General features: G+C 37.1%; 2 protein-coding genes and 1 non-coding gene across 20 annotated transcripts; 1 reads left to right on the forward strand and 2 right to left on the reverse strand.

Moving 5' to 3' along the window:
• Positions 1–3,480: 3,480 nt before the first annotated feature.
• Positions 3,481–6,400, reverse strand: LOC131036015 (uncharacterized). 2 transcript variants are annotated; one of them, XM_057967807.2, is made up of 5 exons: positions 6,037–6,400; positions 5,873–5,926; positions 4,090–4,197; positions 3,861–3,992; positions 3,481–3,749 (listed from the first exon to the last, which is right to left on the reverse strand). In XM_057967807.2, exons 1-5 carry the CDS (start codon positions 6,148–6,150, stop codon positions 3,720–3,722), a joined length of 438 nt encoding a protein of 145 aa, XP_057823790.1. In that variant the 5' UTR covers positions 6,151–6,400; the 3' UTR covers positions 3,481–3,719. The 2 variants fall into 2 exon arrangements, with proteins under 2 accessions (XP_057823790.1, XP_057823792.1); XM_057967809.2 differs by having other exon boundaries at positions 3,481–3,992; positions 6,037–6,396.
• A 25,944-nt stretch (positions 6,401–32,344) lies between these two features.
• LOC131036014 (uncharacterized) lies at positions 32,345–114,147 on the reverse strand. The gene is made up of 11 exons (XM_057967806.2): positions 112,032–114,147; positions 107,360–108,183; positions 107,031–107,264; positions 91,395–91,579; positions 90,806–91,151; positions 90,613–90,690; positions 89,505–90,323; positions 33,763–34,005; positions 33,545–33,648; positions 33,062–33,392; positions 32,345–32,841 (listed from the first exon to the last, which is right to left on the reverse strand). The coding sequence occupies exons 1-11, from the start codon at positions 113,821–113,823 to the stop codon at positions 32,443–32,445; spliced, it is 5,355 nt and encodes a 1,784-aa protein (XP_057823789.2). The 5' UTR covers positions 113,824–114,147; the 3' UTR covers positions 32,345–32,442.
• Positions 114,148–129,120: 14,973 nt separating this feature from the next.
• On the forward strand, positions 129,121–143,204 carry LOC131035942 (uncharacterized). 17 transcript variants are annotated; one of them, XR_009372002.1, is made up of 6 exons: positions 129,121–129,333; positions 138,165–138,729; positions 140,028–140,111; positions 140,518–142,484; positions 142,571–142,763; positions 142,851–143,204. It is a non-coding gene; the product is annotated as an uncharacterized LOC131035942 (transcript). The 17 variants fall into 17 exon arrangements; XR_009372004.1 differs by having other exon boundaries at positions 140,638–142,484; XR_009372005.1 differs by having other exon boundaries at positions 140,031–140,111; positions 140,638–142,484.
• Positions 143,205–144,179: the final 975 nt, after the last annotated feature.

Consider the following 144,179-nt stretch of genomic DNA (forward strand, 5'->3'; position numbering starts at 1 on the left):
TGCAATTTTCAACACTTCACTCTTTATTAAGTCTCTTGCCAATTAAAACAAAACTTTTCCCTTCCATTGAATGCATGAAAATATGTTTCAAACTTTCAAAAACCCTTTCGACTTTCCAACACCTATATGAATTTGTTTTAAGCCCTCCCATGTACTTTTAAAGATTTGATGCACCAAAGGACTTGACTATTCACTTCTTCCTATTATTAATGTTGCAATGAAATCACTTCTTTTTTTTATAGGCATAACCACCCCAATGATTAAAAAACTATGCTACCAATTTCAAAACCATCTTCTATCACAAACCAACAGTTTTAACTATCACAAAACAAGTATCTATATCATTTTAAATTATAAAAAACAATTTCGATTCTTGTTTTTAACATCTTAAGAATCCCTATTAGATCTTCGAAGATTCCATCTCAACTTATCAGCACCATGCTTTGAATAAAGCAACGCACACCAAACAAGTGGGGAGGTTTAGTAAACAAGATTGTGTGTTCCACATACTTCCGACAGCATAGAGATAGCAGATTACCCCCACTCCTAATTTGATTCTAAAGCACAAAATTATTGCTATGGATTTGTGCCTCCCAACATTTTATGGCAGTTGTATTTGGTCTTATGATACATTGGTAGTGTGATTTCCTAGCACCAAGGTGGTGTATTTGTGAGATTCAAAACAAATTGTCTTACCGGCAACCTCAAAAGTCTAAATCAGCATTTACTTTAGGAAACGACCATTCAGTCATTAAAAAAATGTGATGAGTCGACAAATGAAAGTTAGGTCATGGAAAGTAAAATAGGTTCGTAAGATAACACAATGGTAAACTCCCACTCAGAATATCAGAGAGGAAACCAAGCAATGAAATGCCATAAACAATAAATAAGAGGAAACACAGATCATATTCAGAATAAAACATAGGCTAATGAGAAACTTACATTCCCTCTTCATGGGCAAGAATTGGTGTAGAAATAAACTCAAAAAATGGATCAACGTGCTTTTAATTAATTCAAGTAGCCAATCTTTAACTTTAAAGTCTACATGCTAAATCATGGTCAGGATCCCTGTACAAGTTCGAGTAATATTCTTGGCATCGCAACTTCAAATTCGTATACTCTCAGGTATTAAGCACTTACAAATAGGTGCCTGTAATATTATTTTATCTCATGGCAAGAAAAATCGTATGCATATAATCAAAAACATGTGAATTGCCTGCTGGTGCATTATATATTCAACCCACATCATGGTCAGTCATGTCTTAAGTATAAATTCACTTATTTCATCATCTTAGGGAATAATTTCTTACTACGTGTGACTGAAAATAGTCATGCATAAAATCAAAAACTGATCTGACTGAATAAAAATTAAAATACAATACTAATGCTACATTCATTGAAATCAACTGATTTCTGTCAAAACGCCAGAACTTGCAATTTCCTCCATACTCTTTTTTGAAGAAGACCTAGCATGTTTCGTTTGATGTCTCTCTTGCAAGTACAATTCTTTAGTGTTTTTGTAATTTTAAAAGGCTCTTTTTCTTTCTTTGTCTATTTATTATAGGTACCTAAAGCGTAACTACACAAGGCACAAGGAGAACATTGAGGTATTCCCCGAAAAGGTATAAATGGTATCAAATGCCTCCTCAATCCTCCAAGTCCATTACATATCTAACTCAATTTGGTTTCCATTTCATAGATCGTCAGAAAGATTGTTGTCCTTCTAATTATTGTATTATAGCACACATTCATAATTGCTTTGTAATTGATTTGACTTTTGGAATAGCATGTGCCTGTAGCTGAACAGATGCTTAAGCCCCACTTCAGTGACCTCATTAACTCCTAATGGCCACTGTACCATTTTCAAAGAGCTAATCATTAACACATGAGAAGGTACAGAATGGTTAAGAATTACAAATTGCAGCAATATAACATTTCCTCTTGTACACATTCACTTCTCTGCTACCAACTTCCTTGCAAATAACAAATATATTGCATAATGTGTTCCATGTATAATGCTTTCCATTATAAAATCACTAGCATTTTAAGACTTCAGATATTTCTAACATTTCCAGATTAATCATGAATTGATTTGCTAAATGCCAATTCCTACATCGTGTTTATGTTGAATCCATTGATTACTTTGTAGAAATAATTTTATCATAACTTATTATATTCATGCTTCTGGTAAATGCTTATGTGTGTCCTTTTTCATTTACGCTATGTTGCTGGGTTTGCCGGCAACCGTGCCAGATCTGGTTACCGGTTCGGTATGCCTGTGGGTCCTCATTAATGTGCCAGTGGGGACACTTTCTGCAAAATTCTGGGGCCGAATAGCTTGTTCTTTTGATCTCACAATCGGGCAAGGAACCTGTCAAACTGGTGACTGCAGTGGCCAACTGAGCTGCTAAGTCTCAGAAGCCGTTCCCACCACTGACAAAGTACACCCAGAGTGGCCAGGACTCCTATGTCTTGCTGGTGGATGGCTTCAACATTCCTCTTTCCATCAATCCTACCAATGGGTAGTGCACCGCCCCTGCATGCAAAGTCAACGTGGATGGTGTGCACTCTGCTGAACTGAAAGTGGAGGGATGCAAGAGTACCTGCACTGCCTATCAAACTGAGCAGTACTGCTGCACTGGTGCCTATACCAACAATTGCTCTACCACAAACTACTCAATGATCTTCAAGACTCAAATGCCCTCCAGCACCTTCACTTGCCCCTCTGATACCACTGACTATAGTATTGTATTCTGTCCCTAAATATACAGGATCATGTCCATTATTAACCTCCAAATAATCAGCAAAGAGATTAACACCCCGCATCAGTTGGTAGAGTGAGATAAATAAGCCATCATTTGGTGTAAGAAATTACAGACCAATTCATCAACATTTTAATGGTAAAGTGGAAAAGGTAATTCTATGCAATATAAATTATATTATTATAATGTAATAAATGGCATTATGTGCATGCTTGTGTGCGTGTACACATGCGTATGTGAGAGTTTTACATGTTTTTTGTATGGACGAACCCAAACCCCCCCAAAAAATATAGCCAAACCCATGAACTGGATCCATGAACCAGATCTATGAACCGAACCCAACCCAGTACGAGAACCGGCAACTTAGAATTTATGTTAAGATCTTATTTTGACATTTCCTTTGACCGAAACTTCCACCCTGCTTGCTTCAATACAAAAATTTCACATTTGTGACAAAATGTACAAACACCACTTTCACAATAACATTTCTGCCATACTCTACACTCAAAGAAACATTTCTATTTCATCAAGGAGATATAATTATATTTATCAAGAAAATATAAACAACGCCAGTGCATTGGATATAATACAAATTTCACCTAGGTAATTCACAAGACTAATGTGGTATGAGATTTGTCTTCATATGCACGGCATGGATTAAAATGAAATTTGAATTATGACCTACAGAAAATGCTAAAAAGAGGAGGAGAAACTAACATCACAATAAAATATATAGCAATCATGATTTTGTCAAAAAAAAATGGTCAAGAAATTTTAGAGGTACCCGAATGAACTGACTGTTAGAATTAAAATCACACATCTTGTTGAAAAAAAAGTTGTGAAAGCATCGCTTAGCTGCTTTTCACATGCCATGCCAGTCTACACAAAACCTTGATCCTCAAGGAATATAATCACATATCCACAAATAGAAGAAAACAATTTCATGAACTAGCCCCTTCAAATGAGGTCTGCCACAGGTGCATTTTGCTCCAGTACATGAAAGGAAAGCAAAAGAGGATATGACTGTTAGCACTATAGGATGGAAATGAATTGAAAAGCTCGCCCTTTCATGAACATATTATAAGAATTATTTCATACATTATCTGGCCAGAACTCCCTGAAGAATGCTACCTCAAGTGCCTGTTCTTGCCGCCGTTTCTCTTCAGCTTCCAACTTTCTCAACCTTTTGGATAAAGCTTTCACCTTCTTTGAACTTCTTTTTGGTTGCAACTGAAAAGACCAAATCTCTGTCAGATAATATCCAAATAATGTGTAAGAATGACAAAAAAATGTTTACAATGCTAACGGAAATGATAACTGAACTTACTTGAGAATTTTCTTTTGGTGTACAATTAACTGTTTTCTTTGGCTTATTTTCTGCGCCAATGCCTCGCTTATCATGTTTCACATGTGTTTCTATAGGATCCAACCTGCCCTGATAGAAAATATAATCATTCAAAATAGAAAGACAATCTGTGTGCAAATTCATCAAGATAACAACAAACTCATTTCCAAGCAGACATCATACATGTGTTGTCTGTGACCTCCTATAAGTTTTAATTTTTAGCTATATATTTCCTATCTTTGATCAAAATTGGGATTGGTACCCACCACTCCAATAAAGCACAAATTCAAATATTATTTGAAAAAAAATCTCATATCAATCCACATGGCAAGTACTGGCCAAAATATGTAACTGGATATGCACCTGTCTAAACAAATAGAAAGGAGATATATACATATTATTAAATGACATTACCAACCATATGCCACATGCAGAGCAATAGCTTCTAAATAAGACAAAGATCAAAACCACAAGCCATGGGTTACACAAAGCACAGCAGGCATTGCTACATGATGCTAGTAAAAGAGGAGGTTGCTAATTAAACTCTGTAATTCAAAGATTGTTTACACAAAGCATAGCAGGCATTGGTACTAAAATTTTAGTTAAAAAGGAGGTTGCTAATTACACCTTGTATCTCAAAATTTGTTTCCAAACTTGCAAACTCGTTGTCATTGATGTGTGTGAAATAGTTCATAGAACTTCTTTGACTCAAAACTGTTCTCAGACTTTATTAGATGCAAGACCAGAACACAATTCCATCATAATGATATGCCACATATATATCAGCTGCTTCTACCTGATTGTTCTGAATGTGAGATTATTAAATACAACATCAACACACAATTCCGTCATAAGAATATGGAGGCAATGTGCCACATGTACATCAGTGGATTCTAACTAAGGGGCTTTCAAAATGATAGGTGATAAAATGGCAAGGATATCAATAAAACACAGTAGGTACTTATGTTAGTAACAAGGAAGTGGCTATTAACACTGCAACTTGGAGGTGTATACCCTAGGATATTGTATGTTCAGAAACAGGTATGTGTCTCACCAACAGACAGACTTGCAATAGAAATCTCTAGACCACATGGTTAAAAAAGTATCGAAGTTAATAGTGAGGTTTTGGTGTAAGAAATAAGAGTAAATTTGACCCAGATTGAATCTTAAAATTGCATCCTAAGATCACCCAATAAAAGAATGCAGTCCAAACTTACCAAAGACCATGTAAAAAGACATCACAACCTCACTTGAGAAATCGTAATTTGCCAGGCAAAACAAACAACCATAAATAATATGGCTACTCAATTCAATGTTTTTCCCTCTTGGTAGGGATATGAATGCTGAATCCACCATCATCTTACCTAAGATTCATTCACCAAGCCAAAAAAACAATTATGACTAATTCAGATACTCAATTCAATTTATTTGAGTTTCCCTAGATAAGGCTATAATGCTGAATCCATATCCATAAGTTGACAAATGGACCAAATGGACCAATCTCCCAAGAGGGCTCGACTTGGGGAATTGAAGCTTAATATAACTTACATAAGTGACCCATAAACCAATTTTCCTCCGCATGCGAGATAAACGTTTTTATCTGTATGTATGGTCTAGGAATTTATTGAAACTCTAATATTCCATTCAAAGTTTCCACAATCACCATACCATCCAAAATTGCACTTCCACAACTTATATTTTTAACTTTTTTAAAAATGAAAATGGAAAACAACTCGAATTGGACAGTTGGGTGTAATAATCCTACCTGCTCTGCAACTCCCAGACCAGTTCCTTCCTTCCACCCACATTTTTTCAGCAGCTGAAAGAGAAAAAATCATCCAAATTCTCAATTCCCAAACCCTATACACCAGATTTCACAAATTACAATATAAACAGACCAATAAAAAACAAACAAAGATACAATCTTACCTGGAATCCAATGTTGGAGCCCTCAATTGCAGACGCTGTCTGTGAAGGGGACTCTGCTGAGTGCGAAGCCCAACCTAACCCTAAGCCTACATGGTTTTTTTCTTCGCTAGACATTCCTTATCTGATGCGAGTAGAGAACATTATATGTTACAAGTATAGATTTTATGGAGAGTATGATTGTCGACGCAGAAGAAAAGACTTTCACCTGCAAAATATGTATTAAGATTGGGAGATTCCAGGAAAATTACAAGGAATCGATTCCAGCTGTCGGGAAATTGCCTGTACGCTAAAACAATTAGTTTTTCTATTTAAGGGGAAATTTTAATTATTTCCGCAGTCGGTGAATGATTGGTGATGCGCTGAAATAGTTTCTCATTTTGAGATTTAAATTGGCAAATGGCATCTTGATGTGCAATGGGTAAGGTATGGAAAATGGTAATTTCATTTTTTATATTTTTATATTTTTTTACAAATTCACCTAATACATGAGGTCAATTGTATATTAAAAAATTATTTTTTCTATATACATTTTTCGTTTTTTCTTTTTCTTTGTCTTGTTTCCATCCTTTTGTCCCTTATATTTAATAAAAAATATTTCTTTTTTTTATACATTTTTCACTTTCGCGTTCTCTCTCCCTCCATCCTTCTATCCTTCTCTCTCTTTTGTCTCTTACATATGAAAAGTGAGTGAGTTTATGCATCAAGTGCTCTTGATTAAATGTGCATTCATAGTGTCTCAACTATCTGATCACACTTTAAGTAGTGCTTCACATTTCCATTTATTTTTATCTGAAAAATTAATGAGCAAAGTCCTTAGAGTATGGCATTCAAAGTTTGCAAGTATATGACTATATCCACATGAAGATGCGTGCACCAATTAGTAGTCAATACATCAACAAATATGTTGACACAAATTTACACCTAATATGGTGTGATACCTTTGATAAAAAATTTAATGAGATATTAAATTATTTATAATTGATATGTATGTCACCATCTTGATTTTTAGAGTCAAATATGTGTTATCCTTTAGTGCTCTTATCTCCTTATCCTTCTTAACATAGAAGACATCTAAGGATCAAAACATAAAATAAAGGAAAATTAATGTGGAGCTACACTTTTGCACTTGTCAAAGCAAAGTTTGCTAACCACTTGGAACGATAGGGTTGAGAATGACACTTGTCTCCAATAATCTCACTTTTCTCAATGATTTCCTTATTGAATGCACTTTTTTTTTTATGAAGTAGATTGGTGGACTACAATGAGAGTTAGTGTTAAATAAGTTTTATTGTTTATATAGACTAGTAGTATCAGGACAATACAAATTAACCAAAATTGAGCATAGTTTTTTATTTCTCATTATAGCTTCATAGTAGTTGTGTTTCTTCTATTCATTTTTTTGTTACTATTATTCTTCGGTACCTATCCTTGTGTTTACTTGTAGTATTTAGGAATTTTCATTGAGCTTATAAATTTAAGAGGAGGAAGTTTATGGCTTGTTAATGGGCCTTCCCAAGTTAATCCGACTTTGAGTGGTAATGTGGAGGTGATGTGTAACAAACTTAATGGGGGATGGGTTAAAGTCAATTTTGATGGTGCCTCAAAGGGGAATCTAGGACCAACTAGAGTTGGGTGGGTGGCGAGAGATTTGAATGGTTCAAATTGCATTTTTAGCAATCAAAATGACAAAAACATTAAAGATTACTCGACTTCACCTAGAGGAAGACAATTGAATAATTATTAACTTCATCATTAAAGGTGAAGCTTCATCATGGAAATTGAACAAATATAACAAGAATAATATAAAAAAAAAATTAAATTCCTTTTTAGCTTTTAAAGGCTTGCATGTGAGACAATAGGGAAACAACATAGTTGACATGTTATCAAAGATGGTTGTGTTGATTAATGATGGGCAAGGCTTTGAGATCTGGGAGGATCTCCAGAATGTGTGTCTGCACTTGTGAAATGGATTGTACGTCGCCAAAGGTAGATGGGTATGATGATTTGAGCGAGGCATTTATTATGGCAGGTTGGGGGCTTTCAAATCGACAAGTGAGGTGGAGACAATGCAGTTTTTTTTGCTGACGGGTGACAAGAATATGGATAACATTGAAACAATTTTTTCTCTCAAGATCCTTAAACAAAAATTAGCCTTTTTGGGGACGGTAACAGAGAAGAGGATGTGTAGTTTGTTTAATTTTGATGAACCCATCTTCATGCAGATCATTGACATTTTGTTAAGTGAAGAATTCATCGACACATAACACATTTATCGAGCCAATGTTGAAATAGTTTTCATGGTACTAGTGTGGGTGTTGGAGCTTAGAGAGAAGGAAGAGATTGAATGGGTGATGAGGATGTGTGTCAAGGAAGAATGGTTGTTTGGGATATAGTCATTGATGGCAATGGCAGAATCAAGGGTAGGGTTTGTAACAAATGATGGGAATTGGATTCAAATTGGGGAATTATGCACCCCCCACCTGCAACCCTTCATTCGCTGGAGTGCTACATTGAACAGGGAGGAGCGGAAGATGGAGACTAATATTGGGTGGGTAGCGCTTAAGGACTTTCTTCATGAGAAAGAAAAGGAACGACCTGAGTACTCTAGTGTGCAATTAAGGGAAATAAAAGAGCGAGGTTTGAGTCCAGAGACTACTAGGTGAACAGGTCATTGAAAAGGGTGACTTGACAAAATGAGGACATAGCTCCTGGTTTTTTTTCTTTTTTGGTTGCTAACATTACATGTTTTTGTAATTATTTCTTCATGGTGTCTCTATTATTGTTTGAAAAGTAGACAAGGTGTAGGGTTGTTTATGGGGTTATAATGTAAATGATGTATAGTTTTGTGGTTCTTGAGGCCTTTGTGGGATGAATCCCTTTGTAGGTTTAGGGTCATGCTAGGGAGATGGTGAAGGTTTCTTGTGAATGAATTTTTCTATAGATTTCAGTTAAGGTTTGTAGGGTGGATTGGTTAATGCCGCTTTTAGCTTCAGTTGAAAATATACTTTTTGTTATATAATATTAAAATATACTATTATTATTGATCAAAAAAAGGAGGGAATATGTGCATTACCTTTGGATTTGTATGTTGAATTGTTAGAATTTCTTTGAATAATGCAATCAATAGGTCTTTTTAAGTCTAATTAGTAGGCCATTAAGTGAATGATGATCTATAATCAATATACATATGCATAAAAATTTGTTATCTTTAAATTGTTGGTGCACTCAAACTTTGATTGTTGAGTTCAAGATCCAAGTGCCACTTGTAGACACTTAAATTTGTCCTTTAATTAAATAGATATTTATTATTTATTTAATTGTTTTATTCTAATTTCTTCTATTAATTAATAAATATTTTTATATAATTTATTAATTCATTAGCCTCTTCCACTATTAATAGAATAAATATTTTTATTTATTTAAGTAATTCATTAGACCTCTTCTTTCTAAATTAAATAAATATTTATTATTTATTTAATCACATCTCCTCTCCTAAATTAAACAAATATATATATTTTTAATCTACCCTTTTCCTCTATTAATTAAATAAATACTTTCATTTTTTAAATTAATTTGCTTACCATTTTCCTCTTTTAATTTTAGCCCTCCAACTTGTTCACATGGATCACAATCTAAATTCGTAGGCATGTGAGAAATGCCTTTAAATTAATTTGCTTACCATTTTCCTCTTTTAATTTTAGCCCTCCAACTTGTTCACATGGATCACAATCTAAATTCATAGGCATGTGAGAAATGCCAATCGTCTTTTCATTCACTTTGTCTTTCTCTAAAGTCAACTCACCTCTTAATCTCCTCCCTTCATATTTACCTACCCCTCAATTAGGTATTGAGTCTCTCTTATCTATGTGATCTTGGCCAAATTCACACTCTCACCTCGTAATCTAAGCCCTCGATTCTCTTTGAGATTTCTATAAAATATGCTTCTTCCTTCCATTTTGACCAATCTGCAATTCTTATCGTACTTACACAATGCCAAAATCTCTCTAGAGCATACATCATCACAAGCATAACCTTACATCATCAAAACCACATCCATTCTTCCTTTAGCTCTTGTGCAAGTGCAACACAAATTTGAGAGCAATACTATCAAACACAAGATCATGGGAGATAGGAGAACAATGGAGACAAGCCTCTCTTGCATGTGAAGGTATAGCTTTGTTTATTTTATGTTATTCGAATGCATTTATAGTTTTTCTATTGGTTGTTTGTTGAATTAGTTTATAGATCTAGGGTTAGTGGTTGGATCATTTTGGGTTTACAAATAGATACAAATTCAACATACACACCACCCATTAGATTTAGGTCCACAATGCAAACCATCTAATTGCATTTTAAATAGTGCAAATTTCATATTAAGAAGATTCATTTTTCTTGTCAAACAATGATATGGGTGAAGTCATTTGTAGTCAATTCATAGACATGGACCTCAACATACGTTGGCATGTAGGTGTGTTTGATACCTTATAGCATAGATTTAATTTTCGCAAAGAATCTTTTATTGTAAGCTATGTTTGAACTTGCTTCTAATACAATTTTGTGGTGGTAGAAATGGGCCCTTCTTTTATGATAAATGAAATGTTTATACATTTTTTAGTATACTAAATTATGGTTCAATGGTGTCTTGACAAATATGTATATTGGAAGAATAATTATCTATTTAGATATACACAATCTACATCTATTATAAATTACTAATATCAAAGCAACTCTTAGACAAGCAGTGGCCATGAAAATAGATCCTTGACTTTTTCTTTTAAAAAGAATTTGTCTTTATTCCCAAGTTCCATTGACCTACTTTTTGTCATCCATGAACATCAATACAATTTCCTTCTTTCTTTCTAAACTTCTCCCTTCAATACTTGTCTCCTTACAGTTGTAGTTAATTAAATAGAATTTTGTTGTTTCAAATTGTATTGTAAAACTACCATCCTAAACCCTCATTTTGTAACAAAATAGGCTAAGAAAAGTCAACCCTGCAAAAAAAAAAAGTGGTATAATGACGTGTCCAAAAGTTACTTGCAACATTCTAGAAGGTTCTGAACCCTTCTCACCAAACTTGGATGAATTTCTCCACTAGAGAACAAAAACTTGCTTGCATACCTACTAGAAGACAAAATAAGGCTCAACAACCCATTGAAGGGTCTCATATGTAGCCCCCAATCACAAAACACCCTTACAACTTGTTATAGCATGTCATAAGGTACTCTTGCACCTTGACATTAACAACTCTTTTGTTATAGACTCCCTTCCACTTCATGTCCAACGTGGAAAGATGCCTTACCAATATTGGTAACCTCCTATGCAATGGCCTTTACAATCAATATTGTTCAAGTGGCCAAAGAAATATTCCACATCACATGTGCCTCCAACTTTCGCATGGACATCTTGTTCGGCCCATTTTGTAATCTTTGCAATTTTACAAAATAATATTACAAACATTCAATCTTGGCTAACATTTAGACTACAATAGTATTTGCAATGATTTGAAAGGTGAATAATATACCTAATCTTCAAAAATTTTAATTTAATGAAATTTATCTGACTTTGACTTTAAAAAATCTAAAGGTACAGAAACAAATTAATGATTGTTAAATATAAGAAATAACAAAACATTGACATCAATGGAAAAAATATAAAAAGGTTGCCACATCATAATTAATGAACAACAATAGAAAATCTTACAGTTTGTAGGAAAAAATAAAGAAAACTAAAAAAAAAATTACTTCAAATGAAAAAAAATTGTTCAAATACTAGAACTATTCACAACAACAACCAAATGAAAAATGATTTTATAAAATATTTATAAATGAAAAAAAAAAGCAAACAAGACTTTAAAAGGCATTTTGGTAGGTTCACAGTATTACAAATAAATGCATACAACAGAAACTAAAGAGTGAACTTTTATGAAACTACCTAGCAGATGCAACTGTCTAATCATAAAATAAATATGGCCTTGCATTTTAAAAAGGTTAGGTGGAAGCATAAAAATGGAATGCAAAGCAATATATTCATGTAATATGAGATTCTGTAAAAATGGGTTTGCCAATTCATAAATCTAATTACAAATAGAAATCTTCCAAATTCAAATAATTCAATATCTGTGATTATAAGACTTTCCTGGGATTGTAGCATGTTCATGTTAGAGCCTCAACCTTCAACCCACTTCAGTATAAAGTTTTTGGGAGAAACGAAGAGTTCCTCTTTTTCTTTGCTATTAATTATCTTAATTGTATAATTTCATAGTTGAACGAATATCAAATAGTCCAATGGTCCTAAAAATGGTCAAGCACGGTGCAAGTTCCTATTGAATGTTATGATAATCATAATTCAAAAAGGAAGATAGTTTCTGGCGTTTTGTTACCTATTTTTCACTTCTAGCTGAAAAATAGGTTAAGCTATGCTTGCTTTTGTAAAATGGAAACAAAGTACATATTGCTCCTGCTATATTGCATTCCAACTACACTAAGGAAGAATGAACTAAAGATTACATTTCAATACTTCTAGTTCGTAACAGCAAAAGAGAGAGACATCTCATCTAAAAAAGGAAGTATTTTTATTGATATTCAAGCATGTGTCCCACACAAAGAGCCGTGAGATTAGCTACATGCATCAGGTACAAGAAGGAAATACATAGGCATGTATACATGAGTACAAAATAAAAGAGAGCATGTTGAGAGTGGAACCAGTCATTTCCTAAATGACTGGTACGGTTGGAGTAGCCTTGATGTTGCCTTTGTCTTGTTGCTTCGTCCTTGGTTGCATTTGCCTTCCTTCTGGTATCTACAAAAGAGTTAAAAATAGATTTTGTTCTAAGCAATGGTTGATTACATTCCTAGCATGTATACTAATGCATGCATGTATATATAGTCCCTACATGCATCGGGTGCATATAGTCAGCATCACGGAAGATCTCAGAAAAAGCAAATATCAGATCAGAAGAAATCAAATGCATCTTATTTTTAACTTGTTTGCTTCGTGTGTAGGAACAAGAAAAGATAGCTTGTTGGTCATAAACTGCACAAATGAGTGGGGGTAAATGAGGCTCCCACAAGGGTTGAGCCCAGCTCATATGAAAGCAACAACAATGTCTCATACAATCAAGTTATATTAGAAACTGATGACAGATGAAGAGTGGCAAATACAAGTATGCAATCACATGATCAACCGATAAGCATAATGATAGTTTTCCTCACTCAAAAGATGTATGCAAGGATGTATTTATGCTAAAGTAATCTCCATTATACAGTAAATGAGCAGGTTGCTATTATTTTCAAAGCAAAGGTAGCAGCAGTAATAATGTATGAAGAGTGAGGTTCAACACAAACCTTACAATGAAGATGTAGTCACAACAACATGTAGAATGCAGTCATAGGTGCAGTTTTGAAGCATTAAGGTGGCATCTTCATTCAAAGGTGTGTTGGGACTGTTGTCATGTAGCTAGGTCAAATCCCTAGCGAGGGCCGACCTAGTCTTGGAATTGCTAATTGGCCTTTCGGCCTTAGCAATTCTCCATAAAATGCGCAGCTTATATGTTTAATACAAAGGTATTGATCTAGCCCTAAATAAGTAACTTGTAATTAAATAGGACTGACCCTATTATTGGCGTCAAATCAGTAAGGCCTACTTGAGGTCTTTTAGGTAGCCTTACCTCATATATATTCAATTATCTTGTAGTCTTTCATATACAATGAACATATGCAATTCGCAGTAAGCGAACTTGTGCTTGGGGGTGACGATAAGACCTTATCGTCTATGGTTGGGAAGGCAACAATCTGATGTTTGCCTCCGGTGAACAAGCACAACTCAGAAAGTCAACATGGTATCAGAGCTACGACTTTTCCAAATTGCAGATTTAGTCGAATGCGGCCTGAGCGAGTTGCAGTCGTAGTGTGACAATCTCAATGTTCGCTTGGCAATCACCATATAGTCAAGGGTAAATCGCATTTCGAGTTTAGTGATCACAGTTGCAAGGTACTCACAGTCGCTATGGATTGCATTTGCATTATCCGCATGGTGGTCATGGCTTCGAAACCCCGTGTTCGTTGCAAAGTATTCACATAGTATTCGCAATGGACATTGGGGTATATCCAAATCATCGCAGGATCATTGCAGTGACCGTGTTAGAGATGTTCGTGGTGTATTCGCATTTGCATCCGCAGTGTGTTCACATTATCGCATAATCATGATCTCATTTCAAGTTTTGTATTAGTCGTGTTCAAAATGAATCGCAAAAGTGTATGCATTGTTTGCGACCATTGGCAGTAGCATTCGCAGGGTGACTGCCAGATATTGCAAACACCATATTAACCTGGAGGCGTAAATGCAGGGAGGAAGCCGCTATTCCTCACCGCTTGGTATATTCGCCTTGTGTTGCACGATCATGGTGCTCAGGATATTCACAGGGAGTCGTGTTCACAATGTGAGCCATGGCTAGTTATAGTCGCGCAACATGGAGGTGTCCACGAACATGTTTATAATCCGCACTGTGATCACCATGAGAATATTCACATTTTTATCACCGAGTTGATCATCTAATCGTGACAAGGTGAAAGCTCGAACTAGATTCGGGTCGTGATGGAGTTATCGTGTTTGTTAGGAGTCGTGGAGGCATCAAGGTCGCGGTGGTGATCATAGCAGGCGTATTCACACATGGAGGCCACATCTACCGTAAGGTGATATCAATAATCACAGTGCATCGAGGGGGCGTATGGAGACTCATCTCAATACACAGAGATCGCATAAGGTGGTGATCGCAGGTTACTCACGATGATCTCATTGATCATAGGGTGTATCCATGTATGATCACAGGGGTATGTCCGCAGTATTTGCCTCGTCATAATCATTCAAAATTGGAAGGATGGTCGCTGCTGCAGTGCTTGTCGAGAGCCATATTCATGGTGTTTGTATGCGCAATAGCCCCGAAAGGAGTTCATTGTATTCGCATTTGAATGGGTCGCAATATAACAAATTGTATTCGCAGAATATGATCACAATGCGTGGTTGACATTCTTGATCATTTGTCGACTACAGTGAAAGCGTTTGGTGGCTTGGCATGTTGACGCCACCAAGATGGAGATAAACGATGAGCAATGGCAAGGGTCGAAGGCCACACAACCACCTTCGCTAGATACTTCAGTATGGTTGGAAGCTCCGATACTGAGCTAGAACGTTGGTAGAAGACCAACCTAGAAAGAGATAAGTATTCATATGGTTGAATAAATTTTTTAAATCATGTATGATTTCAGTATTGACATTTCAGCTTCATGTTTTGAGGTAATTCTTAGGGTCAAGGGGTGTAGGCTATTTAGAAAGTTCACCGTCATGCACATTGTTTGACCATCAACAACTTTGGTTGTTATGCCAACATTATGAGCATCGTCACTAAGCTAAAGGTAGATGGCAAGAGCCAAAGGCCACTCAGCCACCAGAGATTCATTAAACAACTTAAGGACGCGGGTAAAAGCGATAAGTTTTATATATGTTGTATCTTGTTCATGCTATTATTAATCATGGTTGATTCTAATAGTGATGTCAATAAGTCTTAAACTATTATGCTTCAGAGGGAGCTTGGAATAGGCATGAGAGCCTATACAAGTTTTCAGCGCATTTCCTTACTTAAAGAGATGACTGACGATATGTCATTATGTTATGGATCCCTTCATAGAAAGTAAAAGTAAAGGAAAAGGAAATTTAGCATTCTTCTGATTTATGAAAATCCTATGATTGTTTTCCCTAATAGGATTCTTATATTATGTATCTCATTTCAAGGATTAAGAGGGAGTCCTACGTTCCCTACAATCCTCAGTAAATTCTAGATGGAAGAATTGACAATATTCGATAAGCTTAGGATTTTGTAAGAATTAGCATTATAATTTGAAATGAAGGAACTAGGTCTAATGCATTTCCTTCTAGGATTATAAGTATGACAAATATTTAACTAAATCAATTAATGTTTTGAAAAGATTTAGAATGATAGATTGCAAACGCATGTCTACTCCTATGGAAACTAACTTGAAAGATTGAGTATGTTTGCAACTAACTCTGATTTTGCAGATCCATTTGAGTACAAACAGTTGATTGGATCCTTGATGTATCTAGTTAACACCAGACCTGACACTTGTTATGCAGTGAGTGCTCTCAGCCAATGTCCATTCTTCGCTTGTGTGTAAGAATGGAAGGTTCCATTCTATGCTTGTGTGGTAGATGGAAAATTGTAATTATGTAAAGACCCACTTGTGTATTACACTTTCTATGCTTGTCTGCTAGAACCATCCTATGCTTGTGTGCTAGGTGGAAGATGTAATTCTATGCTTGTGTGCTAGATCCATTCTATGCTTGTGTGCTAGATGGAACTCTAAAGGTTTGATTATGTATTCATTTTCTTCCCTAGTTAAGAGGGAGTGTTGTTTGTAACTAGGCTAATAAAAAGGGGGATTCAGATTGCCTAAGGCAACATCCGAATCCCTAAAGGGCTAGGCCCATTTGCCAAAGGGTAACGTGTAGAGCTGGACCCTTCACGCCAAAGAAGATAGTGTGTTCCTAAATAGGGCCAGCCCTATAATGAACACGCCACACTCAAATCAAATTGGCACCAAAATATATATTTAAATAAGCCGACTTAAAAGGGTATATACACCATATAAATAAAGGCTATTTGGTAAGTTTAAACACAATCATTCATTCATGCTCTTACCAAAATTCATCTGCCTCTTGGTGTGCAAAAATAATCAGTGAACTTGTCGAATTTATCCAAGGAAGATATAAAGAATTTTGGTGCTCCTTATTGCTGTTAGATGGTGCATTAAAGTGCAAACCTGAGAGACTCATTCTTGTAGACCTGAAGCAAACTTGAAAGTACATATTCAGTTGTAATGAAAGAGCAGACCTAGTGAATATAGAAGTGCAAACCTGGTATTAAAAGAGGCAGATCTGATTCACTCAAGTGTGCAGTTTTGGAGGTTTTCCCAAGGTAATTGAGTTGGTCTCTTGTGCACTTGTTTTCTTGCTTTCATTTACTTAATGTTAATCTGAAATTAAATACTGAAAGTCTGATTGCTGGTCCGAGACAACAAAAAATAAAATAAAATTCCAACCTGAGAGACATTTGCAAGGAACAGTTGGTTATGGGCTGAAGTATTCACTCAATACTGTCATCACCTTGGAAGGTTACTCTAATTCAGATTGGGTAGGAAGTGTCACAGTCAGGAAGAGCACTTCAGGCATTTTGTTTCAGTTTGGGATCCACAGTGATCTCTTGGGTCTGTAGAAAACAGTCCTCAGTTGCATTGAGTACTACTGAAGCTGGGTATATTGCAGCAAGTGTTGCCAATAGAGAAGCAACATGGCTTCATAACCTTCTTGCTGATTTGTTTGGACAACCTTGGGAACCCACAATCATTCATTATGACAATCAGAGTTGTATGAAGATGTCTGTCAATCCAGTGTTTCATGATAGGTCAAAGCATATGGAGACTCATTCAAGATATGGTACAAAGAGGTGCCATACAGTTGAAATACATCAACACGGATGAACAGGTCTCTTGCTAGAGTGAAGTTTGAATATTTTAGAGATACTCTTGGTGTTGTGGAAAACACAGCTTTAGTTGAGAGGGAGTATCAACCCTAGTGATACATTTAGTTGTATCTTCCACCCTCTCCGAGCAATGCAAGGTGGTGTTGTATTCTTCTCTAAAGAGAAGATTGAGGTGAAAATCCTCTTCCACCCTCTGTGGGCAATGCAAGGTGGAGCCATCCTCTGCAGGCAATGCAAGATAGTAGTTATCCTTCTCAAGGAGAAGGTTGAAAGATCTTTTCCACCCTCTGCGGGCAATGCAAGGTGGATCCATCCTCTGTTGGAAATGCAAGATGGATATCATGGAAGAAGTCCATGATGTGTATTTATATATTTGTATGTATACTCACTTTTTGCAGGTGTGCATAGTAAGATTTTGGATCCATCCTCTGCAGGGAATGCAAGATGGATAGCAAGGAAGAAGTCCATGATGTATTTTTTTGATTCAGGTACGCTTGATGAATATCATAGATGTGGATTACATGATGCATATCATTTCATGATGTAGAACGTCATTTGGTTTTCATGGGAGCAGCCATGATGTCACTTGCTTATTTGGAAGTATCCTCCCTAACTAAGAGGGAGTGTTGTCATGTAGCTAGGTCGGATCCCTAGCGAGGGCCGACCTAGTCTTGGAATTGCTAATTGGCCTTTTAGCCTTAGCAATTCTCAATAAAATGTGCAGCTTATATGTTTAATACAAAGGTATTGGTCTGGCCCTAAATAAGTAACTTGTAATTAAATAGGACTGACCCTATTCTTGGTGTCAAATCAGTAAGGCCGACTTGAGGTCTTTTAGGTAGCCTTACCTCATATATATTCAATTATCTTGTAGTTTGTCATATACAATGAACATATGCAATTCGTAGTAAGTGAACTTGTGCTTGGGGGTGACAATAAGACCTTATCATCTATGCTTGGGAAGGCAACAATTTGAGGTTTGCCTATTGTGAACAAGCACAGCCCGGAAAGTCAACAGGGACTTTTCAATCACACTCAAATCTCAGCTAGTCAAGATTGCAATAAGGCAAACCCCAGCCTATGCCATGATAGGATTATCACAGTCATGACAAGGTATAAAGTCGGTCACAAGTCTTGCGACAGTGATATTATAAAAAGACAGAGATAACAGCCCATGCTATGAAATAAGTAAGTGCAACAATATATATAGGCAACCATAAGCACAAAAGAGTTATGAGAACAAATCATAAGAATATTCATAACCCTAAGCAATGACAGTCCCTCAACAAGTTCATGACCAGCTCACTGAAAGACCAATACAAGAGGTCTATAATAAATTGGATGTTGGAGACACCAAATGATATACTCAAGGTAGAGAGTAAGCATGCACAGCCAAGTGGTGGTATTGGTATTTTTCAAGGGTCACTGTTAAGGATATCTTCATGCAGTCAAAAGGGCAGTTTCTTTAAGACATAAAATTTCAAGACAAGATCCAGGCACCGAAGGGGGCATTTTATAAAAAACATTTGATAGTGGATGTCAGAAATTCAAGTCTAGTTACAAATTGGTGAAAAAGCAATGAGCAGCATTCCAATTTTTTTGAAAACAAAGAGCTTTTACCAGTCACATATATCTAAGGGAAGATCTGAGATATTAAGAGGCTTACAAAGACAAGTTTGCAAGATTTAAAGAGCAGTAATGTCAGCTACAGCTATCCAAAATCAGAGAAAACTATTAAGACACTCTTTAGACCGTAAATAGATCCAACAGTGAAATAAACAGTCCATTCATTGCATTGAAAAAAAGCTAAATACTGTTTTAAACGAGAATGGTTGCCTTGCTGAGGACTTCAATGAGTAGTAGAGGGGTTTGAATAATTTTATTCATGCTGAAGACACAGGAAGTGACGTTTTTTTTGCATTCATATAGCAATTGTTTGGGTTCTCTAAGGATGCTGCATACAACTGGTTTTGATTATATAAATGAAGTGTTTGTGGAACCCATGACAAATAAATCTACAACTTCCAAGCGACCACGAAAGATTTCTTTATTAGGTCATAGATTAGGTTGTTGGCAAAGAAAATAAAGACAAAATATCGAAGCTAGATGGACTGTAAGGGAAAATCGAAATGAAATGTCGCAAAATATTCACCTGAAAGTATTTATTGTTTTCCAGAATTCGAGGAAAGAGAAAAGCAAGGAGAGAAAAACCTGTGGCGGCAAATAATGGCAGTCTTATGTCAAATAATGCCTTCCATAAAACCCTCGAGCCAAAGAAGACCCTTGGTGGCGTCCAACAGCAAGAGAACCCAGTAAAATCACGCCCAGTTTTCACTAATGGCGAAAGGATCTGCGGAATATACGCCCTTCATCCTTCCAAAGCCACGCCCAACACACAACAACAAAACCCAAATTTCCTCTAGTTGGTGCTCATACAAACCCTTAGGAATGTGAAGTGCAGCATGGCGACCAGGGAAGAATCACTCCCAGCTCAAAGGAGACCATAAAATCGACCATGGTGGCACAAATGGAGGCTCAAAAACGACAAAGTTGCGGATTATCGCCTACAGGAAAACCCTTGGCGGCACCTTCCAGCAAAAATGAAAATGGACAATGCAAAATGAGGAAGAAATGAAGACTTTAGGGTTTTCTTTTCCCTATATCCTCATCGTGGCCTTAAGGCATTTTTGCCTTTAGTTTGTTTTTATTTCTTTTTCAAAAGCCACGTGAAAGCCTAAGGTCATGTTTTAGTTTCCCTTTGTTAAAAAAAAATTTATTAAGTGATTCATAAATCTCACTTAAAAATATATTTTTTTTCCAATGTAAATATTTATTAAGTGATATTTATGAATCACTTAATAAATTTTTTCTTTCATGAGGACATTAGAGCATAAGTCAATTAATCAAAAATATAATATATATTAATTAAAGTGTTTTTTAAATTTAATATTTAATTAAATATTTATTTTATTTCATCTTTATATTTAAAAATCAAAATAATAATAAATGAAATAATAAAGTATTTTGTTAAAGTGATATAAGTCACTTTATTAAATTGTTTTTATTATTATTTCATTTATTACCATTTTTGCCTTTAAACATGAACATGAAATAAAACAAATATTCAATTAAATATAAAATTTCAAAAATCACTTTATGAGATGATATTTTGGGGACATTTATGGTGCTTTTAAGAGCTTTTATGGTTGCAACATGGGTTGGCTTGACTTTTGGCCCAGGTTTTCCCCTTTCAGACCTGTTTCAGGTCTTTCAAAAGTGGTTTTTTTGGTTTTGTTCGCCCAAGAGGAGGTGGATTATTGTATTCATTATCTGCTTTTTGGAAAGCATATATACTGCAGGACTTCATTTTTTAGGGGTTCTTACCTTTTGTTTCTTGCAGACTGTAATTTTTTGAGTTCTCTCTACAGAAAGGAAGGAGTGTGTAACTCGTTTTCAGAGAGCTTGATAACATTGTAACACCTTTTGGACAATAATACAATATTTTGCCTCCTCAGATTTCCTTGTTTTTGTGTGCATAGTGCTAATGCAATTTCAAGTGATGTCTTTTATCCTTGTGATTGTGTCGTTGTTAGCACCTTTATGCAGGAGTTTTTTTCTAATTAGTTGCAGGTCATAGGTTGTGCCAGTTGTAAGAGTAACATCAGTTTGTGAGAAAACATCTTTTCTCCTCTGAGATTATTATTTTTACAGCCTTCTTATGAAGTGTTGATGCAGAGGTTATGAATTTTCTGAGTTGTGTAAGGTTTCTTTTATTATTGGTTATTTTGTGTGTTAATCAGTTTGTCTAGTTTTTCAGGTATTCTTTTTGGTGTATCACCTAAGGGTTAGATTTTAGTTTCATATGTCCTCCTTCTCACTCTTTTCTCTAAAGAAATTGTTAGTTTAGGTGAAGATTTTGAAAAGAACCAGCTTACACTGGAGGTCCACTTTAGTTTTAGGTTACCCACAACCTTGAAGTGTTCTCATGTTTCAATAGGCAGCTAAAGTTCACAGTTTTAGCAAGGGTGCAAGCCTCATTGATAACAATTTTTGGCATGTCCGGTGGGACTGAGAGTGTATTTTTCAGTCTTTATCAGAAGTTCTATGTTGTTGTTCTGGTGTGTGTAGCAGTAATTTTCAGTCTTTTAGAGACATCTTTACAACATACTTGGCGACTCTGAGCTCTGGTGTAGTAAAACCAGTATATTTTGCGTATGAGAAGAATACAAACCAGAAGTAATTCCTCAGCCTTTGAATATTTGCAGTTATCCCCATCTAGGAGAAGAGGGATAATAGCTGAGAAACACAAGGAAAATTGTGTTTATTCTTGGAGAGCCAAGTCTACTCCCCCTATTGTTGGGACTCATACTATGTTACCTAGAATCCCAGTAATCATGATTCCAGCAGACAGAAATCAGCCATTTGTGGCGTTTAGTCAAGACAACCCACTTAATTTAACTCAACATAATCCAATTCTTGTTGCTGCTTTGAAGAGTTTCCAATATTTTAATGGTGAAGATCAGACTACTCCAGCAGAGCATATAAAAGATGTGGCAAATCTATGTTTCGTCCACCATGTGATAGAGGAAAATGTGGCAATCAGACTGTTAGCAGCTTCTCTCAAAGGGAAGGCTTTGCAGTGGTTCAGAAGCCTAGCAGTTAACTCCATTGACACTTGGGATCGTTTGGGGGAAGAGCTGTGCAAATTCTTTGAGGACAAATCAGACCATTTGTAATAATGGAGCAACTGTCTACAATAAAGAAAGCTCCTCATGAAGTCATGTCAAATTTTAGCCACCGTTTTCAAAAGACTTGGGATAGAATCCCACAAACGGTAAGACCTACTACTGACCACGCTTTCTTGTATTATTTAAGAGCTTTGAATAGTGATATCTCAGGGATGGTGCAATCAATGAGAGACACTTCTTTACCCCAGGCCTATGCTATAGCTATTAGAGCTGAGAACAGCCTTATACAGGCTGGTAAAATTGCCCCAAGACTTGCTCTACCAATTTTTCCTACTATTCAACCACCGATAGCAATGCAAATACCTCATTTAGCTATTATCCCAGCTGTACCATCATTACCAGCACCAAGTTCTCAGTCTGTTAGACAAGAGAACAACTTTCCAACACAGTCCAATGATTTACAAGAAATTAAAGGACTGTTGCAGACATTTGGCAGCGAGATTGTGAATCTGAAAAGGCAGCAAAACCAAAATTATAGGCCAAATACAACCCCTTATCAGGCCCCTTTCCAGCCAAACAGGCCCCAATACCAGCAAAATCCTCAAGGCCAAAGACCATTCATGAATCAAAGGTCATTTCAACCTTATAATCCAAATGTTGCGAGTACCTCGAAAGAGTTGGTTCCTACGCAAAACAATTTGTTGCATGAACCTGAATGGTGTTTTCCATGCAATCTACCTCACAGCCAGGCCACCTGTTCTAATGGTCTCATCAACCAAGCTCTTATGGTACAAAGTGCATCTATTGTTCAACAAAATTCAGTGGATGATACAACAAAACAGAATACATCCCTACACTTGGATATGCAAGGAGAAGTGTCCCTTCTTAACTTTCTGAGGGAAGAATTTTGTGGAATGAACAACCCACAAGCACCAAATCAATTACATAATGTTGTTGTGACGTACACGAGGTCAAAAAGGAGAGTTGTAGATGATGGACAACAAGAAAATAGTGATGTTTCTCAGTAGAAGCACATTCCAAACGCCCACCAAGGGGCTGCTAGTTCATCTAATGGACAAAAATCCCATTTTTAGCAGCAAATTAATCTACTGAAAGTACAAAACAGCTAAAAGATTCATCGCAGTCGACGCATGTAAAAGAAAAAGGAGGTGTTGTTCAAAAAATTCAAAACAAAGTAAGTGTACCTGCCTTTAATATCATTGATCATATGAAAAAGGCTAACGTTACTTTGTCCATGTGGGATTCATTGGCTATCCCTGGTCAAAAGAGTCTCCTACAATCAGCCTTGTCAGATGTCAGTTTGGCACATGAGCCCACCAATGAACAATCTAGAGTGATGCTTACCAATGTTTCGAAAACAGATATTGAACAGTCGGGAAAAGAAGTCAAGCCACCTCCTTTTTATGTTTCTCTAATCATTGGTAAGCACCTAGTCCATAATTGCATGATAGACTCAGGGGCTAGAAGCTCCATAATTCGCAAACAAATAGCTGACAAGCTAGGAGTGGAATATGAACCTCTTGAACAGGGAGTAGTTCGGTTAGATGGTACAGTCAGTGACATAAAAAATCTGAGTTTGACATTACATGCATGCCCAGGTTTTGTCATTCCGCAAGAGGTTTATGTCATTGACTTACCTCCCTAATTTGTTATATGTCTGTCACGGGATTTCACTGCTAAGATCGGTGGGTATTTATCTTCAGATTGGTCCCACATGTTTTTCAGGACCAGGTATGGCACTAAGGTCACTATTTAAGTCAGAGGCTATAGAAAATGACCATATAGAACCTTATGTACCCCCCGCCATAAATGCTAACTTGTTTATTCTTGACAAAGAAGAGTGTCCTATGGCAAAAGAATTGGATACACAAGTGGATGGTATTCCTGACATGATATTGGACGAGTGGGCAACTGAAAACAATCAAGATTTAATAAACAAACAGCTGCAGGAGCTTGGTTTTGGTGTTTACTTGATGCACGAACTTGATACCTTGCTTCCCAACTTGGTGAAAGTTGAGGTCTAGCAATCAGATCAGCTTGATAATGAAGTTTGGAGGTTATTTTTTGATGGTTCTAGGAGTTCAAATGGCTCAGGAGGAGGTTGCATGCTTATATCTCCTCAAGGGGAAAAATATTATTCTTCTTTCAGGTTTTCATTCAGCTGTACTAACAATACATCAGAGTATGAATCGCTGGTTCATGGCCTATTATGGGCAAGGAAACGGAAAATCAGATGTCTCCAAGTGTTTGGAGATAGTGAACTCATTGTGAATCAGGTACGAGGCCTTCATGTCACAAAAAATGATGCTTTGAAATGCTATAAACATAGAGTATGGGAGCTGATAGAAGAATTTTTTGCTTTCAATTTGTTGTCTATTCTGAGGAGTAGGAATAAGAATGCTGATAGACTTGCTGCCATAGGAGCACAATATGATATCCCGGATAACATGAGTAGTGACAGCAAGCAGCAGTATGTGAAGGTTGTTGTTAGACCTTCTATCCCAGATAATAATGTTTTTTGGCAAGTCTTTGAGAATGACCAACAGATTGTAAACTTTATAAGGGAAGAGGCTGAGTTTTCATGCAGAAATCAGGACAGATTCCAACAACAATACGAAGATCGGGTCATACAGCTGAAAAGTAATAAGTTACCCAAGGGATTGGTCACCTTGGAATCCATCTTCAATTCTGACGACCAAGTCAGGAAAGAAAGGTCCAGCATTCAGATTGATTGAGACCACTATGAGGAGGTTGAGATTTCAAAAGGTAAGCTTCTTAAACTCGGCAAATTTCATATCAAAAGAAAAGAGGAAGCTTTTATATCCCTCTGTCAAGAATTTAATGATATATTTGCTTGCCAATATTCTAATTTGAAGGGATTTGACCCTAAGCTTCCACAACACACAATAGAACTCGAGCCTAATTCCAAACCAGTAAGACAAAAACAAAGACCATTAAATCCCAAATTAGGGCCCCTGATGAAAAAGGAATTAGACAAGCTGATTGAGAGTGCTATAGTTTTTCCCATCAAGCATACTTCATGGGTTTCAAACTTAGTTCCCGTAAGAAAGAAAAATGGTGAAATCAGGATCTATGTAGATTTTAGAGACCTTAATCGAGCCTCACTGAAAGACCATTATCCTCTACCTTCTATGGAGCAGATTCTGCAGGTGGTTTCAAATTCTGAAATGTTTTCTCTACTGGATGGTTTTTCTGGTTATAACCAAATTTTAGTCAAAGAAGAGGATCAATATAAGACAACCTTTACTACCAAATGGGGTACTATGGCCTATAAGAAGATGTCTTTTGGGTTATCCAATGTAGGGGCAACCTTCCGGCGAGCCATGGATATGGTGTTTCAAGGTTTGATGTATAAAATAGTACTGGTTTATTTAGATGATATCACAGTTTTCTCAAAGGAAGCAAAGGATCATTTAAGTCATTTAAGGCTAATCTTTGAGAGGTGCAGGGAATTTGGGGTGTCACTTAATCCCAAAAAGTGTGTGTTTGTTGTCCATGAGGGCAGATTACTTGGCTACGTGGTCTCCAAACATGGCATTACTATTGATTCTGAGAGAATAAGTGTCATTCTAGCCCTTCCCTTACCAGCACACAAGAAGGGTCTGCAAAGTTTCATAGGAAGGATTAATTTTGTCAGGAGATTTATCCCTGATATTGCAGATTTGTTGAATCTTCTAACTGTTATGTTGAAGAAGAATATGTCTTATGGCTAGACCAAGGAGGGCAAGAGAAGTTTTGAGCTGATTAAAGAAGCATTGGTTGCTTCTCCTACACCTCTGAATCCTGATTTTTCTAAGGATTTCACTTTGTATGCTTATGGTAATGTTGATTCTATTTCAGCTATGTCGGTACAACAAAACGATGAAGGCTCAGAACAACCTTTAGCTTTCTTCAGTCAAGCATTGAAGGATTATGAGCTAAGGTACACTTTTGTGGAAAAGCATGTACTTGTTGTTATCAGGAGTTTGAAGAAGTTCAAACACATGTTGTCTAACAATAGCGTTAATCTAATGGTTGCTCATCCGAGCGTAAAAGAGTTTCTGTTGAGCAAGAATCTCAATGACAAGAGGGCTGGCTAGGTAACCAAGGTAATGGAATATGACGTCAAGATTCAAGTTACCAAGCTGGTTAGAGACAAAGGTTTGTGCGAACAGCTTGCTGATGGCGTTTCTAGCACACCAAAGCATGAACAAGAAGTTGTTCTAACACTACAAGATGACGAGCAGGCAGAGGTTTTAGTTCCTACTGCTGATTGGGTGTAGGAAATGACACATTTTCTGCGAACTGGTGAGTGTCCTAAGCTCCTAGATAGAGCTAAAAGAAGGTATTTCAAATTGCAGTCCATACCTTATGCGCTTCTTAATGATGTCTTGTTCCGTAAAGATTTTAATGGTATATTGCTAAGGTGTATCAGGCCTAACCAAGTAGACAAAGTGCTGCATGATTTTCATGAGGGATCAGCTAGAGGCCATTTTTCACCAAGAGCAATAGCTCTTAAGGTGATGAAGGGTGGCTATTATTGGCCCACATTATTTAGAGATGCGTATGTATGGGTTAGAAAGTGCAAAGAATGTGCCCTGTTTGCTGGCAAAGAGGGATTGACAGCTTTACCTTTGCAGCCAATCCAGGTGGAACAACCCTTTATGAAGTGGGGTTTGGACTTTATTGGGGTGATAAACCCTTCATCCAGTGTTGGCCATAAGTGGATACTTACAACCACTGACTATTTCACCAAATGGATTGAAGCAGTGGCACTCAAGGAGGCAAATGAAACTGTTGTTCTAAATTTTTATGAAGATTTGGTTGCCAGATTTGGGGTTCCTGAGTCCATCATTTCAGACAATGGCCTCACTTTTCTTGGTCTTAAAATATCTGATTGGGTTGTCAAGACAGGGATCTACCTAAATACATCCTCCAACTACTATCCGCAAGGCAATGGTCAGGCAGAATCAACCAATCAAAATTTTATCAAGATCATAAAGAAGACCATGGAAGGTAACCAAAGGATCTGACATACTCAATTGAAATCAGCCTTATGGGCTGATAGGATCACTCCAAAAAGGTCCACGGGATAGTCACCTTTTATGCTGGTGTAAGGTAGGGAAGCAAGGCTTCCTATCTCATTTGAGCTTCCAGCACTTGACTTGGCCAATTAGCTGGATACTCTGAAGGAAGGCCCTTTAACGGTGAGATTAGCTCAGTTGTTTGAGCTAGAAGAAACTAGGAAGGATGCTATGAGCAAGATAGAGCAACATCAGGCTTAGATGAAGAGATCTTTTGACAAAAGAGCATCGCCAAGAAATTTCTAGGAAGGAGACATAGTGCTGAAATGGGACACTCTCAAAAGCAAGCTTGGAAAGCATTCCAAGTTCGATGCATTTTGGAGCGGGTCTTTCATCATTTCTGAATGTAAACAGCACAACGTTTTCCAACTCTCCAAGCTGAATGACAATATGGAGCCAATCCCAGTCAATGGGATTCACCTCAAGCATTGCTTTTGAGGTATGATCAACAACATGTATATACTGGAGTAGGTTTTGGTGCTAAATAAGTGTTGTTGCACAATAGTTTAGTTGATGTTTTGTTTTCCCTAAGCGCTTTGTGCGTAGTTAGTTGTTTCTGTTTTTTTGCGGTGGTAAACTGTTGTAAGGTGCTATGGTTATGTAAAGTAGGCACCCATCATATGAAAGAGTGAATCAAGGAATCACTATCACACATCATGCATGTCTACATCACAAAACATTAACACTCTCAACAGTTTTCTAGGTGTTTTGTTTTTCAAGAGGTTCTTCGTTGTTGTCGTGTCCTAATCGATCAAATACACATGTAGAATTCATGACAGTAAGGTGTCACTGCCATAAACCACACACCTATACTCAATAGGTTAGGACAGATTTGGAAAGGAAAGTTTTAATAAGTGTTGTGAATGTGTTTTTCAGTTTTCAATAGTTTTCAGTGACTCTGTGCCCAACGAATAGTCTAAGGCAGCTAGTCAAGATGTATAGTAGGCAAACTTATAGCAGATGTTGCCAAAAATGTTACCTATTAAGCTATGCTTGTTTTTGCAAAATGGAAACAAAGTACATATTACTCCTACTATATTGCATTCCAACTACACTAAGGAAGAATGAACTAAAGATTACATTTCAATACTTCTAATTCGTAACAACAAAAGAGAGAGACATCTCATCTTAAAAAAGAAGTATTTTTATTGATATTCAAGCATGCGTCCCACACAAAGAGCCGTGAGACTAGCTACATGCATCAGGTGCAAGAAGGAAATACATAGGCATGTATACATGAGTACAAAATAAAAGAAAGCATGTTGAGAGTGGAACTAGTTATTGCCTGAATGATTGGTATGGTTGGAGTAGCCTTGATGTTGTCTTTGTCTTGCTACTTCGTCCTTATCTGCATCTGCTTTCCTTCTGGTATCTGCAAAAGAGTTAAATATACAATGAGTTAGAACATTTTGTTCTAAGCAATGGCTTATTACATTCCTAACATGTATACATGTATATATAGTCCCTACATGCATCGGGTGCATATAGTCAGCATCACGAAAGATCTCAGAAAAAGCAAATATCAAATTAGAAGAAATCAAATGCATCTTATTTCTAACTTGTTTGCTTCGTGTGTAGGAATAGGAAAAGATAGCTTGTTGGTCGTAAACTTCACAAATGAGTGGGGGTAAATGAGGCTCCCACAAAGGTTGAGCCCAGCTCATATGAAAGCAACAATAATGTCTCATACAATCAAATTATATTAGAAACTGATGGCAGATGAAGAGCAGCAAATACAAGTATGCAATCACACGATCAACCGATAAGCATAATGATAGCTTTCCTCACTCAAAAGATGTATGCAAGGATGTATTCATGCTAGAGTAATCTCCATTATACAGTAAATGAGTAGGTTGCTATTATTTTCAAAGCAAAGGTAGTAGCAGTAATCATGTATGAAAAGTGAGGTTCAACACAAACCTTACAATGAAGATGTAGTCACAATAACATGTAGAATGCAGTCATAGGTGCAGTTTTGAAGCATTAAGGTGGCATCTTCATTCAAAGGTGTGTTGGGACTTTTCCATCACACTCAAATCTCAGCTAGTCAAGATTGCAATAAGGCAAACCCCAGCCTATGCCATGATAGGATTATCACAGTCATGACAAGGTATACAGTCAATCACAGGTCTCGCGACAGTGATATTATAAAAAGACAGAGCTAGCAGCCCATGCTATGAAATAAGCAAGTGTAGCAATATATATAGGCAGCCATAAGCACAAAAGAGTTATGACAGCGAATCATAAGAATATCCATAACCCAAAGCAATGACAGTCCCTCAACAAGTTCATGACCAACTCACTGAAAGACCAATACAAGAGGTCTATAATAAATTGGATGTTGGAGACACCAAATGATATACTCAAGGTAGAGAGTAAGCATGCACAGCCAAGTGGTGGTATTGGTATTTTTCAAGGGTCACTGTTAAGGATATCTTCATGCAGTCAAAAGGGCAATATCTTCAAAAACATAAAATTTTAAGACAAGATCCAGGCACCGAAGGGGGCATTTTATAAAAAACATTTGACAGTAGTTGTCAAAAATTCAAGTCTAGTTACAGATTGGTGAAAAAGCAATGAGCAACATTCCAATTTTTTTTGAAAACAAAGAGCTTTTACCAATCACATACATCTAAGGGAAGATCTGAGATATTAAGAGGCTTACAAAGACAAGTTTGCAAGATTTAAAGAGCAGTAATGTCAGCTACAGCTATCCAAAATCAGAGAAAAGTATTAAGACACTCTTTAGACCGCAAATAGATCCAACATTCAAATAAACAATCCATTCATTGCATTGAAAAAAAGCTAAATACTATTTTAAATGAGAACGGTTGCCTTGCTGAAGACTTCAGTGAGTAGCAGAGGGGTTTGAATAATTTTATTCATGCTGAAGACACATGAAGTGACGTTTTTTTTGCATTCATGTAGCAGTTGTTCAGGTTCTCTAAGGATGATGCATACAACTGGTTTTGATTATATAAATGAAGTGTTTGTGGAACCCATGACAAATAAATCTACAACTTCCAAGCGACCACGAAAGATTTCTTTATTAGGTCATAGATTATGTTGCTGACAAAGAAAATAAAGACAGAATATCGAAGTTAGATGGACTGGAAGGGAAAATCGAAATGAAATGTCGTAAAATATTCACCTGAAAGTATTTATTGTTTTCCAGAATTCGAGGAAAGAGAAAAGCAAGGAGAGAAAAATTTGTGGCAGCAAATAATGGCAATCTTATGTCAAATAATGCCTTCCATAAAACCCTCGAGCCAAAGAAGACCCTTGGTGGCGTCCAACAACAAGAGAACCCAGTAAAATCACGTCTAGTTTTCACTAATGGCGAAAGGATCTGCAAAAAATACGCCCTTCATCCTTCCAAAGCCACGCCCAACACACAACAACGGAACCCAAATTTCCTCCAGTTGGTGCTCATACAAACCCTCAAGAATGTGAAGTGCAGCATGGCGGCCAGGGAAGAATCACTCCCAGCTCAAAGGAGACCAGAAAATCGACCATGGTGGCACAAATGGAGGCTCAAAAACGACAAAGCTATGGATTATCGCCTACAGAAAAACCCTTGGCGGCACCTTCCAGCGAAGATGAAAATGGACAATGCAAAATGAGGAAGAAATGAAGACTTTAAAGTTTTCTTTTCCCTATATCCTCATTGTGGCCTTAAGGCATTTTTGCCTTTAGTTTGTTTTTATTTTTTTTTCAAAAGCCACATGAAAGCCTAAGGTCATGTTTTAGTTTCCCTTTGTTAAAAAAAAATTATTAAGTGATTCATAAATTTCACTTAATAATATTTTTTTTTCCAATGTAAATATTTATTAAGTGATATTTATGAATCACTTAATAATTTTTTTCTTTCATGAGGACATTAGAGCATAAGTCATTTAATAAAAAATATAATATATATTAATTAAAGTATTTTTGAAATTTAATATTTAATTAAATATTTATTTTATTTCATCTTTATATTTAAAAATCAAAATAATAATAAATGAAATAATAAAGTATTTTGTTAAAGTGATATAAGTCACTTTATTAAATTGTTTTTATTATTATTTTATTTATTACCATTTTTGCATTTAAACATGAACATGAAATAAAACAAATATTCGATTAAATATTAAATTTCAAAAATCACTTTATGAGATGTATTTTTTATTTTTATTTGATAAGGTCAACAAGGAGATATTTTTTGCATTAATGAAGGCTTGCAAGCCTCTTAGTGATATTTTGGGGCCATTTATGGTGCCTTTAAGAGCTTTTATTTTTGCAACATGGATTGGCTTGACTTTTGGCCCAGGTTTTCCCCTTTCAGACCTGTTTCAGATCTTTCAAATGTGGGTTTTTTGGTTTTGCTCGCCCAAGAGGAGGTGGATTATTGTATTCATTATCTGCTTTTTCAGGGTTTCTTACCTTTTGCTTTTTGCAGACTGTAATTTTTTGAATTCTCTTTGCAGAAAGGAAGGAGTTTGTAACTTGTTTTCAGAGAGTTTGACAACATTGTAACACCTTTTGGACAGTAATACAATATTTTGCCTCCTCGGATTTCCTTGTTTTTGTGTGCTTAGTGTTAATGCAATTTCAAGTGATGTCTTTTATCCTTGTGATTAGTGTTGATGCAAAGGTTATGAATTTTCTAAGTTGTGTCAGGTTTCTTTTATTACTGGTTATTTTGTGTGTTAATCAGTTTGTCTAGTTTTTTAGGTATTCTTTTTGGTGTATCACCTTAAGGTTAAATTTTAGTTTCATATGTCCTCCTCACTCTTTTCTTTGAAGAAATTGTTAGTTTAGGTGAAGATTTCGAAAAGAACCAACTTACTCTGGAGGTCCACTTCAGTTTTAGGTTACCCACAACTTTGAAGTGTTCCCATGTTTCAATAGGCCGCTGAAATTCACAGCTTTAAGAAGGGGGCAGACCTCATTGATAACACGTTTAGCATGTTTTGATATGTATAGAGAATGTTGCTCAATTAAAGTTTATAAAAAATAGTACAAAATTTGATGTCCAAAGTAAGACCTAAGTTTCATTCGAGAGAAACAATCCTGCTTAATTGTTGGCAAAGTGAACAATATATCTAGGAAGTAAATATTCAGGATTGTGAAGAACATAGACATCAGCGGAGCCTCCTTTGTTGTAATGAATTCCTTCCTGGCCAACCAGAGCAAGCGATAGAAGCATCATCCCCGAGCCCCTGCTATAATCCACTGATATGTCAGGATCTAGTGCTGTGTAAACACCTGTCCCATATACAGCTCCATTTCTCACACTGACACCTTTGCCCCCTATCTTGAATCCTTCTTGTACAATTTTTTCAATAGCACTTTTATCTGTACCATGGAATACAAACATCTCCAGCACTTTGCTGTTATTTTTCATCAGCTCTTGCTTTGCGGTGTCGTAACTCTCTTGTAGAATTTTATTGAAGATGAGCTCTACCTTCCTAACCTGAATGAATTCCAAATCATAACATATACTCAGATAGGTGAAGTGATAAAAAATCCTGCCGGGCAGATGAATGCAATAAATAGTTACCAGAGAAAAAGAAAACAAGGAGTCCATTAGATAAGATAATAGCACAGCGTAGTTGTGGAAATCCTTAAAATGATAATTTCATTACATTAGTTTGAAGAAGCATCACGAACATCCATTTTATGATAAAACTTGCCTTTTGGTTACGTCTGCTAGACATTCTATAGAATTGAGACTCAGCTTGTCGGAAATGATACTCTCCAGGACTGTCGCCGTTAAAAGTTAGGGATGGTTCGTATGCAATCCGAGTTATGTTATTCTGGAAATTATGTGCTTGCAGAGCCTGTGGGTCATGCTGATTTTTATAGTGCACAATATATCGAGGGATTGCCTGATGAGGATTATATATCACATATTCATCGTAAAGTGTGCCTCCTGTGCCCTTGCCACCTCTCTTTGAAAACAAAGAATCATATCCCTTCCTTCTGATTTGATCTCTATCCATCTCTGGATGATCTTCTTGTACTCTGAAAATTTTTCATTGCATCGATCACATTCTCTCTCATGAGTCATTCTATTGCATGAAAACTGCAAATTCCCCTAGAAAAAGACATGCCCTAGATAGTAACAAGTTTCTTTTTATGGTAATATATGGAGTTTGATGACACAAGAAACTTACGTCCATGTATGGCCAAGAAGAACTTCACACAGTAAGAGTTTGTTACTACCCTTTGTATACATATTTTGTGCACTTTTTGTTGAGTCGGTAGCAAAATAACATCCCTGTAAACACATAATTACAACTTTGGACGCTCAATAACAACAAAAGCAAATTACTCATTTGAAATAATAAAGAATTCGTAAATTCCCCAGGTTTTGAATACTATGTGTACTTACTCGTCCAAACATATTCCTTCTATTTGCTTCTGGCAACCGAAATCCGTTCTGTGTTATACCTTCGACACCAGCATTATCCGTCCCATGAAATAGTAGCTGCGATGACCCTGTTGGTTCGAAGAGATCCTGTTGAGCTCTTAGGAAATTAATTTGTACTTTTGGGTTAAAAACTTTTTGAATCCTTGTTACAACAAGTACAACATCATGCCCTGGTTGAGTGAACTTTTCTGTGCGGTCCATGACCTGCATGTTCAATACAAATATTAATATGCAATCAGGAAGATCCAAAAGTTTGGCAATTTGTTTTCCATTCATACTTGGATGTTGAAATGATTCATTTAGATGGATGTTCATTTGATATAATTTAGTTACTGATTGCATATTTGCTAAAACAGGTTTTAGTGACGTGTGATGTAAATTTTGGCAAGTCCTCAAATGGTGATTCATGGAATAAAGTATGAATGAAAGGATATGCATGCTTCAGAGGATACGTGTAAGGCTGCAACTCCATGGTAGTAACAAAAACGAACAAAGGATAAGAATAATGCTCGCATACACCGTCCAGCAGTAAACTAACAATATATTAGTTCATTCCAGCAGAAAGTTGAGGTCGGGTTAGTGGGGCTGCTGATACAGATTGTGAGTATAAAACTTCAACTTTTTAAGGAAATAAGATATATTTTTTTTTGTTTTTGCTTTCTGAAGTGGAGCAAATTGATTTTGGGACACATCGTTGAATAATCTTTACTATATTCAATGGTTTTTTCACAAATTTTAATTCATGAATGACAGATTATTCCAATATCAACAACTGTACGTGGCTGATCCAATAGCATGCATAGAAGATTAGCACAATATCAACAACAAAATATAGCAGATTTGACAGAACAGATCTTCATATAGCAATCAAATAGATGAAACATGCAGATATTAGATTTGAAATAGATAAATAGCAGATGAGAAGTGCTTACGTATAGAATGAAAGAAAAGGCATTTAAAGAGTTGATATCCAAAATGCTTTGGGTTGACAGAGCAACATATAAGAAGGCTACTGGTAAAAGCCCTCCCTTTCGAATTGGTGGTATGGTGCTGGGCCAAGTTACTAATCAGCTTTGAGTTACCAGTGTACCAATTGCTGCAGCAGATTGATGGGGAAGAGACAAGTGTCATTTCCCAAAGAATATATGAATTGACAGAATTGGAAGAGATAAGGGTGCCCACGAGAAACTTGCTGTGGCAGCAGAAAAGGAAATATCTTTCTGATAAGAAAGCTATCAAGAATGAGTTTCAGATTGGGGATCTTGTCTTCATTTGGAATTCCAGATTAGAAGACCGGCAAACATGGAAAATTTTGATGCCCTATAGTTTGGCCCTTATCAAATTGCTGAAGGATGCGGTCAAGGAATGTTTTACCTCAGGAGTCTTGATGGAGACCTCATGGAGCTGCTAGTTCATGTTCAGCATCTCAAGCATTACTTCTCCTAAGGGGTTTTAGGATTCTTGGTAATATAAGTTGTTTTGGCTGTTTTTCTGTGTTGTCTTGTTGCATATATTATTGTCTTTGTGCAGTCATGACCCTTGTTTGTCATGATAAAGTGTGGATTAGTCCCGGTCTTCTTTGTGTTTGTTTTGGTCTACTACCAGAGATTTGGATTCTCACTATGCTTGCAAGGAACACATGTCCCCATACAGAGCCAATGGTAGCACCCCATTTTGATGTCTCACTTTTGCCTTGTTCTCCTCCAAGGTTTGCATTTTGTTTTTGTTGGCCCATTGTTGAGAACCAGGCTAATATAGTCTTTAGATGACCCTTTGTGTTTAAATGTCCCCTTCTCTCTTGTGCTATCTTCAGCCCTTTTATTTAAGTCATTTGTCCAAGTACAAAAAATCGAAAATTAGCTAAGTTTTATGTTTTATCAACATTTTAGGGATGTTTTGAAACCTTTTTTAGGGCCTGACAAGGTTCTCGCAACCTTGTTGGAGTCCAATGTGCTTTTCGAATTTATTGAAGTTTGGAGATGGGGCACCACTTGTAAGCATTTCTTAACGTTTTAAAAATTGTCATCTTTGACAAGTTTAAATATTGCGGTATTGGTCCATTTGTCCAAGTCTAGGGCCCTTCATATTAAGGCTCAGTTAGAAAAGGAAACATTATGAAAGTGTCGATGAAATGTAAAGCCTGCATGTATCATCTTGGCACAAGAGAATAAACATGGCAGAATTGACACACTATTCCAATCGCACCATTGGTGGGGAAATGTCATGTCCCCTTTTTCCGAAAATAGAAACTTACTAAAAATAGTAAGTTCCCACTGGAATACTATTCAATTTGAGCTTTGGCTTGCAGTTCTTCAGTGGTTGATAAATCAGTGGACGAGGAGACTGTAGAACAAGAGTTTGAAAGTTTCCAAGTGATCTAAGGATAGGAATTAGAGGATTACCAGGTGTTCTAAGGATGGGAGTCAAGGAATACCATAGTATAATCTCATTCAGAGATTATCATTCTGCAAAATGATTCCAGTTTTCATAGTTTTCTCGAACACTTTGTAAGGGTTTGATAATAGTTTTGTCACGATAGGTGTGGGTTTGTATTTCAGTTTGTTGTAGTGTTTGACAACAACATGGTGGTTGTACATTTATATTATTTCACATTTAAAATTGATATTTCATCATTTGATTAAGAATTTGTGTGTTGAGTGAAGTTTCATGAAAATCAGTGATGTTCAGCAGTGCCCGCCATAAGTATATTTTGTCTCCAGATTTGAAATAAAGTTGCAGAAGTGTTTTGGCAGCCTTAAGGCCGTAGCTTGCTGCTATTTATGAGTATTTTCAATGTATTATTTCAATAAGAACAATGGCGTGAAGTTTTTTATCTTGATAGTTGTTGATGCTTCAGTGTGGGTATTGGCTTCAGTTTTGGTCTCTATTTTGTGTCAAGTTGCAGCAGATATATATTGCTGTTATGAAATGTATTTAACAACAAAAATGTTGTAAAATCCACGTCAAAATCTGTTGTAAACATTTTATATCAGTTGCACAAAATTTTAGGTTCAGTTTGGTGTGATTCGGTATACATTTTCATTCACTTGATTTATGTGTTTAATATTTATTGCAAATCTCATTTAAAGGTCCCAAAGGATTTTCGAATCTGATCAATTTTAGTATTAGGGACATTACAGGAAAGATTGTAGTTATCAATTGGTGAGCCCAATAAATAAAGAGAAAAGGTAATGCATGAAAGCTCTTCTATGGGATTGGTGTCAATCTTATTGCACAATATATAATATGGTTGCATTGACATATTCCCTGTGTTGCACCATTGGCTGGAGTGATTGACTCAGCGTGGAGATGGGTCCAATTTCACGACCTTAAAGGAGTTGTAGCGAGCATATATGCATGACACTCGACACAACATCCCTACATTTGAGAGGGAATGAGCTTGACACATTTCCTTGTTGGACCATTAAATTTTGTTGCCAAGTCAAAGACAATGGGCCTCATATTCCATCAAGGAGACATCCAAAGTTTCAAGTTGTTGATCATAGGTAAGCAATAATAATGGTGTGCGCATCACAAAATCCATGTGAGGATAGAAGAATACATAGTGTTGCATGATTGGCCGAAATGGATGAATCAACATTCATATGGGCCCCATATGTGAGATAGGTGGCATCTCCATGGTCCTTCGAAACACGACAGTCAAGTTGCACTTGTCTAGGATTTGGTTCGAGTTGTGAACCTTCTCCATAGTGCCAATAGACACTTGGAGCATTAAAGTGAGCAACCGACGGTGCGATAAGGAAGCAAACTGCTCATGTCATCATAAAATGCATTTTAAAAGGGTCTCGAGGGCCAAATGTAGTGGTGTTGAATGATTTAACTCGACCACCCACCTACATTTGTTTGCCCACCAACTTGCCCCTCCTTTTTTGAGTATAACTAATGCCTAAAGTGATACATGTAGATAGAAGTTGGACTGCCATACTCCACCAATCAAAGTAACGAGACTCGCTAGGTTTCACCTGGATTTGGTGAATCAAGAGTCAAGTCACCCTAGGCAAGTCTAAGGGGCTCAAACTTGAGCTTGGCCGAGTCTCAGCAACACTCATCGAGTTTGGTGGACTCGACGAACTTGCCAAGTACGCCCTAGCGCTAATCCATCCAACTTGCACTCAAGGTCTTTTGTCCTTGCCTAGAATTCACATGCACTCATCTTGATCAACATATAAACTGATTTGCATTGTCTTTGAGCACACCTTATGTGTGCCCTAGCTTGTCCCTCAACACCATTGAAATGCGCCCTTATTCATAATCCTTGTGCACCATCAACTATTGCCCTTCCTTGTCCTTGCATGAGTGGAAAATGCGCCTAAGCTAGTCATTTGTCTTTAACTACTTTGAATTGGTGCCTAGCACATTGTCCCTATACATAAAGGATTACAGCCCTTCTTAGTCCCTATCACCACTAGAATCCCACCTCATGATTATCCTTTATATCCTCCACATCCCACTCAACATCATTTATCCTTCCATGCTTTGAAATCCTTCTCAACATTGAATCCTTACTTCACAAGGAATTCCACTTCGTTTAGTCCTTCTCCTCACTATATTTCTGCCCTTCTACTTGTCCTTTTTTCCCTCTAAATCCCACCCTTCTTCACTAGTCCTCCTACCACATTGAAGTGCACTTAGCATTTTTGTCCTTGTCTCTAACTACCCTCAAAACCCGCTTAGCCTCTTGCATCTTGTCCTTAGCAACCTTTAAATTGTGCCTTCTTTTGTCCCTATGCACCCCTAAAATTTGCTCAGACCTAAATTCGTAAAGAGAAAAACAAGTGAAAAATCAGGTGTGAAATTGTATTGTGGATGAGAAAGCTTGGCTTTATTTATAGGCATCTAAGCAATAACTTTAATCCAACCAACCCAGATAAAAAAATTAAAAAATTCCTTCCGAAGTGCAAATATGAAACATGTGAAAGAGGGCATTAGGGGGCTGACTTGGATAAGGAAATCCATCAAAACGTGTGCAAAGCAAAATGTGAAATGAAAAAGAATCTTATGCTAGCCGACCTAAATGTGATTGTAATTTATATGATTTCAAACAATAAAATGGCTAAGTCGGCTAATTAGGGAATTGTAAGTGCAAGATTGATGACGGCTATAAAGGAGGTTAAGGTTTTTTTCATCCCAACATCAATTCCTTGCAACTCATTCAAGATGAATTACAAGAAGCAGAGCTGAGCGAGTTAGGGCAGACTTGAGGCGAAATGCCACGTTGAATGCGAACTGTAGTAGATGATGTGAATTTGTTCATGGATATCAGAATTTAAAGCCAACTTTTGAAAGAGTAGGGCAAACTGTGTTTAATAGGACAAATCAGACCTGCACCAAACTAAATTCAGATCAGAAAACTGCAGATTCAAGAGAGAATTCAAGGAGGAATAGAAGCAGGTTACATTACAGTGGATAAGGATCAAAATTCCAGCAGGGAGGAAGTAAATTTGTGCAAAGGAAATCAGATTTTAAAGCCAACTGATGAAGGAAAAGGGGAAATGTTTGAGGAATGAATTCAACAACAGAAAGAGGGCAGTTTCCTCATCAATTCAAGCAATTTTTAAACCTGGAACATCATTTCCAGAATTTTAAGGTGTTAAATTATAGTCTCAGTCGTAACACTCAGAAAACTAAATCTGTTTCTCTAATTGTATCAGCGCACAGAATACTAATTCTGTTATTTACGATTTAATTTAGATTGGAATTTAGTTAGTGTTAACTAACAAATTAGCTTTGCAAACATTTAGTTTGGTTAAAGTAATGAACGCCGGTGTAGAGGATCGTGGCTCCACACAGGGGTCACGACCCTATGTGGAACCACGATCGCGACCCCCTGTGGGGGCACGATTCCATGAAGACAATCGCATATATACGCCATCCTCCCTATTGAACTTGGTGTTCGAATGGAATAACAAAACAGACAGAGATCGGTGACATATATATACATTTGCCTTCATACCTACAGAGGCAAATCGATAAAAAGACATAATCGATTTTCATTTCTTCGATCTGACTCTAACATACCAGATATTGAAGCTACAGCAAATCTGATTGCACAGAAACAATAACAGTCTATTTTACATTTACATAAGGCACTTGCAAATTTTAAGCACCAACATTTGCATATTTTTTAGTGTCATTTCCAGATTGAAAGGGCAAATCAGAATTGAACTTATGCAATTTCCCTTTTCATTTAAGGGCCATGATTAGTGAAATGTATTTTCATTCTTAGTGTTTTGATTCAAAATGTGTTTGTTTTCAGGTTTGATGCAAGGATGGAAAGTGAAATGAGAATTCAATCAAATGAACAGTCAAAATGTTCAAGTTCAAGAGGCGGATACATGGAAAGACTCACCAATGCAAAGACATGATCCACACATTCAATGCAAAGAGGATGAAGGACTCAACAAGGTCATTCAAGGATGCGGATGGAAGATGCAACAACAACATGAAGGTTCAACACCATGAAGGAGTCAAGACGACATCAAGGCAAGAGGAGGAACACCTTAAGGATGTGAAGGGATATCAAAACAACATTGCTCTACAAGGAAAGATTGCATTTGACCTTCGAAATCCAAGTTCAACATAAGGACTCTACAACAACGTCAGGGAAATCAAGGATTTTCAAGACCAAGGTGACGATGAGGATGTTTACTCTCGAAAGGAGTAGCTTTAACTGACAAGAAATAACAAAACATAGAACATAACAGAACTGATAGCAAAAGATATTCAACACATAACATGGCCAAAATGATATTCCTTTGTTCACAGGTGTAATGTCTATACATCATCACTATCCCCTTATTCCCAATACAACAATATAAATAGTACAGGACAGTTGGTTAAGACTACCAACCGTCGGCAACCGACATGATTCTCAAGAACTAATTACTAGCAGCATATTTGCCATCTAGATCAACCCCACCAAAAAAGAAGTCTTCTAGATGATAGAACAAAAACAAGGCTGATTCCACACAACTACAAAGAGCTTGGAGGGTGAGAAGATGTCCCTAAAGTAGGTGAGGACGTCGAAAGTTGCTCTGTAGGTGTTGTACTTGCTTCGTGTGGAGCCGGAAGTCCCGCTCAACAACAAGGTGATGCTCTTGAGCCGTCTTTACCATAAACACTGCCTCTATAATATCCTTCTCTTTTTCGTTCCAATTGTGTTGTAACTATGGCAATGCATTCCTTCATCTCAGCCAACTCAATATCCCATTTTGCTACAAGTGCTTTCTACTGCTCCACCTTCTCCTCCAGGGCCGCTTGTAGCTGTTGTTCTATTTTAGTAAGCTTCACTTGGAGTGCCAACTCCCCTTGTGCTGCCGCAACCTTTGCCAATGCAACTACCTTCTCTGCCTCAACCTCTTTGGCCGAGTGTATTGCCCTCTGGATCTACTAAAATGTCTCCCTGAAGGAGCTCTCCATGACCCAAGGTGATCAAGAGTCCACCCTGGCCCTCCATCTAAACACAACGCCAAGTCTCCAACATCTTCTAAGCCTCTGTTGTTGGCCATCCGTGGCATGTGAAGAGTTGTGCGAACTTTTCACAACCACCTCTCATGAAAGCAAGGAGCCTCTCAGCCTCCGATACAAAACCAATCTCTACTTGCCTAGCTAGCTCTGCAACCCCTCGAATGACCGCTATAATATCATCTAACTCTGCCAGGAATCTACATACAAACCCAAGGGCATCCTATGGGTGGTTGGGTTTTGAAACCCGAACTTAGGTCTCAATGTGACTCTCCTCACTCCGACTCGATTCCTCTATTACCAACCTGGTCTCCCTCATGTGCATTTTCATCCTCAAGGTCTATGACCATTTGTTCTCTCTTGAGGATCCCTTCCTCCTTCCTGCTTGTTGTGACGTTTTCACCATAAAAATGAAACGCGGACTCAACAAGGCTGACCCGACGAGGGACTTGGCAAAAAATCGACAGGACTTGGCAAAAACTCAGTAGAACTCGGCAAAAAAACCAATTTCTAGTGATTTTTGACTAGAGCGAGTCCTGGAGAGTCACTCGGCTCAGGACTCGGCTAGGGTCACTCGGCTCGGGACTCGCTAGGACTCGGCATGTCCTAGCGAGTCCTGGAACTATGGTTTTCACACATCACCCCATTCCAAATGGGAACCCCCTACTTTTTAGGCCCTCTCGGTTTTTTGGTTTCGGTTTTTGGGCTTTTTCGCGACAGTCTCGTCAGTCCTTTCTGTTCGCAAATGTTTTGGGGTCATTTTGATCAAGTTTGCTTTTCATCTGAGCAAATTTGGCTAATTCTAGGGCTCGTTTTGTCAGTTTTAGGGTTTCTACCTTCAATCCTAGATTTTAGGGGTTCCCTTTTAGGATTTTCGAGAATTGAAAGTTGCAATGGAATTAGGACCCTCTAAGGATCTGACACATGTAATTTGAGCGAATTCTGAGCACTTACTATTTTTAGTAAGTTTTGCTGCCTCCCAGATTGATCTAATTTTGCCAAAAATCAAAATTTCTATTTTTAGTAAGTGTCCCTACATCCTGTTTTGCTCTAACTCTGACATTTTGAAACACTTACTATTTTGGGAAAATCTATTTTGGCAGGCTCCTTGCAGACAAACATCGAAGATTGAACATTCCTGAGGACTTGGCTAAATCCGGAAAGTCAGAAGCAGACAGAGTAAAAAAAATGGCTAAGTCTGGACGCCCGTTCCAAAATTGTAAAGCATCGAAAATCTTCTAAGTTTGAAATCCCTTCAATTCCAGAAACGATTGAAAATGGCCTCCTCAGCTCCAAATGTGGCATCTTGATCTAGAAGCAATCAAAAATTAGCTATGTATAGATGATAAGCTGAGCAAGAAGACCGCCAAAGTGGAAGTGTGCAAGTGTGGATGCCAAATCCAAAATTCCCTGGCACAATGGATTTGGCACTCAAGTCTAGAGCTGGGCGCTCAAGTGGGGTGATGGAGGAAAGTCCTCCATCCCCCAAAATTCCTTGCACATAGGCATTTAGGGCCTAGGCAAGGAGAAGGGTGCCAAACAGAGGTGCTTGGGGAAAAGTGAAAAGTGTGATTTTCCTTGCCTAAGTGGAATTAGCGCCCATGTTTGGAGATGGGCGCCAAAGATGGTATGTCAAGGAAAATTCAAAAAAAATGCCAAATCCCTTCATGAAGTGGTTTTAGTGCTTAAGTCCAAGACAACGCGACAAAGTCAATGCATCATGGAAAATGGAGAAAACACAAAATTCCTCCAAGGTAGTTTAACGCCCAAGGAGTGCACAAGGCGCCAAAACATGGTCGGCGAGGAGAATTGAAAAAGGTGTGACTTCCTTGGCAATAAGCAAATAGAACCCATACCTAGGGAGGGGCGCCAAATCCCTCTTGCCTTGGACAAATAAAAAATTGCAAGATTCCATTACAAAGGTGAAATTGCGCCTAGGAAAGGATAGGGGCGCTAAGGGTAACATGTCATGGAGAATTTGAAAAATGTCCTTGACATGAAGGAATCAACGCCCTAGCCAAGGAAAGGATGTTGAAATGGCTTTTGTTAAGAAAAATCAAAGAAATGAGGAAATTCCACCATGCAAAGTGAATCCCACACCCAAGTTGGAAAACTGAGGAAATTGTCTAAGGCATGGAAATCAAAGGGTCAAGGAGGAATGGAAAAACGAAAATCCCCTCGGGAAAATTTTAAAATTTCCATTTTTAGGCATCAAATCTCGTCGGAATTTGAAATTTTTTGCATATTTGGACTCGTGCAAGATTTATCTCTCTCCTAGACCTAGGTCCTAAATTTTAGAAAAATCTCTAAAAAATAGGAGGTGGCAAATTGTTGAAAATCTCCTCCAAAGCAAGGAAAGTTGAAAAAACTTCAAGAAAATGCTTCTTAAGTAAGAGATTCCCCCTCATGAATTTTTTTTTCTCTCCAAGGGTTTCTTGCCAAGTGGCTGCTAGGTCAGTGCATATCAAATTAATGGCAAATTCCTTTTGCATGCAACCATCACAGGAGATGATGGTGTATTCATGGCTTCGTGGTGGTACACTTATTAAAGGAATATTTTGACCAAGTGGTGGACCGGTCAATGCATGAAGAATCTTTTTGCATGCAGCCGCCATATTTATGATTTTATGACAGATTCCTTGCGCATGTAGTCGTCATCTAGAGAATGATGGGCATTTATTTCTACATGAGGAATATTTATGGTATTTTGGGCAAATTTGATGTAATGGGGTGCATCTAATGCACGAATGTATGCCATTTTTGGGTTTATTTGAATTGATTGTTTATGGGCTTTGTGGGTATTAAGTGTTGATTCCCACCTTGTTGCATCTTGAGTGGAGAATCTTTTGGGGAAAACCCTAATTAGGGTTTTGCATGTAGCCAAGGCCAAAAGCCTATATAAAGGGGTGACCCCCCCTCATTTGTAACAGACGAAGACTTGTATGAAATTGTTGCGATAAGTTTTGAGATAATAACAATGAAACATTGTTCTCTGATGGTGTCCACTTAAGTTATTTTTTTCAAAGCTTGCATGGTTTCACCTTCCTCACTTAGATTAGAAGTAGTATAGTGCTTTGATTTCAATGGAGAATGTAATGGTGTTCGATAAATTTCCATGGTTTATACTTTTTGCATCTTGCTAATTGTATGTTGCAGTGTAAAGTTAGTTTGAACCCCAAATTTTTGCCAAGTTTGATTGTGAATAGTCGTTTGGATTGCATCGTGTTACGTATTCAAATGCACTTTCTCAATACGAAAATCCTCCAACATCCTTGGAAGATTGCATCGGTTCTTGCGGAGTTTTAGTTAATCTTGGTGAAGCAGAGCTTGGTTTATTTGGAATTTGTCCACCAAAGCATTAACTGTTGATATCACTGCCCTTAGGAGTAGATTTAGGCATTTCTAACCCTTTCCCCTTTATTTTCAGTTCATTTTAGTTTGTTCGAAGCAGAAGCATCACAGAATCACTATATCCGATGATGGAGTTCCAGCCACAACAAAGAACTGAAAGAACGATCCAAACGTAAGGCCCCTTGGATTACCAGCATATCACATCAAGCCAACTAAGTCACGTCCGTGCATGAAGGAACCTTGGAGTTAGCCGTTTGATCTTATCGCAATCTTAGCATACAGTCTAGCTTCGATCAAGAGAGAGTGAAGTGACCATTAGGCCACTTTATTTTGTGTTCAACTCTGTCAGAAAAAACACATCAACACTGTTGAGCTCTAGATGCAATTCCATCTCCATCTATTCTACCCTTTTGTCCTCTGACTGTAACTCCTCAAGGTGGCTGCCTTTAACTGATCGTGGTGAGGGCGGTGGAGGTGCGTTGGGTGCCACGACAAATGTACCTAGCCAACTATCCACCGCAACATCAACCTCCCAATCTAGCATAGCAGGTACACCCATGATTTCTCTCGGCACAGTCTTGGCAACTAGTGTAATGGTAGTGGCAAATGGTACACTAGCAACTGGAACTAGTATGTTGGCAACAACTAGTACGCTAGCAACTGGTATGACAACTAAGACTGAGGTGGCAACTATAACAAGAAGTATGGTTGCCATTGTGGCACTACTACCAACTGGTATGGTACTAGTATGGGGAGGTTTGGTTTGCCATGCAATAGCCACAGGAGTGGCCTGCTGCAACCCTTCTGACATTACAATCAATATGACCGAGCTAGGTGAGATCAGATGTGCCATCAAGGACAATGTAGTTGGTGCGTAGGTGATGGTACGGCCTGACCCTCTCAGTGCAGTAGAAACCTTCGGCTATGCCTTAGTAACCTTCAGTGGCTTGGAATGAGTTATCTTCACTCTCGCTCTCCGTGGATGAAACATCCACCATGTCTTCCTCTTCTTCACCCTGGCTTCCCTCATCCTCAACACCTTCCTCTTTGGCACTTGGCTCCAAATCCTACAGTTCTTGCCATCTCTTCTTCCTAGGTTGAGATTGGTCCTCAGTTGTGAGTGTGTCATAATACATCTAGTAAAAGATTGCAAGCTTATTTGGTTCTACTCGGCTAAGGGGCTAGAACCAACCCCTTCTATCCGTAGGTACTTGTGTGTGCAGCGCCTCCAAAAAGAGTCCAATGGCATGATGGCCCATGTAGAACATCTTGTGCTCAAGGGTTAAAAATTCTTTGATTCTCTTGGAAAGCACAGTCGCCCAATCGTAGACGATGCCAATCATGATTCCATTCATTAATCAAATCATCCAAATTGCAATATCCAAGGCTTTGCTAGCCCCCATGAGTCGACTCTTTATCAGGTCCAGGATGCATCTCCATTCCGCAATAGCAATATGACTCTTCTTCACACCTCAGCTATTGTTACTACACCATAACCCTTCCCACTGTTCCGTACTTAGATCACTTTTGCATACTAATTGGAGCAATCTTTGTTTTTCCTCTTCATTTTGCTGAAGCATTTGGCCACCCCATGTCCTTTCAATGGGATGTTGAACACTAGCAAATTCTCTTGGGCCATAAAAGACTGTAACCCTACTTCCCTGAAATTCTATGACTGACCTATTAGAGTGTTGGTCATATCCTCCAACCAAGGTCTGCAACACTAGCTCATATTCTTTCAAATTGAACATAGGCATTTGAATCGCCTTGTCTACTTCATCTTTCCTCGCCTCCCATATTGTTATACAAGTCTTGCAATGGCGTACAAGATCCTTCGATACATTCCCTATGAATTTCAAGAGTTTTTGCCTCTTCTGCGTGCTCAACATTGTCTTCACTTGGAAGGTACCATGTGTATTCGACCAAATTGGACCATCTTGCTCTCGTTTGCATTCTTGTGCCTCTCTTGCACTCTCGGCCATGTGCAAGCTCTCTACGCATCCACCTTTTGCGTCTTCTACACCTTGGTCACCTTCGTTTCTATACTCTCTCCTCCCCAAAGTCTTCAACTCAAACCCCCTATTCTCAGTTCTTCTGTGAGGGACAGGTTCTCGATACGGTGCACGTTTGTTTCAAGAAGATCGACAACTTCAGTCTAGAGTTTCCTTTCTTCCCCTTCGTCACGTACTGACTGTATGGATGAGTTGTTGGTATTGGTACTGTGTGTGGATTCAGAGTCTTCGCTTGAAGCACTGCTTGCCTGGTCGGCTAGATCTTCACTTCATCGTTTGGGAGTGGTATGTTTCTTGCAACCTCTTCCAACTCACTCTAGGTACATGGTCTTTCTCTCTCCCAACTATGGCTTTTACTAGCATTCCGACTCCTACTTCTCGTTGGACTCTCAAAACCTTCGACGTTTCCCCATAATCACGATCTTCTTTCACTTTTCTCTCTCGGGCAGAGAGATCTCCTTACTAATCACTCCCCCTACTCTCAGGTGTCTTTGGTACATCGATCTTTATTTGGTCATAGGGGCATTAATTGTCAAGTGTAAGGCATCTACCAGTGTCCTGCTCTTCTTCCTCCCTACGGGCCCTTTCTTCGTATTGTTGCAGTATTTGTTTTCGACATTGCTCTTGATTCCTTTCCTCCCACTGGTCTTGCAATTCAATCAAATTTTGTGTGCCTTGGAATTCTATTGAGAAGATCGAAGACTGCGTGGTTCACTGAGAGTTCATTGCCTACCATGCTCTAAGGGACTGCTCTCTCCAGAGCTTCCTGTTGATGTGTTTTTCATGCACATGAACACAAAATAAAATACCCAAAAGTATCTTATCCTCTCCTGAACAAAGTTACTCAAATGTTGAAGATTAGCTTAAGGATCACTTGAGACAACTCAAAGGTTCATAAATGTCGGGTCACGATGTGTGGATAAGCACAATGGTTTGATGTGATTATGCTGGAATCACAAGGGGACTTACGTTAAATTGTTAAATGCTTGAATTGTTGGAACTTGATCATTTGATGTTGCAATCTTGTGATGCTTTCTGATCCTAAACTAACTTGAGTTGAAAAAAAAATGACAAAAGAAAAGGGTTGAGAGAGTCTATTCTAAGACCTAGAATGTAAGAAGATAGGTGAAAGATTAGATGGAATCCTACTAGGCAAGGTCTCACCATCAAACTGAACAATTTGATGCAAGCTCAGTGCAATCTTCTAAGGACATTTCAAAGATGTTCAAATCATTACCATCAAACATTGATCACCATTTAAGTCAATGCATAAACAATGGACGCATAATAATTTGAGGTTAAGCTCATATCATTCCAGTTGACCACGCAAGGTGCACTTACAATCAGCAAGAGGCTAGTGGTATGGACTAAACGGAATCCACATAAATGCATTCAACAATTTCCTCCATCCAATCTCATTAACATGAAAATAAATTGAGAAGTAAAGACTATGCAAGTTGTTGAAGCAACAAATCAAATTCACCTTAACTTCAATGAAATCAATTGTTCTTTACAACAAGGTTTGGCAACAATCTTTGCCTTCTCCTAATCTAACTTCTACTCTAATTGCTATTCACTATTCTATTCCTCTAAAACTATCTATTAACCTTTACAAATGAAGAGCTTGAGCCTTTTATAATGCCCTCAATACAATTCAATGGCTCAAATCAATTTGAGATCAATGGCCGAGATTTTTCAATGAAAACCCTAATTAGGGTTTGTTACAACAAACTCAATTCGGGCCAATGAAATAATTACAACATTTTGTCATGACCAATAGATAATAAGGGTAGGTGCCTCAAAGTTTGTACCTTCATGGACGTGTCGAGCACGTTGCATCTAGACATGTTGATGTGGAACTTCTCTGATTGGCGGAGTAGTGAGTGGGATGCCACCTCAACTTTGCACTTGTGGACTCAATTCGTCATCATGAAGGGATGTTGAGAGATATCTCTTGATACTCAACATTTCAAGTTCGCTCAAAGTAGTGGTGATGGGAAACATTGAGGTAACTAAGTCCTCCTTTCATCCTTGTTTGCTTGCCTTAGGGTGATTGTATGACTTTTCCATCGCGCTCCTTTGATCTCTTCATGTCTCCATGGTGTGGTGGGAATTGAGATTGTTCCTTCGTTGATACCCTTGTGCTTGCTTATGAAGTTTTCTTCTTGAACTTGCATGGTGGTGGAGTCTTGCAATCTTCCCTCTCTCCTTTCTTCAGGGTGTTGCTTTGCAATTTGTATCATCTTCGTTTCATATCTGCAAAACAAAACAAATATGGCATCAAATACACATAATATATAACCTTGATAGTTCTTTTAACTTGATATAGTCTTTGATTTTATGTGTTTTGCAGGTTTGGTAAGAGGATTTAAAGAAAATATGCTCTTATGAAGGAGCACTTGAAGTTGTTTCTCGCTCCTAGAGAGGAGCACTTGAAGTTCGCTCCTAATGATGTGCACATGAAGTTCGTTCCAACCTTTCTGTTCATGAAGTTACCCTTAAACTTGTCTTTGAACTCGCTTTTACTCATTTCCCTACATTCTATGGGTTCTAACATTGAGTCTTTCCACCATTTATTGATGCAAACATGATAAAATGTCCTTAGGGAAGGCCTCGAGAGGAAATTCGCTCCAAATGGTGTGCACATGAAGTTTCCTTCACAAGGTGAGTACATGAAGTAACCTTCTATCTTGCCTATTCATCTTCTTAACTCAAAATCACTCCTTCCAAGCATTAAATGAGTTCAAAGCAATGTTCTCATAAACAATCTTGCAAATTCACTCTTGATCACAGGCACATGAAGTTCGCTCTACTTGGCTTCATCATGAAGTTTGCTCCAACCTGGCTTGCACATGAAGTTCGCTCCCCCTGGCTTGCGCATGAAGTTCACTCCTATATGCTTGAAGATGAAGTTCGCGCCCCTTTCTTTAATTCATGAAATTCGCTCTCCTATCTCAATTCATGAAGTTCGCTCCCCTCTCTCAAGTCATGAAGTTCGCTCCCCTGGGCTTGAACATGAAATTTGCTCGTCTACCTCAAGTCATGAAGTTCGCTCTCCTTGGCCTGAACATGAAGTTCGCTCTCCCTAGCTTGAACATGAAGTTCGCTCTACTTGGCTTCATCATGAAGTTCACTCCAACCTGGCTTGCACGTGAAGTTCACTCCCCCTGGCTTGTACATGAAGTTCGCTCCCCCTGGCTAGCGCATGAAGTTCACTCTCCTATCTCAATTCATGAAGTTCGCTCCCCTCACTCAAGACATGAAGTTCGCTCCCTTGGGCTTGAACATGAAATTCGCTCCTCTACCTCAAGTCATGAAGTTCGCTCTCCTTGGTCTGAACATGAAGTTTGCTCTCCCTAGCTTGAACATGAAGGTCGCTCTCCTTGGCCAACACATGAAGTTCCTTTCAACTCAAAACCATTCTTTCTAAAGACCAAACCGACTCAAGGTAATGTTCTTATAAACAATATTGCAAAATCAATCTTGATCTCATGCACATGAAATTCGCTATTGGAGGCCATCACATGAAGTTCGCTCTCATAGGCCTGAACATGAAGTTCGCTCTCATGGGCCTGAACATGAAGTTCGCTCCCCCTACCTTGAACATGAAGTTTGCTCTCCCTTCCTTGAACATGAAGTTCGCTCTCCCTGCCTTGAACATGAAGTTTGCTCTCCTGGCCTTGGACATGAAGTTCGCTCCCCTAGGCTTGAACCTGAAGTTTGCTCCCCTGGGCTTGAACATGAAGTTCGCTCCCATGGGCTTTAAAAGGAAGTTTAGTCCCCTAGGCTTGAACACGAAGTTAAAACCAAAATGAACTCTCCCTTCATTACTTCATTGTTTCATCAATTCAATCCTTAGGTTTTTTAAGTTATCCTCGTCTACAAAATCATGCCAAACTTACCTCTTAAGGCCTAAATGCAAAATTCACTCCTGTCAAAGGATACAAGAAATGGAATTCGCTCCAAAGGAGCACTTGAAGTGATTCTCAAAATCAACATTCTAACCCCCTTTGCTCACTTACATTCATTTTCCCAACTTCACTACATAATAGCATGCTCAACATGAGGTCTTAGGATGAATTTTCGCTCTGAGAGAGAGGCTCATGAAGTTAATTGAAATTTGACACTTAGTGTTTTCTCATTTGTCTTCCTCCATTCCATTAATTCAAGCTTGTTGAACTAGGCTTACGGTGTGGTCTAGGAGCACTTCACTCTCATCTAAGGGCAGTTGAAATGAAATTCGCTCCTCAAGAGGAGAACTTGAAGCATTTTCGCCCTCCTTAAGCACTTGAAGTTTGTGAAAATGTACTCTTAAGTTACATCTCACTACTTCATACCTTAGTTCATGTTTCTATATACTATTAGACCTCAAAACTCACCTTGAATATGATTTTTCCTTCGACTTGAGGCAACAAGAATGAAATTCGCTCTAGGAGAGGGCACTTGAAGCTTCCCTATCTAGCATTGTCTCATTCATTCTTCGTTTGAACTCACAATGGGCTTTACTTCTCATGTGATCTAAACGTAATTGAAGGCTATCAAACTCACTCATTTCACACCTCACACAAGGCTATGAACCTAACCCCTGACCTCTTAACCAACTATACCCCTTTAATGCAAAGGCTAATAGCTAAGAACTCTAACACTATTTGAGAAAGCAGAAAAAAGTGGGGGTCCCCATTTGCAATGGGGCAATGTGTGAATACCTCACAAGACTTCCCTCTGCACATATTGATCAACTGAAACCTCCCACAGGTTCACCAAGTCCTACATCAACTAATCTTCTAGTGTTTCTTCCTCGGTGTCACCTTCCATTACTAGCACTTGCTATTCAAACAATCGACCCATTACTCCGCCATGCTTGTCGCCACTCTCAGGGTACTCTTAGTTTCCAAGTTTAGATTGGCAATGACGCCAAAATGTTTACTCCCGAAAGGAATAGCTTTAACTTGCATGAAATAACAAAAAATAGAACATAACAGAACTAATACCAAAAGGTATTCAACACATAACATGTCCAAAATGATATTCCTTTAATCACAAGTGTAATGTTTGTACATCATCACTATCCCGCTATTCTCGATACAACAACAATATAAATAGTACCAGACGGCTGGTTAAGACTGCCAACCGTCCGCAACTAACATGACTCTCGGGAACTAATTACACTGCCATTATTAGCAAAACATAAACAAAGTATTATTTATTACTAGCAGCATATTTTCCGTCTACAAGGACATCAAAGACATATTCCACATTTCCAAAGGACGTCAAGATGCACATACATAAGATGATTGCAACATGATGTCAAGAACTACAACAAGGAAATCAAAGTCAAGAAGGTTCAAAAGAAAGAAATGTTTCAAGATTCCAGTGTTGAGGATGGAAATGCATCACAAGTAGGAGAATTCCCAAATGTCATGATGAAAAAGTGAAATGTGATCAAAGATGAATGATAGTTTCAGAAGAGTTGAGCAAAGTTAGAAAGTTGATCACCAAGATGATGCAATTTGAGAATTTAAACCATCACAATCAGTCAAGAGCTTAGTAATGTTGAGCATCAAGAAATATCTACACTGAGGTGGCAACCGTTCATCAACAACCAATTTAGTGATGGCACGTTGACATGTCCAAGTTCAATGAACCTGACTCATCCTACGAGGACAACTATACATGTGGAAGGCACTAAATTCAATGTACCTAACCTCATTTCTCATTGGTCCACATCCAAACGAGGACATGTGTCCAAAATGTTGTAATTTTCTCATTGGTCGAAGAGGTATCGGTTGTAACTAACCCTAATTAGGGTTTGTCTTGAATTATCTCGTCCATTGATTTCAAATCAATCTGGGCCATTCATTTGTAATTAGGAGCTCTATATAAGGCCTAGTCTTCTCATTTGTGAAGGTTAATAGTTAACAGAGCAATAGTCAGAGAGTAGTTGATAGTTAGGAGTTAGAATAGTAGGAGGAGGAGGAGCTCAGAGATTGTTGCCAACGCTATGTTGGAATAAATGTATGATTTTCATTGAAGATATGGTGGATCTTTTAGTATGAGTTTCAACATGTTGCATGGTTTCTATTTCTCAAGTTTTAGATTTGTTCATATGGAGTTGATTAGTTGAATGGAAGATCTTATTGTTAATTCATGGTGAAACCTACATGTTCATATCATTTGAAATTTGTTGATCATGGTTAGTCGAAACTTGATTAAAAGCTTAATTTCAATTTCTCTATGCTCATTGTTCGTGGTGTTGATGTTCATAAGTGATGAAAATCATTTACGTACCCTTAGGAGATTGCACCATCTTTGTAGTTGTTTCCTCATGGCAAAGCAAATCTTGGTTTGGTTTCATCAAGTCAGCAATCATTTCTTGCATTGTTAGGTGGTCGCTTAGATTTCCTTAACCTTTCATCTTTTGTCTTTTATTTTCCAAAGTCAGTTCAGTTTCCACATTCCAGCAAAATGTAAGTCCCTTTCTGATTACCAGCATTATCACATCTAATCATTGAATCTATCCACAATTTAAAGTCGATTGTTCGCATTCTAAACCTTGAAGTTGCCTTATTTGATCACATCCTTTTGCATATGAAGTTTCTTTGTTCAAGAGAGGATAGAATACTTAGTATTTTATTCTATGTTCAAAGTGTTGTAAAAAACACATCAACACAACCTTTGAAGTACAATATGATAGATGTATGCAAACTTCCTCTTCAAATTTCCTCCACGAATCTGATCATACCCTTATTGAAGTCTTCAGAATAGTCTTTCACAAATCATGCATAAGTTCACAAATCTGATCATATGTTGCTCATAAGTCTGCTGTAGCATAACCTCAAATTCTGCCCTTAAAATGCTCTTATAATCTTCCTTAAATCCGCTCACGTGCTCTCATAAATCTGCTCGCAATCTTCCATAAATCTGTTCGCATGCTCTCATAGATTTACTCATATAATCTTCCATAAATATACTTTCTATAATATTGCGCATAAATCCTTCACAAATTCTACATATATACTTCTTAAAAGTCTTCTCTTCATATGTTTGGATCTTTTGGTGTATATATGATATCACTCTTTGTTGAATCCACACTTTCTATCTCTCACACAATGCTCTCTTTATATCTTCCCAAGAGAGGCAATTTCATTTAGATACATCTCCTCTCACCTTTAAAACACAACCCTTCATTCCACATGCTAATTGCATCTCTTAATTAATAAATTTGATTATGTTTGAATGATATATCTTTATTCTCCATCACATCTCTTATTCCATTTCAATAAAATCATCTTCACAAGTCATACCCACATCTTATATCTCTCTGTCTTAATGAAAAGATGCAATTCTTAGGAAAGAGACAACCCTTTGAATGAGTATGTTCTTTGATAAGAAACTTCTAAATACTAATCACTGCCTTTGAACATTTTATTTATCTTCAAATATTTATTATGATCTTTATATATTTTTTCAACACACACTTCACATATTTCTTATGCCAATATATATATCTTCATATTCCTATGAAGAGATGTGATCCTTCTTAAAGGAGATGACCACTTGAATAGTCACAATTTCTCCTTAAAATTCTGCTATAAGTGCTTTCACAAATCTGCATATCTTTCTTCTAGATCTGCAATATTCTTCATATTTCCTTCATAATTTTGCTCTTATTCCTCTTCAAGGGCCTGTTCTTCAAATCTGAATGATATTCTTTTCTTGCTACTCACTCATCTTCTCCACATTTCACGATCACCTTTTATATCTTCATATCCTTGTGCCTATACATGAAAAGGGACATCTCTTTGAATAGTAACCTTTTGAAAAGGCATAACCTTTTGTTAACAATTTTTTATGTTGATTGCCTTTTAAAATGCTTTTATTTTCATACAAATCAATCTGATTTTGTATCTTCTTAAATTTGAATAATCTTCGTTCCAAAAAAAAAAACTTATTTTATTTCCTGTTGATGTTGAAACACAATTCTTCAAGGGAAACATCCATTGTTAACTGATTCCAATAAACTTACCAACAATCTTCAAGACACCTTTGACATCAATGACAACCTTCTAAAAATGTCAATGACAATCTTCTAACAATGTTGTCCATACATCAATGATAATATGCTTAGACAACAAAACCCTTCTTGACACGACTTTGACATCAATGACAACTTCGACTTTGTACCTTTGACATTAATGATAGCAATCTTCATTAATATGCCTTTGACATCAATGACTATTTTTCCAATACAAATTATGTGCAAGACTTTATGGAAAATGTCCCTTCGATTGATAGGGGTGGAGAAGTGTTGTGACCATTTCACACATCGCCCCATCGCAAATGGGGACCCCCTCTTTTTGCTTGTCTTTCGCTCGCTTTTGCTTTCGTTTTTTAGGGTTTTGTTAGTTAGTCGTCTGGATTTAGGGTCAAACCTTAGGGTTTTAAATTTTGTCTTTTCAAGCCAAAATCCAGTCGTTTTTTTTTGAGAGCTTTTGAGCTTCCTTTTCTAGGATGCAAATTTTGAATGCAATGAATTCGCCAAAATGGTCTAATTTTCAATTGGAATGTTAATGCAGAGCTTGAATTTGTCTAAGTGTTGACCGTCAATGTGAATTTTTGTCCGATTGAATATTTTGACCAAATTTTGACTTTTCTGAATTTTGATCCTGGGCATTGGAATTGATTTGTTTTCGCCTCATGAAGTGTTAAAATGTGAAAAATCTTGTTATTTTGGCCTGTAGGAGCAAAATCGCTCCTGTCCCTCACTGAAGGACGGGAGCTCATTTTCAAATATCTCATCGTCCCTGCAGAGTCCAGACAGATTTCAAGTTGGAAGTGATGGAGAACGGCAATATCTTTCCATTGAATATAAATTGAAGATTTTCATGAGCACAGAAATGCCTCCAAGAGGAAAATCGCTCCTGTCCCTCAGTGAAGGACCGGAGCTACAATTCAAATTTCCCCTTGTCCTTGCAAGATTTTGAAAACTTAACAATTTGAAAGGGTCCGAAGGAAGATACTTTGCCAAATGAATATAATTTGAGATGCAAAAACGAAGGAGAATGACCTATATTGACCAAATTGCTCCTGTCCCTCTCCAAGGGACCAGGGCGAGGTACCTTGTAGCTCTTGTCCCTCTCCCAGGGACCAGAGCGATTTCCTTCATTATGCAAAATCCAGACAAAGGTCAAGGCAAGTTTACGTTCAAAAACAAGGGAAAACATGAGATGAACGCATTGAATATAAATTGAAAATTTTTGGGACGTCCATAACAGTGTTAAATGCCTAGTTCGCTCTTGTCCCTCAGGAAGGGACCAGAGCGATTTTTGATATAATTGCTTTTCTTGCAAGGTTACAGATGATGTCGAGGCATGGACGAATGGAGTGAAGAGGGACGAATCCGTTGAATATAAACTTGGAACCTGGCAAAGTGAGGTAGTGGCCACAAGGGAAGGATCGCTCCTGTCCCTCTCCAAGGGACCAGGGCGATACATTGATGATAATACTCCCTATGCAAGTTCAAGGTCGTTCCTCCGAAGTTCAAGGTCGACACAAGTCAAGACAAGGTGGCGAGGGACATTTCAAGGCGTCTTCATCATGCGCAAACACTCAAAGGACGTTAAAATGAAGAAATTGACACCCTATAACATAGATCGCTCCTGTCCCTCAGGAAGGGACCAGGGCGATGTTAGATGTATTGGCCATTTCATGCAAAATTTACGTAAGGACAAGACGTTGCAATGTTTTAGAGGGTCCATGGTATGATAAAAAGATGATAAACAAGAGTTTTGAACGTGAAATGATCATCATTTTGAGCATGGAAACTATATCGCCCCTGTCCCTCTCCAAGGGACCAGGGCGATTTGCTTTGGATTCCTCGTTTTGCTTCAAGTTCAAGCTAAGTCAAGACGTCATAAGATAGCATATGGTCCAAGGCATCGTTTGAAGATAATTCGCAAGAGTGTTGAACGTCCAAACATCGCCAAATGATGTAAAAGCCTCACATCGCTCCTGTCCTTTGGACAAGGACCAGGGCGATATCATTAAAAACACTCACGTTCCTTCACGATCAAAGTTAGGCGAGGATAAGCGAGGCAAAGGACATCGTTTGGAAGACATTGCAAAGAAGATTGAAGTTTAAAATTGCCAAGGTCAAAGAGAAAATATGGATCGCTCCTGTCCCTCTCCAAGGGACAAGGGCGATGGTCCCTTTAAATACGTCCAAACACGTAATGAAGACAAATGGAATAAGCGCAAAAGGAATGAGCATAGGATGTTATTCGCCAACAATAAAAGATCGAAGTTAAAAGATGCAAGATAGACGTGGAAATTAGAAGATCGCTCCTGTCCTTTGGACAAGGACCAGGGCGATATGCACTTAAAGGACACCCATATACGCATGCAAGATGATCAAATGCGAAGAACCTATCAAGATGATCGATTTTTAACGTGGAGATGAAGAAGATGGACGTAAAAAATGCAAAAAATCCAGACCAAGTAATGGATCGCTCCTGTCCCTCTCCAAGGGACCAGGGCGATGAGGTACGTCCCTTCCTTTTTTTTAGTTTTGGCGCCAAGTTAAACAATTCAAATTTTCCTTAAATGCTAAATCGATTTAAAAAATTGAAAATCCATTTTTATTTAGCATTTAATATGGCGTTATCTTTTATTAATTATTTTTTGCCTTTATTAAAAATCGAAATTCTCATTTAAAAAACGCAAGGCATTAATAATTAATTATTTAGTTAATATAAAATCGATTTGAAGCGCCCAATTAGGCAAGTCGGCCTTGTTATTTTATTGCAAATCATTTAAAAAACGGTTTTATTTGTCAAGTCGGCCTAAGGGGTGAAAGGATATGAGTGCCATTTATAAGGGGAGTGAAATGTTCATTTTCACATAATCATTTTTACCTTTCTTCATGCGAATCAAGAAGAGGCGAATATAGTGCGAAGTGTGTTCAAAGGTGGTGCGAATTTCATTCATCCAAGGGTGGCGCGTAGTTATCAAAAGGTGGTGCGAATTTGAAGACCACACCAAGGGCGAACTTGGAGATCCATCTAAGACCACGCCAAAGGCGAATTTGAAGATCATTTAAGACCACGTCTAAGGCAATACTTGAAGATCACGTTCTCTCCAGAGGTGGCGAAGTCGATTTTGAGGAAATCATATTGAAGATTATCTTATACCTCAAATTTTGCCTAGGCGAATTTTGTTTTTTGCATTCTAGAGTTAGCTCTCTATCAAGGTATGGCGATTTAATTGTTATTGCTTTATTCATTCATCGTCATATTCCAAATTTTGAAATTTTGATTTTTGAATTTCTCTTAGCTCAATCGTTGTTTTTAGGAAATGATAACTCTAGAGACTTATCAAGAGGTTTCCTAAAAACTTTGTCTCTCTTATTCACCGTTATTTATTGCAAAATCTATTTCTTATAATGAAATGTTGTGTAGGTATGGCGACCCCAAAGGCGGGAGCATCCACCAGCCGCTCAGCTCTCATGAAAGAAGATCAGAAGACCGAAGAAGTGGAGACCAAGATCGTGTCTAAATGGAGCAACATTGGAGATACAAACCTGGGGAACTTTAACACGAAGAAGTTTCGAGAGGTCCCTTACATCGGCAAGCCATCACCTGTCGCCCGGAGAATAATAGAGAGTGGCATCATCAAGGCGGCCGGTTTTCCTCCAGCTGTTCAGTGCCACGAGTTGATGATCGAGTGTGCCCGTCACTACAATCCACAGTCCAGGACAATTGTGTCCAATGAGGGAAACACTTTGGCGTACCTTTCAGAGGAAGCCATAAGTAAAGCCTTCCATCTTCCAGAGCACAGGGACATGATATACAAGAGCATTGAAGGAGCCAGATCAGTGTACGATGATGATCCAGATGCTTGCCTAAGCATAATCAACAAGAACTGGCTACTTAAGAGTCGTCCCCGTCTGAGCAAAGTACCGAACACACCACACCGGATTGATTTACAAGAGGAATACAGAGATTTGATTACCATGCTCAACAGAGTTACAGGAGCACCTCATGCCTTCTATTTTGAGAAATGGATGTTTTACTTCATCCAGGTGATTGTTCAAGGAAAGGGTACAATACATTGGGCTAGGATAATTAGCCATTGCTTAGACGTACAGTTGAGAAGACTCAGGGCTACTAAGTCCTTCCACATGAGTTCATACGTCATCTATGCCTTAATCAGGAGCGTTGAGTACGCAGGACTACCTCACAGAGGAGTGATTGGAAGAGGACCCGGCGAGGTCAGAGCTTGTGAATCCTATACCTACTTGCATCATCCGCCAGGGAAGAACTACAAGTTAGTCAATGATACTTTCACGATGAACATCACAAGGACGTTGCAAGGTGGAATTCACAACAGATTATCTCAGGATGCCCAGGAGTTCATCAAGAGGTACGGTGCTTGGTTCATTCAGTTTCCCAAGTTTACTTACATTAGAGTGCATGGATGTCCTTTACCTCCATACATGTTGCCGAGGTACCCGACAGACAGAATTGTGTTACTTGAAGTAACAAGGCAGTTGGCAGCATATGTGAAGGCATTCAGACACAGACATCAGAATGGAGTTCAGGTACCTATTATTTTGGGTAATTCAGTTGAGGTATGTCCTAATGTCTTAGCCATGGACGACGCAGAGAAGGAGTTAGCCTTGTATCCTTTTTCATCTTTTGCTTGGAGGAATAGTTTTGATCCACATGGACATTTAGAAGAGACGGTCGGTAGAAGATTTAGACATGAGCACCAAATTGAAGATTTTATGATGAATCTCCTAGATGGTCTCGAAGTGAAACGAAGGATGCATTCTAGATTGCCTTTGGATTTCATCAGGAAATGTAAGATTTACAGAGTGGCCGACCAAGCTCAGGACAACGGCAGGCACATCCAATCTTCATATGATAGAGAAAGCAAAACAATAAGTTTGAATTGGAATGAGCCCGAGGCCGTGGATTTAGATGATTTGATGGCACCAGTCTTGTCTTGTACTCGCAGATGGGTAGACGTTCAGCATCAGAAGTTGAGAGAACAAGGCATAGCCATGTCTTTTACTTTGGAAGAAAAGCCAGCCGAAGGTGGAGCCAGTGTTAGTGAAGGCAATCCTAATCCTAGGAATTCAAGTGAAGGTAACCTTCGATGTGCCAGTGAGGGCAATCTCCATTCGAGAGGTTCGAAGAGAAAGGAAAGATCAGAAAAGAAAGAGCCTTCCAAGAAAAAGTTAGGTGCCAACAAAGATCAAGCACCAGGTACTTCATCCAGACCAGAAGATAAAACAGTTCGAGTGGAAGAGTCCATGGAGTCGATGGTACAGAATGACAGACAGGAGGAAGGACAGGCACAGCATGTTTCGTCAGATGGATCTCTCCAAGACTATGATTTAGATAATGATAATGAAGTAACATCTCCTCCCAGACAAGAAGAAATAGTACATAAAGAAATTCAAGTTCAAGAGACAAGATCGAATATCCCAGATTGGTTGAAGGAAAGATTGACTAAGGTAATCGTAATAGAGGACGAGGACAGTGCAATTGATTTAGAGAGCCTTGTTGGACGTTCACATATGACAACAGAGAAGAAGAAGGTTACAAAGATGTCCAAGATGATTCGAGATGAGACTGGATCTAGAAAACTGCAGATAGCTACACCGGCAGCAGACAAATATGAGGGTGAGATCCTAGCAGAAGAATATCATATACAGACTATTGAGTTAGGACCATCCACAGCAGAGCAGACTTTAGATGATGCCACTGACACATTTGAGGCCTTGAAGGACAAGCTTAGAGAAGAAGTAGAAAAGAATAGAAAGCTTGAGAGAGAGAGAGGTGCATGGAGGACATATTTCAGTCACATCAATGAACCTTTGGGACGTCAAGATCCAGTTAGATCACCAGTGCAGGCATTGCCCCTTCAATCGATCAATGAAGTAGAAAGATTCAGGAACCTGGTCCAGCGTACATGTAGTTGGATGGATAGATCTCATACAATGGCCATAGAGTTTGTTACAAGGATGTCGAAGATCATTCATCAGGCTATCCAAGTTCTTGAAATTATCCACAGATTGATGGCAACAGTAGCTGCATTTGCCCATACTAAGGACGTTGTCATCCCTGTCTTGAAAGTAATAAGACACACATCCAGAAGAATTTTAACGCAGGAGAGGATCTTAGAAGGTGATTCTCACAGTTTGTTTCAGTGGTCAACCTTACTCCATATAAAGAGTGTTCTCTTCGAGGACATCAGTGTTAGATGTGGTCAAATTGAGGAGGTGATCAATCCGATCCAGGACAGAGTATTTGAGGTACTTCGTACCATTCTTGGCAGAAGGATCGAGGTCGAGACAGATGTGGATATCCAGGAATTTGAGGATAGAATCAAGATCATCTTTCGCAAGGACGCAGATGTTACAGATGAGCAGTATGATCAGATGTATGCCACCATGCTCCTGATTGATAGAACAAAGGAACTTGAACCTACTTGGGACGCAGCTCTTCTAGATGCATTTGATCAGGTTATCCACTTAGAAGAGAGTATCAAGAATCTTCCCGAGATTCCAAACACAGAAATCGAAGGAATCGTGACAAAATTCATTGCATATGCTAAGAAAGAGAATTGGAAAGGGAATAAGATTCTAGATGAAAGGTTGTTACAGATGACATGACATCTTATTTCTCATTGGTTGATACCTCCTAGATTTTTGTGCCAAATTTAATGTTTGGCTATGTATTTAATATTGTTCAGTAAAAAGGTCATTTGTAACAAACCCTAATTAGGGTTTAGGTGTCATGATCTTGTCCGTTGATTTACTTTCAATCTGGACCTTTCATTGTAACTGGGGATGCTATTTATACCCCCATTTTTCATTTCATTTGGTAATAGTGAATAGTATAATAGAAGAATAGAGTAATAGTCAATAGTTGATGTAAGAGAGATTAGAGTTAGAAGCAATTTTTATTTTGTAGCAAGATTGAGTCTTGAAGAGAGAAATTCAAGAAATTGTTGTATATGATGACTTGGAAATCAATAAAATATTGAAGTTATGGTGTTTTATTGCAAATTTCTTAAGTTATCTTCATGGTTGTTGGATGTACTTGAATCACGCTCAATCAAAGTAGTTTGTTAATTTGAAAGACTAAGTGTGAGATTTGATATTTGGTAGGATTCGCAATCCAAACCACTAGCTTCTTGCTGATTGTAGGAACGCCCTGTGTGGTCGACTGGAGAACACTTTGAGTCCTTAATCTTCAATTATCATTGTGTCTTGGATATGTACCTTCGTAGTAGTGTCCTTGATCTTTGATGCATTGAACACCATTATATTACCTTAGAAGATCGCACTAATTTCAATTGAGTTGTTATCTTATGGCAAAATTGAAGTTGGTTGAGTCTTGCCAAATCTCATTCATGCTAAGTCGTTCATAGGGTTAGGCTAGATTAGACCTCTTAAGCCCTATCTTTTGCTTTTTTTTTTTTTTTTGAAAGTTCCTTTAGTTTAGTAAAATCTTCGAGCCTTTGGAATCCGTAAGACGCCTTGGAGGAAACAGCAAATCACATCATACCACTAAAAAGCTTGTCCACACGTGGAGACCCCACTAAAAGAACCTTGGAGTCCATCTAACTGATCCTTTTTGCAGATCTTCAGCAGTTAGAGACTATTTTCTCAAGAGAGGATAAGATGCCTATTGGTATTTTATTCTGTGTATGATTGTGTATAAAATACACGTCAACAAGAAGCCATCAAAGATGAGGCATAAAAGACTTTCAAATTATCAGTGCAGGCATATGAACCTAAAGTTAGACCGGAAAAGGCAAGATTTAATGTGGAAATCAAAGGAAATGGTTCAAGGCCCTTCGAAAGTGGAGTCAACCATGAGCAAGCCGAAGGAGGTAAGGATCCTCTTCTCCCTAGGGTTCTAAGAGTTAACCCTAATGAAGGTGTGATTAATGCTTTAAAGAAAAAAAGAGAATAGGTTATGAAATATTGCTATTTTCTTGGCCTATCTTGACAATAATAACCTTCCAGCAAGAAAGTTTTTTGATAATTGCTTTAATAGTGTATGGGGCAAAAGCTCAGTATTTATATATCATTTTTCAAAATGCTACAAAAAGGGTTATTTGTTATTTTTCTTAAGAACAAGAGTGCTAGAAAATTATTATTGGAACATAAGTAAATCCTTGTTTAAAGTGATAGCTTGGTCTCCAGAGATGACCCAAAAGGAAATCATGTTATGCTCTATTCCAAGATGGATAAATGTTAAGGATGTGCTTGCACAAATGTGGGCCTTCTTGCTGCAATTCATCAAACCCATTGGAAAAACCCTAGAAATTTAAGAACCTTGCACGAACTTGCCCCATATGAATGCAAGGATTTTGTTACCATTTAAGAAGGGAGCAAAAATGCTTGAAATTATAGAGTTTTCTATAAATGATAAAACCTTCAAATGTGAAATAGCACTGGGGGGGACTTAATTCCTGTTTCCTTTGTAAATTTGATGGTCACCAAAGAAGGGAGTGTCCTAAAATTATTAACAGTAGGAAAAACCAAAATCCCAACCCTCCTAAAGCTGCTTTCAATGACTTAGATGCTCAAAAATCCTTTGAGGGAGCGACCCAAAGCCAATCTAGATAGGAAGCCCCAAATAGAGATGTGGCAAATAGTAACCCTACCTATGGAGGCCTAAGAAACAACAAATGAGCAAGTGGCTCTCTGGGCACTTGCTCTAAGGACAATGAGCATTCAAAGCAAAATGTGGAAGCCTTAATGAATGGCAAGCCAAAGACCAACGGAAGCTCCGATGCCCCAATAGTGGTTGATACATCTATGGTCATTCCCCATAAGAAAAATGCCCAAGAAAGTGTATTGGATAAACTGAAGGAACATGGTATAGAGGCACACAAAAATAAGAATGTACCCTCAAACCTGCCAAACACTACAAACTCAGTTGATTATGAAAGGATACCATTTGATTGTGAATTAAAAAATGAAAAAGTTGCCATTAACTACTTCGACCCTCTATTCCAAGATTCAGAAAGTGATATAAAGAGTGAAAATATGGAGGGTTTCAAAGAGGAAAAGAAGAATAGAAGGAAGAATGTGAGTAGAACTAACATCTCTCAAAAACTAAGAAAGAAGGGCAAAAGGTATAATATCCCTAAATGCTTTGAAAGTTTATAGAAGACTTTGAAAGGAACCCAAAACACACATAATAAATGATGATAAATTGCATAAGTTGGAATGTTCAGGGATTGAAAACCCCCAATGGAAAATATATGCTAAGATCACTTTCCAACCAAACTAAACATCTTGAATGCTTTCTAATGCAAGAAAGTCAAATCTATTGGTTTTCAGTTGGTCAAGAATTTGAGATTTGTGTTGGAAAGACTATGGCATTTCCTTCCAACAATGACAAAGGTAAAGGGGGTGTTACCAATCTTATTAGCCACAATTGGAGTAGTTATATCATAAATTTTGGCTTCTCTCCCTTTAATAGATTAGGAATATGTTTTGTCTATGCATCCAATGACTATAAGGAAAAACAGAACTCTAGAAATGGATGGCTTCTTCCCTCCCTAAAGTTGCCTAAATAATCGGAGGGGACTTCAATGTGATAGAAAATAGAGAAGACAAATATGGAGGTAATTCTTGGATGTGGAAAGACAATGAACTATTTTTTTGGTCTAGGATGAAAATGATTCTAAGACCGTTTGATCCTTTGGAAGGAAAAAAAAAAGGGAAGTAAGAGTATATGGTTCACTTGGTGTAGTAATCAAGAGGTTGGTAAAGGGTCTACCGTAGGCTAGGCACTATTGATGTGTTTTTTATGCACTTCATACACAAATTAAAATACCAAGTATTTTATCCTCTCTTGAACAAAATCCTCTTGAATGCTAAGATTCGTGATCAAATGAGATGACTCCACAGTTTATACCGTTAGGTCTTGACTTTATTCATGGATAGACTCAGTGTGTTTGATGTGATATTGTTGGAAACTTGGAATCACAAGGGGGACTCATGTTTATATTTGAACTTTGCTGGAACATGAAGAATTACTTAACTTGGAAAACAAATAGCAAAAGGAATTAAGGATTAATAAAGCTAATCTAATCCTAAATTAATTGTTGATTAGGTGTGACCAAACCAAGCTTTGTTTCGCCATCAAAGAACAACTACACAAAACTAGTGCAATCTCCTAAGGATAAATGAATGATTTTCATATTACTGAGGAACATCAACCACACGAATAATGAGCATGAAGTAATAGAAGTTAAGCTTTCACACAAGGTTAGTTGACTACGCACTGCAATTTGCAATCAACAAATTACAAGTAATATGAACATTAGGTACACCATTCATCAACAATGATACCTTCCATTCATCTAACCAACTTTAAAGCAAATGAGAGGTAGAGACCATGCAACATGTTGAATTAACATAGAGAATTCACCATAACTTCAATGAAAACAATATGTCTCTTACAACAAGATCTTGGCAACAATCTTTGCCTTCTATTCTAACTTCTAATTCCTAATTGTTCCTGCTATTTTCTATTGATCCTCTATTAACTTTTACAAATGAGAGCATTGTGCCTTATATAGAGAGCTCATTACAATGAATGGCTCAGATTAATTCTCAAACAATGGCCAAGATTACATGATAAAACCCTAATTAGGGTTTGCTACAACAAATTCTTCTTTTGCCAATGAAATAATTACAATGAATTGGACAAATGTCCATCTTGATCTCTAAACAATGAGAATTGAGGTTACGTACATAAAACAATATTTGATAAATTGCCATGTGTCACTTGCTCCATCCTAGGATGGATCAGGTTCAATGTATCTAGATGCGCTTACTTGGAAGAACTTGATTGGTTGGTGATGAATAGTATGCCACATCAGCTACATCATCACAAAGTGTTTGAGATTGAGCAATATCTCTTGATACTCAATGTTATCCAACTTGCTCAACATGATGAAGGTAATAGGACATATTCCCAAATTGTATCATCTTTAACGATCAAGCAAATCTTCTAACTTCGATTAACTCTTTTGAAACTATCACTTTGTCCTTGATCACATTTCATTTTCCATCTTGTTTGGGAATTTTCTTTCTTCTTTGTGATGCATTTCCATCCTCGTCTTGAAGTTCTTGGGTTTCACTCTCGTGTTTGGGAACCTTGAACTAATTCTCCCTTTGGCGATGTTTGATCTTGCAATTCCTTGTCTTGGACTTGGAGCACTTTAACTATTCTCTTGGAAACTCTTCATAATGCTTGGAATTCCACTTGATCCTTCGGATTTCATCTTCGTGTTAAGAAATATTGTTTGGAATTCCTTATAATGCTTTTCCCTTCCATCCTTATGTTAGGGAATTCTCCTTGTGTTTATCTTTGTTTCGCCTCCATGTTCATTGTGACACAAATTCACCCTTCCTTGGTGTAATTCTTGAATGTTGCAATTACCTTATGTATGTGCATCTTGACCTTGGAGTTTTCGATTTCCAAAATAAATTCAAAACAATTGCAATTGTACCCTTCCTTTGTTGAAATGTTCCTCCCATGGTGACTTTGATCTCTTGCATGGTGAAGACCTTCATGTTGTTCCTTCCATATGGTTGAGTCCTCTTTTATCAGCTAATTTGAACTCTGATTTGTACTCATCACCATGCATTTCACCTCTACCCTTAAACCCTTGCACATTCTCGTCTTCATACCTCAAGTCCAAGTCTTCATGTTTCTCTTCTTGTCTTAGACCTGCAAAACAAAAAAATACCGAATTAAAACATTATGAAATGAAAAAGAACACATAGCATAACATACACCTTAAACCCTCAAGTATGAAATAAGAACTCCGATCTAAAATCTTATCTTTAGGTTCGAATTTGTGTTCCTTTACAGGTCTGATTTCATCTCTGCTCCTGTTGTGGACTATCCTCTTTCAGGTCTGGTTCAATTTCTGCCCCTGATTCACCCTATGTTTGCTTGTAATTCTGAAAAAATGTTGTAAATAACGACTTCAAAAGGCCTACCACAAATTTAGCTTCAGGTTTGCTGTACAAATTCGCTCCAATGTATAAGAGAAGTGTCCAAAAAAAATCTGATAATACTCACCTCAATGAAACCTGCTCCTAATTAGCTCTGCCTTTAATTGAATTTTGATTTGAAATTGTGAAAAATGAATGCCCTTCCCTTGTATTTGTATGGATCATAACTCCTTATTGGAAGGGTCGGCTAGGGTATTGTTGATGTGTATTTTGTACACGACCAAACACAAAATAAAATACCTAAAGGTACCTTATCCTCTCTTGAGCAAAGTTTCCCGACTGCTGAAGATCTCGCCGAAGGATTAGTCGAGGCAACTCCAAGGTTCTTGTATGTAGGTTCTCTACTCGTGGATAAGCTCTTTGTGGTATGATGTGATTTTGCTGGAATCACAAGGGGAGTTACACTCGATGACCTGAACGTCTGATTTGCTGGAATCACAAGTCCTATCTACTAGTTGAGATATAATGAAATATCAAAAGATGAAAGGTTCAGAAAGCCTACTCTAAGACCTAGAATGCGAGAAGATGGATGAACGACTAGGTGGAATCCTACTGGGCTGGGTCTCACCATCAGGCTTGAACAATTCGACACCAACTCAGTGCGATCTTCTAACGGATGCTTCCAAATATGTCCAAATCGTACACCATCAGATACTGATCACCATTCAAGATAATGCGTGAACAACAAAGGTGCTATGACTCGGAATTAAGCTCGTTTTATGCCAATTGACCACGCAAGGCGCTCTTACAGTCAGCAAAAGGCTAGTGGTATGTATTAGACGGATTCCACACAGGTGCATTCAACAACTTCTTTCATTCAATTCAATTATCTATCATCTAAAATGAAGATTCAACAAGAAACCATGCATATTGCAACGAAACAACACACTTCACCATAACTTCAATGAAAATGGAGTTTGTTTACAATCACTGGCAACAATTTCTTGCCTTGTCTTTCTATTCTACTCTAATTGCTATTCTATCGACTGACTATTCAATATTAGCTAACTATTCACCTTCTAACTACTGACTAACTATTAGCCTTTACAAATGAGGAGCCAGGGCTTATATAGCGCCCTCAATACAATTCAATGGCTCAGATCAACTTGAGATCAATGGCCGAGATTTTACAATGAAAACCCTAATTAGGGTTTGTTACAACCAACTCAATTCTGGCCAATGAAATAATTGCATTATTTGGACACGTGTCTTCTCTGGAATATTTGACCAATGGACAACCGGGGTAGGTACATCGAAGTTAGTGCCATCTTTGATGAGTCAGGTACATTGAATCTGGACACGCTGAGATGGACCAATCCGACTGGAGGAGCGATGACTGGGATGCCACCTTGTCTGACACTTGCAACTTGGTTGATGTTCAATTTGATGATGCTGAGAAGCTAACTTTAATTAACTCTTCTGAAACTATCTGCTTCTCAACAGACCCTTGCTTTGACCTCCTTTGTCTTTGATGTGCAGGATGGATGGTGTACCTTTCCTTCAAATGCTGGACTGGAAGAGGTCGTCCTTGATGATGCTGGACTGGAGAAGGTCGTCCCTGTCGATGCTGGACTGGAGAAGGTCGTCCCTGTCAATGCTAGACTGGAGGAGGTCGTCCCTGTCCTTGCTTGATCTTCTTTCATCTGCAAAACAAATCAAAAGATGATTAAGGGCATATACCAAATTCATTTCAACATAGCATTTTTCTACCTTAAATCATCAACAAGAAGATATCAAAATGAAGTTTGTTCAAGATTCTTTCCAAGGACAGGCTCTATAAGAATTTCGCCCTGGACCCTTTGGAAGGATCAGAAGCGAAATTTGCATTCCTGGCCAATTTAGACCTCTTTTCAACATTACCTCACAACCAACTCTTCGCCTTGATCTTTATCATGAGCAATCTGAGTGAACTTGGGAATTTCGCTCTAGACCCTTTGGAAGGGTCGGGAGCGAAATTCACCTTTTAGGTCACAACTCTTCATTTTCTTCACTTCAATTCATCTTGCAGGGCAAAGTAACATCATTTCAACCTCAACTACGCCTTAGGACTCCAAGTCTTGACTTGATGCAAGGAGGAAATAGGTAGATGAAGAATTTCGCTCTGGACCCTTTGGAAGGGTCAGGAGCGAAATTCATTTTTTGCTTGCTTATTCACACTCAATTTCACTTCCTTCACTTCACTTCATCTGGACTCCCTCATATTGAATCCATTTCCCAGCTTGGCAACATTGTTTTGATCTTCACAAGGCCTAAAAGGTCAAATTCGCTCACAAACCTAGCCAGGGACAGGACCTATCCAGAATTTAGCTCTGGACCCTTTGGAAGGGTCAGGAGCGAAATTCCAATTTTAGCTCAAAATTCACACCTTTGAAGGTCAAACATCTTTCCAAGGCATTCCAAATAGTTTTTCTCACCCCAGTCTAGGCCTGACTTAGCACAAAATTTGGAGAAAGGGATGGTTTTAGTGTTTTTCGCTCTGGACCCTTTGGAAGGGTCGGGAGCGAATTTCCTCCTCTAGCCCAAAATCATCATTTTTGGAGAAAAAAATCCATTCAAGGGCAATCTCAAGGGCCTCTATCATCTTTGTCTAGGCCTGGCTTGGCACAAATAAGAAAGGAATAGGTGGATTTTAGAATTTCGCTCTGGACCCTCTGGAAGGGTCAGGAGCGAAATTCTTGATTTGGCTCAATTCCTTCAATTTTTCAAGTTGAATTCACCTCAAAAGGCTAGAAAACACTTCTCCTCTCACATCCAACCCAAGTTTGACTTGATTTTGCAAGGGAAAATAGGTGATTGAAGAATTTTCGCCCTGGACCCTTTGGAAGGGTCAGGAGCGATTTTCATCATTTGGCTCAATTCCTTCAATCTTGATAATCATTGACAATTTGGAGTCATTCCTGAGGCCTTCTTTAATCATGATCCACACTAGATTTGGCATGAAACTAAGGGAAAAGATAGGTTTTGCACAATTTCTCCCTGGACCCTCTAGAAGGGTCAGGAGCGAATTTCCCTTTCTAGACCAAAATCATCATTCTTTCAAACCCCATCTTCATTGCAAGGTAAAATCTCATCTCTCTTTGCCCTAGGAACAAGGTTTTAAGCTCAAGCAAGGTTAAAAATATAGGCTTGCAAGGAATTTCACTCTGGACCCTTTGGAAGGATCAGGAGCGAAATTCCTTCCTTAGGCTTGATTCTTCATTTTTTGTTACTTTCCATCATTCCTCAAGGTAAGAATATGGCTATCCTTCCTTTCAAGATGCCTTGCAAATCCAAAATTTGGTCAATCTAGGGAGGAAATGAGCCTTAGGAGGATTTTCGCTCTGGACCCTTTGGAAGGGTCAGGAGCGAAAATCTTAGTTTAGGCTTGATCACTCACTTTTCAAACTTCAAACCACCTCAAGAGGCAAACTTAGATCATTTTCCACCTAAGGAACAAGGATTGATGCCCAAATCAAGTAGCAAATGAGGTTTATAGTGAATTTCGCTCTAGACCCTTTGGAAGGGTCAGGAGCGAAATTCCCGTTTAGGCTAAAATCTTGATCTTCAAAATCATCCAACTCCCTCTCAGGGCAAGAACATACTAACTCCTTCTCCATCATGCCAAAGCTTAGCCAAAATAAGGAAGAAAATAAGAGCTACAAAGATTTTCGCTTTGGACCCTTTGGAAGGGTCAGGAGCGAAAATCATGTTTTGACCTTGATTCTTGATTTTTCAAACTCTAATCTTCCTTGGGAGGCAAACATAGACTACTTTCCTTTCATTTCCACCTTGGTCCTGACTTTGGCTAAAAGAAAAATGAGTGTTTTCAAGAATTTCGCTTTGGACCCTTTGGAAGGGTCAAGAGCGAAATTCCTAATCTTGGCCAAAATCCTTCACATTTTCACATCCCATCACCTCAAAACTAGAACGTTGGTCTAAACAAGGGAGAAAATGAGGTTTTCAAGAATTTCGCTCTGGACCCTTTGGAAGGGTCAAGAGCGAAATTCCTACTTTAGGCTAATTTCCATCATTTTGTCACCTCAAATCTCCTCTCAAAGACAAATGTGCATCAAAACCTTCCCATCACGCCCCAGAAGTCAACAAACTTGGTCATGTCAAAGAGCAAAGTGGAGAAAAAATGAATTTCGCTGTGGACCCTTTGGAAGGGTCAAGAGCGAAAATCATCCTTGGGCTCAAATCCTGACTTCATTTTCACATTTCCTCATTCAAACAAGCGTTTTTACCTTCATTCAAGCCTGCGAATGCGTTAGTTCTAGGTTTTGGTCAAAGTAGAATGTCTTATGGAGAATTTCGCTCTGGACCCTTTGGAAGGGTCAGGAGCGAAATTCGCTTTGGACCCTTTGGAAGGGTCAGGAGCGAAATTTGACATTTTGGTCTCTCCGTCAGGATCATTTTATGGAATATAACATTTAAGTATAAGAAGTTATATTCCATATATACTATCAGGATGTTTGAGAGTGGTTTCGGACCTCCAGGAGTTATATTGCAAAATCTAGTTTTTGGAGGATTCTTCAGTTTTCCAAACTTAGTCAAATTTCAGGATCAAGACATTCCAGACTTAGCCAAATTTCAGGATCAGGACATTCCAAACTTAGCCAAATTTCAAGGCATTTGAAGATCAGGATGACATTCCAGACTTCATCACTCACCAACTTGACCTAGCTTGGACCTTCAAGAATGATACTCACTCACCAAGCAAGACACAATTAGCAACAAGAGCAAAACCAGGCCCTAAGGAAGACTTTCAAAGAAACCCTAATTCTGGGGCCCCAAAGACTCACCTCGGCTCAAGCAGAGCCTACCATCCTAGTGATCCCCCTGGCGACACTCGAAAAGCAAAGGCTAACAGACAAAACTCTAAAACCTAGAAAGCAAAACCCCACAAAGCGAAAAAAGTAGGGGTCCCCATTTGCAATGAGGCGATGTGTGAATACGTCACAACAGGTATTAATTCCACCCTCTTAAATGTTGAAACCTTACTCTAAAGTGAGCCATCCCGAGGCCTACTTCCTCTTGCTGAGCGGGTTTTGTAAGGATTTGGGCAAAGCTGAGCACATTTGGTATAAGTTTTTGCACAAACAAAAGTCAGCTGGAGCTTTAACTTTTTTAAAAATTTTAAAAGATCCCAAATAGGTGAGCTAGGTAAATCAATCAAGGAGATTCATATAAATGAGAGTAAAAACAATTCATCTTTGACTCAATTCAATTCACACATGAATCAAATTATTTCTTCTCTGCACTTAGGGCAAGTGCGAATTAGGATCAAATTCTCAGGAGTTTTCCAGTTTGATTCTTCACATTTTTTTGGAGTAATTCCTTTCTTCCTTCATGCGATTTTATAATCAAATACTCATTAATGAATGTTAAGCACTTAAGTTTTGCATCAATTGAAGGTGGAAATTTGATATGTATAAGGGCTGAATTATTCCCTATAGAATTTGCTTAGTCCTTATTTCATTCCACTAAATGCAATGGTGGAGAATCGATAAGTATGGGGACATCAATTAATCCCTATGAAAATTTGCACTACCTACAGCACATTTTCCTCCAAGTGGAAACCCGACCTGAATAGGGACTATTTAGTCCTTATGAAAATTTGTTTTAGCAACCTTAACCTTGAGTGGAGATTCGATGTGCATAGGGACAAAATTAGTCCATATGAAAACTTCATTTTTCCTTTGCAAGTTCATCTCCAAGTGGAAATTCAATAGGAATAGGGACAAAATTAGTCCTTATGAAATTTCACATTACCTTAACAAGTTTAATTCCTTGGTGGAAATCTGATAGGGATAGGGACAAATCAATCCTTATGAAATTCACATTACCTTTGCCAATTTATTACCTTGGGGGAAAATCGATATGGATATGGACAAAATTAGTCCCTATGAATTTGCTCAAATCTTGCAAGGTACTTTGTTTAGTGGAAATCCAACCTCTATAGGGACAAATTTAGTCCCTATTTTTGACATATTCCCCTTTAGGTAAGTTGATCTTCATGTGCTGAGTAGAAAATTGATATGTATAGGGACTAATTGATTCTCATTTTTGTCCATATTTTTGACGTGACTTGACCTAGGTAATTTGATTTTCAAGCTTGGAGTGGAAAATCAATGTGTTTAGGGACAAATTTGATCCCTATTTTTGTCATGACTTCTCATAGGTAATTTGATTTTTATGGGTTGAGTGGAAATTTGATGTGTATAGGGACAAATTTGATCCCTATCTTTGCTCTTAAACTTGTTTCAAATTCCTTTCATCTCCCACTTGAAGTGGAAATTCGATTTCAATAGGGATTTCATCATCATTCTTTTACTTCAAATCTTAGGAGTGGAAATTCGATTTCCATAGGGACAAATTAGTCCCTATGAATTTGCTCATAGTGGAAGTTTGATTTTTGTAAGGACTTTTTGATCCTTAAATTACTTCACTCATCCAATCCCCCAAGTGGAAAATCAATCTCCATATGGATTTCTCACCTAACATCACATAATTTACATTAGCTTGCAACTTGGACAACTTAGCATTCTAGATGACTTCCTTGCAATTCGACAGCTTTTTGCATTCTTTGACAACATTTCTTGCTTCATGACAACTTTGACAACATCGGTTAATTGACAACTTTAATCTTGATATGACACCCTCTCATACAAAAAGGTTAAAACCAAGAAATTATTGCGAAGCTAAGGTAATCTAAGCAAACAACCTACCTAAACAGACAAAAAAGTGGGGGTCCCGATTTGCAATGGGGTGATGTGTGAAAACATCACAATAGACAGATTCTATGTGCAAAAGGACTCAAAATTGATAATGGTAGTAATAATAATTGTGTCCAAGTAGAGCTGAGAGCACTTTCTAACCATTACCCTATTAAGCCAAGAATTAGTTTTTAATTCACTGGACATGAAAATAATGGTTGAAAAGGAGGACTTATAAACTTAATACTGAACTTCTTAAACAAGAGGACTACTTAAATGGCATATATACACTAAGGAACATCAATAAATCTCTATCCCTAAGAGACCCTACTAGAGAATATTGGAATGGACTAGCAGATCGCCTAAAAAGGTTTCTGAGCACAATTGTAAAAAAATGGCAATTAACAGTAGTGTTGATGTGTTTTTTAGGCACATCTGAACACAAAATATAATACCCAAAAGTGTCTTATCCTCTCTTGATCAAAGTCTCTCAAATGCTGAAGATTCCCACAAGGATCACTCGAGATAACTCCAAGGTTCTTATAAGTCGGGTCACGACGTGTGGATAATCTCGTTGGTTTGATGTGATTATGTTGGAATCACAAGGGGTCTTACATTATACATGAATGCTTGAAATGTTGGAACTTGATCGTCTGATGTTGCATTCTAATTTCTTGTGATGCTTTCTCTCCTATACTAGCTTGAGTTGAAAAAAAAGACAAAAGGAAAGGGTTTAGGGAGCCTATTCTAATCCTAAGAATGCAAGAAAATGGGTGAATGATTCAATGGAATCCTATTGGGAAAGGTCTCACCATCAAACTGATCAATTCAACGCAAGCTCAGTGCAATCTCCTAAGGTGCAATTCAAAAATGTTCAAATCATTATCATCAAACATTGATTATCATTCAAGTTAATGCATAAACAATGGATATATAACAATTTGAAGTTAAGCTCATATCATTCCAGTTGACCACACAAGACACTCTTACAATCAGCAAGAGGCTAGTGGTATGGACTAAACGGATTCCACACAAATGCATTCAACAAATTCCTCCATTCAATCTAATCAACATAAAAGCAAATGAGTTGAGAAGTAGAGACCATGCGACTTGTTGAAATGACACACTAATTCACCATAACTTCAATGAAATCATATGTTCTTTACAACAAGGTTTTGGCAACAATCTTGGCTTTCTCCTATTCTAACTTCTACTCTAATTGCTATCTACTATTCACGATTCTATTCCTTCTACTCTATTACTATTCCTCTATTAACCTTTACAAATGAAGAGCTTGAGCTTTATATAGAGAGCTCATTTTACAACGAATGGCCCGGATTGATTTGAGATCAATGGCCGAGATTTTACAATGATTACCCTAATTGGGGTTTGTTACAACCTACAACAACTCCCTCTAGCCAATGACAAAATTACATTTAGGTTCAATGTTGAATGTGAACCAATAGAAAACGAGGGTAGGTACATTGGAGTTTGTGCCCTTATGAATGAGTCAGGTTTATTGCATCTAGACATGCCGATGTGGAACCCTTTGATTGATGGAATGGTGACTAGGATGCCACCTCAACTTGCACTCGTGGACTTGGTAGGTCATTAGGAATGAATAATGAGCAATATCTCTTGATACTCAACATTATTCAGTTTGCTCAATGTGGTGATGATGATAATCTTCTAACTTTGATTAACTCTTCTGAAACTATCTTCTTGAATGTCTCAATCATGGAGGTGCAAGGTGTACATGTTGACGTCTTCTTAGTTCTAGATCTTGATACTACCTTGTCATAACTGCTTCTTCACTCTTTTGGAACTCCTTTGTGATGCTACAGTGAGGATTCTTGATTCTTTCATCCTAAATGTGTAGATCATGTTCTTGTATAAGTGAATGTTTCTTATGTAGTCACCTTCCTGGATACCCTTGTGCTTGTTGATGAAGTTTTCCTTTTTGAAGACATATTCCTTGTATCTTGACCTTGATGTTGAAATTTCCTCCTTGAGATACTTGTTCCAATCTTCCTCCAACCTGGTCCCTTTAATTTCTTTCTTTACTTGCTGCAAAACAAACAAATGAGCATCAAACACACATGATATATACCTTCTATATAACCTCCTAATTTGATATAATCTCTGATTTTATGTAATTTGCAAGTTTGATAAGAGGAGGTCACTCCCAAGGGTAGGCAATGGAAGTTAGAGCAATTCCATCACCTCTTCCTCAATTGATCTCTTGTACCTCATTCATTCCTTAAGTTTTTTAGTTTCCTTGTGCAAAAACCATCAAATTACCCTCAATTAGTGCCTTAGAAGTGAATTCGCTCTCATGAAGGAGCAATGGCAGATGATTTCGCTCCTCTCAGGGAACAAAGGAAGTAGTTTTCGCTCAAAAATGAGAGCAACGGAAATTTTCCAACACTAAGCAGATTTTGGCATATGCATCTCTTTCAATAAGCGAAAAGGGAAATTCGCTCCTCCAAAGTGGCAAAGGAAGTGATTTTCGCTTCAACATCAAGGCAATGGAAGTTCATCAATTTCAATCATTAAGCTAGATTTCCACCTCTCATGTCTCAAAATCGCCATCTCTTCCATGTGAAATGCTCAAAATTGTCCTTGGGAAGATTTTTGCTCTCAAAGAAGGGAAATGGAAGACAATTTTGCTCCACTCAAGGAGCAATAGGAGTAACCATTTTCATTCAATATCTCCACTTTATCAACTCAAACTCTAGCTTCTAGTCATCATGTGCAAAAATCATTAATTCACCTTCATCAAATGCTTTGAGGATGATTTCGCTCCAAGATAGAGGCAATAAAAATGAATTTTGCTCCTAATGAGGAGCAATGGAAGGACATTTCACTCCTAGAGAGGAGCAATGGAAATCTTCTCATACTTAGTCAAATTTTGCCCTTCATCAACTCAAGCTTGGGTGTTTTTCTATCTATGCAAGTGGAGGCATCAAATCAACTCAAAGGAAAGCTCTATAAGCAATTTCGCTCCTAGACTCAACAAAGGAAGATATTTCGCTCCTAATGAGGAGTAAAGGAAGTGAATTTCATTCCAATCAGGGAGCAAAGGAAGTCATTGCGATTTGGATACTGTTGATGTGTTTTTTGCACACGACCAAACACAGAATAAAATACCTAAAGGTACCTTATCCTCTCTTGAACAAAGTTTCCCTACTACTGAAGATCTCGCCGAAGGATCAGTCGGAGTAACTCCAAGGTTCTGATATGTAGGTTCTCTACGTGTGGATAAGCTCTTTGCGGTACGATGTGATTTTGCTGGAATCACAAGGGGAATTACTTTCGACGCCCTGAACATCTGATTTGCTTTGGATATTACTAGAACATGGAATTTCACCGGCCCTTGATTTTGAAAAAAGGAAAAAAGGATAAGGGTTGGAACGGGATCTATTTCCAACGCTAAGAACATAAGAGCAATGAATGACCTTTCATGAAATTCTAACTAAGTCTTGTTTTGACATCCTAGGATCATCTCCACAAGATTAGTGCGATCTTCTGAGGAAAGCTTTATGATGTTTAGATCACCGCTACAAGCATGGACACCGTCAGGTTGATGCATATCAATGAAGAAGCGATAATTGAAGTTAAGCTTAAGCTAAATGATTCCAGTTGACTACGCAAGGCAAGTCTGCAATCAACAAACCGCTAGTAGTATGGATATACGAATTTCACCGTTGGTCATACAAATTTCTTCCATTCACCTAATAACATGAAATCAAATTTGAGAAGTATAGAGACCATGCAAGTTATTGAATCGACCAATAGAATTCACCATTTCTTCAATGAAGTTTACAAGTCTTTTGCAACAATATCTTGGCAACAATCTTTGCCTTCTCTTTCTACTCTACTCTAACTATTTCCTACTCTCTGACTATTCACTATTAGCTAACTATTTCCTAGTCTCTCTTAACTATTCACTCTTACAAATGAGGAGCCAGGGCTTTATATAGAGAACCCTTTACAAACAGACAGCTCTGATTGTCTTAGAATCAATGGCTAGGATTACAAGATACAAACCCTAATTAGGGTTTGTTACAACAAACTTCCTTAGCCAATTAGAAAATTACATTTCAGGAGTGAGGACCAATAAGAAGCAGGGGTAGGTACATCGAAGTTTGTGCCGCCTCCAATAAATTAGGTACATTGAATCTGGTCATGGTGAGGTGAACCAATCCGACTAGAAGAATGATGACTGGGATGCCACCTTGTCTAACGCTTGTGACTTGGTTGATCCTCTTCAGTCTTTTGACATGATGAATGATGTACTTCCTTTGTTTGACAAGGCTTCCTTATTGTCAAGTCTTTCTTCTCCGGTAGCACACCTCTGCCTAGAAGTGCTGGCAAAGCCCTTTCTTTGTCATCTTGTGAAAGAATGAAGTCTTGAGGTTAACTCGAACTCCTTGAACAGCCTTAGTCTTCCAATGCTTCAAAGCACCTTGAGTCTTCCTTTTTTCCTGTGGAACGTCCTTGATGACGATGGACTGGAAGAGGTCGTCCTTGTCCTGGCCTGGTCTTCTTTCATCTGCAAAACAAACCAAAAGATGATTAAGGACACATAATAAATTCATTCTAACATAGCATTTTCTACCTTAAATCGTCAACAAGAAGATATCAAAATGAAGTTTGCTCAAGATTCTCCCCAAGGACAAGCCCTATAAGAGTTTCGCTCTGGACCCTTTGAAAGGGTCAGGAGCAAAATTTGCATTCCTGGCCAATTTAGACCTTATTTCATCATAATCTCACAACTAGCCCTTTGCCTAGCTCAAACAGGGCGAAAAAAATAGGAGTTTCAAAGGATTTCGCTCTAGACCCTCTGGAAGGGTCAGGAGCGAAATTTGCATTTTAGGACAAAATCTTCACAACTTGTGACCACAGCTTGCTCAAATGCATGTCTAAGGATCCCTTTAATCTCAACCAACATCAAGCTTGATGCAAAATTGGAGAAAAATGGAGTTTTTGAGGATTTCGATCTGGACCCTGTGGAAGGGTCAGGAGCAAAAATCTAGTTTAGGCTCAAGTTCTATCACTCCTCCACTCCGAAATGTCTTCCAAGGCAAGAATACACTAGTCTTCTCTCCACCAAGGCCTGGGAATCCATCTATTGACCTTCATCATGAGCAAATTAGGTGAAATTGAGAATTTCGCTCTAGACCCTTTGGAAGGGTCAGGAGCGAAATTCATTCTTTAGCTCAAAATCCTTACCTCTTGGACTCATAACCTATTCAAACACATGCCTATGGCCATCTTTAAGTCCAATTCACCTTGATCACTGTCTTGGCCTAGCACAAACTTGAAGGAAAAATGACATTTTGAGAATTTTGCTCTGAACCCTTTGGAAGGGTCAGGAGCGAAATTCAAGTTTTTTCACTTGATATTTCATTTCCTTCACTCCAATCTATCTTGCAAGGCGAGAATACATCACTTTTCTTCCAATCATTCCATAGGGATCAAGGTTCTGGCTTCAATCAAGGAAAAAAATAGGTGGTTTGAAGAATTTCGCCCTGGACCCTCTGGAAGGGTCAGGAGCGAAATTCATATCTTGCTTGTTTTCCCTCATTCAACCCCATTCCTCTCACTTTGTTCTTATTTGATTCTCACCTTTGGATCTATCTCTCAACATAACAACACTTGCTTGACCTCAACATGGCTAAAAAGGAGAATTTCACTAAAAAACCATGGCCAGGAACAGGACCTATTTAGGATTTCGCCCTGGACCTTCTGGAAGGGTTAGGAGCGAAATCCTTGTCCTAGCCTAAAATCTTCATCTTTGATGGCCAAAACCCATTCCAGGACAATCCTAGGGGCATCTCCCAACTTCTCTCACCTTGGCCTAGGCTTGTCTTGACACAAACTTTGGAGGATGGAATAGGTTTTAGGATTTTCGCTTTGGACCCTTTGGAAGGGTCAGGAGCGAAATCCTTGTTTTTGCTTAATTCCTTCACATTTGTTGATTTTTAGCGACCCAAAGACATCTCCAATCCTAATTCATCTTAGTCCACACTTGGCTTGGCACAAAATTGAGAGAAAAGAGTGGTTTTGTGAAATTTCGCTCTGGACCCTCTGGAAGAGTCAGGAGCGAAATTTCAACTCTAGGCTTGACTCTTCATCTTTTCAACTCCAATCTTCTTTGCAAGGTAAAAATACACCACTCTTCGCCCAAGGAACAAGGTTTGGGGCCTAAACATGGAAGCAAAAGAGGTTTATGAAGAATTTCGCTCTGGACCCTTTGGAAGGGTCAGGAGCGAAATTCTTGTTCTAGGCAAAATCTTCATCTTTCAACGCGTCCAACTACCTCTCAAGGCAAGAACATACCAATCTACCCTCCAACATGCCTTGGACTCCAACGCCTAGCCAAAACAAGGAAGCAAATGAGAGTTATAAGGATTTTCGCTCTGGACCCTTTGGAAGGGTCAGGAGTAAAATTCCTACTTTGGGTTGATTCTGACTACTCTGTCACCTCAACCCAATTTTCAAAGGCAAGAACACACCAAAGTCTTTCCAACCATGCCACAAAACTCAAGAATTTGACCATCTCCAAGAAGAAAATATGAGTTTCCAAGAATTTTGCTCTGGACCCTTTGGAAGCGTCAGGAGCAAAATTCTAGTTTTAGGACAAAATCCTTCACATTTTTACATCCCATCCCTTCAAAAGGCAAAGACATGTTAATCCACTTCCAAATATGTCCAAGGAACTAGAATGTTGGTCTAAACAAGGAAGAAAATGAGGTTTATGGGGAATTTCGCTCTAGACCCTTTGGAAGGGTCAGAAGCCAAATTTCCATTCTTGGACAAAACCCTCACTTTTCAATACTTCCAATCACTTCCTTAGGCAAGAACATATCAAAACCTTCACAACATGCCTTGGAAACTAAGACCTTGGTCTAATCCAAGAAGGAAAGGGTGTCTTCTTCTAAGAATTTCGCTCTAGACCCTTTGAAAGGGTCAGGAGCGAAATTCAAGTTTTGGGTTGATTTCACACCTCTTTCCTCCTCAACTCACTTCAAACTTGATTTAACCAATTTTTCCTTATCACCATCAAGTCTATTTGCCACTTACTTAGCTCAAAACAAGGTCTTTCCAATGTCCTGGGCAAAATAGAGGGTCAAATGAGGATTTTCGCTCTGGACCTAGGCCAAGGACAAGACCTATAGGGAATTTCGCTCTGGACCCTTTGGAAGGGTCAGGAGCGAAATTTCCATTCTAGGTTGATTTTCACCATTTCATAGCATCAAACCTCCTCTCCAAGGAAAATATGCATCCAAGTCTTCCAAACCATGCCTTAGAAGCTCCAAACTTGGTCAAGTTAAAGAGCAAAATGGAGAAAAAATGAATTCTGCTCTGGACCCTTTGGAAGGGTCAGGAGCAAAATTCTTGTTTTGGTCAAAAATCCTCCATTCTTTCACATTCTATCACCTCAAAAGGCAAAGACATGTCATTCTTCTTCCAACTACGCCCAAGGAACTAGGTTTGTGTGCAAACAAAGAGGAAAAAAGGTGTCTAGGGAGAATTTCGCTCTGGACCCTTTGGAAGGGTCAGGAGCGAAATTCACATTTAGGCTCAAATCTTGACTTCATTTCTCACATTTATTCATCCAAACAAGTGTTTTGCCCTCAATAGTGCGTGGGAATGAGTTAGTTCTAAGTTTGGGTCAAAGTACAATGTCTTATGAAGAATTTCGCTCTGGACCCTTTGGAAGGGTCAGGAGCAAAATTTGACATTTTGGTTTCTCCGTCAAGATTCATGATCAAGATGACATTCCAGACTTAGCCAAATTTCAGGACATTTGAAGATTAGGATGACATTCTAGACTTCATCACTCACCAATTTGACCTAACTCAGACCTTCAAAGATGATATTCACTCACCAAGCTTCATTGACCTCCTGAAACTCAAACAAGACACAATTAGCAACAAGAGAAAAACTTTGTCCTAAGGAAGACTTTCAAAGATGACCCTAACCCAGAGCATCTACTGACTCACCCTGGCTCAAGCAGAGCCTGCCATCCTAGTGATCCCCCTAGCGACACTCAAAATGCAAAGGCTGACAAACAAACCCTAAAAACCTAGAAAGGAAAAACAAACCCCAAAAAGAAAAAAGTAGGGGTCCCCATTTGCAATGGGGCGATGTGTGAATACGTCACACCAGATACTTGGCTCAATCTCATTTACTTACCTTCAATCCTTAAGTCTTTTAGCCACCCATATGTGAAAACATGATAAATTGATCAAGGATTGAATCCTTTGTTCAAACTAAGGTGTCACATGATGATTAGAGGCAGCTTTCGGTGATTTGGAAAGCCTGGCGAGGGATTTCGCCCCTAATGGGGAGCAATGGAAGCAAAATTCGCTCCTGAATAGGAGCGAAGGAAATTTTAGCATACTTAGTCAAATTTTGCTCTCAAATCACCTCTCATTGAAGTGTAATTGGGTCACTTGGAGGATCAAGAAAACACCTACATAGTCGACTAGGCTTGGCCTATGGAACTCCTCTATCAAACTCTTGACTTGACTCCTCATCTCACATTACTTTATTTCACACTGCACAAAAGGGCTATTCACCTGACTCCTGGCTTCTTGACCAACTATACCTCTCCAATGCAAAGGTTAATAGCAAAAGGACTCTAACACTATCCTAGAAAGCAAAAAGAAGTGGGGTCCTCATTTGCAATAGGACGATGTGTGAATACATCACAATAAGTAGTAAAACAAAGTGCATGCTACAAGAAGATTTGTTGAGAACTGAAACTAAGTTGCAGCTTGATCCTACTAATGAGGAAGTGATACAAAACCTCAAAACTGTTCAACATAATTTGAGGAAATATCAGACAAGAGACCAAGGGGCAAGGATTAGAGCCAAGGCCAAATGGATTAAGGATGAAGACAAGGGTACCAAATACTGTTCTAATATGTTAAGATCCAAGCATTCTTTTGAAGCTATAGGCCCTATCTTATTTGAGGACCAATGGTGCCATAAGAATGAAGATATTAAAAGAATCTTTGTAAACTTTTATAAACAACTCTTCTTTGTAGAAGATAATACCTCGGAGTGCCTCCAAGCCCAAAACATGTGCAGGAACATAATCCCTGACAAACTTAATGAAGAAATTGCCAAGCAAATGGATAAGGAAATATCAAAAGACGAAATTCCAGAGCCATTCTGTCCTTTCAAAACAGTAAATCACCTGGAGCCGGTGGCCTCCCAATTGAGTTTTACAAAGCTAATGTGAAATGGATAGTTGATGATGTGTTTGAGGTATATAAGGAAACTATTGAAATTGGCTCACTGGGAAGCAGAATCAACAAAGGTATTATTACATTACTCTGAAAAGATGGAGACAAGAGTAACATAAAAAACTGGATGCCTATTACTCTCTTAAATGTTTCCTACAAGATTTTTGCAAAAAAAATAACCCTAAGACTAATAGATATTCTACCATTGATAGTCACTAAAACACAAACTAGTGTTATAAAAGAGAGATACACCATAGAAAATCTTTTAACTAGTTGGGAAGGCCTAAATTGGGCAAAGAGGAATTCATAGGATGCTGGTATTTTGCTGTTAGATTTTGAAAAGGCCTAAGACCAAGTAGAGTGGTCATTTGTGCTTACCATTCTTGAGGCCGTTGGATTTCTTGAGATTTTTTGCAATATGGTTAGGATTTTGAGTTTATTTAAGGATGCAAATGCCCAAATATGAAATTAATGGTGATTTAACTGGCACAATTCCTCTTGGTAGATCAATAAGACAAGGATGCCCATTAGCTCCTGCCCTTTTTGTTATTGCTTCTGAAGCTTTATACTATGCTCTAAGATCAGATTTTCTTGGCCCTAAGATGCAAGGTATAATGTTGCCAGATAAGTCCCCCTTACTTAACATTCAATTTGCAGATGACACTACCTTGCTTCTTGATTTAACAAGAGATAACATGCATAAGCTTGTGAGGAGATTGGATTTCTTCTGCCTTGCCTCTGGATCTAAAATATCGGAGACCAAGTCCCTTTTTTTGAGTTTGTCTCATATTCCTCTTGATTGATTTGGCAATTTTGGTTGGCAATGGGGTGGTCCTAGGAAGATCGTGAGATATCTAGGCATTCCATTCTTAGTGAGCCCCTCATTGCCTAATATGTGGAATTGGATGTTCTCTAAAATAGAGAGGAAGCTGAAAAGTTGGGATAGAAATTATTTGTTCCTACTTGACAGAGTTCAAGTATGCCAAAAGATTCTAGCCTCCTACTCTATCTCTTATGATTTTGTATGGTTCTTTGCCAGTTATCAAGTCAATAAGGTCCAAAAAATCATAAGGCAGTTTCATTGGTCTAATGGCAAAGAAAGTAACAAAAAACATGATGTCAAATGGGAATGGTGTTGTCTTATTAAATAAATTGAGGGCTTAGGATTGAAGGATTTGAGATTCCAAGGCATTGCATTGGCATCTAAATGGATAGAAAGTTCTTATTAGGAAAAATATGCAAGATGCAGTTCCTAAAAATGCAAAACAATGGAAAAATATTCATCATCATGATTTCCATTTGGCAACTTCAATGTTATCCTTCAGGATCCCCTATGTTTCATAGCATTTGGAAGGCCTGGGAGTACTACAAGCAGGTGATACAAGGAAGTTATGTCATTAAAATAGACCATAATGAAATATATGGGTTCAGATCATTATGGTTGAATATAACTCATAACAATAAGCCCTTGGCCTTGTTGCAAGGGTGCTCTGCCAAGAAGTGGAATAATAAGGGCATGTCTTCATTCAATGACCTATTCATTGCCAGTAAACTCAAAGCATGGCATACTTGAAAACATAATTTAACTTGATAGACTCTAATAAGAGAACTTACTGTGTCATTATGAAAACACTATAAAAATTGAAGCAGCCGGTAAAGATTAAGAACAATTCTGATTACTATGAGAATTTTATATGGAATTATGGCTCCCCCTTCTTGAAACCCAAGGCCTGTTTATAAGTTGTTATTCAAAATCAAAGTATCTTTGAACATGTTAATAAAGTTTGGAACCAAAATATTGACAATAAGGAATGGTCCAAGACTCCAAAGTATTCCAAGACTGCTGGTCTAGTAAGATTGAGCCTAAAACAAGGTTGTTTCAAGTGGTTGTTGTTCCTTCAAAAATCAGTTACTGGTCCTACCCCTGTTGTTTCTCAATTATATGATTGCAATGAAAAATTGATCAAATTTTTTTCAAATGTAAGCTTCCTTCAGCCATTTGGTCTTTATTCATTGAAAATATTGTTGGGTGGGATATTAGGAATAATGTTTCTTGGTTTGAAGTTCTCTGTGGATATGTTAAAGGTCTTCGTAAAGGTCCTAACTTCTTTTGGTTATCTCTTTCTACTGAAATCTTATGGTGTTTATGGAAAAAGCGAAATGAGCATGAATACCAGGGCAAGTACAGGATTTTACAGTGTCTAAAAGTAGACTCACTTTTCTAATGACCGTTGAGCAGGTCACCCTAACATTGGAGATGCCAGCGGAAAAATTTCTTAAAATAATTGATGCCAGATCCTCAGCAATATACAAAGAAGATATCCAGGATGCATATTTTTGGCTGCAGGATTTAAGGTAGATAAAAAATTTCAAAATTAGTACATTGACTTCCAGAATACTTATTGCAAGGAGCACCAATACCGACTCCACAAGGATGCTGTTGTGAGGAATTTGGAAATTACACACGAGAACTTTGAGCATTCCAGTTTGGGAATAGATCTCACCCCCTATTGGGGCTTTTCCAGGGATAGACTCCTTTCAGCTCAGCAAGAACAAAGTAAGACAGAAAAAGGCAACGAAAATAAACAAGAAAAGGACAGTGATAATGATAATGAGAATGACTGATGATATGTAAATGACAGTATAGAACTTAAGCTATACATGTATTATTGAACTGTTCCGATATGTTTTTTGGTTTGCAAGTGGTGTATAGTCTGGCTGGGGCTTAGTTGATGTGACCACCCTGGTCACATAATGCTAAACAGACTATTTATTTTTGATAATAGAACTTCAATTTAAATAAAAATTCGACTAAAGTGCTGAAAAAGTAAAAATAAAACAAAGTCACATTATGAAGCAAAAAGAATTATTATTTAAAAAGTGATTTTATAATATAATTTTCAGAAAGATCCATAAAGACTATAAAAAGAGGTTGAAAAGGTTCATTTGATTCATTTTTGACATTTGATATTTTCTTGAAACCCTAGTTGTGGAGGTTGAGCAGGTTTATTCAGCAAGAGCCCTAGGATGAAAACTCTATGGTGAAGATCGGTTTCAGGAGTGAAAGATATTCCCTAGCCAATACAGCGTGATGCATTCAGAGTCACAGTTGTGCTAGATGCAAGAAGTACATTGTGGTGGATTCACTCAGGATTCATAGGTGAGCTAGAAGAAGAAGTTTGTGCAAGCATTGTAATGTCTTTCCAATTACATCTCCTATTAGAAGGTAAATAAAGATTTGAATGAAAATAAATATTTCAAAGATATCACTGAAGATTATTTAAGACTGAAACAAGATCACTTCATTCAAGGATAAATTTGTGGGTTTTAGAGAAGAGTTTGGTTTTTGAGAAGTTGCAAACATAAGGAGGTAAAGGAAGGTGCAGACCAGTCCAGTATTATTCCTGATATAAATTAACATCAGTTCCAGCTGTTATACACTTGTTTGCTAAGAGGTCAGAAATATTATTGATCTTTTTGTGTTTGAATAAATGCTTCAGTTGCTTGCATGACAACTTTTTGTAAAAATGTATATGAGTAAATGAGTAGTTGCAGATGTGATTAATTAAAAAAATTTAACATTGGGAACCTCTTAGAGGTGAGCTGCCACATTTGGGGCAGATTTAGCATTCTTAAAGTGTAACAACTGTTGTAGGAAGCTACAACAGCAGTGTTTTGATGTAATTTCTTAACTTTATATTGTGTAATCATTATATGAGACTTCAAGGAATGTTAATCAACAACCAGCTCTTAATTGAGGTTAGCAATTTGTTCTTCCTGTTGTGTGTATGCATAATAAGCTCGTATCAGCAATAGAAAGTGTGAATGCAAAGTTCTTGTCAAAATGTCAATGACTATCTACAAGTATGGCAACTGTTTATGAATATTCCTATGGTCAATAATGATTGTTGCAGCTATTTTAAATTCATAAATTAGATTTATTGTTTGATATTCTGATTTTTAAACTATTTGACAAAATGTCTGTGAGCTCACATTGAGAAATTTGGAAGTATATCAGGAAAAAAAAATTGGTAAAGGATTTGACAAGGCTTAAGGTGTGGGTGAGACCCATTAGCATTCTAAGTCCAGGGTTAGTGGATTACATTTTCAAAACATGTTTTTCTAAATTAAAAAGATCACATTTTGGCATCCCAAACCACAAGAACATCTTGGAGCTTTAGGCAACTGAGTCACCTCATGAATTCTCTATGCCATCCATGGGGCTCTCCAGTGTCTCCTCAGCGCCTTCATCAAGGGAGACATCCTAAAAACATCCCCTCTATTAGGTGAACATGCTAGGGACATTTTCCTTCTATGGTAGTAATCAAGGGGTGACGAGGGAACACTTCCTTGGCATCCTAGGGATGTCCTCATCCTAAAAACTTGATGATTTGGGTATAGATAACAAGCATGTCCCCAAGGAATAGTATGAATTTCTAGAGTTCATGTTTATGATATGCACCTTTACTTCTTAAAACCTTGGGGGATCAACACTTGGCTCTAGCACCATATGATGGAAACCATGGCAATGTCCTTAGATCATAGTTGAAAAACTCGGACTCGGCAAGTCCAAAAATTCGGGACTCGCAAAAACTCGACAATAACTCAGCAACTTTATCGAACATTTGAAAATACATTTTTTTTCAAATGTTCTTCAAAAACACACATTTAAACCAAATTTGTAGAACATATACTAATTTCCATGATATATACGTATTTTTTTATATAAATTATTCTTTTAATTTAATCTCAATTCTTTTTAATAGATTGTTCTCTATATATAAATGTAAAATACACCAATCTATTAATAAAAAATTTACATCGTTCAATATTATTCAATTTTCTTTTACATTGTTCACTATTTATTAAAACAAATTTACATTGTTCAGTGTTCAACATTATTAAAAAAATTTTACATTGTTCATTATTATTAAAAAAATTTACACTGTTCACTATTATAAAAAATACACCAATTTATTAAATAGATTGTTTGAAATTATTTCTTCTCGGTATGATGTGAATTTCGCTTACAATAACATATTCAAATCTGAATCGATGAGCCCATAAACTATGTGGAAACTATACAGTGGGAAAGATTTTAAAATTTAATATAGATTAATAAAAATTGATTAAAACCTGAAAGTTGTGTCGCTTTTTTTTTCCATTCTGGTGCCCTATTTGCGTCCGCGGCATCACAAATCTTCTTCTCATCGCGGTAGGAAAAGACAAAATATGTAATAAATTAGGTTTTGGACAAATATAAATTTTATTACTTTTTACCGCCGAGTTTTTCAGCGATTTTTGGGGGTTTTTATCACTGCATGTTTTTAAAAAACTCATTGCCAAGTTTAACTGCGAGTGACTCGCGACCAACTAGGGCTCACGAGTACCCACGAGTCTGTGAAAAACCCACAGATTTTTTCATCTATGCCTTAGATGATCTACTTAACCCTAACCAATATTATTGAGACAAGATCCACAACTATTCTATTCTATTAGCAAATCACAGTAATCTTCAACAAGAACCTATAATAAAACATGATAATACATATAGCAAGACACAAGATATGGGTGTCAAGGGTTATCACTTTAGCACTTGAATTTTGAATTTTGAATTAAGGATGAGATACAAGTCTCATCTCGCCTTAAATCTCAAACATCAGGTTGATCACCAAGATCAATCTAAGCACCATAAGGTACAACCCATAAGTTATGGAGCTGCAGATACATGACTTGTTTACTTAAAGCAGGCCCAATATTACATCTTTTCCCAGAAGAACCAACCACTTGTGGTCTAGGGTCCTGACCAAGCAAGATTACAATTGAGTGCTTTTTATGCACAAATAAGTAGGCAAAAGACAATCCAAAATTATTTTAAAATAAACATATAGGTATCCAAGATTTCAATCAAGAAATCGCATTTGTTTTTATTTCATCTCCCATATCTCTCCAAATGCAAGTGAATGAAAATGGCCAACCAGCATTACCTAATTGACAAAGAGCTAAAGGGAGAGGAAAAATTCCAAGAAAAACAACAGATTCTTAAAGAGGTCTACCAAATATATCTCCTAGCACAGATATCTCAGTTATATATTGCACAACAAGACAGCAATTTGAAAATGATGGTTAGAACCTTTCTCCTCAACTTCCGCTGATTAAAAGTTTTCAACTCATAACTAACGAAACCTCAAGGTATTCAAATTGGTTGATTGTCTTATTTGTCATCCTCAGGTCTTGTTAATTAGAACACCGGGGCTCCTGGCTCAGTTGCTCTTGCTAACCATCTTGCACCTAAAATTGCTGATAAATTTAAATGTAATGTTTCTATATATCCTCCTGCTGAAGTTTGTGGCAACAATATGAATGGTTTTCTTTTTTATCAGTGTATCTAATCTGCATATCTCTGCAATAGACAACGCTGTTTCCTCTAAATATTTGGCAGATGTTCCCATGCCTATCCTTGATTTGGATTGAAATGAAGATCAACATCTGCAAATTCTCAAAATTGTAATTCAGGACTAAGTTAAAGAATTCAAAACTGAGGGAAAATATCCTTAGTGTAAAACTATTCGATTACTTCCCATTCGTTTTAGTTATTTAGAGTTTTTTATTTTTACAGACGGATATATAGTTTTTGGACTTTGAGATGGCTCAAAAATTCGGCTATCAATTTAACAGTTCAAGTGAAACTTTTTGTACTCTTTAAGGCATATTATATTTTCATCTAAATATTAATATAAAAAACAGTCCCTTTCATCAGACAAGAAACATTTATTCAAAATTACTTCAAAGAACACATCTTCAGAGACTACCCCTTGCAATACAGAACTTGTACCTGAAAGTAATCGGCTGCAGAGTCTCCTGTTGGACTTATATCTATTACCAATCTTTCTGGGCCATCTGAAGACTCCTCTAATTTCTTGATTTCTGCTTTTATTTCTAGAAGTTTCATTTTGACTTGCTGTGCTTCAAGTTGCTTTGCTTTTTCTGCATTGATTCTTTGTATTTCGATACAGGTGGAACATGATTTTGCTTCACAGTTTTCAAAGCATTTTAGCATGCAGGGATGCTGACAGGTCAAAACCTTACGACATGATTCATTGCATTTTAGCTCCTTCCTCATTTTCTCCCAACACTTCACAAATATTGTGTGTCCACATGAATCAAATGTGTGCATTAGTTCCTGCTGACATGATCTCATTTCTCCATCCTCTGAACACTTCTTTGTTATTTCATGTCTGCAAATACTGAATGTAAACTGTACCGGTTCAATGCATTTTGGATGATCCCCATAGTGGCAGGTACTTTGGCAATAGTGACCACAGGATAGCTGACTATTGCATGTCCTTCTACACAGGAGAGGATTGAAGTTGTCAACAAGTTTGCTAGATATTGCAAAGGGTGGGCTAAGTGGATGTCGTGGACAACGGAGATGTATTCTGTCACCTACACAATTCTTATGAGCCAAGTATTCAAGAAGTTCTCTCCAATGTTCAGACTTTTTTGTCAAAGACATATAATTCCCACAAAAATATAATGCCCCCCTTGCTCTTGAAACTGCTACACACAACCTATTTCGCTTTGCTAGGTGCCCAATGCTCCCTTCATCATTAGAACGAACCAATGACAGTATGATAATTTGATTCTCAGACCCCTGCGACAAATCTAAGTTTTCTTAGAATGAAACGAAACTATATAAATGTCAGTAAATAACCAGAGTAGGTCAATAAAACTAAAAGTACATCCAGCAATGTTAACATAACAAAGAGTGTGTCTAACAAACAACCTACAACAGAAATGAAGAAACAAAACTATATTGAAAATAAAAGCAAGTCTGTTGATGTAAAGATTATTCACTCAAAAGAGCACTATTCTTTAGTTACCAGATTAGAGCAAAACGGGGCATTACCTGAAACGAACTCTGTAGAGGGATGATGACATACCTGAAATCTGTCTATAGTAAGGATTTGTATAGCTTCAATAGCAGGTATTACCTTCAGCATATCTCGTAATAGTGTTACCTGACAAACATGTACCAGGCCGATGGTATTGTATAAATATCCATTCCTGCTAAGATGATCTTCAGTAACATGCAATCATAACACATAAATTCTGTAAATATTAATACATTGGTACCTGCCCATTATATGAAGCAAGGACAGTTATTTCATCAGGATTTTGTCCTTCAGCTATCATCCAACGAACAAGGGCAATCACCATTTTGGCTTCACCTTCATTTGCAACACTGCGTTGTTTAGTTTCTCCATATGAATGAGACCAAAAATACATTGAACTTGACATGCACATAGGTGCTTTATTTCTCTCTCCTGATACAAATTGAGTGTTGGTCCGCAAATTAGGATAAATGGGTAAAATCATGGGCACAAACTCCTCCCTCATTCGGCTCTGTGAGGATAGTGCTTGAAAAGGCAATTTATTATGCTCCACAAGTCTTTCAAATAGTGAGATTGCAAACCCATGCCTGAAAATTTCCAACTAGTTTAGAAATGTTTGATATTGTGTTTCTTCAAAAAATGTTATGATCTCTCATTTCGCTGGGCAATTTAACATGTAACTATACTACATTTTTCGCTAGCAACCATAATTATCTTCAGCAGTAATTTCCATCATCCTTGAAAAACATTGGGAGTTGATTATTAATAGATGAAAGAAAAACTTAATAACACACATGATTAAAAAAAACAATTTTTAAATATGAGTATACCTTCTTTCAAGCTCATAAACTTCAACAGTTGGGGACAGTTGGTAGTGATCACCAATTAGAATAAGATGCTGAACACTTGGACCAAGCACTGCTAACAACTGAGGTTCCAAGACCTCTGCTGCTTCTTCTACAAATACAATTGCTGGATTTAATGCTTTTAATAACTCCTGATTCAATGCTGCACCCTGTGAAATGCAAGAAAGGTAGTAAATTATCTGATCAAACAGAAAACCAACCAGGTAATAAATTACATAAGCAAACAGAAAATGTATCCCCGTTGATGCATGGAAGCAATATTATGTAAACATTCTTTTACATTTTTATCATTATGTCCAGTTATTTTTTACTAAGCCCATTATCCAGCTACAAAATGAGGTAGTCTGATTGGATACAAATCTGTTGGGATTATAATTATTCTCCTTCATCACCAAGGAATGACCTCAGACACCATTGTTCTTATATCTACTACATCTTCGAATGCAGTGACTTTTGAGGCCATATCCCATCTGGGAATCCATCTGCTGTTAGTTCCACTCATGAACACTAGTTTCACATCCCATAAAAGGGCATTCAATGTTAGTCAAGAAATAAATAAAATAAGGGGACATTTCAATTTGACGAAACGTAGGTTGGAAAAGTTCTTGCAGGTTGCATTAAATAAGGATGGTGCAATAGGAAAGATAAGTTGTCAAGCCATTAAGAAGTGTAATGCCTCTCCCGTTTGCTCTTCTGCAGTGCATATTTCTTGGTGTGGATTCAGAATTGTGCCTATGGTTGTACCTCTCTGCATACCAGTGATGTGAATATTTTGTGATGCTGAGACCCTATTCTGGATGCTGAGTTGCGCTTGTGGATGCTTTGTTGCAATCTGTGACTATTGAGTGCTTATCTTATACTCTGCTTTGATATGTGTTTCGTGATCATTATGGCCCAGTGATGTTTTAGACTACGTCTTGGTGTTCACTTTTGTGTCATTGAAATGAAATATGTGCATTCATTATTATGCCTGGTTGTGAGAACCATTGTACTGTTGTTGATTGTATTCTTGATTTGGATATTAGACCTATTAGGGTTGTTATGGTTTAACATGGACTAATTGTACTACCGGTATCAAATGATTGTTGAAATAAATTGATGTCATGGTTCAGAATTATCATATTGAGATGTTGATATGAATGTTAGAATGAAAAGTTGATTTGATCAGCCATTAAAATCTAGCGAGTGATGTGTTATGTTATTTCATTTAGTTTAAGATATTAAATGTTTATCATTGCAAGTGATAAAATACATGTTCAATTTAGTGATTTATTATATTCAAAAGGATATGATTATATCATGTTGTACTAATGATGTTTATAATGTTGTGATGATATATTTTTTAGGTTGTGACAATTGATATGATCATATTATGATGCATTGATGCATTAACCATGTTGTTATGTTGATCCTGATTGGGGAATATAAATATTTATAAATGCGCTTCGGTTATGATGAACATGCACACCACAGATCTGAGCATGCCCATTTCCCCAAAAGTGGTTAACAAAAAATAGCACATTGGCCAAAACATCCTTGAGCCAAAACCCGTTGTTCCTTGATAAGGATGATTTCCTTGTATTTTATTATTTGAGCCCCGACTACCGTAGTTGGTAGTGTTCGAAGACCCAGTCATCCTATGTACTCGGCCCATGAAGATTGTCTATGCATTTTGGCTGATTTGCAATTTAGTACTGCATTTTAATATATTAATGTGTTTTGATGATTTTTGTGGCAATTTAATAATTAAATGTTTTAGTGTGCCTTACATGCATTTAAAATGAAGGCAATAGCACGATATGACTATTGGGGCCTTTTGGGAATTCATATATTCAATAATTTTAATTATTTTAAGTGAAAAATAATAATTGAGTATTAATGCTAATTAAATGGCAATTTAATAGTTAGCATTTAAATGTCTTATGAATATGTAAAATGTTGGTGATTGCATAAGTTCACTTTTGGGGGTTACATGAGAGATTTAAGTTATAATTTTTATTTTTTATTTTTTATATTTAATTTCAAAATTATAAAGGAAAATTAGAACAATTTCATATTTTAGCCATTTTATTTATATTTTTGCCCTCCAAAAACCTACACTACATTGGAATTTTTATTTAATCATTGTGGGAGATCTATTGGGTAGATTTTTGTGGGTAGGAGCTTGTTGAAATTGTCTTGGCAAATTCTTCTTGCTGTCAACAGGGTTTGTCCTATGGTTTGGTGTGTGAAGAGTTCTTCAATTTTGAAGTTTTTGCTCAAGTGATGATCTCTCTCAATTCTCTCACTCTTTTTTATTCAAATTAGTTTCCTTGGTTTAGCAAAATGAATGAGAGCAATTACTTAGTTTAAACCAATTGGAATTATGCATTGTATCATTTGTTTTATTCAAAATTTACAAAAAAGTTGCCTAAGTAATGTTATGCTATCAAAATTTAGATTACATACATGAAATGTGGATTTTATTGTGGAAATGTGTTGTTGAGCATATTGGGTCCAAAAGGGTATCTTTACATTTTTTATTTTATTACTTTGAATTTTTGAGCTTTTTGGAGGTAACTTGCCATTATTACGATTATGAATGGAATGGTATCTTTTTTGTTGGCTAGCAATTGATATACATTGTGTAACTTAATATATTATGACTATGGTTGTCTGAAATCTATGGCATTACTGTTCTTTGTTATGTATTATGTCTGCATGCATTAAACTGTTCGCCCAGAGGGGCAAACAACCAGTGATGGCACAAACTCCGAGGCACCTACCCTTGTTATCTATTGGTCATGCCGAAGTGTTGTAATTATTTCATTGGCCAAATTGATTTTGTTGTAACAAAACCTAATTAGGGTTTCATTGTAAAATCTTGGCCATTGATGGAGATTCAATCATGGCCATTCATTGTAAATAAACTCTCTATATAAAGTTCAGACTCTTCATTTGTAAAAGTTAATAATTGGAGAATAGTGAATAGAGAAATAGATAGTTAGTGAATAGAATAGCATAGAATAGAAATTAGATTAGGAGGCAAAGATTGTTGCCAAACCTTGTTGTAAAGAACAATTGATTTCATTGAAGTTATGGTGAATTTGATTTGTTAGTTCAACAACTCGCATGGTCTTTGTTTCTCAATTAGCTTTCATTTTGACTAGATTGAGTGGAAGAATTTGTTGAATGTATTCATATGGATTCCACCTAATCCATACCACTAGCCTCTTACTGATTGTAAGTGTGCCTTGTGTGGTCAACTGGATTGATATGAGCTTAACTTCAAACTGTTCTACACTCATTGCTCATGCATTAACTTGAATAGTGATCAATGTTTGATGGTATTGATTCGAACATCTTTGAAACGTCCTTAGAAGATTGCACTGATATTGTGTCAAATTGTTCAGTTTGATGGTGAGAACTCGCTCAGTAGGATTCCATCTCATCATTCAACTATCTTCTTAAATTCTAGGTCTTAGAATAGACTCTCTCAACCCTTTCCTTTTGCCCTTTTTTTCAATTCAAGCTAGTTTAGGATCAAAAGCATCACCATATAGCAACATCAGATGATCAAGTTCCAGCAAATCAAACATTTAGGCATTCGAATGTAAGTCCCCTTGTGATTCCAGCATAATCACATCAAACCAATGAGCTTATCCACACGTAGTGACCCTACATTCGTGAGCCTTGGAGTCTTCTCAAGTGATCCTTAAGCTAATTTTCAGCATTTGAGAGATTTTGTTCAAGAGAGGATAAGATACTTTTGGGTATTTTATTATGTGTTCACATGTGCATAAAAAACACATCAACAAAATTGGTGCTAGAAGGAGGGCATGATAGCGATGAGTGCCTGAATAGCTGATATCAAGATTCTATCAATTTATGTTTGAGGGAGTAATCTTAGAGCTTTTCATCTTCCTCCCACGACTCAACAAAACTAGGAGGGCAAGACAGCGAATGCAAACTCTTGAATAGGTGAATCCAAGGAAGATCAGTGGAGAGTCACCCTCAACACCCTACAAAATTGAAGCACAAGGAATGCCCGAGTATAGATACATGAGTGAAGCAGTTGATGCTGGAAGTCACCCTTTGGTAGACTTACAAAGAAAGGAAGCACCTCACGTAGTTGGAACCAGTTGAGCTTTCAAAGCTAAATTTGAGATTTGCAAGATTGCTCTTTATTCCAAAAATAAAATAAATAAAGAAGTGAAAAACCAGAAAATTCAAAAAAATCAAAAAATCAAAAAAGAAAGATTTATCAATGGAGCAACAATAGTCTTACAATGAGCAACAAGTTGATATCCCTCAACTTTGGTGGAGGTTGAATGCACAACTTTACCCACGCTGTTTGTCTGAGTTTGCAAGGCCAAAGCAGTGTAGAATCCATGAGACAAATGAACATGATGAGATGCATTGCTTCACATACCTATCAAGGATCGAATCGGCAATACAAGGAAAGATCTTCTTTTGGGATGTTCCCAAGCCAAAAGCAGAAGAAAATAATTTCAATGTCCTAGAGAGAAAGGATCATCTTTCAAGCTTCTTATGGATAATTGAAAATCAACTTATTTTGAATGGTGAATTACACTTAGAAAGCATATTGCTACCATTGTGGTGTAGGATTCAAAATGCACCTCATTCCGAATTTACTTGCCCATTGTACAAAATGGCTATCAACCAAGTAAGATACCATTTTGGGATGCCAACCATATCCGAAGAAGAGTGTATCGCGAATAGATCGTGGAGTGCGTACCTTGCAGCTGAATTCAGAAGAACATATAAACAAGACCTTGCTACATCACCTGACAGCGTAGAAAAGCAATTACATGTTGATATATCAAGTTCACCTGATGATCAATGTATTGCAGTGACTAGCTCACCATGCCTTGCACCTCAAGAAGAGTATAATGGAATGAAAGTTGAAGAAGCAGTTGAGAATGCTCAAATACGGACAACTGATGATCAAAATGTTGAGCAAACAATAAAAGAATAAGATGACTCATTCCTTGAAGAATTTTCATTCAGGCTACAAAAGGAGATTATTGAGAACGAGTTGCAAGACATTTCAAGTAGCACTCTTGAAGAAGACAATCAAGTTGATATATTGAATGAATAGCTACAAATCATCATAAGAGAGCCTGAGTATGGAGAACAATTCGAGGAGGCGCTCAAAGACATCCTCACTCTCATACTATTTGAGGGGGCGCTGAAAGATCTCATGGAAGAGGCACAAATGGAATCACTGCCAAAAACTGTTCAAGACAAACAAGCTATCGTGAGTGATGTGATTCATCATCACCCCCGGCCTTCCGAGACAATGCTTGAGAATGAGATACCACCAGAGATTGTATTTGATCAACTAGAGGAGACATTTGAAGTTCAATCTATCAAAGAGTCCTTGTTTTTTGAAGATATGCTCATGGAATTTCATAAGGATGCATGGTTTATGCAAGGTGCCATTGGGAAGTAAAGAAGGTCGAGCTATTTGAAGGGGCGCTAAGTTTGTTTCAAGAAGAGTTTGCAAATTAGGATCAACATGTTGCAAATGCTCATGGAATGGTACATCACCAATGGTGACCTCCTAAAGTAGTTGATGATCTCGCTTCCAACAACACACTAAACGGTGAGCAAACACTTCAATTCAAGCAAACACTTCCATTCGAGAAAGCACTTCCATCCGAGCCCGAAATATGCTAGGTTGCCTCTTTCCTTAATCATAGCTTTGAAAGTTATTATGATTTTGATTACAGGGGTTTTGGGAAAACAACTTGCATTTGGATAGGTCACGGTCCCGATGAACTGCCCCAATTGCTTATCTTGCGTGATGAATTACCTGAATACAAGAGATGCATGGTGAGAGCTTGCTTTTCTATATTTAGGGATGGATTTGCTCGACTGCGAACTATCACTTTTGTCATGCTCACATTGCATACGTTGAGAAATCATGTAAAGTCATGTACATATTTCGCTTTTTTGAGTCATGTCAAGTCTAGGAGTCTTGTATATAGCTTTAGAGTAGGTTTCCTTTTTGTGTGTTTTAGTTGGAGGTCTTTTTGAGCCTTGTTGATATTTTGCCTTGAGTCATTTGACTCATGATTCTTAAGTAGCTCAAATGGTTTAGTCATTTGCTTTCTTTAGTTAGTTTTCTTTTGGTTTGCCTTAATGTGGTTTGTTTTTGTGTTCTTTAGCTTAGTTTGCTTTGGGTTTTGTTGTGAGGTACTCACACATCGCCCCATTGCAAATGGCGACCCCCACTTTTTTCTGCTTAATTGGTCATCTTAGCTTAGTTAGTAATCGTGTCTCTTGCTATTAGCCTTTGCATTAGAGATGTATAGATGCTCAAATGGCCAGGAGGTCAAGTCAATTGAGTGATTAGGGGTTATTTAGATCATTCCTAGGGTTTTTGTGTACTATCCGGTCATGCTTCAAGTTGCTAAATCAAACCTTGATTGAATGCATAATGTCCTCGTAGGTCCCATCCCTTACATCAAGGTCAGAGCAAACTCACCTTAGAAGTCTAGAATGTCATCCTGATCCTGAAATGGCCTAAAATTTGACTGTCTAGAAATTTGAAGGATCTTCAAAAAAATAGATTTTGCATTATAACTCCTAGAGGTCTGAAACCACTCTCAAACATCCTGACAATATATATGGAATATAACTTAAAGTATAAGAAATACTTAAATGTTATATTCCATATATGAATCCTAATGGAGAGACTAACTTGTCCAACAACTTCATGACTTGACCAAGAGGAGCAAAGTAGATAACTTCATGTTTGAGCATTTTGGAGCGAAGTTTCCTACTTCATGAGTTTGGGTTTTGGAGCGAAGTTGATAACTTTGGGAGTTGCAAGAGATGAGCGAAGTTGATAGCTTCGGGAGTTGCAAGAGATGAGCGAAGTTGATAGCTTCAGGAGTTGCAAGAGATGAGCGAAGTTGATAGCTTCAGGAGTTGAGGGAATGGAGCGAAGCTTAAACTTCATGATCTCACCAAGGAGAGCGAACTTCATGATCTCACCAAGAGAAGCGAAGTAGAGCAATTTTACAACTTCAACAAAACAAATTTAAGAATCAACTTCATGACCTCTTACTTTGAAGCGAAATTCAACAATTTCATGATTCGAACCTTGGGACCAACATTCATACTTCGGGAGTTGAATGATAGGAGCGATGTTCATGTATTAAGGAGGAAGAGTGAAGTTTATTCATGGAAAACTTCACGAGTTTAAGACTCCAAGCGAACTCACGACCCAAGGTTTTGGACTGAAATCATTACTTCATGAGCTATACTTTTCAAGTGAACTTCACGAGTTGATGGACAAGAGCAAGATCCAAGAGTGATTGAAGTGAAATACATGAATTGAAGAGGTGAAACAAATCAACTTCGGGAGTTGAAGGAATGGAGCAAAGTTCCTAACTTCATGAACTGTTGTTTTGGAGCGAAGTTGAACTTCATGTTGGAGCCCCTTGGAGCGAACTTCATGTTGGAGGCTTTTTTAGCGAAGTTCCTAACTTCATGACTTTGCATAGTGGAGCGGATTGCCTACTTTATGAGTTGGGATGTTAGAGAAAACTTCATGATTTACTGTTTTGGAGCGAACTCCAGGTCTGAGATAACTTCAGGAGTTCACCTTTAGGAGTGAAATTCCCTACTTCAGCAGTTGCAAGCCTCAAGCGAAATTTCTACTCCATGCTAAGACACATTGGAGCGAAGTTCTTACTTCTGGAATTGAGTGATAAGAGAGAAGTTCATACTTTCGGTTTGAAGCTTTTGGACCGAACTTCAGGTTCAAAAATGTTTGGAGCGAAATTCATATATAAAACAACTTCATGACTTCATACTTCGGAGCGAGTTTAAACTTCATGACTTGCCTTTTGGGAGCGATTTTTCAACTTCATGAGTCAAGGAATTGGAGCGAACTTCATGAATTGCCTCCTTGAAGCGAAGTTTGCAACTTCATGTTTAAGGGATTAAGAGCGAACTTCATGTCTAGAGGGAATGGAGTGGATTTCACACAAGCACAATGAACTTCATGAGTTTGAGATCATGAGCGAATTTCATAATTTGGAGAGGAAGAACAAATTTGATGAGCAAGATAAGAGAAACAAACTTCAGGTGCACCCCGTTTTGAGTGGATTTTGCAACTTCATGAGCTACTAGTTTGAAGAGATTTTACTACTTCATGAGTTGTAGGATGGGAGCGAACTTCATAAGTTCAAGGTGTGGAGTGAATTTTCTACAATGGTAAACTTCATGACTTAGAAGATTGGAGCGAATTTCATGAATAAGCAAGGTGATTGAAACAAGTTGCAAGTACTCCATCTAGAGCAATCTTCATCTTCAAGCCTACACAAGCAAATCTCAACTTCATGAACTTCACAAGTTCAACATGCAAGAGTAAACTTCATGATTTGCCCTACATGAGCAAACTTCACAATTTGAAGGGTATAAGCGAAGTTCAAGAAAATGAAGAAGATTAAGGCAAGGGAAACTTAATGAACACCAAGGAAAGAATACACTTAAAGAGCTCCTCTCTAAGAGCGAAAATCAACTTCAAGTGCTCCTTCATGAAGGCGAATTCCTTTATATCTTCTAATCAAACCTACAAAACACTTAAAATCAAGGAATATATCAAGCTAAGGAGACCTATCAAATTTATATATTATGTATTTGATATCATGTTTGTTTTGTTTTTCAAATGGGTGGTGATTGCAAAGCAAAAAGGAGAAAGATTTTAAGACCTACACCACCGTCCAAGAGGAATTTCACCGCAACATGGAGACATGAAGAGATCAAAGGAGTACGAAAGAGAAGTTATACAATCACTCCAAGGCAAGCAAGTGAGGATGAAGGAAGGACTCAGTTACCTCAATATATCCCATCACTACTACTTCGAACAAGCTTGTAATGTTGAGTATCAAATCTTCCAAGTCTACAAGTACGGGTTGAATGTAATGTACCATATGCGTACGACAACACAACCTTCTCCTACAGTCAACACAATTTCCACCCCGTACGGACAACACACGCTCCACCGTACAGTCAACTCAAGATGTACCATACGACCAACACCGTACGACCCTCCACCCGTACGCTCAACACAACCTCCATCGTACGACCTCCACCATACGACTAGCAGAGCCTCCACCATACGACCTCCACTCGTATGCTCCTTGCCTTCCGTACGAACAATTGACTCTCCTGTGCGGAACTAATAATCACGGCCTTGGAAAAATGGTTCTGTTATGTGCAATATGTTGGACAATATAATTAGTGTAACACAAATGAACACACCAAGCAAGTAGAAATTCAAATTCAATAATGATAACACTTCAGATTACAAAAACCTTAGACTGAGGGCAAAGTAGAGTAGGGTGAGGATTTACTCCCACTGAAACTACGGATGCCAAGTAGGGAGGATCTTCCACCTCCGAAATGGCAGATGACTGAACTCCAACTAGAATTCGCACACACAGAGAAAACACCAAATTCACATGCCTACAACAATGACTAACTCGGCCATATATATGGCTTCGAGGAAACTTCTCGAAGGATTACAAAAAGAGCCAACATAGCCAAAATGTTACTGCCAAAAGTAAAAAGGGCCCGAGATATAATAAATTTAACTTTCAGGGCCATACACACACAATTATTAAATTATTTCATAATATCGGGGACATTACAATCCTCCCTATCGGAGAATTGCTTGCCCTCAAGCAATTGGAGACTCAGATGCTACAGAATCTGCTCGCTTTCCCAAGTGGAATCCTCGATCGATAGATCATTCCATCACACGAGGAATTCCTTGACTGTGCGCGACCTCAACTTCTTCTCTCTGAGGTCAATGATCTTTGTCGGTTCCAAAATTAGTTTCCCTTCTTCGTCAATGGGTGGCAGGACCTTCGACACTATGACATGCTGCCCAACGGCCTTCTTGAGGCATGACACATGAAAAACATTGTGAATCTGACTCCCCTTAGGAAGTTCCAACTCATAGGCAACTTCGCCCACCCTCCAAACCACTCTGTAGGGTCCATAGAAATGCGGCTTTAACTTCTCCTTACCACATATCCTCAAGAATGATTTTCTATACAATTGAAGCCGGAGGTATACCAGATCGCCAACCTCAAAACTCTGCTCAATCCGGTGTCGATCAACATACATCTTCTGTTGGTTCAGAGCCCTCTACAGTTTATCCTTGAGAGATCTCAGGATGTCCAAACTCCCCTGTAACTAATCTTTGGCCCTTGGTGCGCGACTATCACCCAATGCCAGATCCACGAAAGACGAAGGTTCATAGCCATACAGTGCTTTGAAGGGTGCCATACCTATCGACATGTGGTAGGTGGTGTTGTAACAATGTTCACCCAAATGTAACCAATGAACTCATGTCTTCTATTGTGCCGAGACATAGTTCCTGAGATAACCCTCCAGCCATTTGTTTGTGATCTTTGTTTGTCCATTTGTCTGCGGATGGTAGCTCGTGCTTGGCAACAACTCAGTTCCTGCCAACCGAAATAACTCCATCCAAAAGGTGCTCAAGAAGCGGCTATCCCTGTCACTCACTATTTTCCACGGAAGACCATGCAAGTAGAATACCTCCCAGAAGAACAACTCGGCCACTTGAGATGCCTAGTATCCAGTGGAGATGGCAAAGAAATGGGCATACTTGGTCAAACAATCTACCACAACTAAGATGCAATCCTTTCCTTGCACCTTGGGAAGCTCAGTAATGAAATCCATTGAGATGCTATCCCACTTCTGGTCGGGGATTGGCAACAGCTGAAGCAGCCCACCAAGTAAGGTGTGCTTGGATTTGTTCTACTGGCAGGTGGAGCATTCTCGCACATACTGCAGAATGTCATTCTTAAGGCCCTTCCAAGAGAACCTTTCTCGGATTTGTCGGTAGGTTTTCAGGTATCCTGGGTGTCCGACCAAGGGTGAGTCATGTATTTCTTTTAGAATTTTTTCCTTCATCTTGGACTCCGGCACCAAATAAATTTTATCCTTGTAGTAAATGATGTTGTCGACCACCTTGTATCTGTCATCCTGCACTTGACCATCCACCAACTTGCACGCAAATGTATTCTTGGAATATTCAGCCAACAGATGTTCCTTCCAATCCACTGAAATCTGGGATAGAGAACATATGGCAAGCCTTCTTGACAGAAAATCGGCCACCACATTATTCTTGCCCTTCACATACTTAATGTCAAAATCAAATGCCTGGATTTTGCTCACCCAATTCTGTTGTCGTTCGTTCAAATCCCTCTGCTCCAAGAAATATCGCAAGCTGTTGTGGTTTGTCCGCACAACAAACTTTGCCCCGACGAAGTACTGCCGAAACTTCGTCAGTGCATGCACAATGGCAAGCATCTCCTTGTCGTAGATGGAGTATAGTCGCTCTGCTCCTGAGAGCTTCCAGCTCTCGAATGCGATGGGGTGACAGTTTTGCATCAACACCGCTCCAATGCCTTCACCCAAGGCATCACACTCCAAGATGAAAGAGCGAGTGAAGTCCAGTAGTGCCAGAACCGGACATGTACTCATAACTTCTTTCAACTTGTCGAAAGTTTGTTGGGCCTGCGCATCCCAGTGGAAGGATCCTCTCTTCATCAAATCTGTTAGTGGTGCACCAATCTGTGAAAATCCCTTCACGAACTTTCTATAATAACTGCACAATCCAAGAAATCCACGCAGCCCCGAAAGAGTCTTGGGAGGCGGCCAATCCAGAATGGCTTGAATTTTCCCTTGATGTACTTGAACCCCACAGGCACTGAGGATGTGTCCCAAGTACAATATCTTCGTCATTCCAAATTCGCATTTGGACCTCTTGGCAAACAATGATTGTGACTCCATTATTTCCAAAACTTCGTCCAAATGCCTCAGATGTTCCTCCCACGTTTTGTTGTAGATGAGTATGTCATCAAAAAACACCAACAGGAACTTGCGCAGTTGCTTGTTGAAGATGTGGTTCATGCACGACTAGAAAGTGGCCGGAGCATTGGTTAATCCAAACGACATGACCAAGAACTCATAGTGTCCATAATGGAAACGAAAGGATGTCTTCTCCACATCTTGCTCCCTCATGCGGATCTGGTGGTAGCCGAAGCGGAGATCATTTTTGGAGAAATAAACTGCGCCGTGTAGTTCGTCCAACAACTCATCGATCCTGGGGATGGGGTTATCTATTCTTGATAGTCTTTTTGTTTAATGCACGGTAATCCACGCACATCCGGAGGGATCCATCCTTCTTCTTTACTAACACTACTGACGACGCAAAGGGACTAGAACTGGGCCCGATCCATCCTTTGTCGAGGAGTTCCTGGATCATCTTCTCTATTTCATCCTTAAACTTCTTAGGATGGTGGTAGGGTGTGGTAATAACGGGTTTGGCTCCTTCCTCCAACTCGATGGTGTGCTCAAAGCCACGATGTGGTGGTATGCCTAGTGGGATGTCAGCGAATACCATGTTGTGATTATCCAACACCGACTGAAGCTCCTCGTTCTGGTAGTGAGATTTTTGCCCTCTCACAGGTTCTGTCGAGATCAAACAATGTGCTGCCCAAAGGACTTCATCATGTTTGAAAAGGGCTTCCATTCGTTTGGCCAAAATCTCCCTCGGGTCGTCATTCGAAATTCCTCTGAGAACCACCTTCCTGCCATCCACCTCGAATGAGAACTCCATCTTTTTGAAGCTCTGCGTGTACTAGTCGAGTGTCTCCATCCATTGAAGCTCTGTGTGTAATTTTCCATGGTGATGCTCAGTTGCGGAATCAGGTGAGTGCATGATAGGAGATTTCCTCTCGCCACCTTGACATCGAACCCTTCATGCTCTTTTGTATGCAAACCCCTTCGAGTGATGAGTGATGAGTTTATGAAGTTGAGCGAGGCCCCATTGTTGAGCATGACTAGAACTCGTTGCCCTTGAAGCGTACCACGTACCCTAAACACACTACACCTTGGGGTACTAGCCAATGTGGCAATGACGCCTCCCCTCTGTACCAATGTGGAAATTATCTCCGCCTATCCTGTTTCTTCTATAGACTCTTCCTTTGGTGGCTCACTTTCTTCAAGTTCCTCCTCGCCATCAGACATGACCTCAATATAATGAATCTTTCCTTTGCCCAAGCATCAGTGCCCTGACTCCCACGGCTCCTTGCAGGTGAAACAAAGCTTCCTCCTTCTAAGCTCTTGTTTTGTGGCCTCATCCAATGACAACTTCTTCAAAAAGGTTTTGGTATCCTTCTCCTTTGGGGCGAAGGGTGGTTTGGCATGTGGATAGTTTCTGGAGGAAGAAGATGTCGCCATGTCACGCGCCTTCTTAATTGCTTCCGTGAGCATATTGGGGTTGAACCCTTTCACCCAACCCTTTAGCGGTTCCATCAACCCATCCATGAATAAAACCACCAATCTTCTCTCCGAGATATCTGTCACCAACGCGGACAGTCTCTGGAATTATGTAATGTAACTATCTACTGGTCCAAATTGCTTTAGTTGAGCCAGCTCTTTGAAGTTGAGTTTTGGATCTCTTCCATCAACACGGTCTATGAGCCTCTCTGTGAATTCAGCATATGAAGTTATCTGATCATGGCCGAGGGTAACCATTCCATGATGCTACCATTCGTGAGCAACTCCTTCAGGTGAAGTGCAGCAAATTTTGATAGCTTCATCTTCAGGCATCGAGTTAAGTTCGAAATAGGTATCCGCTCCAAGTATCTCACCTCTCTCTCTCTTAGGCTCCAAGTATCTCACCCATCCTACCCTACCCCTCCCTCTTTATGAACTCTCTCCTTCTCAAGTTTTATTTTTTATTTTTAATGTTTAACTTTTAAATATGGCATGCGCCAAATGCCATGATGGGGGCCAAAAAAATTGGCATCTTTTTGGTCCCCCATCTTGGTGTACTTACCCCTATGAAGGTGGGTATCCCAAAATTAGGATTCTAAGTATTTATTATAGAAAAAAATAACATGATATAATAATAATAAGCTATTACATTTGTAATGTGCATACAAGAAAGTGTCCTCATACAAGAGAAAGAGGTGGCTATCTAGAGGATACACACCACTAAGAGAAGCAAATGTATAACTAATATCAGATAAAGTACAAACATCTAACGTATATTTAATCGACTAGATGTGAATTACGGGTCCTAAAAGGGAAGCAATTAGTTATTAAACCCCATTTAAGCCAATGTCCCCCTTGAGTATGAATTGCCCCTAGTTCATAATGATTAGTTTGTGTGGATTGCCACTATTTTTAATGAATTCATGTCTTTGTGAATTTTAGTAATACTTTTTTGTTAATTTATAATGGTACACAAAGGGTCATCATAAGGTGATTGATTTTTGTATGGATTTTAATCTATTTATTTTTTGGTTAATTTATATTAAAAATTGCATCTACTCTATAAATATTTATATAAGAATGAATACGATATTCAATTAATTCATTGCTTCATTGCAAAAAATATATAATTATTGTAATGATTTCCATCTTACGTAATTGATTTTTAAAATTGCAAAAAATTTGTGTCCTCTTTTATATAATCAAACATTTTACTATGGGAAAATAATCTATCTATATCAAAATTATAATGCAATGAAAAAACTATCAAAGATCCACTTGCTAAAGTAGGCTGAATATGGACTTTGATAGTTCTCATGAAATTTTCGAATTTAACTACCAAATCCTTTTTACTCACTATTAAATATGGTTCACTATATACAAAGTAATTATAATTTGTTTTCATCACATCAAATTGTTTATTTTAATTATTTGCAATTTGTTTTGTTTTTTAAATATCAATGTGTTGTGCACATTGACATTTAAGGAGTCCAAATTATTTTGTGTGCTCAAGTTCAATTATTTTTATCGTCTTTAAATAATTAAAAATATATATTTTGTTTGATTTAACATAATATTTGTCTTACTCTTTATTTTTTATTGAAAAAGTTTATCAAATCCAAATTAATTTTTAGTACTATAAAAGCATGAACTAAGCTAATACCTCCTTAACTAAAAACTAAAAAAAATGAACTTAATAAATTTCAACTAATCTTTTATTTTTTATAAATCCTACTTAATTATTAAATGAAAAAATAACATGAATGATATCTTCACTAAATGTACCCACCTCTCCCATCCGCTCAACAAAATAAAAATAAAGATTATCTGAACTACCTAGGTACATAAGCCAACAGCTAATCTCCATACAAAATGGTACTATAAAAAAACTTAAAACATAGTGTTTTTTTTTCGAATTTTTGTATTTTACAGCAAGGGGATGCAGATCATGAAGATTTAGCTACTGAAAATTTCGTGAAATTCTGTTGTGTTTTGTGGATTTAAAAAATCGTACGAAATGCTATTTTGTGTGGAGATTAGCTGCGTCCCATACATGATAACAAATAGGAGTCGTAATTCAATTCGTATCTCGAAATACATGTGTACAGAAAGATAAAAATTATATTAAGTGAGATGGAACACACGTGGGATGTACTATTAATAATGTAGATAATAAATGCACGTGTGAGGATTGAAACAAATAAATAAATATGAACTAACAAATGAACAACTACTGCAGAGACTTCCAAAAAAAACATGTACCGTGGTAGTCATGCCAACTATTTTAGCCTTTTTCAACACTTGAAGTTGTCTTCGTTTGCTGATTTCTTCGATGTCCTGACATATTTCGTCGTATGCTTTCTTTGCCTCCTCCACTCTCTTGACTGCTTTTTGGTAGCTAGTTTGCATAATCAACTGCACCAATATTGCACGATGGGACTCGTTCAGATCCCACGGATTTTCATCCAGCAGCCATTGATAATGTTCAAAATCTATCTGCAAAACGAATGTTTCCTTTAAGAATTTCAGTAGAGAAGAACAAGTATTATTTTCTGTAATTGGAACTGGAAGTATAGAGAGTATCTACTCACATCGTTTGATACTGTTAAATTTGTATCAAATGCTTGTGATTTGTAAGTGAAGAAATTTTCCTTAAGCCAGAGGCAGTCATTCTTTTTTCGCCCTTTATTTGATTTTTCATCGGGCTCATCGAAATCTTCTTCTTCCTCGAGCTTAGCTTGCAGAAATTGCTCTACTAATGCGTTGCCGTTATCTTTAATTTCCTCGTCAAGAATATCAGTATCTGTCTCATCTATAGCACATCTGGTCGTTAGCTGCTTCAGTGCTCCGGACGTTTTCTGACGAGAAAAGCATTCCTGTATCATTTTAAATGTTTTCTTATTAGGCATCCAGTTTTTGAGAGTTTGGGAGATGACTTGATATAAATCTTTGGAGTGTTGTGAATCTTCTCCGAGTAAATCTGAAAGAGAAATGACCTCTTCGGGGATTAATTCAGGAGTGCTATCATGATTTCCTTGTGAAATCATCAGCCTCAATTGAAAATCAGGCATGTGGCGCAATACCGATTCTAAACTTAAGTCGCGGCTTCCCTGTAGCTGCTTTAGAGCTTCCTCTATTTCTCTTTGAGCGCGCTCTAGCTTTTTGGTGTTGTCAAATAAATCTGGTGTGAATTCATCAGATTTGCGTAGTAATGAAAACAAATTGAACCTTTCCAAGGTTGGCTCTGTGCTTCTGCCTCCCACTCTCACGACACCTTCTGGGCAGAACTTTAAACAAGACAGGAGGAAGTGATCCAAACCCTGGTTCTTGTATGTCACCACCAGTGCAGGCCCCGCGGGCAATGTATCTGCTGATAACGCTATCCGTAATATCCTCACCCCCACAAACGATTTGCCTGTTTGATGGATTGAAACGTGAGGAAAACATTCTTCAATATTTATTTATTTTTGTTGAAAACCAATTCAATTCATCGCATCACAACTAATACAGAGCACAAGAACAGGTTTAGCTCTATTTTTAAGAAAACTCTTATATTCATTACAGAACAGATGTAGAAGAGGTCAATTATGGGATTGGAAAACTAACAAAATTCTTTTTGGGTTTCTAGTGGTTCCGGTGGTATTTTATAGACGTTAAGTTTGGGGTAGCAACACATCAGCAAATACGCGAAGACAAATAGAGAGATTACAAAAACACTTAATCACAAATAGTCTGAAGATAAAATCCTTTGTGTTTTATGAGATCATCTTGGCGGAAGTTGGGGTCTCTTCGGTTGACGCTTCGGCTATGATCCGGTTGTTAACCTACATAAGCAGATTAGAGAATATGGAGCTGCATCAATGGCTCAAAATGGCAGTAGCAGAGGAATTAGACAGAAGGAAGAGCACGTGGATGAAACAAAACAATAAGTGGATGAGCAAGTGGGGTATTAACATAAAAGAGTGTCTCGATAACAAATGGGGAATAAAGAAGTACGTGCAAGGAAAATGTGGGCAAGACAACTTGGGAGGAAATGAGCATACTATGTCAAACATTTTAATCCCACATTCAACCATACTCAAAAGAATTACATAAGAGCTGAAATAAAATGGAAAGCAAAAAAGTTAATGGTTCAATTGAGAACTAGTTCGCACCAACTCAGATGTGAAACCGGAAGATGGACGATCCTAAAGAAGAATGGGCAGATAGAAAATGTTGTTACCAAACCCAAGATGTGGTGGAAACGGAGTGGCATTACATTATAGAGTGTTCCACTTACCAGGATATTTGAAGCAATTACATTGAGACACTAAAAGTGAACATCTTGGCTAACTTGTTTGAGGAAGAAAGGATAACAAAAGTTGATTATTTGATGAAGATACATAGTAGAAGATCCAAAATACAGAAAGAAAAAGAAATTAAGTAGACAAGGATTGCTGATATCTTCTTCATAATTCCTTTGTACTTATTCGATTTACTGATTATCCGTGGATCCCATAAACTGTTCAACCTCGTGAATATCATTAAAAACATTCATTAATTCATAAGCAACCAAGCCTCCATGCTATAGATTAAATTTATACGAATTAGCCCGTAATAGAGATCATGTTAACGGTCACTACTACGATCCATTCCACATAAAGGGCTACATGATCCTGTTAACGCACGACATCCATTCCATCCACAATTTGACCAAACAGAAAATGTTTGCTATCCAGCCAGGAAATCTGTGCAGTGCAGATAAAAAAAAACTGGTAGCGTTGGCCATGGATAATACTCCAGGGCCTGTGTGGATTGATTCGTCGCCTGTGCTGTCACCGCCCTGGCACATAAATTCTGGAATCACTTGGTGGATTGGAACCTTTGAAGTGGGATGTGTTTATTTTGGTTTCGAAATGGCAGTACGGATTGACTGGCACGTGTTTTTTACACTGTCGATTTTACAATAAATGACTGCAATTGACTAACATATCACTATCACGTTATACGAAAAATCTATTTTGAAACCAGAATTGCCACGACCCTTGAAATGCAAGAGCTTAGAGACAGGCCAGAGCCTTTCTCGCCAGTACACAGGACTCCGAAATTCTAGGCCGTTTTAGCGGTGTTGTCGGCATCCAACTACATCACGATCCTACCGACTTGCCTGTCCCCAATTTGCATGTCGAAGAATAACCTCGGGTTTGCCATGTTAAGAAACACCTTTCTGACACTGTCGGAAACGTTGAAAGCCTGCACAGAACCATAAGACAACCTGCCTTTCACACAAAACGACTTTCTGAAAACCGCTTACAAGAAACGAGTTTCGACACAAAATAACTACCGTAGTTTTTCGCCGTTAATGGAGGTGGATTCGATAGAAAATAACTAGGTATTGTAAAAAGTTTAATAAGAAAGAATGTAATATTTATGTTTATCTATTCCATATTTTTAAGGTGACGTCAATTTTGAAAAGTATTTTTCATCTCTTTATTTATGATGTTTTTCACAATAAAGAGGTGTAATGTTAGAGTCCCAACCCAATTATGGTGGATACTAAGCGGTCAATGCCTGAAGAATTGAAATTCTAATTATTCTTCTATTTTATGCTTTGTTGTCTTGCTGTCCTCGTATAGTGGTACTTAAATGGTGTAATACTTGACTCTTGTTTATTTATATTTTTTAATGTTTTTATGTGTACAAGACATGAATGCTTAGGTAAAAGGGATATATATATATATATTTGTTGTTATAATTTTTTTTAATATTTTATATATGTATACAAGATAAGAATTTATTTTTTTTTAAATTATATATTTTCTTTTTAATATATTTTTCTTTTTCAATTTGTATATTGTCTCTCTTGTTTCTTATCTCTATTAGATGAGCTAGCACATTATGCTTAACATTTTAGTCATTTATATACGATTTAGATCTCTAAACAAATGATCAATATATTGAACATAACATACTGAATTTTTAGGTATTTTTGTACAATAAATAGCAATAAACAATTATTACAACAATAAAAAGAATACTCAATATTGCTTTAACTTTAATGAAATGTTATATAATATTATATTTTATCAAAATAAAATTAGATGTAGGTGAGAGGATCTAAAGATGAGTACACTACAACTATGTGTATAGTGATTCATTTTTGGTAACTCAATTATCACTTGTAAAGCTAATATTAGTCATTATATTTGTACTGAAAAATAGATAAAAAGTATCTACTTTTACAAGTAACATCAAAGAAACAACTAATCATATGGAGGTGCTTAAGGCAATCAATTATAAATGCCTTGATAAGCATTTTTTGGTCTAATATGTTTAGGTTATTTTTGGACAACTTGACAAAGATATAATTGATGTAACTAAATCATTGATACCCAAAACTCGAAACAATAACTTTGCGCTCTTAACTAAACTACAAAAACATGCTAAAGTTTTCACAAAAATTCAACTTACTATTTAAAAACTTGAATTGTGCTAAATTGTAATGCTAATAAATTTGTATGTTGTTTATCTAAGAAAGATTCCAATACTTAACTATGTGTTTTGTTGACTAATAAAGATAAAAAAAAATATTGAAAACCAACAATACTTAAAAATAGATATAAAAATAAAACTCTTTTATTTAATAATGTATTTACAATTAATAATATATATAGAATTAATATTTTTAATTCTATTATCTTATTTATTAAAAATTTGTGAATCGAAGTTGACATTAAAACATCAAAATGAATAAATTTGAATCAAGAGTAAATATCAAATCAAACCTTCTTTAAAAAATCACTTTTTCAAAATTTTATATTATACAAATAAGTTTAAAATTAATATAAATACTAAATTAAAAATTATTTTATTTATAAATTATTTTATTTATAAATAAATTTATAAATCCAAATTTAATTATAACATACTATAACAGTATCATTTTAAATTACATTAATAATTTAAAAAATTAATAAATAATTATATACAAAAATTATATCACCATTTTATAAATTCAAATTTAATTGTAATAAGCTGAGAGTAAAACCGCTGTAGGAATGTTCAGCTTGTCTGATATCAAAAAACACTGATACTACTTTTCTGTAAAATGCAATTGAGGTACTTATATTTTCCAATACTATAACTCTGGCGCTTTACTTTACCAAACTCGTAAAAAACATTCATGCTCATCTCAACACTTCCAAAGAAAACTCATGCGGCATGTGCCTATATCTGTTACCAAATCCAAAAAAATTACAGGAAGTGGAAGTGCATTGCCCATACCTGTGCCGGGAGGTCCTTGGATCAAAACCAGGCGGTTGTTTACCGCAAGCCTGATTGCATTTAGCTGGCTTGCGTCCAGAGTGGTCTTGTACCCGTCTTTCATTAAATTATCCAATTCTTTAACCCCAGACCGAACGCTAGTCTCACCAAACAAGCATCCCCAATCCACAGTCGTAGCCGGGTTTGAAAGGTACTGCGCAGGTTGGTGTGTCCATTTCGCGTACACAAACTCTTCAAGGAATGGAAAATTGTGGCACTCCATCTGTTGTAGCCTTCTCAAGACCAGCTCATACGCCTTGTAAAATGTTGGATTTTCAGCGAAAACAAGCCCAGATGCTCCCAACAGTCTGTTTATACATTGAGCCGAGGAACCTCCCGCACCTGCTTTTCCGCCCACTGGTTCCACGAACATAACTCGAGATTTATTGTCCTCCTCGCATCTGGCCACCACACCCCAAGTCATAGACTCAAATTTTCCTCCGTCATCAGATATGCAGAGAAGGGTTTCTGGCATGGGAAGTTTGACGGGTCCTTCACCGCCGAGTCTCTGAGCTGTTATTGCGAAAGTTATGCCAGGGTTTCTTCTACTAAAATGGATTCCTAGGACGGATCCGTTGGTCCAAACTTTCATGTCCCTGGGATCCAATTTATTTGCTCTGAGATCACCGAGGCCCTTTCTCAGGGGCGCAAAGCAGTCTTCCCTTAAAAGGGTATAATATGTGTCGAGGTATTCATCCACAGATCCATAGCCTCCCTTCTTCTTGACGAAAGGAAGGGATTTACTGCTTGTGATCTCGGCAGAGACTGGAACTAGCGGCATTTTGTCCCACGGCAATTTCTCCCCTGCTGCCTCGGCAGCTGAGCTGTAAACCCCAGCATGGCAACGCAGAAGCTCCACAACATAATCGCAATACCTAGACTGAGCAAGATTGTCCCTCTTTACGATTTCCATCATCGATTCAATCAGCGGCAAGAGATCGGTGACACTTTCCGGACTCTGCTCCATAAGACAGAGCATGAAATTGTGGATGAGCAACCCTTCTTCTTCATCTTCTTCTCTGCACCGATCCAAAAGATATTCCTTCAATGCCCCCGGAGATCTCAAAAATTCGGTGCCGCAGAAGAATTTGAAGAATTGCTTCACTCTGGCACCGTAGAAAGCCGCGCCTTCTTGCCGCAGAACATCCGCCAATACCAACACACGACATACCACGCCCTGCGGCGGCTGCCGTAGCTCCAACACTAGAAGAAACCCTACCGGACATTTCGTAATTTCTCTCACTACTTTCCCGGGGCTATCATCACAGAGACACAGAAGCTTATGAAGATAGCGGTCCAGAACCACCGGGCTCCTCCGCCTGCACTGCACTAGACGCGCATAAGCTGCACGGGGTCTTTCCGCATTATCATTCAAAGTAAATTGCAATACATCGCCGATCTCAAGATCCAGAAGGCCTGTGTCGGTTTTTGAACCATCACCGTGTCTGAACTTCACCGTCTGCGAAGCACCCTCTACCTTAATGAAGCCAAAATTCTCATTCGCAATCAAAGCCGAAATTTCTCCAACCTGCAGCCTGCCTTCTAACGCTAATGGCTTTTCGCCAGGGTGTTTCTCCACTTGATGCCCGCTTCCACTCCCCTGGTTTCTTCCTGAGCTTCCAAACCTTCCTCTGCCTCCTCCTCTGCAATTATAATCGTTTTCATTACTTCTCTGAGCACCGGGAAAGCCGCGACCCCTTCCTCCCCATCTCCCTCTGCCTCTGCCTCTGCCTCTGCCTCTATCATTCTCCATACTTTCTACACTGTAAAAATGGTTTACCGCTAAATTTTTCGACGCCCGCTAGGATATAAATTATATAATTTTAAAAGCACGTTGCAGACGTAACGGCTAACATTCTTCTGACTATTGTAGTACCAGTGCCCATCTCCGATGATTGATAACAGAAAGGCGGTTGTGCCCATCTCCGATGACTGATAACAGAAAGGCGGTCATTGAGATAATTTGTAAGGTGTAGATTCATGCCAAAGAGCTCGGAATGTATGTACACCGTCCCTTACAATCTTTTCGACAGGAAATTTAGAGAATTATAGAAAGCACGCAGCATTACCCCAACTTTTTTAAAATGATATTCCCGTAACGTACATACTCATTTTTCTTTATATGTTTTCTTTACTCATTTTTCTTTCTTCATTGCTTCGAAGAGGCGTTGGAAAAAAGCATGAATTTTCAACGGTCGTCTTCATTGCGTAGAATGTGTTTAAAATTCCACTGAAAAGCGCCTTCCTCGAAGACTGTTGCGTTATGGTTGTCCATAGGATTTCTAGTCTTTGACAATGGCACTGGTGAGAGGAAGAAGATAAATTGTTATTTTTATATTTGATATAATTTGAATGGTAGGGTGAAGGCCACTAAAATATAGGTAACTGTTGTTGGGAAACTTCAAGAGGCTAGCTCTTATTCCAAATCAGCATGGTCAGCTACAATATTCAGAGTCTTGATTGGACTCACGACCAGCTCAGTGCTCAATGCCACCAACTATCTATTCTTTACTAAAAGAAAATCGCTTAAATAAAGGATATGATTTCAACTAAAACTATTTAGCTGTTTATTAATAGAGTTTTAAAAAAAATTATATAAAGGATGTTAAGTGGAAAAGTAAAAGAATCTTATATTGTAATTATGCATATTAAAGTTAAAACATATTTTATTTATTAAAATTATTAAAATAATATTTTTATTTGATATTTATTTTAAATATTAAATGAGTAAAATTTTAAAATGTAGTTCAAACGGTTGGTAAGGTAAGGCTAATGATTAGAAATTAGAATAAAAAAAGAAAAGAATCATTAAAAAACGAGGAAATATGTAGCAAAATGCACTTGCATTCTAATTCCAAAGGAGTTAATCCTCAATCTAATATGAATGGTACTAGTAATTAAAAGCTTTTAGCCATTGTAGTCACCAAAAACTTGGCATTGATTTCTAATGGACTCTTGTCCAAGAAACATGTGTACAACTCCCTTATGCCTAACTTACTATCAAAAAATTATTATTAAATAATATTTTAATATATAGTGAATGGTGATTATTTAAAAAATAAAATTAAAAGTTTTATATAAAAGATAAACAATGACAATAAGAAATCTTATATACAAAATAAATATATATTATTATTAATGTCGCGCTTGCCAACATCATTGATTAGTGCCGGTTTTGGCCTCAGGGCAATTAAATATAAGTGTACTTTAAAATCTAGTCACAACTAGATTCTCTCATGATTTGTTTTCAATCACTTGATGCTTATAGTCGGTCGACACCAAGTTGAGGAGCTTTGGCGCAGAGGGTTTGTGGATACTGGCAACTCACGCGTGTGGATATTTATTGGGTATGAATTGCTTGCAGGGTGTTGTATTCTCTGGTTTGATGTCGCACTATTTAACAATGGTATACCCTTCTTTCCATCAAACAATTGCTTTTCTTTTTGGCAATTCGCTATGGAGACCCCAATCCTCCTTGAAGCTACATGTCGCCAGATGGCTTTCCTGGGCAAAATCACGGACATACGTCTGCAAGAGGTCCTCTTCTCCCGACATCCTCTCATTCTCCACAACGTTAAGATGATTCTAGGAAAGGAATTCCTCATGGTGTATCACAAGTATAGAGCCAACGCCGATATCCCAACCTTTTTTCTTGCAATGATAATTTACATGGGTACTAGTAAGCAGAAAGCAAAAAGCAAAATTGTTAACGTAAATGATGTTTAGGCATCGCCTCTTGGGGGAAATAACTGTTGTATTGGACAATATTGATGCCAATCTTAGAATTCCGCTACCCCAAAACTATTATATGTCGCTAGGCAACGAAGCGGAGGTTAAGAAGCTTGTGATTGTTAATTCTCTGGATTTCGAGTCTCTCAAAGCAACCTGGCCTGGCATCTCCAGGAACATTGATTTCCTGTTTAAAGCGGCTGGCATACATAGTGGTTTCACTTCGGATTGGTGGGCAAAATTTCTTTGTGATGAAGATATTGCGGGTATCGATGACTTTGGGATTTTGGAGAATGGAGATCTGGTGGATGGAAATGACTGGGGTTTTGGGTTGGGCAAAGAGTGGATCCCAAATGACTACTGACTCCCAAAGGAGAAGGCAGAATCGGCTACTCATGCGAATTGTGGCATAGAATGTCCCATTGTTCTGGATGCGGCTAATGCGCTAGCGAATGATGCTTCTAAAGACTCTCTTTGACTCCGGTTGTCACTAGGCACTCCGGTCTCTCTGTTTTTTTGTATGTTTTTATCTGAAAACCTTTGTTTCTATAAGAGGTTGGTTTATGTCTATACTCTTGCAAATCCCAGGGCTGGTCTTTCTTGTCTTAGACTTGAGCTATGGTAGGGGGTTTTCTGCCTGATTCTTTCCCCCTACCGCTCTTTTTGAATCGGGCCTTGTATCCTCCTTTTTGTTTAATACAAGGGTGCTGCCCCTATGCAACTATTTACTTATTAAAATATATATTATTTTATCAACAATAAAAAAGAATTATAGATATTATAAATTAATCAATTTTTACTTAGTAGATAAATCATTGTTTTTTTAAGTATAAAGACATCAAAAAAAAAAATTAAAATAATGTATGCTATTTACAATTTTTGAAAAGTAAAAGTAAAATGAAAAGAATTTCAAAAATAATCAATCATGTTTTCCTTAACATAATATTGAAAGACATCTACAAAATAAAATAGTTAGTATTTTTTTGCTTAGTTTGTGTCCATATCATTCTACTTCAAAACGTAAGAGTTTGGCTCTTTTTCTACATCTATTATAGTACTTCCTTAGTCATGTTACCTACAAATGATTTTTATCCCTTTTAAATGGTATTGACCTCTCACTCCTCTGTGGTTGTTGCGAAAGTTGAAGGTTCATCAATATTAATAAAATGGCACCCCCACTCAAGCAACCTCATAAGTTTAATTCCAAAATATGTCACATGGTATGTCCCATGAAACACCCCCATATGTAGTTTCTCCAATTCTTGAGTTTGATAATGCATGCTACTCGCTTAAAACTTTTATTTTAATAGGATATTTTGTAGGTAGGGCCCCCCTTCAAATCAAGCTTAAAGATTGAATCACTAGGTTGTGGGTCCTACATCAGATCTACTTAGATGTCATGCAAAACCTTACTAAAAGTTTGTTTTATCTTTCATCTTGTTGAACCCAATCATGCTAAGGCTATGCTCAACTATGACCCTTGGCTTGCTCATTCCTTGTTGGTGTTCAAACCTTGCCCTCAAGGCTTTGTCATATCCGATGAAAAATCCCTTAAGGTTTTCATTTTTGTTGAATTCTTTAAGTTGCCTTTTCCATGCTAGAACTTCTTGAGCCAAATTGCCTCTTTCTTTAAGCATTTTGTTTTGTGTTGAACCTAAGTTCTTCTATTAGGCCTATCCTCAATAGAAAGTATGTGTTGAGGTGAATTTGTTAGAAGACCTTAAAGAAACTATTAATATTCAAATTGGGGAAATGAGGTACACTCAATAAATTATTTACTTTAATTTACTAAATACTTATTATTACTGTTAATTCTCTAAACACAAGATTCAATACTATCCATTAGTTTCTCCTCAGTCAAAACCTTCCACATCGTTTGCTTATGGATCAACGTCGCCTACAAAAAAGATAAAGGTTGGTCTATAGTTATCAACCACAAAGACAAGAGCTTTAAAAATTGCAATTCTCTCCCCAAGCCTTCCTTTAGCTCTAGAGGTCAAGATACTCAGATGGTTTCAAAACCTCTTGAACCAAAAATGTTGGTCATTCCCAACCTAGGGAAACCTTTACTCAAGTTGAAACATATTTGATCTATACTAGTAGATTCTTTGTTGTATTAGAAATCACACTTGTCTACCTAACATGCTTCCCCTCTTCTAGTTGCATAACAAAGGTCCCATAGCCCACCAAAGTGTTTGGAAGGAGAATTTGTTCCAAAGAGATGACAATTAAAGCCTATTTTAACTTCTAGATATGAATCTTTCACTCCAACAAGTCCATTCTTCAAAATTATTTGATTCTCAGTGAATTGGATAACGAGGAGATGACTCTTGATACTCAATTATGAATCGTATATCCTAAAATGTCCAGTGTTTAAAGACCTAAAGTATGTAGATTTCTAGATTTGATAACTTGTGCAAGTTTTAGAACATCCAAAAACTTGCACACAATCAAATCCAAAAATCTACATATATCATTATTATGGATTGTGGAAATCTAACAGAATTGGTTTAAAGACCTTCCAAAGAAGTATTATGTGTGTGATTCTTAACTGTAATTTATAGGTATGGGCAGTCTTTGTTACAAAAGGTTAAGGTTTAAGGTTTCTTTTTTCGATAGCTTACCCAATTATTTCTTCTAGAAAAAAAATTAGCAACCATGAAGTAGATAAAGCTAGTATCATCAACCTTATCTCCCCTAAATCACATCAATATCAGGTTTCCCAAAAAAGTGTCCCCATTAACTATGCATTATGGGCTCTTTTCAACATTAATAATCATTCATTTGAGGTCATTGATGTTTATGCTCAAAACGATGTTATTAAAAGATTTACCCTTCAGAGATGGATTGGCAATTCATTGCCAACTCACACTTAGATTCTATGTCGGGAATTTAATATGATAGAGATGGTATATCATAAATGTGGGGCATTGCCTATGTGTTGAATAGCTCAACAAAGAGAATCTTGGCATTTTATACACAATAAATTAAGTTTTTAAATCTTAATCTTAAGTGTCACCAAGATCATACAACATGGTACACTTAAATTAATTTAAGTATTGGCACTAACATAGTGCTTAAATTCCCAATTCATGTCATGTTGTTAGCTCAATCAAGATTCTATTATTTTTAAAATTGTTGTTCCTTTCTAGTGAATCACATTTTTGACATGGTCCTCTTTGACCACTTTCCCATACAATTTCATATTGAGTGACAAGTTATCGAGCCAAACCTATGAGGACTTGATTTTTCCTCAACATATCAGTGCTCAATCACAAATCCATGTTAGTCTACATTCAAATCTATAATTAAGAGCCACATCTCCTACATGGTTCTAGTTGGATAGCTTGGGAGAATGATAAAATAATGCATAATACCCATTTCCTTCACATTTATGGGTGCCAATTGTTGTATTTTCAACCTCTCTCCCTTAAGGCGATGCCTTGGCTCTGCCAAGACATTGCTACTCTAGAAACTCAATAATTTGATTTACCACTCAACTTTGAGTGGCTCATATTATCATCTAAAAATAGTTCACAGATGCACACACTATAAGGGGTGCTCAAATCAAAGCTAGGCTTCACTAGCTCAAGACAAGAGATAAAGTCTCTAAAGATTTTTTACAAGCCTTACATATTCAGATCATTCATCTCAATCTACTAAGAAAATTAAGGACAGGAAATAGGTACTCAAATACTCCTCTATAATCTTAAAAAAAAAACTCCAACATTATTAGGAACTTTTTGCTATTTACGAGTACACAATAGCCTAGTCTATTGCTCTACGAAAATGCCTTATGGTACTTCCTTTCCATACTTCCAATTTATTGTAATGGTTCCTTACTAACTAAGTTTCCCAACACATTATTTGTGAATTAATTCTTGCCAAAGATGATCTTTAGGAGGCTATTTTAATTTATGCCCAATGACAAGGCCTCTAGTCTTGATGGTTTACCCTGCGAATTTTACAAATATTTTCAATGGTACAATATGGGTAACAACCTTCACAAAGTCTATCTTGAAGCCATTCATTCTATGTTTATAAGAAATCTAATTAAGATGGAAAATATTAAATTTATAGCTAAAGCTATAAATTTAGAAAACATCTACAATTGGAGGCACACCACCCTTTTGAATGTCTCTTATAAAAGTATTACCAAAGCACCAGCTCTTAAGCTTTAGCCTAAGCTTCAGTAGTTGATGCATCCTAAGCAAACTAGCTTCATTAAATCTAGATTTATTTTAGATAATATTATTGTTGTTTGGGAGAGTTTGGATTAAACTTGGCATTCACAATAACCTAGACCATTGTTCAGTTAGGTTCATTTTTCCAAAGCTTACACCCATATTAAATATTTGTGTATCCTTTTTGTAATCCAAGCTATTGGATTTGGGCCTCACTCCATTCTGTCGATGAAACTATTATTCAAAAATGACTCAACTTGCATTACTATAAATGCCGAACAATCTTAAAAACTTTAATTATTTTTGTTTTATTTGTCAAGGGTGTCTTCTTGCTCTATATCTCTAAATGATTGTTGTCAAAGGTTTTAGATAGCTTTAGCTAATTCAATTTCTCATTCCTTGTTCAAGGGGGTTTTGTTACAATTTAGACAGACTGGAGCAATAAATAAATATTAAATGTGATGCAGAATAAAAGAGGCAAAAATAACAATGCACAATAACACAAAGATTCAACGTGGCTCACTGAATGCAATCTACATCCATACATAAACAACCATCCACTTCATTTTTATTATCAAGCAAAGAGAAAATTACATTATGGTGATTTTTTGTATTCCACAACCACTTATTTATCAGGCCTTTATGGCAGTTTACAAAGGTAGATTTACATACCAAAGCAAAGGTTGACTCCTTTATTAAATAATGAGTATTTTTTGCTTTGGGGGCACTACCCCTGAGCCTCACCCCAATAGCCCCTATTGGGGATGTTGCCCCTAGACCCCTACCATGGGCTCCACCCTCCCGCCCCAAGGGGTAGTCACACTAGGCCTCAAAGGAGGGGTTTTTCCCCCTCCATTCCCCTATAATTGATTTGGGGAGAACTTGGCTAACAAAGTAACAAAAAATTTAAGCTCGACAACATGATTAGTTGCCACATACCATCAAGTTTCTCTTCCCAAATTTCATAGTCAAAAGGTCAATGGTCATGTTACATCAATGAATATTTCCTCTCATTGGGGATGAGAATAATATCAATAAAGTGCTTCATTGTTTGGATTTTTTTGTTTTCTAGTTTGAGCATTAGTGGTAGAAGACCAAATTCTATAAGCAATCTTTTCTTCACAAGCTAGCTCGATTAGATAGTTTTAATTAAAAATGGAAGAGAATGGGTAAGTTTTTTACTTTCTAAGAATACCCTTATTTCAAGCTTATCCTTCCAAGTTCTATGGTAGACTATTATTACCAAAAAAAATTTAAAAAGGACATTTATTAGATGATCAAGCCTCTTTTCTTAGTTCCCATTTCGCTCCAAAATATTGGCTATCACCCATGTTTAGTATTCCTCTTACTGAGTACCTCCAAAAGCTTCTTATTTAAAGATTGAGAAAGTATTTTCTCACTTTCTCTAGAATTCCACTGATTGTCACCATAATTTTTACTAGGTAGCTTGGGATTATTATTTCTTGATCCCTCAATATTTTTGAAGGTTAGGCCTTCTTTCTATTTTTCAACAAAGAATCACTTTTTGTGTCAAATGCATTATCAAATCCTTAGAAGGAAATAAAGCCTACAAAAAATTAAGTATTGCATCAACTCTAATGTGTCCTATGGTATACCAACCTATAAATGCTTTGATTTGGGTACTCTTCTCACCATGCAAGTCCAAATTCAAGGGTCTTCCATTATCAAAAGTATCCATAAATATAAGGGTTGTTAAAATCCTTGGTATTTATGGACAAGAAAAGACTTAAATTCACTAATCTCTCTATAAATTAGCAAATTATTTAATGGTCTCCAAATTTTTCATGTCAAGATTACCCTCTAGCTAAGGTATCATGGATTCACACCTTGAAATTTATTGAAAAAGTGATAAGAGTGTTACTAGACTTCATTCATTATGATACTAAGAATCTTCTTTCTTTACTAAAGTTTAAAACTAAATACAAGCTTTTTAATCAAGATCAAGACAATTTTGAGGTTGTTGTTGATGTCGTCTCTCCCCAAATGATTGAAAAATGTTAGATTTTGAGTCTTAGACCAGCAATCAGACTTTCAATATGTAATTTCAGATTAGGATTAAGTGAATAAAACTAGTAAATGAAAGAAAGAAATGAGTGCACAAGAGACCAACTCAATTACCTTGGGAAAACCTCCAAGGAGGAAAAACCCAGCACTAAAGACCCACAGGTCAGATTATGTATTCAATTCTGAATTGTAATAATACAATACTTAGCTCAAAAGTGAGATCTTCAAACTGCACACTTGCATGAATCAAATCTGCCCCTTTTAGACACCAGGTCTGCACTTTAACATCAACCCGATCTGCACTTTAACAGTTGAATCTGGACATTCACATGCACTAGGTCTGCACTTTCTTGGCAACTGAATCTACACTTTCTGTTTGCAATTAGGGCATAGAGATCTTCACACAAGGTTGAATCTTGTGTTATCAGCAGAGTCTTCAACTTTGCACAATAATATTTGCACTTCTAGGTTTCAAGGTCGCACTTAGATTAGACTGAATTTGCACCTTGACAGAAGTATTTCACATAGACTGAATTCGCACCTTGCTGGAGTTATTTCACATAAACTGAGAGCATAAGCAAAACTGAATGAATTTAACCATGCCAAACATCCTTTATTTATATGGTGTGTAGGCTCATTTAGGTCGGCTATATTAAATTGTTTTGGCACCAATTTGTAGCGTGGCATTATAGTGCAAGTGTGGCGTGCTCATTATAGGGTTGGCCTTACACGCTATCTCCTTTATTATTTACACGTTATCCTTGAGAAAGGGCCCAACCCCTTTTTGTGATTCGGATGTTGCCTTAGGCAATCCGAATCCCATTTTCCCTAAATAGGTGTGAGATATTTTAAGCCATTGTGGAAGGATTGAAAATGGTGCTCTAATATGTCCTTTCATAATTACAATAATTTTAAATATTATATTTGTCTTTTTCATCATTTGTGTATGGTTAATTAGTTGAACCATTGTTGACAATTTCAATTGTTTATTAGTTCATTGTAGTGCAATTTTTAGTGCGTCTAGTCAACCATGCTTGAACCTAAGTTTGCTCATTTTTCAAAAGTATTCTCTATAAAGGTATCCCTATTGGTGCTCGTTTAGTAATTTTTGGGGCTCTCAATCCTCGTTTATTTTATGAGAATTTTGAGAATCTGAATTCACATTTTCTAGTAGTTTTACTCAAGATCTCAAGAATCTTAGCATTAGATAAATGATTATTGGAGGCCCATTTAGCCTGCTCCATTTTCTTGGCATATATTTTTTCTATGAATCTGACCTAGTTTAGAAAGGTGGAAATACACTAGTATTACAAGATGTTCTATAGACCAACATTTTATAATATGGAGAGTGATAATTAATTATTACAACAACAAATAGAAATATTGAAAGAATACGTTCAAATTCATGAAATGTTCCTTAATATCATTTTTCTCAAAATAAATATCATCTTAGAAGTAGGAGGAACTTAATACAATAGATGAGTGAGCTACAACATGTTCAACAATGACTCTTTCGTGTAATTTTCTTATTACTTGTAATGTTAAACACTAGTACTTGTTATATATGTACTAAAAAATTAGATAAGAAGTGTATCATGCCCAGGTTGACGATGAAATTGACAAAAAGATTTGTTATCAAAATAAGGTGAAGTAATCTTTGCAGGATCAATTTGCCTTATAGGAGGAAGAGTAAGCACATTTTGTTCCAATAACTTATTCATAATACTATGCAATGATTCATTCAAAGGAGTAAACTTTCTTTCTTTCCTGAAAAACTTAGAAATAGGAGACACACCTGATGCTGCATTCACATTGTTGTTGATGATGTTTTCATTGAATTTAATGGACTCCCTGTTCGGTTTAAACTTCCCAAATGGTTGTTGACTACTATCACCCTTATCACTCGGAGCCATAGGATGTGATTGTTCCATTTGACTCACAGTCAGTTGATAATTGTGAAGAGTTGCGCACAACTGTTGGAAAGAAGTAAACTCAGAAAACAGGAGTTTTTCTCTAATGTCTTTTTGTAAATTAGAAATAAAGATTCTTTGAATATCATTGTCAGGCACTGGAAAGGAAATTTGAGCATACAAATGCTTATATCTACCAATGAAATCAGTCACTTTTTCTTTAACACCTTGTTTACAATGCATTAAATCAATCAAAGTAACCTTAGGACTTATATTGTTTTGAAATTGTTGAATGAAAGCATTTGCAAGTTGTTCGAAAGAAGTAATAGAATAGGAAGGCAACGAGCAATACCATTGTAGGGCTTTGTCTCTTAATGTTCTAGTAAACAGTTTTGCAAGCAACCTTTGGTCATAAGCAAAATCAGTATATATTGTTTGAAAGGTCTTAACATGTGTTAGAGGATCACCCTTACCATTATAAAGCTCCAAATGCAAAATTTCAACATGTTTAGGGGGGATAGCTCGAACAATGTCAAGAGAAAGTGGGCTCGCAACATCAAATGTGGGCACACTAAACTTAGATTGGTTCATAGAGGCAATTTGTTGCTGTAAAGAAGAGACAGTTTGTGCAAGATTGTTAATGGTCGCTTCAGTCGAAGAATTCATATTAGACGTGTTAGATTGTGATGGAGGTGTTATGTTATTGAAAGAAGGTAGAGAGTAAGGTGGTGGGACACTATGATAGTTAGTCATAGGAGATGATTGGACAGGAGGAACACTACAAGGAGGAATGGAAGAGTTAAATGAATTGCCCCCTTGCGTCATGTTCATTTGTGGAGATATAATAGGAACACTCATTGAAGGAATGAATGAAGAAGTTGGATTGAATGAAGGAAGAGGGTTGATTGAAGAAGAAGGATTGCCCCCATGATTAGTGATCATAGGAGGAATGTCTTGTATTGAAGTAGTCATTATGTTTGATGTAAAAGTAGGTATACTAGCAATAGAAGTTGTCAAAGGAATAGAATGATTGTCTTGAGTAGGAGGTTGTGTATAACCTAAGGTTTCGGCACAACTTTTCATAGGCATCACATTTGAATCCACAATGTGTGCAATACCACGCAAAATATCAATTCCATTCTTATCACTTTGAAGCATACGTTTTAGACCCTCAATTAAAGGAAGAGCTTGACTATCAGGGTATTCTTGAGACATCCACTGTCGAAAATCGTCAAATTGGTTATCCAATTTTGAAAGTTGTTCTACAGAAACCTCATGGAGAGCTTCTTCATCATTAAGAGGATTAGAGGAATTACCCATGTCCTCATTAAAAAGACCATTCAAATTAGGTTCCATCTCCTCAGTAATTAAACCTTGGAAAGACTTAATTCTAAGGCTTCGTCTAACGGGAATAGTGTAAGTAGGGCTTATTGTTGTAAAACTCATGCACTAAAGAGAGAAAGAAGATTTTGAATTTTAGAGGTAGCAAATTTCAGTAAAACCAGCCAATCTTCTAGATTTAAGCTGTTAAATACAATCAGGACAACCTCCCGAAATTTCAGAAAAAATGTCCGGGACCGTGGCGCTCGGGGTGCACACGGTCTTCGCAACTTTTTTTGAAATTTGCAGGGATGAAAGTTATGATAATTTTACAGCTAACCTGAAAAAATTGAGTGATTTTACGATCTGTAGATAGGCCAAATTAAAGTTGCAATCTCAAAATTGAACCCTACCAAGATTGTCGAAAAATGCAAAATTTGAATTTTGAAAAAGAGAGGGAAACTGAAATTTTGAATTTTATGATTTTAGAAAGAATACCAAAAGCAATGCAAGTTTTGAAATTTGAAAGTTGACTCAATTTCACGCAAAATTCAATTTTGAAAGCGGAAATCAAAGTTGTTGTAATTAAGCACTTAATTTCAAAAGTCACAAATTGCAAAAATTTGAATAAATCACTGAAATTTCGAATGAATGATAACACACTTTTCAGATTTAGGACTGTAAGAAACACAATTTTGATACCAATTTCAATTTCAACAATTTTTGAATGATTAGAAGCCTCAATCCAAGCAATCGCTAGACCAACTTTGACTGTAATTTTGAAGGTGTTAAAATTGATAAAATCAGCCAAAATTCTGGATTTTAGCAGAAAAATACAGTAAGATCTAGCTCCCGAAATTTCGGAAAAAATGTCGGGGACGATGGCGCTCGGGGTGCACATGGTCCTTGCAACTTTTTTCCAAATTTTTAGGGATGAAAGATATTGTGATTTTATTGCGGAATCCAAAGTTACAGCCGATTTGGAGATGTTTTGATCAGTGAATTTGTCAAACAAAGGTTGAATCAAGAGGGTTTCAAAAATTAGGGTTTTAACACTTAACCACTTAATTTTCAAAATTAAAGCACAAATATGAATTGATAATTTGTAATAGAAGGGCAGATCTGAAACAAGCATTAACAATTAAACATTTCACAAGTTTAATTACTTAAAAAGAAAATTTAGGGTTTTTATGCAATTAACCTTAAAAATTTTGCAAAAGATCAAACATGGAAATATAATTAGGAAAGAAAAATTTTCAGATCTAACCATGAATAATCAGAATGAGGATGTTCACGTCGGGTTCACCAAAATGTAAAGCGGAAAAATCGAACCCTAGTCGTTCTCCTCTCCCCAACTCCGAAGAGAGAGAAGGGAGATTCACTAGGGTTGATGGTTTTCACTTAGGAGAGACTTTACATTCAAAAAAGGGGTTGAAACCCACAAGATCCAATCCCACGCAATGCAAGATTGGATTCTATATGAGTTTCAAGGGGTGTGATAGCAAGGATACCCTCTTTTGTAAAGAAATGTAGATAGAAAGATTGAACTAGGAATGCATGTAAAGTGGGAAATATTCGCTTATAAACAGAGATAGGGATATGATATGAAGCTGCGGACCTGGAATTAGCAGTAAAATGTCGAGACGGCGCTGTCCTGCAAATTTGAGCAAAAGTTGACAGGACGATGGCGCCCGGCGTGCACATGGTCCTCCAAAAAATCCGCGAAACGAAGGGGGATCTGTTCGTCTCTGCATAAGGATTCCAGATCTTCAATTTCAGCCGCGTACCTGCAACCTACACACAGAAAAAGCGAAGACGATTGGGGGGTTAGGGATTAGGGGTTTGCCCTTAGGTCAAACCCTGGTTTTGGAATTAACCAAGAAATGAGAAATGCTGTAAATGTAATGTAAAACAAGTACTAATACCTTGTTGTAAGGATGTTTGTATCCTTATATGCGAAGGTATAGATGTTGTTGTTTGTTGTATGTTGTATGTTGTAGTATGTGATCTCCTCTTCAATGGTTGAATCCTTGTCTTGAATGCAACACCTAGCCTTGAATGGAGACTTAGAATGATCAATTGCTTGAAGGAATGCTTGAATGCTTGAATGTTTGAATATCGTTTCCACTTTTTTCCATCCTCCCCAAAATGAGAGAGGAAAAGTAGTTTATATACTTGCCAATTAGGGTTAAAAGACTGATTTTCCCGACCTTAGGCCGACCAGGAAATGTTATTTTCCAATTTGCAAACAAAAAGGCCCGAAATCCCATAGGAGACCGGGCCCAAAATAGGGCCAGGGACCAGGGCGCTGGGCGCCATGGTCCTGGGGGACCAGGGCACTAGGCACCCTAGTCCTGAAGGACCAGGGCGCTGGGCGCTCTGGTCCCACCTCCCGGGACAACAGGGTGCAAGGAGGGATCAGGCAGGGTGCTGGAAAAATGCAGTTTTTGATGTCGTGGACAAGTTTCGGGGTCTCCATTCAGGTTTAGTGTTGCGTCGCCATCGTGAAGACCCAAATGCAGTTGAATTGCAAGTGTCGCAATTTTAGGACGCTACACATGTCAATAGTATAACAATAATTAAATTAATCATAACAACAACAACAACAAATATACCATGATTTAGATTCATAGCTAATGATCTAGAAGTTAGAAAATAGTTAACAATAATAACAATAATTTGAAATTCTAATATCATTGTTCCAAAAAGTCTCACACTACAAAATTCTTGATATGGTATTACAATCAATTATTATTGTCACTTGCTCATTGGCCAATACAATAAGATATTATGTGAGAAGTATACAAACAAATTTTTAGAATGCGGTTGGCATGTAAACTTCTCTAAACATCATCAAACATCATTTTAATAATTTCATGTTCTATTGTTATACTATTGTCCATTAACGTGTAGAAATCTCTATAATCTCATATATCTATTGCAAAATATTGTAAAACATAAATAAATTCTTAAATTAATTTAAATTTATCCATATAATAATAAAATGATTTTAAAGTAAAAAAATTACTCTTAAAACATATTATTATTGTGAAACTTTGTAAGCTCGAGAGTAACCTTTCAAGACTATGGAACATTGGCAATTATTTGTCACACACACATTTTACATACAATACGAGTATAATTGTATGTTCGAGTCCAGGTCGAACTACTCTACACCTAAAAAGGATGTCGGTATTTAGTTTCTAAGTAGAATTAAGTTTCAGGACGAAAGAGTTATTGTGATGTGTTTAACCAATGCTCTTGTTCTTTTCAAGATGTAGAAACCTAAAATTAATTAAATTAATATTTAATTAATTTAAGCCTATCAACATAATTAATTAATTTAACTGTGTTAACCTTATTCCTCACAAAATCATTTAAATCTAATTTAATTAATCATGTCACTATTGTCCAATAATTAATTTATTAAATAAATAAATTATTCTCTTATTCCTTTAAATAATTATTTCCTCTAAACCCACTCAGTTAATTAATTCTAATTAATTAACTTTGTCATGTGATTCCTACAAATCATTTTTTCCTAATCTCACTCAACCTAATTAATCATTCTATAATCTCTCATAATCATGCTTATCATTATCCCTCAATTTTTAATTCCCACTCATGTCACCTCAACATTGAGTCTCTCAAAGAAATTCAAATTTCTTTGAATCCCTCAATGCATCCTTATTTTGGAATTTTTAATTCTTCATGTTTGAAATTCAAATTTCTCCCTCATTTTTCCCAAGGAATTATCCATATCTTCTATCTAAAATCAATCTCAACCTTTTATGATCAAATCAATCTTGACCCTCCATTAGCCTCCTCCAATCTATAAATTGGAGCCTATTCTCCTCACAAATCATCCGCTTCTTATGCATTGCATTGTCATGCTACCTATTTCTTCTGTCATCCTCTTCATAATCCTCTATCAAATCCATCCATCCTTAATCTTTTCCATCCCGTCCATATTTTCCCATCCGATGTTTGGACACATTTCGTGTAGGGTTTTCCAGCTCCAGATCTGGTTTTCGAGGGGCCTTGCAATTTAAATCAACTAAATACTTTTCTTTTTGCATAGATTTCACCTAGCGGGTAAGGATGTTACCTTTTGTAACCTTTTCTATTGGATTTATATATATATAGTTGTTCTTTCATTATTATTCCTGTCAAGCCTGATTCTATTACAGGCAATTGCTTGTACAATTTTCCTCAACCATATCATCTATATCTTGTCCTACATAATCCTTAGCCATTTTCTTGGTCACATTTCTTACCATGCATGTGAATCCCTTTTTCCTTTTACCAATAAATTGTAGGTATTGAACTGCCCGACCTTTTCCAGAATGCCCGTCAAGATCAGCGACCCGGAGCTCGGCATCGCTGTCAGACTTGTTGGGTGTTGTTCGAAGTTTGTTCGTTTTCTCTCTACTCTCTGCTTGCGTCTAATGTTCGTGTGCTCTGCCCTCTTCCCGTGCCCTCTGCTCGCGCCTACGACATCGCATCTAAGAAAACCCTAGATGAAAAGCATCTAACGAAAATAATTTTTAATAAAAATTAACACATTTGTTTTACTGCGAATTTGTTCCAAACTTTAACAAATATTTTCTAATTAGAATATTCGACGAATTTCGAACTTGATGATTGAAGTTCACAGAATGCGGTGACTTAGCCAGCAAACATCTCTTTACAATATTTGTAAAATTCCTTTGTAGAACAAAATTGACTGTTGTATTCTTTATCCAAGGATTGGATCTCTGAAATTTAATAACTAAAATGATTTTAAGACAGTTCTTAAGGAATATCCCACTTAAGAATCTTGATAATCTGGGTGGAGTTTTTTAAAAATAGAAATGAGATCTCTGTTCAATGTTGGGCCCCAGACTAGAACCTATAAACCCCACAAACTTGGGTTTGTAAAAAGATTTGAGCAACGACGACATCTAATTCTCATTCAATTGTACATTGTCATGCCTAATCTATGGATGTTGTCTCGTGCCTAATCTATGGGTGCTGTCTCCAAATCGCTGGAAAATTGTTCACGCCTTAATCTTTTGGAGTTTGGGTCTAACAAGCTTCTAGAGAGGCCAACAATTCTCTGCGACTGTAAACGCTTCTAGCCCTCAAAATATCCCTTTGTATGGAAGGAGATTTTCTTTTATCATACCATCTCATGAAGATTACACAGTCATTGATCTTCACTTCATTATTATGATAACCCTTATGATTGTGGTTTTCTCTGCCTTGTTAGTCACAAAGAACCCTATCTCACTATTCACTGTCTTTCTTCTTAATGCATAGATCTGAGCACAAAACCTTTGTTGCTCTGATCAACTCCTTGATTATGTGATTGAGATGAGTCATTTGCATGCCCTAGCACTGTGATTTTTCAGTCCATATCCTTAACACAAGGTCACTTTTATGTCTATTGTTGCAAGTTGTTTCTACCATATGCTTAGCTTTCAAAGTCCTTTTTCTTATGTTTGATATGCACATTGTTGTCCTAAATAATCACTTGTACAGAGACTTGTTGATCATTGAATCTATCCCCTTTCACTGTCTTATTGAAGCTCTTTAGGCTTGATTTGAAAATAATCTATGTTCATAGCCTTCAATGTCATTGGATAGTGAATTAAATCACTATGTTGTTCACTGTCTTTTTAAGTTGGATCTGTTGTATCTCATGATTGTTTCCCTTTTGTCCTGTAATCAAGACAGTGGCTTTTTTTGATGTGAATGTTGACTGAAATACTAGATTGAAATATTGTCCTTGACATCCTTGCTGCTAATATATCTTAGCTTGAATCAGGCCTCAATGTTGTGCATGAAATCAATGACGATTGATGACTATTTGACCATTATACCATGTGCATTATATTTCTATTATTGTTTATGTTATTGACACATTCTTTAGGGTTGTCCATTGGTATTATTTCCATGCATGCCTCTGTATGACTGTAGATTTTGTGCCTCAACAATGAATGAAAACAAGCTCTTACTTTCCCAAAATTTGATTGTACTTAGGTGCATGATCTTTATGCTTTTAACAGGTTACTCCTTCATGATAAACACTACACTAAATGTATATGAATACTTTAATCATGTCGATATGCTATTATATCTCAAAGCAATGCATTCATCATGGAGTGGCACTATACAATCCTCTTTTAGCACCCAAAAAAGCCAAAAGGTTGTGATCATTGTAATCAAGCCAATCAACAATCATGATTAGATTCACTTTGAGTTCAAGAACAAACATAGGCCAATATATGATAGAGCTTTTTTGTTATTACTAGCAAGACATAATAATAGCGTTGTAGATACATGAGGATAGAGAAACAATTGTTCCATATGGATGTTTAAAAATTGGTAATTGGGTAATGTAGGTCAAATTATTTAGCTCTTAGATTTGAAGCATATCAATCATCATTGGTATAAGTATGTCTATGACATCAATCTGGATAACACGGACTCAAGTAAACTGTAGATACCCTTTTTTAAAGCACGCTGTGAAGTCTCACATGAAGGGGCAGAAATGAGTCTCACACACATCTGGCCTTATAATCCTTACTAGAGTTAGTGTGTTAACTATTTGTTTTCTATGTATTACTTTGGAAATGTGATTTATTTTTATTGAACTTTCTATGAGAAGTGTTATATGTGGACCATATATGCAAGGGACAATATCTAACATACCCAATTCTTTTGGTAATGCATGGCAATGCCTTATAAAGGTGACACTTCTAGCATCATTTTTGGTGCACAACATGATTATGATTTATCTGTACCCATTTTTTTGTGAAACACTAGAATTGTACATCCACTGTCAAAATTATAACACTTGACATCCACTATCAAAATTATAACACCATGAATAAAACATGTCTATTTTTACTAGCTTAATCATTCTTCCTTAAAGGTTAGCTTAGTTATAAATAGAGTACATATTTAAGGGGAAGAGTCTTCTCCCTTTACAACTGGAAATTTAACCTACCAATCAAGATAATGTTACAGCCCTTGGAAATCTGTTGTATTTGGCAAATATGGCTATCCCAATATGCAGAAAGAACCATACATTATTCTAAATTAACAATAGTCTATAAAAAAAAGTGCATAATGTAGAAGAGGGGGCTTCTTTTGAGAAACTAACAAATATTCAACTCTCATTTCAGTGTTACTGGCATTGAAAAAGCAGCCAAACATAGCACAGATAAAACCGTTCAGGCATGAACCTACCATATTGACAGAAACCCTCAAGAGAAGTACATATCAGTTAGTATAGAATTTGTAAGATATCATAGTTAAACTTCGACTTTACGCCATGACGTTTTTGAAGAGTCAAATGATCTCTGATCATTAGAAAAGACAAGTGAGGGGAGTATAAACTGAATTATAACTTCTATGTGCAAAAACTTTACTCTAGTTGTTCTAATATTTATGGAATGTATTGGAGGTTTCTAGTTTGGTGATTAGAAGACTACTAATTGTGAATTTTCTTGTCCTATATACCTCTATTGTGAATGGTCATAATAGTATTTTCCAAAATTCTTCATCTTTGTGTCTTTGTGGCTCCTTCTATGGGTTTATTGACAACAAAATCACCTATTGATTGAGATTTATCTGTGATTTGTGACTTATTGTGACTTGCTTGTTGTATTGTTTCCCCCTTATATTGGTTTTTTGTAGCATTCTCAGATTTCTTAGATTTCTTGACAACAATACGAGTGAAAACCTCATATTTCTACCTTTTAACATTCATATGAATGTTACCCCTGTCTTTATTGCCCCTTCAGTGGACTGCTCAATGTGTTATAGCCTATGTATCATCATTTATTATGATTATACAGTCATTGTCTTCTAGTTATCATAATTTTATTTTAAGCCTATCCATGATTGCAACCTTGCATTTCCTTATTTAGGATTGTCATTACCTGTTATTTCACTATGTAAATATTTGAGGGTTGCACCGTATTTATCATTATATCTCTAACTGTTGTAGGTAGACTATGTCTTAAACCCACAAACTCAAATAGGATCATTAATAGCTCTCATGGCTATTGTGGTACTGCTCTAATACATTAATGGTTTCCCTTATTCATCCCTATGATTACTTTGATCATGTTGCTTTGAATTCTCTTGATTTGTTCTAAGGTGTCTTCATCTTTGTATTCTTAACGTTGGGTCATTATTTCTTTGTCTTAAACACAAAACTTTGTGACTGGTATGGATTCATTTTATGCCTTTTCTCTGTGCCATAATAACCTTGAACTATTTTCTTAGACATATCTGCTATATGGATTGTTGTCATATCAGCTATTATAATACTTTCTCAAAATTGTCAACTATTCTACATAACTCTTTCCACAAACAAGGTTGCCATTTGATATTGTGATTTGTCTCGATTGTTCAATATTTCTATTAAGCACTGCCCTGATAAAGTGACTGTGGATTTGTCGATGCATTAATTGACTTTGTCTTCTGTTATAGGCTTTGAATGGCCGTGACAATATGGGTTCAAGACAAATCATATATGTCTCTTCGTTGTGTAAGTTGTAAACACCCTTCTTTCATCATTATCAATCATTTGTGATGTATGCTCTGTAGGGCATCTCTATGATTATCCCAGGTCTGAGATCAAGCGTTGATCCTTGAAAATACTGTCCTATACAAATTCTCCCAATGAATACCTTTTGGTGGTAATGTTGTTGTAGCTGCCTCATAAGGCCTTTTGGGTAGCACTGCTATGCATGCATTTATTTTACAACAAACCATCTGTTGGCTGCACTATAACCTGCATTTGACGCCCTTTTGATCTGCTACAAGAGGCTTTGAGACATATTGATGTGACTGTCTCTTAAATGCTTTATGGACCGTGCTTGTGTTGGTTGGTTTGTCAAAGCCTTTGTCCTTTGAAGATGACTGTTATTTGCCTTGCCTTGGGTCTATACTGATAACCTGTAGCTTTGTTGTGCAAAAATGATTTATTCTTCATCTTGGCTGTTGACAGTCCTTATTGACTGTCTATAAACATTATTTTTTTTGCAACAAAGACTGCTCTTAATTAGCTATTGAGAATGAACTAACGAGGAGGTCTTTAGTAATACAAACACCCAAAAGATGCATGGTATGCTTAAAACTGAGAATATAGCTCGACATGTATGGCTTTAGCATTCTTTGCTATTTAGAGATATTCTCTTGGTGTTCTGCAGGTGTTAAATTTTGCTTGTTAATATTATATATGATACCCTTTGGAGAGATGCAAATATTGAATGGATCCATTTGCTGTTATATTGTTGTAATATGTAAAAAAATGCTGAAATATCAAAGAACACAAGTTGTTGTTTAGTCGAGTACTACCTTAGTATTATAAAAAGAAAGGTTGTATGCTAGTCAGGGTCTAATTTGGGGCATCATGCTGGATACTATGCTCTTTTACTCTGGGAAAAGTTGTTTGCAAGAGCATGACAAAATTCTGCCATGTGTCATTTATGCTGAATAATAGTTGTAGTTTGGTGGTAATATATAAAAGTAGAATCTGATGGATTTTCCCCATCTATGGATTGACACAATTTTTAGCTGGGTCAACTTCAAGTTGCAATATTTCTAGCCGACATAACTTGATCTAGCTTCTATGTGTTCTTTCTTGTCCTTTTTAAGCTGAACAGAAAGATTTATTAATATTTCATTGTTTTGATGGAGTTTGAGGGGACATTACATGTCCTTTCTAATGTCTCAGGGTCTTGCTACTCTGTCACGCTACACCTTAGTAATCCTTTAGGAAGGAAGGTTAATCTTTCCTTTTCATCCACTGTCTTTGACCAATACTCCTACTCACTTTGTACTGCTCATACTGACTTCAATATCTCTGCCCAAGCTGGGTGTATACCTCCATGATGGCTAAGAGATCTGGGTATTCATGTATCATTTTTTTGACAGTAGATTGTGACGTGTCTTATTTTAAATGTCACTGCTCATACTATGAAAGTTCTTAGTGATCATTCTGGTTTACCCTAGAGATTATCTTGTATGCTTTATCAATCTGGGCAGTCAATTTGCAGGTAAAACTTTTTTTTGAAAAACTATATAAGCATATCATCACAAAAAATCTGATCAAATTTAGCCAATAATGAAAATTATATAAGCACACAGTAGTGAGTTGATAAAATCAAGGAGTAATTTAATAGTTCACCTTCTCTACTATGGAAGAAGACCGAACTCCATGACAACTGCCCTTCTCGAAAGCTCCACAGGTTCCTTGAGGATTCCTAAAGCTCACAAAATTAATGGATGAAATCTGACTTCCCTCTGGACACTGGAGGTTAAGAGTTGGTCTGGCTGTATTTTCTATCTCTATGCTATTGGTTATTGTTTTCCTCCACTATTTAAGGTGTGGAGGATGTACCTAAAAAATGAGGCCACATAGTTTTATTACTTCTCTTTTAACAAATTTGATCTGAGTTGGATCACCTCCTTTATCCTCAAAAAGTACGAGCAAATTGTCCGTGGGATTAAAACCAAGACCTTGGAACATGATACCTGAAACCAAAAATGCTTATTTTATTTTCCAAGCAGGAATAATACACAATGACATTTACAAGATAAATTGATTAAATTTCTTACCATCTTTGTGTAGGCATGCCATAATCTGTGCTGCATTTGTTTGGAAATATTTTTCCTCTATAGTTGCATTTACTTGGGCAACCCGCAAAAGGGGAGCTAGATATTGGCCTGTATTTTCCAATCATACGACCATTTAACCATGCTTGACCTTTACCCATACTTGACATATCCAAAGCTACATGATTATTTCCCGGTGGAGCATTTATTCTAGCCTGCAAATATGAGCAATGAAGCAAGAAAAAATTACACATCATTGCTGAATTTATCACTTCAGGGAAATTGATAAACATGGCCTAATATACAATAATCTTGTCTTGTGTGCTTGCCATATTCACTTTCTCTAATAATATTACATAGAAAATTTTGTAGAGATACTTGGACTATACAATATTGTCTTCCATATTTCTCAAAAAGGATCTATAAGCTTATCACAATAAATCCTACATAGGCACATGGAAAAAGCTAGGGTACTCTGTAATATATATCCTGAGAGTTGTCATGCATTATATTACATGTCTGAGTTTCACTAAATAACACTACAGTGCGTGTACATGCATCTACAGAGGATGTCACCATTTTTATGATAACTAAAACGTATATATCATCAGAAGATAAACTACATTATAAGATGCATCAGAGATGTTCTTAGACTGCATCAAGAAGAGTATTGGGCATACGATCAAGCTCAATTTGTAACAGCTAACACTATGAACTCTAACAAATTAAAAGAAAATGTATAGCTCTTAACTGAGTGGTTCTATATAATCTCTTGTATAAAGATTGATTGAGGAAGTCCCTAGCTACTTTGTGAAATTATTTAGACCAGAGGTATTTGGCGTATTACATCTTAGAAGCAGTATTTCAGATGTTAGGCTCTTCATGGGACTCCCAAGAGTCGAGAACACTAAATTGATTTCTTCTTTTAGTCTATTTCATCCATTGCCAGTGTTAAGTGACCATTTTCTTCCTGGGGCATTAGAAAGATACATGAAACAAAGCACCACTTGGACCTCTCAAACATTGTGTTCTCACACTCAAAACAGAGATTCAGCTACCCAACCTCGGTCACATCCCAGATTCCAAACTAATGGGATAGATGCATATGCCAATTTCCTCTCTATATCTAGAGAAGCATCAACCATAATGTTGAGAGAAGCATTATAAAAGTACCCTAACTCTGATTTAAACAGGGTCCTTAATTTTAGCCCACTTATACCAGGCTATTCCCCTGAGAACATCATTAGAAATTTACATTTGCCCATTTATGGTGATCAATGAGAATGATTTTCCTTATACTCTCGAATCTAATCTAGACTATAGTACTGTTCTCCACCATCCCAAAAGCTTGGTCTGCCCCCACAAGCTTGTCGTGTTGTTTTGTGCTATTTCTTATGGAACACATTCATTGACCAAAATACCAAATTTAGTAAGTTATATCAAATGACTTGATCATTTTATTTGTAACTAAAATTTAAATTAATGAAGTTGAATGTTAAACTCAGGGCTTACTGCAATCAAAGATAATTACTATTATTTTTTAGTTTGAGCACGTAATCATGGGGGGTGGAGGAAGACTATTTTCTAGTTGTCTAGACACGTGGATAGTGAAGACTAATTAGTTGTTAACCAACAATTTAAGTGAAGTGGCATACTATTGGCCAATAATCCTATAAAGGATGGTAGCAGACTCTTAGCCAGCAATCCCATCAGGCATGACAACTCATAGCTTGCAGTCCTGTAAAGTATCCCAATGAATTCTAATCATTTTTTTTGTTTGAATAAATATAGTGATGAAAAAAGGTATTACAAATAAGTACATCCAGTTATAAAAGTCATCAAGTTGTCAGTAGGGAACCTTGCATTAGAAGGCAAAAATATATGCAAATAATTAGGTGTAAGAGGATTCTTCTAGATAGTATCCAGTAACTAAATATAGGAGTATAACATTTACCTTGCATTAGAATGCAAAAATATATGCAAATGATTAGGTGTAAGAGGATTCTTCTAGATAATATCCAGTAACTAAATATAGGAGTATAACATTTGATGGTATACTAATGGTGCTTGGAAAAATTGCCCACTATAAGAGTTGTCGGTAACAGATGTATAATGACAATCTAAATGGTAGCAAATATAAGGAAAGCAAATTGAATAAATCAAGCACTTTGCAAAGAAAGGTATGTTTATAGATGTTCAAAATACTATAATTTTATCTTTAGTAAATCATTATTATATCATTTTATGAAAGAATTTCATCTACTTGTTGATATTCATGTATCCTTCCTTGATATAATACTTGTTCATAGATGCTTACGTGACGGGAAGAGAAGATGCACCTCAGATTGTGGTGTTGCAGGAGTGGTAGGGAGTTGACTACGAGATTAAGAATCATGCAGCTAATATAGCTAAAATGGATTCTGGTTATAAGACTCTCATTCCCGAGTAAGTTTTTTTTTACCATCTTCATAAAGATATGCAACATTGTCAATTGCAGAGCCTGTTGAATTAAAGACTTTTATGTAGTAAGTTTTAGATTGAGACAATTGATAGGCTTTCTATTTAACTTACTTGTTCCTGACCACTTGAGTTAAGCTTCTCCTAGCATACAAAAATTGACAAAACAAGCTTATAAGGTTTAGTTTCTCTCTATTTGGATTTTCCTAAATAGCAATGTTGTATTTGTGTGGAAAGTAATATGATGTTTTAATGAAGGTAAAGTTTGAGGTACTTGTTTTTTGTAGTTTGTATCGTGGGAAAGTTGGTTTGGATGTTGCAGAAGCAAAACATTTGATGGATGGCCTTTATTGGATAGGCGATGTTAAAGATATAAAGGCATCTGCGAAGTGGTTGAAGGAAAATGGTTCAAAAAAGGTGAGCGTTAAAGCTTTAATTGCACGAAATCTAAAGTTATATGTCATGAAGTTGGCAACTTAAATTTCAACAATGTTTTTCTCTTCCTTTGTTAATTTAGTTTGTGGCATCGATGAGGTGTGCCTAAAGTTTCATTTTGCTCAAGTTCTACAAGCTGGTTTCTATGACTATTCTTTATCATTCAATTATTTTGTTACTATTTTGTGTCACTGAGATTATCTTCTTGAATGTGTAAGAAGACTACTGCACTTTCAGTATTTGCAAATGGGATTGTCCTCTTCATCAGATATTGTTACCTATAGTTTCATTCAGATTTTGAGAGCTTTTGATGGATTGTTAATAATGTTTAATCTTTGATGTCCTAATCTCTAGGAAAGTCAGTGATCCTTGTAGGTTTATTTTCTTTGAATGTCATCATTTTCACCTTTTCATTGCTTTGTGACAGTCTCAAGCAACTTCTCTGTTCTTTTTGGCAGTGATATCTTCTTGTATTAGTGTCTTTTATGCTTGTGTTTTGTCTTCTCACTGTGGCCCTTGTTTGATGTCATACTTTCATCAACTATTGTTGCTACTCAAAGCCATTCTCACTATAAAAAACTTTGTATATTCCAATTTGACTATTACAAGTCCTTGTTCCACCTAATTTGATGTTTGTTGCATTGAGCTTACATGATAGTCATGCTTGTGCATACCTCTACCCTTCTCTTACATTCACTGTATTTTTATCTTGCAAATGGTATGTGGCAGTGACTTACAAATGTGTCTCTGTTCATATAGCATGATTGAGATTTCTCCTTATTCATTTCTTAACTGCTTCAAACCCTGCCTATCCTAAATCTTGATGCACTTATACTCAACCCTGGCTGTCACTATTCTTCTCGTAACTGTGTTCTACTATATACATGTAACAATCCTCTTGATTTTTTTATAATTATGGAAAAGTGCAGTGTAAGAAGACATTAATCAAATTGCATCGTTTCAGGAAGCAAGTGAAAAATTTTGAAGACAGGTAAAATAAATGTGACTAGTTGTGGGAAACGAATGAATTATTCCATTGATCAAGTACAAGCTGTGGGTTTGCGTAGAACCTGCCTCAGGAACTGCATCTATTAATTTCTTCCCTTTTCTAAATTTTTCTCAAATAATATGTTCCATATCTTCTGCCAAACTACCCATCGATGGTGGCAGGAAATTTGACTTTTTGTAGTATGAGTGCATAAATAGAAGTAATCAATGAGTAATGTAAGTGTCATGTTTTGAGAATCTTTTAGAAACTTGAAAACATGTCAATGTTGCAGCAGCTGGTGGCCTTTATCTTATTTGTTTTCTCATCTTCACTTCCGTTCAACTTCAGAGTGGAGAGCGTAGGAACCAATATCAAGGTAAATCGACAAACCATAATTATAGTGTCAATACTTACAACTTCTATTTGGGTATTATTAAGTGGAAAAATGCTGATAAAATGTATTGCTTGATCTACAAAACTATATCGTATACATGGGTGGTAGTAGAGCCCATCAAAATCTAGAGGCTGAAAAGTTGTATAATAGTAGAGCCCATATAAATTAAGTCTCATTAGGGCTAGTATACGAAAAAAATTAAATTGTTGATGGATGTATCAAATCAGGTTCTTGTGATCTTTTCTAATCTATTTTCTTGATTGCTATGAAGTTATAGCATAAATAATAAAGGCTAGTAGAATTTAACTGGCAGTTATTAATACCATGTAATCTTTAGCCATTTTATAACAAAGACATAAAATCTAACCTGAATTGGAATGTTGAACAGAAATGATTATGACAAACCTCCAGTTTCTAAATTTTTATTGGAAGGTGTTTGGGAACATAAATTTCAGAAGGCATGTGCTCATTCAGATGTTCCTGATCTTCCATTTGCTTGTGAAATTAGGATGATCGGGTTGCTACACTTTGATTAAATGGTGAATCAGTGAGGGCGGCTATTCATGCTGAGAAGGTATGCCATCAATTTCAAATGGTTGTGTCTTCTTTCATTTGCTTGCAACATTGTGTTTTTGTGGAAAATAAATTTATTGTCTCTTTTGCCCCCTTTTCAGTAAGATATTAGAACCTACTTTGTAGAACTTAAGAATTATGCCAAAATATATATATTTTTGTAACATGTTGTTTCTTGACTATTAAATCATCTACTTTATGAAATGTGTGAGAATGGATAGTCTTCTGACCGTTGCCAAAATCTTGCCCTTCAACTGAGGGGACTTCTGTTGGACTTTCTTCCATTGAGTAAAGCTTGATCTTTTTAAAATTTCTTCAACTTTGTGGCTTCGGTTTGATTGAAAAAAGGTTACGAATCCTCCTTTTCTTTTGGGTCAAATTGGAGACACCCCAGGCACTTTGAATTTAGGAATGGTCCCCAAATGTTAGATTTGATCGATGAGGAGGGAGCTTATGTGTCAAATTCCACATCTGTTAACCTTTTAAGAATATTATGATTTTAATTGTATTTCGTGTCCCCTCCTCCCCTAAGATTCTGGATTGACTCGTAAGCCCATTTTTCATTCCTCATGGACTTGGGGAAAGTAACGTAGGGAAATGAAAGTACTTAAATTAAGAACCTAGATTATGGGGGCTGCAGGTGTTATGTAAAAGAGCTATTATTTTTAAAAGAATGTTGTTAGCCAAAGATTATGTGGGTGTATTTTGGAGGGAAGGGAGAAGAATTTGAAATTTGCATACTTAATCGAGACAGGGATCCAGAGAATGCATGCTTGTTTATCCATTAAATTTACTGCAATAGATTGGACACCCTATTCATCTATCACTAGAAAGTGGAGGACAAAACCTCCTAGTTTCCATGGCTAGTTGGTAGACGAAACCCCTTGAACCAGTTGTGAGCAACTCCACACAAAGATAGTTATTGAGCTTCATTGATTTGTTGTTTGGACAAGACTTGCTTATCTAAGTTTAAGGTGTCTCTTTTAGCACCTAGGTTTTGTAATTATGAGGTGGTTCCTACAGCACCATTGGCTATAGATTCATCATATTTCTTGATTATAATATTGTTGTTATTGTTCTTTAAAGCCAAGTCAAGTAAATTGACTGTAAATGTAATTTTTGTTGTAAAAAGAGAAGTAATTAGTTATTGTGAGTTGCTATGTTGATTGTTCGTTTTGCAAGAGTTTATAATTCATTTCTACATATTCTACTAAGTATATTGCTTGTTTCATTAGATTTGATTTGAATTAAGATTTATTCATTGGTGTTCCTTGAAGTTAAATGCTGATTCAATCTTTGTAGCGATGCTAATTTTCTTGCTGCCTTCGACAATGCCACAAACAATGGAGTAGATATCATCTCTATTTCAATAGGTCCTCTTCCTCCTCAACCAAGCTTTTTTGTTGATAGCATATTGATTTCATCTTTCCATGCCTTCAAATAGGGAATTTTTGTCTCCGCATCTACTAGAAACAGTGGAATGCCAAACATCGCTACCAATGTTGCTCCATGGATTTTCACAGTTGCAGCCTCCTCCATCGACAAAAGTTTCAAGTCCGATGTACTTCTCATAGACAATATAACACTTCATGTATTTATCTCTTAATTCAACCCAATATATATATATATATATATATATATATGTTTGTATCAAATCCACCTAGTATAAACTAAGTTTTGCTTGTAGGGAGAAGCTGTAAATCCTATCACACAAAATGGGTTCGCTGGCCTTGTCCTTGCAAGCAACTGTGCAACCCCTAGTGTTTCTCAGACAAATGCAAGGTAATTTGCAAAATCTGATTTAATGCACATGTTTGTACTCTAACAGAGGGAATAAATTTAGTTTTATTTGTCAATTATTCAAACAGTTTTATGACTGGTGAACACACTGGATCCCACAAAAGTAAATGGAAAAGTACCTAAATATACATTATTAGACCATCATTAGTTGGATCCCACCTGGTGAAGCTTCAGAGGAGGACCTAAAATATGCTTTACTACATGGTTCCTAAGGCCTTTGACAACATATGCTAGATCGAGGGGAGAAAATAGTCACGTGAGGTAAGCTCTTTATAATATTATATGACATGCAATAATTTAATTAGAGGTATTAAGTTATTCTAATAAGTTAAATTGTGTTGTGTATAGGAAGCCCAACAATCAAAGTCATCAGGTAGTGAGCATGAAGAGGAGCTACAGGAACATGATGAATTGTTTGTTACACAAAATGATTCCATTGTCATTCTTGAACCTCGACAGGAAACCATCCTTGAATTTCAGCAAGTGGGAGACAAGAATAATGACGAGGGTGTTCAATGTGATGAACAATCCACAACCACAATTAGAATAGTGTATCATAGAAAGAGGACACAAAGGAAGAGGATGGATAGAAACAAATGAACAAAAGACATATTTTCTTCCTATCATTGTTCAATTTTCATTGCAATTATAAACCTATTTGTATCATCATACTTGTTTAATGAATACTTGTCAATTTATTCACTCTCAAGCTCTTTCTTAAGAACATGAGTTGTTTGTTGTTTCTTAAATAATTATCAATTTTGTCTACAAAAACAAGCCTCTTTTCTTGTATGGAGTTAGTTTGTTATGGTATTTTGTTCAGTGTTTTGTAAGAAATTAAATATGATTACTTTGAATATTTTATTGCTATTTGGAAACATTTTGGTTGAAAACTACACAAAAAATATTTTTTTAAAAATTGTTTATTTTTTTAATACATTTGGGTTAAAAACTACACAACAAATATTTAAAATAAATTGTTAATTTTTTTAGTACATTTTTTTATATAGTCTCTAGAGAGACAATAGTTGAGATTTTAAGACATATTGTCTCTTGAGAGACTATGATTTTAACCCCAATTATTGTCTTTAAAGAGACAAATGTGAAATTGTCTCTACAAAGACAAAAAAATTTTTATATAGTCTCTATAGAAACAATTTTAAAGACGATAATTTAAGACACTCGGTTAAAGACATTTTTTAAGACAATACTGAACTTTTTTTTTGTCTCAAGTTGAATTTGCAAAAATTGTCTCAAATATTGTCTTAAAACACCCCTCTATGTAATAGTGCGGGAAAGCCGCAACCCCTTCCTCCCCATCTCCCTTTGCCTTTGCCTCTGCCTCTGTCTCCACCTCCGCCATTATCATTCTCCATACTTTCTACACTGTAAAAATGATTTACCCACAAATATTTAAATGCCCATTAAGGAGGAAATAATTTACATAATTTAGAAAGCACCCTACAGAAGTGGGGGCTAACATTCTTCTGACTATGGTGGTACCACTGCCCATCTCGGAGGATTTGTTAAAAGAAAGGCGTTTATTCAACAAATTTTCAAACGTGTAAGGCATAGATTCATACCAAAGAGCTTGGAGAACATATCCAACGTCCCTGTCACTTTCCGCCTTCAGTTCATACAGAAGATATACAATATTTTCGACCGGAAATTCGCGCC

The sequence above is a fragment of the Cryptomeria japonica genome, chromosome 3 (genome assembly GCF_030272615.1).
Source record: "Cryptomeria japonica chromosome 3, Sugi_1.0, whole genome shotgun sequence".
Classification (NCBI taxonomy): Eukaryota; Viridiplantae; Streptophyta; class Pinopsida; order Cupressales; family Cupressaceae; genus Cryptomeria; species Cryptomeria japonica.

Bases quoted from the DNA above. Each gene is read 5' to 3' on its own strand.
- LOC131036014 (XM_057967806.2), bottom strand. From the start codon at position 113,823: ATGGAGAATGATAGAGGCAGAGGCAGAGGCAGAGGCAGAGGGAGATGG. The intron at 91,580-107,030 runs GTACATGTTTTT...TGCATTTCACAG, and splicing joins TAGTTGGCATGACTACCACG to GGTGCAGCATTGAATCAGGA. The intron at 32,842-33,061 runs GCAAGTTTTATC...GAATTCATTCAG, and splicing joins CTAGCAGACGTAACCAAAAG to GTTAGGAAGGTAGAGCTCAT.
- LOC131036015 (XM_057967807.2), bottom strand. From the start codon at position 6,150: ATGTCTAGCGAAGAAAAAAACCATGTAGGCTTAGGGTTAGGTTGGGCT. The intron at 4,198-5,872 runs GTAGGATTATTA...ATTTTCTATCAG, and splicing joins GTCTGGGAGTTGCAGAGCAG to GGCAGGTTGGATCCTATAGA. The intron at 3,750-3,860 runs GTATGAAATAAT...CATGTACTGGAG, and splicing joins GGGAGTTCTGGCCAGATAAT to CAAAATGCACCTGTGGCAGA.